Genomic DNA, 144,179 nt, shown 5'->3' on the forward strand with positions numbered 1-144,179 from the left:
GTGGGTGGGAAGGGGTGTGCAGGGTGGAGGGGAATGAAGGGGGGGTAATGGGACAACTGTAATAGCATAATCAATAAAATATATTTTTAAAAAAAGAATTTTGACCAATGTGTGTCCTCCACCATTAACTTTACAGCTTCCCAACATTTAAAGACTTTTCTGATTATATAGGTGGATACATTAACAGATTTTATTGTTTGATGTTGTATAACAACATGTGTTAAAATTTGGAAGATCTGCATAACTTGGTGAACCACTATTTTCTATATGACCAATCCATGAGGTTACTAAAATCATACATTGGTAAAAGATATGTCCAAAGTGCACAACAGACCAAAGGATTTAAATGTAAACAAATATAAAAAATTCACTGAGATGCTTTCACATTCCACATTGCTGCTAACTTTTAAGAAACTACTATTTGTTGAGTTTTGGTACAATATAAAAGAAAAAAAAAACTCCAGTTACCTGAAATGCCCCTCCTACATAAACAAATGGTTGGGGAGTTCTCAATCAATTTTAGGAGTGTAAAGACATCCTGAGACCAAAGTGTTTGGGAAATGCTACTCTAAACTATGCACACAGAGCCTTCTGGAATCAAGTGCTACTGTCAACATCTCTGAGGAGTAAGGGACCTCTCATAACCACTGTCCATCATAACCATTCCTACCAAATGTAACAGTAAGCATTTATTGAGGCTCTAAGGTCTGTCTAACTGCTTTCCACGTATTTAATCTTGACAATAACCCTTTTAAGCAAGGTATCGTTATTATAATCATCACCTCTGTTCCATAGAAGGGGAAACTGACAGAGAGGTTAGTGAGGGCTAGAAGCCATACATTTAGCAAGTGTGAGGCTTCCAACCACTGCACTGTCAGTGAAGAAGTCCCACCAGCACTGCTCTGTGTGGCTGCCGAACATGCGCGTGAGGCCAGGGAACAGAGCGGGCCAGTGACCTGCAGCTGTTTTGCCCATTGCAATAGTCACTACTTACATTTAACCAAAATGTGCTGACTACTGAATTGAGATGCCATGTAAGTATAAAATATATATTGGATATCAAACACAGATTAAGAAAAAGAATGTAAAATGCTTCATTAATATATTTATTTTCATTATATGTGGTGTGATAAATATTTGAAATATATTGGGATAAATAAAGAATACTGTTAAATGTACTTTGATTAATTAATTTAAATTCACTTCTTCTTTCTCCTTTTTAAAAATAAGACTTCTGGAAATGCTTTAGTTGCATATGTGACCTGTATGTTAGTTCCATGGACAGCACAGGTGTGCAGTATCAACTCAATCAAGCTGTAGGCTTGTTTAAATTAGAGTTTTCGTTATGTGTTTCACCGCCCAGAAGCCTGTTTGTTCCTTCCTGAAATATTTTAGGGGCTTTCTCCTTAATTAAAATACAAGTGAGTGACATGTAGTTTACTGTCCTCAAAGAACTCAAGCTGCTCCAAACAACTTTATTTAAATCAGGAAAATAATCACGTTTCCTCCTACTCCATTAAAACTGCCCTTGTTTAAGCAAATATTTCTTGGCAAAGTTCCAAATTTACCCTTTGCACATCTTGCATAATTGTTTTTCATCTTTTTGCCACTAACGTTTTCAAAAAGAGAGAGTCAGAGTTAAGACGAGAAAAGCAAAGTGATATGAGGAAGTGCAGCAGAGCCCATGCAGACACTTCTGCAATGCGGCTCGGGAAAAGGAATGAAACCAGGGCAGAATAAACCAGGGTGCGGAGGCTGCTGCGTTCCTGCCTTTGGGGAAGGAAGAAGGAGAGGTGGGCCGGGGGTGCCAGAGACAGTTTAGAGCTCTCCCCTGCATCTCCGTTGCAGCGGAAGTGGAATTACTGAGGGCAGAGCGTGAGTCACAGAACTGTACGGGTGAAGAAGTGGCTGCAGCAAGCATTAATTTTTCTCCTTGTATATTAGATCCAAAAAAATTTTAAATGTACCCTAAAGTTTGTCCTCTGATAGTAGATAATAACATTTACTGGCAGTTAGACCATGCCCAATTTTTCACATTTGTAATCCACGTAATCTTCCCATTAATGTCAGGAGGAAACTGAGGAATAGAGGTGTAAAGTAATTAGTCAGTTAGTGTATGGCAGAGTGCAGATTAGAATCGAGCCTTTGGGGCCCATGGCTAGATGTCAGCACCTAGCCTCTAACCACTGTGCCTACTGCCTCACCCAGTGCTCTCAACCACAGTTTTCTGCCTCTCTGATGCCATGATGGACCCCAAAGTCCAAAGCTAATGCTTCTATACATTATCTAACATATATTATATGACATTATCTATAAATTATAGTAAATTCAGGGTGTCAAAAACAGTCCGCCAAAGACGATTTTTTTAAGGTGTTGAAAGTCTACAACACTAGAAATTAATTTTAACAGTAATAAAAAAGTGTAAGTCAGTATAAGGCAGATTTATTTTAGATTTTATCCCAAGAAAATTCTATAAAGACACTAGCTTTGGCTGTAAGGTGTGACTAAAGGGTTGCATGCAAATTCCATTCCTGACTCCACCGAGGAGTGAAGGTGACCCTGCTATAATATCTCATAGCATTTTTTGGTTTCCTTCATACTTAAACTCTCTTTAGGTATCTCTCAGTTTTCTGGATTGTGTCTTTCTTTCTAAAATTGGAATAACTTTCTAGGGTGTTAAATTTAAACAGATTACATAAAATGCTTGGATTAATTCCTAACACATAGTAGAAACTGCATAAGTGTTAGTGGGTGTTATTATTTATATCATTTAACATAAGTTATTGCATATATTTTTGTGATCGCTCATTCAATGTTTGACTCCTCATTGTTAGAATATAAGCTTCCTAATGGCAGGGACAACTAACCACTGTGGCACACATCACAACTGTCCCCTGCTGTCCAGCTTTCCTCTCCACCTGAGCACACAAGGAGATTGTGCTTCCTTGATTTCTTGAAGCTGAGCTTGACCACTGGTTTGCTTTAGCCAGTCAAGTATGAGCAGAAATTTCCAGGTGGAAGATTTAAATGTTGTATCAACTCTCCACTTTTCTCTTTCCCTGTCTCAGTGAGTGGGGAGGCAGGTTTTGATGTGGAGGTACAACCCTGGGCCGGGACGTAGAGAATGGCTAGTCTGGGGAATAACCAGAATCCACAGCAGACTTTGATGAGTGAGAAACAAACCATTATTTTCTGAAGCCTCTGAGACTTTGGGGTGATTTATAATGGCAGGATAACCTAGCCTACCCTGTCTATTACAATCTATTACATTCCCACAGCCTAGCAGAATGTCTGGCGCCTAGTACACGATTGAATATGTTTTCATTAAATTGATAAATTAAATGTTTTAATCATTAATAAAAATAAATGATTTTGTTAAAGAAAGTATTTCAACTCTACTCTGTATACAATAAAAAACCTTGGAAATTTTCACTGATTAGTATGTGGGCATCACCGTCTTTTGAGTACCAAATAATCATCTTAGATATCAAAGTCAGAATCACATATGCTTTGCACTCCAGAGGGACTTCATTAAAGTTTTGTTGAATATTAATTAAATCATTTTTTCTGTGAAGTGGTTTGGAAAAAAACTTTATTTCTGTCATAGAGTCATGTACTTAAATGGCCCTATTTAAAGGCCCCTGTTCCTTATAGAAGGGCCCTGCAAAAATCCATCTGTGTGTGTGGTCCCTGCCTCCATGACAACCACAACCCAGATGCAGAAATTCTTTAGAATCACGTAGATTACACCAGGAGTCAGAAGGACCTCAGGTCAAAAGCATTCAGACAATGGGTTTAACAAATCGAATTTGCAGTTTCTCTGGCCAGGGAGAAGGGAAGGGGGGATGGGCACAGTTGTATTAATATCTTTTACTTCTCATTCCTAAAAGAATCAATAAATTTACCAACACAAAAGGAAAACTATGAGCTCAGTTTTTGTCTTTCCGGTTATAGAAGCATAGCAAGTTCTGCAGTGGTTATGGTGATCAGGCAGAGGAATTGACCTCGTCACAGATGAAATGATGAGGCCCAAAAGAGTGAAAAGATAAAACCTGAGGCTCTGCTTTATGAGAAAGAAGTCACAGAAAAAGCTGCTCTCCAGGGCGATTAATGTTCTTGAACAAATCAATTCTTTTAGGAGGCTTTTTAGTTCCTGCAGGTCCCTAGCTCTAGTGACTAGGGAACCACCAGGCTCATAGTCACATAGACAGGAGGTGAAGATCTGACATCTGGTCTGATAGAGGTGTGAGAAATAAGCAAATCCAAGACAGTGGGGAGAACTAAGCAAAAGGTCAGCTTCGACCTATGTGAACACACAGGATTTTGGGGCTTTGAAAAAAAAGAGTAGAGTACAGGGGATGACCCAGGGTGTCTGGGCAGGCACCTTATCTGTATCATTATCTAGTTGTGTGACCTTGGACAAGTACTTAAACCTCTCTGGCTTCCACTTCCTCCCCCCGAAAATGGAGCTATAACAGTGCCCCCCTCAAAGAATTGTTGTGAGAACTTGACTTGGTCAGAACCTGTACAGCACAATAGTCCAGCATGCAGCAGTTACTTAGGGAACGTCAGCCTTTGCCATTACGGCCCCGTTGCACACGAACTGTTCAAATGTGGACTGAGCCCTCACCAGCTATGCAACATTGAGCACATTACTTCTCTGTGCCTTAGTTTTCTCATTTGTGAAATGGAATGAGTATTATTATGGCATAGGGTTGTTAGAAGGAGTCACGATACAGCACCTAGTATGAGGCCTTGCTCACAGTAATGCCATGGTCAGTTTACCAGACATCAGTACCATCTCTTCTGGTGAAAAACTAAATAGGACAGCAGACATCCTGGCTCAGGTACCAGGAAATGCAGTGGGGTTGCATGTGTGCGAGGCTTTGATACACAGGCAGGAGCTTTGGGGGAAATGAAGGAAGAGGTTCTCCTACTTAGAAAGAAATGGGTGTGCTCTCTTATAATAGTGGGTTTCGCTCTTCGAGGTGACGCCTAAGATGACATATGGTCACTCCAAACATTTGTCAAATCTAACCAAAAGAAGGGTCTCAGGCGCCGACTGTCCAGCAGAGGCCGCCCTGGCCCGGGGCTCCCGGGACCCGAGCGCTGGGAGAGCGCAGGCCAGGGGGAGGCCTCGTCGGAGCCGCGGGGCCCAGGTGGGAGGGGTTTAGCATCGGCTGGCGCGGCGGCGGAGGCGGCCCCGGGCTCCTGCGGCTGGGATGGAGCAGAAGCGCGCTGGGCACCGCAGGACGCGCAGCTGACGGAACTGCGCCGCTTGTGTCTGGCGTCTCCGCCCGCCTCCGGATCCTCCCGGGCCTCCAGGCTCCCACCGCAGCCCGCTGGGCAGGGGAGGAGCAGTCCGCGCCCCGTGCGCTAGGTCAGTCCGGACAAACTCTCCCGCTGCCCGCGCCGGACTGGGCACCAAGCACCAGGATACCATGGTCTCCAAGACTCTGTTCGCTCTCTGCATCTTCACTGCAGGTACTTCGGGGTGCCGTCCTCCCGGAGGGGCCGGGCGTGGAATGGGCACCGGTGACTAGCGCTGGCGCAGGGACTGAAGCAGAGAGGCTGGGAATGAAGTGCCCGCGCGCGCGCGGGCGGCTCGAGCGGCGGGCCTCCGAGGTTGCGTAAAGGGATGTGCGCTTTTGGGTTGGGGTGATGCGTGCCTTTGGACATCCTGAAGCATGCCAGTCCAAGACCAGGGGGTGACAGGGTTCTTCCTGGGGCACCCAGCGTACCGACAAACTCTAGCCTGAGTTTGTGGAACAGGTGGCTGCGCGACGCGTTCAAGCCCCGGGTGAGCGACTCTGACTACGACTCTGGCTTCGCAGGTCTGCAGGCACACCCTGCCAGAGTCGGGCTACACACTTGTTGACGAGGTTGGACCCGGGGAGGAATGAACGGTGGAAGAAGCTGGGCGGGGGAGGGGAGGTAGGGGTCGCAGTGCGGAGCTTTAAGCAGTGGCTGCTCACCCCGCAGAGCTAGCTTGCGTTCACCAGTATTTGGCTTTCTCAGCTCTCTGGTGTCCTTTCCTGGGGACGATGATGTGGCATTCAAGTCCCACCGAAGCTGCCCCGACCGGGTTCAAGCTCGCGATCACCACTGGGATTTGCAGTTTTATGCAGTGGTCCGGAGCCTTCAAAAATGTGTGCCATAGCAGAAATTAACTTGGCTAAAACTAGCCTTACCCGGTTTCACCCGCTGCCCGGACACACGCGCCGCCTCCGACGGCTTCAGCGCTAGCCGCTCGCAGGTCTTGCAAGCACCGACCCGGAGGCAGGGACGTGAGCAGGAGGACTGAGCTCGGCTTGGTAGGGGCCGGGGAGAGATTCAGAGCAACGCTTTAAATCTAGAGCTGGGGTACCCAGTTTTTGAATAAAATGCTGCCCGACGAGGGAAAACTGAGTATGGACAAGGCGTGGGTGGAAACAGTAGCTCCTGTGCGCGGACACGGGCGTGTTTACATAGCAATGTTACAGAACCACGTACACACTCCAAATTGACTCCTGCTGGTGGTCCGAGTATATTTTTCCTCCTGAATTGCTTGGGTTGCTGTAATTGTGGACACAAGTCGCACTCCAATCCCTTGAAAAGAAGCTAGGGGTTTCCTGGCAGCTTCCAAAGCTTACTGCCGTTTTGAAGAAAAGTTTCCAAGCCTGAGGCTTTAGCGTGCGTTTTCCCTCTACTTGCTGAACGCCTGAGAAAAATTCCCTTTTTCTTTCTGGCGTCTGCACAGTTTGGAGACGCGTCCGCAGACGGTTCCCGAACAGTCTAGAGTGACTTTGGCTGAGAAGCCCTGGTTGGGTCTGCGAGCGCCCCGGTCCCGCAAGTGTAACAGCCACATTCAGCCCCAGGATTGCCCTGAGTGGCAATTGTCATCATCCTCCAACCGAGAGATATTTCAGAAGTGACATAAAAGGTTCCTTTCTCTCCTCACTAGAAATCCTTGCATGAGGCTCAAGAGAGGCTCAGAACACCCTGAGTGAGACAGTAGAGAACTAGTAGGTAGGTTTGTTGGCTAATTTTATTTCGTGGCCTGTCTTTTTATTTTTATTTTATTTTTAACAGCGCCGGCGGTTGGCTAAACCGGGATTAATCCTACTAGGCTGGGTGGGAGCTGTGACATTTTTTTTTTCCTAAGGAGCTCAAGATTTTTTTATGATTATTATTTTTAGCTAGTTTTAGATTTAGCCCCGCTATTCTAGGGACAGAAATACTGCCTTTGCTCACTGTCGGAGTGAGGAGGCTGGTGGCTCAGGGGGCAAGACTGGAGGAGAGAGCAAGCAGACTCTCCTCCATCTCTGCACGCTTGTGTGGGGGTCGGGGCCCAGCAGGTCACAGCCTCCCAGTTGCTCTCCTGACCCCCAGACAGTTACGTTTCTGCATACATCTCCCCAAGAGTGTGATGAAGCTTCATTCTTTCCTCTGAGTTTGCACTTCTGAAGGAGTCTATTTAGGGGGTCAGTGTGGTGTAAACGCTACTTGGCATATATGCCTCATGCGGTTCTTTGCATCCCAAAGTAAATGTTTACAGAAACTTAAACAAAGCACTTTTTAAGGACCAAATAGATGTGCTGGTAAAGGAAAGAGGGCTGAGCATTCTAGAGATAGAAGTGGAATGCATGTTTCAGTGGCTCATCCCTGAACTCTTTCAGCAAAGCTCTAATTTGTTTCAGCAAGCAGTTGCTTCTTTTCTGTTTTCTCCCCCCACCCCACGCTGCACCCTCCAGCTTTAGAGGCTTCAGGAAATTTTCTATAAAACTTTAAAGGTGATAGTATCTTGAGCCAAGAATGGGGTTTGGCAGAGGACTTTTTTTTTAGCTTAATAAATCAATATACACATAGCATTTCCTCCAACCTACATAATGGACATTTGCCAATATGTCCATTGTCAACCCAGCAAAAGGAGATCTCTATATTTACTCACTTTCATTTTTCAAAGAAGGAAGAGAGAAACATGAGCAGTGTCTTCAGTTCTCTTAAAGGTAGTTGTGGCAGGAAACTAGCAAAGCCATTGTCCGAGCCATTCCCCGACATCTCTACTGTGCAGACAGGGCGCACAGGAGTTCTGCCCATGGACTGAAGTAGGAGCCAGAACTCACGAGGTCTGACAGCAGAAGCTGGAGGTAGGGAGGACGGCTGGCCACAAGAAGCTTCCATCTTCTTCCCTCTCCTTCTCCCCTCTGGATTCTCTTCCTCCATTCCCACCACCGTTATTGCCACCCTCCATGTTCTATGACCCAATTTATTTTTAAAAACTCCCTCACTGAGACATCTGAAATATACTGGAACTTTCAAAAGTCCTTTTCTAAGCATTCAAGAAGGACAAAGGAGTAAGAAACGTAGGTAAGAGAGGCACAAATCCCAAGATCCAACTTTTTCTGCTCTGGGTTCTGCCCTGTCTGCCCCTAGTCTCCGAGGAGACAGCTGTACTCCAGCTCACTGCACAGGCCTGCTTCCTGGGTCCTTGGTGAGCAAGACCAGGAGCCAGACTCCAGTCTGCCATGCTGCTAGAGACCCTGTTTGCGTGTGCGCCTGTCCTAGCTCTTCTCTAAGCGACTAACATCCTAGACACATAGAGAACATATACAGGATGTTCTAGATACGTATCTAGGACGTCCTTGTTCTTGAAGGAAGACCCCACCCTACACATTTCTTACCTGTGGTTCTTACCACAGGTCCTGACATATGTCATAAGCATATTGGAGCCTTATGATAAATCTTAACACAAACAAGTGGAAAGTAAACTAAAAATATGCACACACATTTACAGGAGCAGCAAGGTTGCCTGTGGTTGGTTGGGAATGGGGGTAAAGCGTTTGCATTCTTTTAGCCTGGTTACCTCCTGTTCCTCTGAAGTCTGTGTCACAGTTCAAGAAGTGACACCTTTACCTGAGAAGGTGGAAGTTCTTCCTTGTTACCTGATACATTTACTGGGGTAGAGTTGCAAAGTGGTAAAGCACACAGATTCTGCAGGTAGATTGCCTAGGCTAAGTTTTACTGTTTACTGATTGTGTAAATTAGGGCAAGTAACTTAAACCCTCTGAGTTTTCTTATCTACAAAATTGGGGGATTAAACTTCATAAGGTTGTTGAAAGTGTTAAATGACTGAAGACACCTACGGGACCTGGGACATGGTAAGCACTCCATAAACATTAGCTATTGTTGTTGCTATTAGTCTTATTAATATAGTTTACTATATTTGGCAGTGATTAGGTCGTCCTTTCCAAAAGCAGAGTTTATATGTTTGCTCTTAGGCAATGTAAATCCGAGGGCTCAACTAATATTCCAGCACAGTGCCAGCTGTTCAGGCAAACCCTAATGTGCAAATTAAGAAAAGACTCAGCTCAGCCTACTAAATGCCTGATTAAAAAAGGTTAATAACATGCCAGCTCAGATTTAGCACAACAGTCCCAAAAATGCTTAGTAACAAATAGAAGTAAAGTCTCACCAAGGACTTTATTTCTTCCACAAAGTCATTTGCAAACTGGTAGGTTTCAAAAGCCCAACTCAGCTAAACCTTAAGGTCAGGTTCCCAGAGACCCAAGTTTTAGGTAATTCAGATCCAACAACTTCGGAAAAGACAATTCATGGTACCAGAATGATCCAGAATGGCTCTCTTCAGTACCCAAAGTCACATTGGCCAGATCACTAATTTAACTTGAGCATTTGGACCTGATCTAATTATGCTTGTGTTTTTATAAGAAAAATGTTAGCCAAGTATTTTCATGGTTTGGAGAAGTCTTTTTTAAGCAACGGTTTTCCCTAGGGGTATGGTGGGGTGGGGGTTGGGGAGGCATATAGTATCCACTGGAGAGAGGCATTTAAATGGAGAGAAATATTTAAAAAATATTTTCAAGAGGATAGGCTGTCTTAACAGCCAAATGAAAGGAATTCTGCCATTGCATTTACAACTGTTTGCTTTCTTTTAGAAGTATCTGTCGCTGAAATTGGATATGTTAGTTTAGGAACCAAATATTTTCTTTGCTAATGAGAAATTGAATGAGGCTGTTGCTTGGAAAAATTAATGTCTCATTTAGAAGACAGAGGCGGTTCTAAAAAGAGGGGAGCAAACAATGAGTACATGTGCCTTACGCAATGACTACTTGTTACTTGGAAATGCAGGGCCGATAGGTCATCATCTGGTTACTGTGCAAGCAGGGTAACAGTGAAATAAGACTGATTTATGTATGTGGTACACGGCATTACTTTTTATAGTCACAGCTTAGATTATCTAAATGACAAGAGCTGATGTAACATCAGATTTTCTGATTTGTGGATCTTTCAATGTTCACCATAATCCTTTACAACAGCATAGCTATTCCTTTCATCTGACTTTAGTGTCATTTATAAATCTTGAGACCTTTGCTATTTTATAAGTTATAGAAATCATTAAAACAAAATAGACAATGATCTAGTTCATTTTTTTTCATTGGTACAGGGTGCTATAACGTCGATCGAAAATAAGCTGTTTCGATTTTCCTTTGGCTAGTGTTGCCAGATTTAGCAAATAAAAACACAGGTTGCCCAATGCAATTTGAATTTCCAATAAACAGTGAATGCTAATTATATCCCACACAACACTTGGGACACGCATAAACTAAGTAATTCTTTGTTGTTTACCTTAAATTCAGATTTAACTGGACATCCTATGATTTATCCAGAGACCCTACCTTTGACCTTTCACCTGCTGTTCATCTATGCAATGAGTTTGATATTACCATTAGCTTTGTTTCAAACCCTGCCTGCCAGGGCTTTAGTTGCCCTGCACCATTTCATTAGCAACCCTCTGCTGAGGGGAAGATGCAGAGATTTCATAGCTGCTCTCTCGAGAACAGCAACTACAAGGATGAGGATTCAGAGACAGCTCTTCAGTGAAATATTTTGAATCTGGCTGTTTATCCAGTAACAGTGCATTGTTGTGTGTTTCTGAACAGTTGGTGGGATTTCTGTGGCCTCCCTGAGGCTACATTACCCAACCCCTGATAACCTTCCCTTTTCACAGAGCAGTATTTTTAAAGGGTAGCAATGTTCTCACATAGGAGCTGGAACTAGAAGCCTTCTAGAATCCAGCTGGCAGCTGATTAAAAACGAAAGTTATAGAAGAGCTTTGGATTTCAAATATCTCTTCTGTGCCAGGATCTTAATACATCTCACAAATATTAATTAGACAAGGTTTACATAATTCTTTCAGGATAGGCCCGTTTATATTACTTGAAAGCTGTGGCTATATGGAGCCTGAAGCAGATAGCTGACAGAACTTCGAGGCAGATTTTAAAGCCCTGTGGATCCAATCCCTTAAGCTATTGGACTGTGGTAGAAATTTATACCTTTCATACCTAAGGCAAAAAATCTGTGAGTAGGTAACTGTTAAATGAGAAAAACTTGTGGGAAGTTACCAGGCATGATATTTAGAAAACACGTTTATTCAATTCCAAATAAGATGAATGGTAGAATACAGCTTTGATGATAACATCTTCTAGTTAGAGTCCAAATTCTCACACCTGACTTCCGTTTCATTTGTGAAGAAATATGGACAGGGGAACTTTACCGCAGGTGTGAAACATGAAAAGAATTAAAGGAGAGAAGGTTTTATTTGTTTATTTTTGTGTGTTTGTATTTTGGCCAGGGTCATAAACTTTCAGCTATCATTTTGACTTCTCATCAGTTAGAACATATATTTTCTTATATGGGGTTATTAAAATATACAAGGGAGGGCAAAAGTAGGTTTACAGTTGTGACTATGTAAAACACAGAGTTTATTCTTGTATTATTTATTATTATATTATTTATTTGTATTATCATTTTTATTATTGTTATCATTTCTTATTACTTATGATTTACCTTTTAGGTAATGATGGCTGGTAATTTAGCCTACTTTAGCCTACCTCTGTATGTCATCTTCTAAATTATGATGTTCTTGCCAGCTTTGTGTAATCCAGAAGCATAACCTCATTACTGACAGAGTTCATTCACCCACTGCTGTCTTCATGATGGATTGTTGCTGGTGCCGTCTGCCCCTTATGAAACGTTTTCAGTGTCTGGGGGAAAAGCTTTTGTGATCCCACAGGTAGACAGAAGAATGATACCACTGTACTGGCATTGGACTTTCATTTGATTGTACTCACTTTGTACCATAGGAGTTTTGCTCTGTGCTGTGATGTGGATCTTTTAGGAAAAACAATAACAATTATTATTCATTATGCAGAAGCTACCATGCACTGTTTCCATGTGCTTAGGGAAATGTCTAAGCCTTCACTCATTCTATTGAGTTAATGTCGTGTGTCATATCATGAGAGGACTTCAGTACATCTCAGTTACAACATGAGGAGGTACCAATGCCAATTGCTCAACAGAGGGTCCTAAAGAAGTCTGGTGGACTGAACACCTCCCACTTTGCCTGGGAAAGAGGCAAGTTACTGGTGGATCACACACTCTTCTGGCTATGGTAGTTCTTGCTCTTGGTGGATCTGCTGGGCGAGAGGTATACTCAAGGTGGATATAGCCATCAAACAACCCATGGGGAAACCTGGAGGTTTTGACTTAGAAATTACAATTGTTGATGGAGAAGTCATGCAAGTAGGAAGACCCCTGAAATTCTCCTGCTTGAAAAACTGTTCAGGCAGGGCTGAGTAGGAGAAAGGATTATCAGTTTTTGAGACATAAATGATCAGTCATTCGTTATTTGCATTCTAGCAGGTGTTGGTGAGGGAGGAAGAGTGATGTCAAATTACATGGAAACTGGGTAAGGAATGAACAGTAGAAAGGGGCCACAGCGGTTTCAGAAATTCTGGGTAGGATAGGTGGGAGAAGCTGGAGGTGGTCTGCTGTATGAGGCAGAGAGAACAGCAGAATGGAAGCCGGGTGATAACTAGAAATCACTTGGTGCTACTACAGAGCAAACCGCCCCCTTCGATGCTGCTGCTGGGAATGGAAAATTCATTGTTTTATTTTTAGGGGCCAGAATAAGAGAATCTTCCTCAAATATATATGACTATAAAGCATATTTTAGTACACCTTTTTAGTTTTGTGAAATGCTGCAAATGGAGCCTTTTCGATTTAAAAATGTGATGGCCCTTAATGGCAGGTGATTAAAGGACCCTCAGCATTGTGAAAGGGGCTGAGAAATGAGAAAAATGTCCTGAGATGTGGAGAGGAATTCTCCTGCATGCTTTGGATCCATTAGGGAGGGCAGAGGTACTAGGGTCACTCACTTCCAGGCAGGCTTCCTAGAACTGCACTTCAGAGGGGGTCCTGTTTTTTAGCATAGCCTCCTTTACATGCTTACTGGAAGAGAAACAGCCCTGCTATTTCTCGGGTGACAATGGAATTTGTGTTACTTCATATGAGAAGCAACTCGGGTAGAAGGGGCTTTGGGCTAAGACAGGCTGGCATGGAACGCCGACTCTGGGATTTCAGTGTTCTGCCCCGCAGGATTCCCCACTGTGGAGTGCCGTGTGAGTAAACCTTCAACAAGTGTTATTAAGCAGGTGTTACCAACAGACACAAGGTTTATTTTATTTCACTTCATTTGCTTGTCTGCTTCTCACTACTAGATTTTAAGGTGCATGGGAGCAGAATTTTAGCTGTTTTTGTCTAAGCATTGTCCTCAGCACGTAGAACAGAGCAAGACATGTATGTAGTGAGTGCTTAGCAAATGTTATATTAATTTTTCATTGAGAACTTACATGTGCCAAACACCATCCAAGGCTCTGGAGATACGGCAATGAATAAAAGAGATAAAACTGGACCCTCAGGGAGCTTGCATTTTGTGAGGATGACAAATCTTGACTTGGTCAGAAGAAAACCGCAAGTTGAATATCCAGTTATCATCTCAGACTCGACATGTCCAAATCTGAGCTGCTGGATTTCCCTTCCCTGAGGCTCCACCTGAATTCAGCCTTTTCTATCTCGATCAATGGCAACTCCAACTTTCTAGTTGTTCAGGCTAAAAATCATGAGTCATCTCTGAGTCTCTTTCTCTGAACACCCCTTATCTAATTCTTCAAAAACTATCTGTTTGCCCTACTTTTAAAATATATACAAAATTCAAACACTCACCACCACCATTGCTCTTACTCTGGTGTGACCCACCTTCATCCTTCCCCTGGAGTAATGCAGTGGCCTCCTCTCGGGTTCACCAGCCTTTACTCCTCCCCTAGTGAAATCTGTCCTCTGCATAGCAACAGTTGATCTGGTGGAAATGTATCAGATGATGTCATTGCTCGATTCACAGTTCTGCAATAGCTTCCCATTGCATTTAGAATGAAACTCCAAGTCCTTAAAATGATTGTCAACACCTGCTTGAGCTGCTGCCCCATCTGTTCTCGGACCTGGCCGTCTACCTCTCCTCTGCGCACCCTGCACCAGCCACACTGGCGTCCTTATAGCATGCAGTGCGTCCCTCCTCTGTCTGCAGCATACTTTCTCCAAGTGTCCACATGGCTAAGTCCCTCACCTCCCTTAAACCTTTGATCAAATGTCATTTTATTAATGGGATTTGGCCCAACCAACACTTAAAAATTGCATTCTGTTTCACTAGCCAATACCATATTCCCAGTGCCCCTCAGCTGCCTCTTGCCTTTACTTTTCCTTTCATGTGATTCTTTCTTCACTCCTCACCCCCACCAGCCCCCCAGAATGTTGTCTCTGATTACTACGACATCCTCATTGCTACAGACTGGGTGGCACTAAAGGGTACCCAAAACAGTTGCTGGACTGAATGATTAAAATACACTTTTAAGGACTGGCAAAATGAAACCTTAATCTGAAATTTTCCTTAGCTTCCTCCAAAATGAGACATTGGTAATCTCGCTTACTCTCAGGGGCTTATATCTAGTGCCTCCAAATGCTTTTTTGAAAAATAAATGCTCTATTGAGTTTTCATTGAGGGCTACAAAACTGGAACTGTAAAAATCAGCTTTTGGGGGGAGCTGTGCACATACAATACATTTCTGGATAAAAATGTCCTCCTTTTTATTTTTACCGTGCATGTCACTGTAAAATAGCTGAAACCTCTGAAACTTTCTGGCCAATTAAGAAACGGTTGCCTTTGAGCGCAGCTAGAGAGATAAAGAGACGTCCACTTTTGAGCATTTTTGAGCATTTTCTGAGTAACTGAAAATAGCCTGCTGAGGAAAAGTGATGTGAGTCTGAGGGAAGCAGCACCAGCAATATCCCAGCCATGTGTGAGAAGGTAAAGTCCAGTCAGGCGCTGAGTGCTGGGAGTGTGAGTCAGTCACTGACAAGCTGAAGAATCAAATGGGAGTTTTCTTGGCCCTACAAACTCTGCGTTTTGCTTTCATTGGTGATTCTGAAACATACACTGTGTTTTAGTCCAAGCAATCCATAGAAGTAAAATCCTGGCTAAAAATCAAACCAATATCCTCTGAGCACTGCTATCAGCCTTGCAGGGCAGACACGCCTTGGCACGGCTGCTGCTAAAATCAACCAGCCTCATCCTCCAACAAATCTTTATGGGACTCTCTGGCTTAAATAGGAACATTTGATTATTTAGCAGCTGCTAAAAAAGAACATGAGCTTAAAAAATAGCACCATATTCGTCTTGAAGCCCTAAGGATAATGGGAAAATTTCTGATTATATCAACTTGAAGAACGACTTATAAACAAACAAAAAGGGAAAAGATGATACTTTATATTAAAAGCATGTGCCCTACTTGTTCATGGAGGTCCACTTCCCCATTCCTGAAGGGAGAAGTTACTCAGCCACCTTGAAATGCAGTGGCATTGACTGTAAGCAGAGGAGTGGCCGAGGAGAGCAACCCTGACCTTGTGCTGGGGTACCCACAGGAACTCTGTGTCTGGGGTTGCGGGTGTGACGCTGAGGACAGGTAGCCACCGCCCCCCACCTCTCCTCCAGAGGAGGTAGCATGTGCCCTGATTAAAACGGAAAGCAGGGCCTAAGTCCTCACTAGAAGGAAAAGGAGCACACCTTGAACAGAGAAGGCTGCTGAAGGAGGAAAAAATGCTCATGACGGAGAAGAGAGTTTCAGTTTCGAGGGTTATCAGAAAAAGGGGAAGTGTGATTCTTGAGATTCAGAAATTTACAGCCAATTTTTTGTTAAAAACAAAATTAAATGTCATCAAGTGACAGTTGTCTCTTGTTTTTATAACAGTTTTTAAAAGCAGCATTCAAGCACTGATTTTTTTTAATTGTTATGGACAGTATAAACATACACAGAAATTGACAAGAACATATCCATCATCTGTCCAAACTCCATTTAAAGTTTGTTTTGGTTTAGAACTTTTACAAATATTAATACATTGGAAACAATGTAAATGTCAAACTAAAAAGTGCTAGTCAGATAAACTAGAATACATTCAACATTTATTCAAGCAGCCTGCACTAAGCAACTGCTTAAAAGAAAGAGGTAGTTCACTTCCATACTGACAGGTAAAAATGGTTACAATATATTGTCCTAATTTTGCCCACTAATGTTTCACAATATATTGACAAAGTAAGCTACAGAATAAAATGTACATTGTTATGAAATATTGAAAACATTATGTTTATGTGAGGAAGCGGTTAAAAAGGACACAGTGGTTTTTTGGGGGCCAATTTCACTTTTTATGCTCTTTTGTGTTGCTTGAATTTTTTAATAGTTCATATTGCCTTCATAATTAAAAATAAAGGTATAATCAATATTTTAATCCCTCTTTGTCAACAGTTAGTATGGCTATATAACTGCTGGGTGCCATTCACATCTTCACATCTTGATTCCAAAGTCCTACTGACGCAGCCCTCGAAGATAAAATCTTAGAAAAGCAAAGAATTGCAGAAAGGTTTACAGGATCTCGCCGATGTGATGGGCTAGGAAGTTTCTGGGAAGAAGTTGACTTAAAGTGATATATTTTCTAAAACCAGAGTGCTGCATGAATCATTGATCAGGACAGCCATTCTGGATAGTATTTTAAGAGGCTCTGAGCTAATTGGCCAGTATTTAAGCTGCTTTGTTAGTTTTTAATATCTTCAACATTTGTCACTTATGGGAGCAGTTTAAAATTAAAACATTATTCTGAGCTTTTCTAAAATGAAATTTGTCAATTTAGATATCAAAGAATAAAAACAGCCTTCAGAAGAATAGATGATTTGTTTTTCTTTTGGCAACGTTAAATTTGTTACATTTTCTTCTCAATAAAATAATCAATAAGATGTGGTTTAGGCGAATGCTGGAGGATCCATTACTCATACTCCAAGGCATTACCAGAGAGCAACGCCAGAGTGACCAGAGAGGGGGCGGAGCAGAGAGGACTGGGAGAGGCTTTGTGATCTGGACCAACCCCTTCACATGACAAATAAAGGGGAGTCGGGATTCAACATTTTTAACTTTTAGTTGTACTAAGTATCACACATTATACTACGTTCATTCTCTCTGCAACTTCATCTAATTCTCCCAGTGGCTCCGTGAGGCAGGCAGTGATATTCCCACTTAGTAGTTCCGGTCATGGAGGCTCGCAAGTTAAGCAATGAGCCGTAGCCCTCACGCTGGCGTGAGAGAGCTAGGCTTTGAACCCAGGCTACCTTTTACCCACCCGAGCCCCTACTACCTTGAACTGCCAAATCAGTCGATAAATCCTTTTGTGTCAATTTAGTTTCTAGAAGTTCTCCCAACTCCGATGCTCTTTCCCGTCCCACTGACACTGCCTTGGCTGAGAACCTTATCATCCCTTCCTGGACTGTTACAGTAGCCCCTAGGTAGTCCCTGGTCACCTTTTTTTCCCTCACAGTTTCTTGCCGCTTACTGGGGACTCATTGGGCAAGGCCAAAGTGCCTGCCCCCCTCCAAAGAAAGGGAAGGAGACCCAGATCTGCTTCAGAGTCTTCCAAGTGTTCAGACTGTGGTTGCTAAGTTCCATGTCCACTAAAAGGAGTGAAGGCTTCTCGGAGAAGTGGCTAATTCCACGTCTGCCTTAAGAAAGGTATATGATGAGCCTGGAACATCTCATTATACCAGTAGCGAGGATGCTATCAAAGACTACCAGGGTCCTGTCACAGAAACTCAAAACTGCTGATGAGGATCCCATTGACCAAAAATAGGACAATCTGAGCATCAATAAGGATAATTGCAATATTGAATCACATAGTTTAAACTCATGAGTTCATAATGATACCAGAAACAAAGCAACAATAACACAAAATTTTATTGATCACCACTGGAAGATGCTGATAAACCAACACATTTTGAAAAAATAATAGATAAATAGAAAGAATTAAGTGATATTGATTGATTGGTTGACCTTATTTTGCCTTTATGAGGTACGCCACTGGGTGACCAAATATTGAATGATGGAGTGACTGACTGTCTCTATACAAGTATTACAGCAAATAAATGAAGACGGCACAACAGAAATAGAATATCACCATGTCACATGATGTAATAAGGTAGTAAATCTTGGCACTGACCATCAGTGGCTGTCAACACCATGCAGTATGAAGCAACCAGTCACTATATATATATATATTTCCTGATGGAAGAACACACCATTCCCTGCAAAGCAGCGTTGCCACGTTGAAAGGAAACAACATCCAACCCAGCCTCCACATCCAACAGTCAAGTTATAGGAAACACAGAGGACCAAGGAAGATGTTAAATAACACCACAAGAGTAGTCAGCAAACCCCAGACTATGGAAAGCTCCACAGGACAAACAACCTGCGTTTTTTCAACAAATAAATTGCAAGGGGAAAAAAAAGAACGAGAATGAGAGAAAGATTGGGAAGGCAGAGCATATAGACTAAAAAGAAATTTAAGAGACATAGCAATTGTGGATCTTTATGGATCCTGAATCAAACCTAAACTTGAAACATCGATAATGGCATTTATGAGATATTTTGAATTTAATCATTGACTAAATATTTGATGACATCAAGATATTATTTTCAGTATGATAATGATATACCCCTATGTTTTCAACTAAAGTCCTTATCTTTGAGAAATACATGTGTTTATATTTAGATAAGAAAGGCTATGATGCTTAGGATTTACTTCAAAATAATATGGGAATGAAACAATAGGTGGGGTTATTAGAGAAAAACTATTGTGAAATAATTCTTGAAACTGAGCAGAGGGTACATAGGGGTTCATTATACTATTATCTCCAATTTTGTAGATGATTAAATTTTTCTATTAGAAAAATTATAAAAAGAATCTCCCAGAACTCCCCATTTCTTATAGAAACAAGTCTAAACTCCTTAGCAATTGGCTTAAGATCTGAATTATACACAGAGCAAAAGAAAGATGGTGCAAGTAATTATGATGTGACAGGCTGGAGAAGTATATGGGTCATTCTTGTTTGGGAAATTTTTCCCAAGATGGAACCACCTGGCACATACCTTCAGGCTTTCTTCCACGGCAGAATACTCCAGCATAATACTCCTCCTTTGAAAGTCTGCCACCAAACTCTCTTCATCCAGCAAGCTTGAATGTCCCCTGAAGTTGTTTGCATATGTGAGCCCTGGCAGATTTCTGGCCTTTGGAGGGCAGGGATCCTGTCTTAGTTTCATGTCCCTCCTGTCCAGTTACATATGAGTTCACACAGCCACTGTGGGTGCTCAGTACTTATTGAACTGGACTAAAGTAATTGAGGCTCAAAGATGTGGACCCTGAGGTCTCCCAGCTCTTGAGTGACTGAACTTGGACTAAAAATCTCATGTACATAGGAATATAAGTCCCCAACTTCAAAGTCTCCAAAACCCTTTCAGCATTGTGCACACACTTCTCCCCTTGAGAGTCAGGATTTAAGATGCATGTTCTCTAAAGAAAATAACACATTAGCTTAGAGTAGCTGAAGTTCTTTCTCTATGGCCATTCCCTGACAGGTAGAAAGCAGAAAGCCTCGGGGAAGTGGCCTAAGGACAAAAAAGTTTTGGTAGTGGAAAGTGGGCTGTGAGCTGGAACCCCCACCGGGATAAGGAGTTGCAAAGTGAGGAGGTGCACTGCGAATGCACTGGACTCCCAAAGCACCCCAGAGAAGCAAGGGAAGGTGAGGATATCCGTGTGGCCTCCTTCACATGATCACACATCAGCATATGCAATCTGAAAAGGAAATATAATCATTTCCAGACAAGCTTGCAGTCTTTGGGAAAACACCCTTACCTGCACATCTTAATAGAATAATATTTCACTCAAAGTAAGTGAATTCAGTAAAGATTGTCCTTTAAAGGGTCCACAGGTAGAGAGAACATGAAAATAAGTGTGCCCACCTGGATAGAAAGGAAAACCTCCTCCTGTCCTCTCAGTTACCCAGCAGCCTGGGATGCCGCTAAGTAAGTCCCCAAGCATCACTGCCCCCGAACTGCTGCAAACTGCTCGCTCCTCTTGAACTATGTCAGCCTGCCAAGCTTGGGATAAATGCAGTCCAGCTATTGTCTTAGTTTCCCAGGGTTGTTATAAAAAATTACCACAAATTTGGATGGCTTAAACCAACAGAAATTTATTCTCTCATTGTTCTAGAAGCTAGAAATTTGAAATCAAGGTTTCAGTAGGTCCATGTTCCCTGGAAAACCAAAGCCTGGAGTGGAGCATCCTTCCTTGCTTCTTTCAACTTCCGGTCGCCCCAGGCATGCCTTGACTTGTGGAAGTATTAACTGGCATCTCTACCTCCACCTTCGAGTGGCCTTCCTCCCCTGAGTTTGTCTTTACCCAGATTTGCTTCTTACAAGGACACAGGTCATCCGGCCACATGGGATCGGGACCCACCCTCAGTCAGCATGGCCTCATTAACTTGATTACATCTGCCAAGACCAGATTTCTATAGAAGGTCATGGACAAAAGCACCAGGGGTTAGGACTTCAACATATCTTTTTTTGTAGGGACACAACCCAACCCAGTTATGTTATTTTTACATCTAAACCATGTTCATGAAAGACCCTCCTCCCCATTGATAAAAGAAAGTTAATAATGTTATCAATTATAAGTTACTTTTATATTCAAGATAGCAGCTACTCTCATCCCAAGTATTTTTTATTTGTTTACTTGTTTGTTTATTTATTTAGTTATTACCAGTCTCAACCAGACTTCTCCCATAATGAGAGAAGGCTAGTCGAGCTGATTTGAACCACATGTTTCTCAACCAGAGGGCTGTGGGCATTTGGAGGGCACATAACACATGGAGACATCCCCCTCAGTCCCTGAACACTGCATAACAGTAGTCCCCTACAGGCATTGTGACAAGCAAGATAAAAGAAAACAGAGGGAAAAAAGAAGAAAAGGGGGAAAGGAAGAGAGGAGAAATGCCTTCATTTATTTCTAAACTTATCAGACTCATTGAAAACCAACAGTTTAAGTTAATGAGATTTTTAATGGCCCTTCTAGAGCCCTACACAGAATGGGTTGTGCTAAGCAATAGCAGTTCTGATTGCTCAGCCAGCCTGCCAACTGTGAACGGTCTCTGGGTGCTACAGGGACATTCTGATCTAGACATGGCTCGTAGCATGTGTACTGCCTGGAAGGCACGTGGCAAATTTTGAGGGCACTCTTTCACTTCTTTGATGTGTTTAATACTACACTGTTTTCAACATTGTACATAAGGTAGAGTCAGAAAGAGAATCGAAAAAGCAAAAGGTTTCAGAAGGCAAAAATAGCCTCTGCTCTTTTTCGATGTAGCTCCTTGCAATAAGGATGTGATGCATTTCCTCTGTGCACAGGGAGAGAGTGAGCCACTCCTGAAAAAAGTATCTTTTCAGTTTTTCAAATTAAATTTATTGGGCTAACATTGATTGGTAAGCTTTATAAGTTTCAGGTTTACAACTGTGATTGGGTGTGGGACATGGGAGGTCACAGGAATCTTTCATGGAAAATACAAAAATCCTGAAATGACATTCTAGAACAGTGGACTTCTGTTTGCCCGTGTGTGTGATGTGTATATATCACTCTTCCCAGGGGGTTGGCAAAAGGAGGTTTACATTTGTGAGTATGCGAAACACAGTTTATTTTTGTATCATTACTTATTAATTATTATATTATTAGTATTACAACTCTAAATCTACTTTTGCCCACCCCATATGGTTATTTGTGGGTGGTATGTGTGTTTCTCTTCTTCCTTACCTGCATTCTTCCTTCTAAAAGAATTAGAAGAATTTAAAAAATGGCTCTGGAAAGAATGTCTTTTTCAGGAAGTATTAATATTCAGTGGATTCATATATTTCCGAAAATATCTAAAACTCATCTCTTTTTTCCTATAAAAAAACTAGTGTATTATGTACATTTAACAGCTATAATCATATACATCCATGTATTCTGATTAGTAAGCAGGATGTTTATTAGGTAGAACATGGATATTTATTTGGTTCTGTAACTACCTATTTAATGTTTTTTGGAATCATAGCTTGCCTTATAAGATAGAGTGAAAATCAGCACTTGAAATACTTTCCCCTGGAAAAATATAATTTCACTTATTAGGAGATTCAATTGCTTAGATAGTTTTTCTTATAAAAGCAAGAGAAATATCCTAAGAAAAATGAGAGGTCTACCCTGTTTAAAGCTTTTATTGATTTGGGTTATTCTTAACGGAATAAAAAAGTTTTAAGCTCTGATACTAAAATCAAAGCTGCTGGATGAGAACTGAGTTCATGCAGAGCTAAAACATTACAAAGCAAGAGAACAGCCTCATTATATTTTTAAAATCCCAGGGAGAGCCATTGTTTTACCAAAGCAATGTGGTAAGACAGCCTGGGACCCAACATTAGTGCCCAGGAGATTACGAGTAAAAAGCTTTAGAAGCTTTGAATTTTTTTCTAACACAATTAAGATTAAAAGAGTTAATCAGGAAATCTGAAGTTATATAAGGGTGAGCAAGTCAGCCAGCTCATATATCTGGTTTGGGGCACATGCTTGCAATGACCAAACTTTTCCATGGAAGATTGTACTTTACGATAATTCTTCCAGAATGAAAGAAGTGACAAGAAACATTAAAGTTTGAAAAGTGATCCCCACCACCACTGACATCTGAGCACATCCTGGCCTCTCCAGAGACATCTGACTGAGGAGAGCAGATGAGCCAGCTGGGGCTTGAACCCTGAAGGGACGGACAGGAGGAGGAAGGAAAGTGGGTCATGTTTAGCAAAGCAGCTTGTCTACCTTGGCGAGTCAAGCCAGCCCGTTTGGAGGCTGCCACCTCCACCCTGGCTGGCCTGGCCACCTCGAGACCTCTCTCCAAAGGTGGTGCGGCTGCTGCTCGGGACTTTACATGGCACTGGAGGCAGAAACTAGACATAGATCTGGACTATATCCTCTGAAGCTCTGAGGCTCAATACCCACAAAATTCTTCTCAAAATTAGAGTGAAGAGATCATTCACTATTTAAGCAAGAACCAGTCAGGAGAAGAAAAAAAAAACCTTTCTGAGATGCCTTGTGAAGGGACAGGAGGTCTAGGGGAATGATTCAACTTCATCCTGACTTAATCAGGGTTTAGTTTCTAGGAAGGCACAGAAGATTTGAACCAGAGGACAAAGTTCATTGGCATGTGCCAGTGATACCTCATTAAGCCTTTGCTAGTCAAAGTGACATCATTTATCGTCTTCCTTAAGCTGTGCCTACTCTGGTCAAACTTCACTGACAGCTTGGATTGGAAAGGGCACCTATGTTCTTCACACAGCACTTGCTATGAGGTTTTTAATAACCAAGACTTCCCCTGTGTTTGACCCACAATGCCCAACAACAGCAACAGCAACAGCAATGCCGCTATTTTGACACTGCACTGCGAGTATCCTGTAGCTCGGACCTTGCTGCAAATTCAGTGGTTCTGCTTATTCATTTTCTTTTCACTTGGGACTCGAGGCCCATTCTAGCATGGTGTCCAGAAAACACGAACAGACCCCACCACGCCTGCAGGAGGGCAATTCCCACTGGTTGTGATGACAGTGAGTAAGTGACAGGCACCAAGTCCCCATCTGTGATGGGAATGTGGACCCTCATCACCTGGATTCCTGAACATGAGAACTATAGTGTGCATGCATTTTCTTGATTTTTTTAAAATAAAAATATGCTTTTCTTGGCGTCAGACTTAAGCCACACTTGATTTTTCTTTTTGATACGGAACTTGGCAGAACATAGGCATGCTAGGAGCTGAGTAAATTCAAGAAAACTGATTTTGGAATTTAGGGTTAAGCCCTCATGAATACAGTATCCTCCTAAAAGCATTAGCTGTTTGCCTTTAAATGGGACACTGGATTAATTCGGTGTGTGTTTCCTTGCTACAAAGCATACTTTCAAGGTATAAATCAAACTTATGGTATGGAAAATGGATACAATATACATGAGCTTGTCTTGATTTAATGGCATGATGAATTCAATATTCTGGTAAATAAAATATTACGAATAACTGTGCTGTCTCTATGTAATGTAGATTGCCACTTTTGAAAAATGGGAAAAAAACTCAACATATTTAAAACTACAACGTTTATGTTAAGGTCACTGATAAGCTCCATGCCCCCATTTGTCGTCTGTTAAATAACAGTTCTAAATCACATGAGCTTTAGTGTTGGTTCTTTATGATCTAAAACCGATTCTTACTCTGAGGTCAACCAAAACATAGATGACCCATAAATGAGCACCAGGCACAAAACACCTAAAATTGTATTCAATATTGCATGTATGTACTATGTGCCTTTTTTTTTTGCTTGAGAGAAGAACCACAGATTGCATCCAATACTTGAACTCTGGGTTCCCAATAAGGTTAAGAACATCTAACATTCATTCTGCAATGAATTTGACCCTTAAGTGATTTACTCTTTGAAAATTCATAAGGCTCCTCGGGATGGTCTGGTACTTGAGGGTGTCCTTACACTAACAGTAGTACAGGCTCAAGTTTATTCAGGCCGTGGCTTTCAACCCACAGGTTTCTCTTGCAAACAGCAAAGGCAAAGAGTGTCCTTTCAAGTTATGGGGAAGGAAATGGGGAGGGGAAACGGCTCAGGGATGTGTCACTGGGGCAGTCAGCAAGAGAGAGCCTTTGGAGTCAGTCATGGGTGTTTTTACTTCCTGGTCTGGCGTTCTTTCTAGTATAATCTGTTATGTAGAATGCCATAAAAGCTACACTTTAATGCACACAGCTCACCATTTTGGAAGTCCCTTTGTTAGTTAAGATCTTCAAACTCTAAGCCCCCCCAAAACTGATCCAAATTTAATCAGACTAGTGGCAAGTATGAATTTCAGTTTTAAAATGGAAAATGCTACCCTGAGCATACATTTTTTTCAGGCTCTTGCTCCTTAAATTCTAATAACAATCTTTGAAAAGCACCTTGTGGTTTCCACAGAGCTTTCAGGTACAAAATGACCCTCGGTCCTCACAGACTATTGGCAGTCAGCTAGTACCTCCATTATGCAGATGAAGAAAACCAAGACCCTAGAAGTGAGAGCACGTGTCCAAAACCACAGACAAAGGGGCAGAGCCAGAACACAATGCCGATCTCAACTTTGCACCTGTTTGTTTTACCACAGTTGTCTCTACAGTGTTCTTAGGGCTTTGGGGGTGGGGTGCACAGGCTGGGAAATACTCGTATATTGTCCAGCAAGACCATTTTCATGGACTCATGCAGCGAAGAGGGTGTTGTGTGCAAAAGAAATTCTATGGTAAGATAACAGTGCATTTCCTAGAATATGGACTTGAAGGACAAATATATCTCTGACCAACTCTGAGACTGGAAATCCCAAGATTTCTCTAGGAAATCTACTGAGACTGATATCCTCCCTGGTTCTAAATGCAGCCCACAACTCACACTCTCTCTCTCTCTCTCTCTCTCTCTCTCTCTCTCACACACACACACACACACACACATTGTAGACTTACATGTTTTTTCGTTCCAGAGGAATACATAGCCTATTCCAAAGCAGGGGAACTTAAAGAGAGATTTAGGACAAGAAAGGCCATTGTTGCTTCATATGTCTCACTGGCTTTTTGCAAATTCCGTAGGAACTGAAACCCAATAATTATCGTATTATCTTTTGCCAGCATTAAACCTTTTTCCTAAGCAGTTCTATGACATTAAGTAACTGGCAGAAATATTTATATGATCAGGTTGTGCTGAAGGCACATCATCATGCACTGGAAGATGCATGATTTATGGATTTTGATTTTCAGTTCTAAGAGATTTACAACTGGGCATAGATATGTAAAATAATAGGGAGTGTTTTGCCAGTACAAAGGAAAAAAAACACTCAAGTTCAGCTCGTCTGATTCTGTCACCACTGTGGTAGAGGAGCAGCTCAGACAAGTTCTCCTTCCCCAGCTACAAAGAACTTGGGTTTGGGGCCCACGACTCTGCTTTTCAATTCCAACTCAGCCATTTAGCAGACAAGAGAAAGGAACTAACATTGTATCTAGGAAGGTGGCAGCCATGGGTCAGGCAGCTTACAGACATGTTCTCATCTGACCCTACAGCAGCCCTGGAAGGCTGGGACTGCTGGTTTCTAATTCCAAAGAGGAAACAGGCTTCAGGACATCTAGTAATTTATCCAAATCCACAGAGCTAGTGGCACCCAAATTTGAACCCAGAGCTCTCCACCATTCAACCCATGCTGTTTCCATTATTGCTGGCTTCTTTTCTGGGCTTCAGTGTCTCCATATGTAAAATGTGATCATTCAACATACCTTTTAGGATTGTTGAACTACAAAAGGTTAATCTACCCAGAACAGTCTTGATGTACAGGAGGTATTTGATAAATAGTATTTCTCTTCTTACCCTTTGCTCTGGTAATAGTTCTGATTTTGTTTGGGGGTTGATTTGTTTGTTAGGTTGATTGATTGTTTTTTTGTTTTGTTTAGATTTGAACCTAGCTCAAATCTTTAAAATACAGGATCAAGAGATGCCTGGAAACAGAGCTGCCTATATGACCTTAGAGGACAGGAAAGGCAGGGATGGTTTTTTGTTCTTCCATTTGTGTTTGAGGGAAGAGCTGCAGGGCAGGGAGTGGGGTGGTGTTCTGCTCCCTCGGAGGAAGCGTGGAGTTTGCAGGTGTCTGTTGAACTGTGTACCAGGCCTTGTGAATAACTGTAACATCCCTGCGTAAAGCACCCTGCAGTCCTGTTGCTGTGGGAGGGGTTGAGGTGAGACAACAGCCAAGCTGCACGCTGACAGGTATGCAGTATTTCCAAGGGGCTCTGTCAAGGGAGGCAGGGAAGGCGGAGCACTGCCCAGGCCTGGTGCATGGTGGGAAAGGTGGACAGGACTTCGCAAGAATTGGTAAAAGTGGCGGTATTTCCTTGCCTGTAAATGACAACCTGCTTGCTAGTGAGGAAGAACTCCTAGTCTCCAAAATAATATTTATTTAAGTACGTATGTGTGTATTTGACTTTCCTCCCTATCTGAAGGCTCTGGAGCCCTCTGCCTACAGATTATGAACTATCAAATAATAATGAGCTACCTAAACTGCAACTTCCAGGGAGAATGGAAAGCATCCAGATAACCTGGAGTGGTTGAAAATGGTGGAGGCTCAATCCCGGAAAGCTACTCTGACATTTTCATTCAACAAATAGTGACTCCGTGCCTTCTTTGAAGGGAGATATAAAAAGGTGACTGAGGTGCAGACTTCATCCTGAATGCACTCAAGGTCTGGTGGGAGATTGGACTTTCAAAAAGATACTATAACACAGCCCGGTGGGCTCTGTGTTTGAGGTGTGAATGGAGTACAATGGGGAGCCAAAGCAGTAAGGGTAACTATTTTGCCTGATGGAGAAGTGATATTTGAGTTAATTTTTAAAAGATAAATGAGAAGTCGCCAAGTGAAGAGAGGTGGTGAGGGAGGGCATCCTAGGACAATGCCTAGGCAAAGGCCCAGTGTCCACACCAGGGGGTCGGGAGGAACCCACGAGGCTCGGCCATAAGGCAGTGAGACCAGTTACCAAGCTTGGGGCCAGGGTGAAATATGTGGGCTCTGGATTATGGTGGTCTTTGGGCTCAAGTCCTGCCTCTGCCACTGCTAGAATGTGACTCTGAACAACTCGGTCGTTCTCACAGAGGGTTATTGTGAGCATTAAATTGAAATAGCCCTTAGTCCAGTTGTAGCAATAGTAGCATATAATAAATATCAACTCTTAGCAGTATTAGTGGCAGCGATAATCAATTTTATAATAAAGTCAATAACTAAGAACATGAATAGTGTTCACATTAGGCTTCTCAAGGGTATTTTTTAAAGAAAAAGATTGAGAACGGGGCAATCCAATAAAACTTTATGTGACAATACAACTCTTCCCTGTGTGTACCATCCAATTCAGGAGCCATCAGCTGCCTCTGGCTATGGAGTATTTGAAACATGACTAGTTCAACTGAGACACTGCTATTTTAATTTTATTTAATTTAAATGGCTACTGGCCCCTATATTAGACCGTGGAGGTCTAGAGTCATGGAATCATAAAATGTTTAACTTGTCAGACAACTTGCAGGTTGATGTAAACTCTCCTCATTCTCCTTCACCACTGCCATTTCACAAGTGTAGAAATGGAGGCTCACAGAGAGCAAGTGGCTTGCCCAGGGTCCCACAGTTTGTCAGTGACAGACCTAACACTAGAATCCAGCAGGTCTTCTGGCTCTGTGGGTAAGGTTCTTATTATCCTGAAGTCTGGTTGGATTATCCTTTCCACTTTAGAAAGTTCCCTGTGCCCAAGCATTGTGAGTCCTTTTTATCCACCTCTCCTTTCCCCACTGTGCACATTTCTTCTCCTTTCATTTCTAACACACAGGCTGCATCCAGTAGATTCCCAAGAATCCACAACTCACTGACAGGTACTTCGGCTCCTAGCTTTCACAACTGCTAATGGGAACATTATGTACTGGCAGCAGCTCATTTAGTACAAGGTGCCCAGCACCATTGTTTTCATAACTAGTGCTTTTTGTTGTTGTTACACTATTTTTATTTTTTGTTACTTTGCCTGAGTATTAAACCAAAGTGTCAACAAAAATATGACTCCTCTTATACTATTTATAAAACACCAACCCAAATTCTGTTTCACTGGAATTTTGAGATGATTAAGCCACTGAACAGAGTTATTAAAGAGGGATAATCAGGTGCAGGCACAAGTCTCTGCAACAACCAGTGTCGTCAGTTGTCCTTGAACTCAGAGGCAGATATGCTGAGGGGACTGTTGTCATACTGGATCTACAAAAGTAGCGCTTCCCTTCTTCTGCAGAGAGAAGCATTCCCCTTTATCTGGAGCAGACCCAGGTTAGGAAGGCATGTGGTATCAGGGAGCTGAGCTGTGCATTTGCTGACTCACTCTCCTCCCTGAGATGTGGCTGTGGTGTGGAAGGAGCAGGAGGAATAGCTAGGGAGATGTGGACAGGTCATTTAGCATTTAGTCACACCATGCTCTTCTATGAAGTTCAGAAGCTACTTAACTCTTGTCCTCCCAGCACTTCTCATCGCCGCTTGCATAAAGGGCAGCATCACAACCTTGAATGTGCTCTTAACCTGGCTGTCCTGAGCGCTGAGGTCACATGGGTCTCTCTCTCACATACACACACACCGTCCTCTGCAGTTCCTAGAACATTCCAGCAGGCCCCCCTTTCAGCCTGGGTTGTGCTTTTCACAGTCAGCATAGATAACTCTTCCTCATTCTCCAGATCTCCTAGAAATGTTGGCCCCTCTGGTAAGCATTCCCTAACCCCTACTTTCAAAGAATAAATCAGTCCTTTAACATCCTACCAAAAAAACAGAGAGAAAAAAAATACCCTGCAAATTACACACAAGAGTAGGTCCCATTGTATCCTTCCTTGATGTTTTCATTATGATTCTTGTCATAATGCTTGAAATGATACCTTATTTTTATTATTGTGTTTAATATCTGTCTCCTTAGATCAGTGATTTTTAACCCATATGCCACAAGAATTTTTAAAACGTGTAAGGCCTGACTATTTTTGCCAGTGGCACTCACCTCTTTTCCCTTAGATTACCAAATAAAACAGCCAACACAACGGTAACCATCCAGTGTGAATGAATCAAAATTATGCCTACTTTTTTTGTCAAACTGGCAAAAAATATATCTTTTTTGATATGCAGCAAAATTTTAGTAATTAGTTTATGTGTGCCATGGGGTGAAAAAGGTTGAAAATTGCTGTCTTCAATTATAGATTCTATGAGGGTAGTAGGGATTACATCTGTTTTATTTATCCTATTCCTAGGATCTTGTCCAGTTCCAGACCCTTAGAATTTAGAAAATATCTGTTGAATTCACAAATAAATAAAAACTGTATCATGGGTAGGAACTAGCTTATTTAGCAACAAAACACAAAGAAGAATTTATGTCGAGTGAATGAATGAGTGAATGACCTGCTCTCCAGACACTCTAGGTTAATTGCTATTTCTCTGGGAAATTGAGGGGTAGTGTTGCCTACATACCATTTAGGACATAGAGAGGGAGGAATTACTGGCACACAACTAAAGCAGTGTGATGTGTGAGTTTGTGTTTGCCTTGTAAACATAACTTTGAAGACAGCTAATATTGAACAATTAGGCAAAATAAGGTTCTACTCACCCATCCTGCTGGACAAGTACTGGGGCCGACAATTTCCCCAGCTCCGCAGTTTGTCTTGCATGGGTGGGCATCATATTGAAGTCATTTCTCACCTGATAGATTGTGCATAGAAAAGATTTTAATAAACCTTCTTTAACATAAAAGAAAAAATTACTGTTTGTGGTTGGAAAAAAAATTGTTTCTTGTTTATTATCCCTAGGTGACTTCTGTGCAGATGGGTCTTCAAAAGCTCCTTTGCTAAACCAAGTGGTGGGTGGGCATAGAGATGCCTAAGAGGAGAGGGGGGGAATATGGGGTGCAGATCAGTTGGAATTGGTGGGTCCCAGTGGCCCACTGAGCCACGTAGGCTGCCCTTGCTGTGGAAAAAGGCAGAACATGGGCACTAGTGGGGATTTTCATTAACTTGTGCTATGTGCCATGTAACTTTTTCCTCCTCCCCCTCTCCCACTTTCCACCATGAAATCTTCAGTAAAATCCCTTACTAATACCTTGGAGTGTGGGTTTCCCTTTGGACACATATAGAATGTGAAGGACGGTCCTGCTGTAAGGTTATCAAGCAAAAACTGCCATATTTGAGACACTCAGAACGGTCAAAATAATCCCAAAAATATGAACATGTGATAAAAAGGCATTCCTTCCAAAATTCCGTAACACCAGTCTAATGAGAAAAGCATCAGACCTAGACTGGGGACATTTTCTAGACCAAGTCTAGAAAACCTAGACTTGGGGACATTTTCCTGCGAACCGAACCAGCATTCCTCATGACTATAAAGACGATGAAAAGAAAAAAGACTGAGAAACTGTCACAGATCAGAGGAGACGAGGGAAGCATGAAAATGGAGTACAATGTTGCACCTGAGTTGGACCCCAGAACAGAGGACAATAATGGAAAACTAATGAAGTCCAAGTCGGGTCTAATTAGTAATAACATTAATTAAATTTAAAAGTTTTATTAATAGTAGTGTAACAATTGTGATTTCTTAGTTTTGGTAAAAGATACTAACGGGGGTGGGGGGACACCGGATGAGGGATATATGGCAACTCTGTACTCTCTCTGCAAGTTCCCTGTACATCTAAAACTATTCCAAAATTAATAGTTTATTTAAAGGTAAAGCCTCATTACTAAAATAGCCAATGTTTTCTGTAAATCTAAAATTATTCCAAATAAACACTTTATTTAAAGATAAAACCTCAAAACTGAGTCAGTGTTGGCTTTTTGTTAAACTAGTGGGAGAAGTAAGTAAAATAATGACTAAAGTTTTTCTGTAAAAAAAAGTTTATTTAAACAAAGTAACCACAAAAAGAAAGACTTGAGCTGCCTGCTGAGCAGACACTGACAGCCGTTGTTACCAAAATGCCCTGCCCTTCAGCTCCTACTGCAGCGCAGTTGTCACGGTTAAAGAAAAAACGTGTGTCTGTTGGCCTCTGTACGTCCTTCTTGGAGAAGTGTCTGTTCAGGTCCTTTGCCTATTTTCTTCATTGTGTTGTTTGTCTTCCTGGAGTGGAGTCATGTGAGTTCTTTATATATTTTGGAGATTCAACCCTTGTCTGAGGTATCATTGGGAAATGTGTTTTCCCATATAGTTGGTTCCCTTTTCATCTTGCTGATGTTTTCTTTAGATGTGCAAAAGCTTCTTAATTTGATGTAGTCCCATTTGTTTATTCTTTCCTTTATGTCCCTTGCCCTAGGGGATATATTGGTCAAAATATTGCTGTGTGGAATATCTGAGATTTTCCCGCCTGTGTTCTCCTCTAGGGCTTTTATTGTGTCACGACTTATATTTAAGTCTTTTGTCCATCCTGAGGTTATTTTGGTGTAAGTTGGTGATCTAGTTTCATTTTTTTGCATGTAGCCATCCAGATCTCTCTGCACTATTTGTTGAAGAGGCTATTTTTACTCCATTTTATGCTCCTGCCCCCTTTGTCAAATATTCATTGACCATATTGACATGGGTTTATTTCTGGGCTCTCTGTTCTGTTCCATTGGTCTACATGTCTGTTCTTATGCCAGTACCAGACTGTTTTGACTACAGTGGCCTTATAATACAGTTTGATATCAGTTATTGTGATCCCTCCTACTTTGTTCTTCTTTCTCAAAATTGCTGAGGCTATTTGGGGTTGTTTATGGTTCCATACACATTTTCGAAATGTTTGTTCTATATCTGTGAAATATGTCATTGATATTTTGATAGGGATTGTGTTGAATCTACGGATTGCTTTGGGTAGTTTGAATGTTTTTTAATGGTGTTAATTCTTCCAATCCATGAACACAGTATGTGCTTCCATTTATTTGTCTCTTCCTTAATTTCTTTACTCAGTGTTCTGTAGTTTTCTGAGTACAGATCTTTTACCTCCTTGGTTAAATTTATTCCTAAGTATTTTTTCTCGTTGCTATAGTAAATGGGATACCCTTCACAACAGCATGGATGGAACTAGAGAGGGTTATGCTAAGTGAAATAAGCCAGGCAGTGAAAGACAAATACCATATGATCTCACCTGGAAGTGTAAGCTAATCAACAAAACAAACAAATGAGCAAATAGAACCAGAGACATGGAAATAAAGAACAAACTGACAGTAATCAGAGGGGATGGGGGAGGGGATAAAAAAGGGGAAGGGACAATTCAAGGAACATGAATAGAGGACTCATGGGCATGGACAATGGGGTGCAGATTGACTGTGGAGGGGAACAGGGGAAAGCAATGGGGAAAAAGGTGGAACAACTGTAAATGAACAAAAAATTTTAAAAAGAGAAAACAGAAAGCAGTACAGATAAAATAAATTGAGAAATAATTAATTTTTAAAAAAGAAAAACTCATTCTGGCACTTGTGAAAATGGTAACAAAGACTTTATTCAAGACTCTTGCAACACCATCACAACAAAGGAGGGAGACTGGGCTCAACTCTGAACCCAGCAAGGACACATGGGGACTCATGGCCAAGGAGCAGAGTGAGGGGCCCGAAGGACAGCAAATCACGAAGAGGGGACATCAGTGGTAGGGGATTGTTGCTAAAGCAACAGGAAATCAGGCCAAGGACTTATGTATCAAAGGTGGGGGATAAGGAAGTTGGTCAGGTGTCAAAGGGGATCAGATGTGAAGTGGGGCAGGGGGTTCACGATAACCTGACTTGGCAGAATTCTCGATAACACTGGGCTGTGCAGGCCAAACACAGAATGGGGAGGGGGAAGGGAGCATCAAGTTAGAGAAGGACTCACAGGAGCCTGACTAAAGTTTGGTTAAGGAGCGTCTTTGTCATCACCAATCATGCTAATACCATCTGATTTCAATTGGAGAGGCACCTGTGCCACCAGCTTTGCTTGAGTCTTGTCCAGATGATTCAGTTGCATCTCTCATCCTGGCATGCTATAGTCAGAGAGAGGACTCCACCTGTGATTTCACATCCGACATCTGGATCTTGGCCACTGACATTGCCTTTGTTAATGTTATATGAGCCTATTTCTTCCTAAATTGATTGGCTGGTGGGTCTGGAGACAGCAAGCTTTGGGGATTCAGCACATGCTTTTGCAGATGGTTTGGTATCTACAACCCTCCAGGAAGTTCTTCCCCAAGCAGAAGTCCTTTTTTCCAGTCAAAAGATCCTTAGGCAGATGTAATAACTTTACAAGAGTGCAAACACAAGTCCTACAAGTCTGCCAGTTTTGGTGAATGAGACAAACTACATGAGGACTGTATTTCCCAGCCCATCACATTTTTTCACATTAACATATCCCGGTGCACAGGGCTTTGCAAAAATTGATAAGCTCCATCTCCACTGTGCATTCCTCTTGGTGTAGCCAGAATGTCATGGTTGCTTGTCATCTGGGTAGGTCCTGGAGTAGTGTTTCTCCATGGAAAGCCAAGTGATAAAATGAAGACAGCCAGACAACTTCTAAGCAGAACCAGTTTTAGATTTTGGCCTGAATTCTAACCTAAAATTATCTTCACAATAGCCCTATTTTCTCCAGCTGGCTTAGGCTATGGGGCCCCTTAGAGCTCCATCTGCAATGAGACAGACTGTGTCACAGGGAGCATTTGAGGGGACAGCCTGTGGGGGAGATTGACACTGGCACATGGGCTGAGTTGGTGAAAACTTACATTCAAAGCTGTAGGGGTTATTTTTTTTAGTTTTAGTTCCAAATAAAATTTCATAAGCTAACACATTTTGACTCTCCCAACTTCTTAAATTCCGAAAGGACATCAAAGGTGGTCGATCATAAAATCCAACCAAATTCATGTCTACCTGTAGGGTCCTCTTGTTCAGCTGCTATTTAACTTGTGGTTTTTCTTCGGAGGGTAGCTTGATCTATGAAGAAGGTGAAACATTTGTTAGGATGCTGGGCAAAACAGAGCCATCATTAAGCAACACACTGACAGATAGTCAGCTGATACCCCAGTGCTTTGGTGGTTACTTGAGCCTCCCACCAGCACAGTGGACATAGGAGCGAACACATGATTCTGATGTCTTAGAAGAAGCTGGCAAGGAAATATACGTGTTTCATTATTTTTGAAGGCTTTGCAGGATTTCATTTTCCCCCTTCTCTTCATTTCCCTTTTTGCAAAACTCTTTCATTTTAACTCCATATCCTAGCTAGCTTTCAAAACAAAATTAATGTATATCTATGACTTCACTTCTTTTCAGCTGTTTATAATATTTAAGGACAAGCCAACCATAATTTATTTATAGAATTTTATACCATTTCTGTTTCTCTATTTTGTCTCTTAGAAAGCACAGGAAAATAGCTCTAAATATATCAGCAAAATTAGACATTGAACTTTACTTTCCCCCAAGTGCTACAAATAAAATTAGAACATTTGTCTCAAGAAAAATTTAGGAAAAGAACACTACATCATTTGGAAATCAGATTACTAAAACATCAGTTCTAGATAATTAAGTTTGTACAAGTCAGGAAATAAAAAAGTCAATTTGTTCTGGTTTTATGCCTCATCCTATACGTAGGTGCTATATTCTGTAATAAGGCTTTTGTTCTTCCTGAATGCCATACCATCTCAACCGCAAGTAAGTTTGAAATTGTTATATGTCCTACCCTAATTATTTGTGGGTGTGCATAGAAGAAGGAAAAATAACACTGGCCCTTAAATGAACTGAAACAGTAATTAATTGTGAAACCAGCCTCCATCCCCCTGATGGGGTTCTGCTGACAGCAGAGAGAAAAGGCTGTCTCTTGCTAATTTTTCATCCATTTTTTCCAGAACAAAAGAAATAATTTTTCCATTTGATCATTTAATTCTATCTCGCTATTACTCAAAGATAGTCAAATACATGTCTTAATTTCATTGGGCAGAAGTAACAAAGCTTAAGTTTGGGGAAGGTGTCAAACTCATATTCTAAAAACACAGACAAATCAGTCAGACCTCTGGTTCCTGTTTATTCTGAGAGTAGCAGAGTTTTGGGATATTTAAGAAATACTGTGATGCATCGAGAATGTTTCCAATTACATGATTAACTTTGTGTCATTCCAATGTCACGGCCCTATACCAGAGTATATATGCTTGAAACTCTGGGGACAGAGCTTGGATATTGCTCTAATATACAACACAGAAGTGAAAACTACAGTGGCAAAAATATTTATTTGTAAAAGAAGAAAAGAAATACAGTGAAAGACAGTGGTACATAACGAGCTGGCTTGCCAAAGTTGTTCATATTCAAAAATAGAAATAACGTTCCAGACAGAGAATCAGACTAGACTGAATACAGGCTCTCAGTAAACCGAGTTTTTGCTGTTAGTCTCTCCTTGCAGGTAGATATGGGCAAGGTAGCCACAGAGAGTGTGCACAGGGCTTCTCCTGAGGACGAGGGAGAGAGTGGGGAAGAAGAGGTGATGTCCTCCTCCTGTCTGTCTTACTTTCAGGAGTGCCCAGAGGGAACCAAGCTCACAGGCCCCTTGTGGTTGTATTAGGGGAGTGAGGGCACCTTCCTGGCTGCGTTAGGTGACTTAAAGTGTGTTTGCAAGCTTCTGGAGGGAAAGCACAAACCTAAACTCCAACTTAACATACAAGAAGGGTCTTAAATGCAGGGAGCATAGCACAGCACCCAGAATGTTGCGTTATCCATGTTGCTGACATGCAAGCACCGAATCTGAATGCATTTGCCACCACTGCTTTGCCCAGAAGGAGCACGTGTATCTTGCTATTCCAGACTCCCTCAGTGGTCCCCCACAGCCAGGGGAAGGCAGAGAGAGCAGGCGGTCCCACATTTCACTGCAGGAGCTAAAGCACCTATCTTGCTTGTGAAAATAGTCAGTGTCTCAAGAGGAATGATGCATTTTCTCAAGCAACTGGTCTGAAGGCACAGCTCTGCAAGCAATTCCTTTCTTCACACACACAGAAATAAGGGCCAGAAGACTGAACAGTGGCGTGAGGGAACCAGATACCTCGTGAGGAGGCGATGCCTTTGTTCCTGTCCCAGCACAGGCAGCCTGGCTGCTGCTTCTCTTTTGGTGCCCTCAGCACCTGGCTGTCAGGCCCTGGGCAACAAGAGAGAGGCTGGGGGGCAGCGGGCTTTGTTTCCCACAGGCTTTGAGATCATGGTGCACCACACTGCCATCTGAAGAGCTGTGGGCTGAGCTCCCAGAGCTACTAACAGGGGCCAAGTGAATGTGGATGCAACCTTATTTTATTGTCCCAGTCATTTGGCAGACTCGGAAACAAGGCCGTTCCCAGCCAGGTGGCCAGTGTGCACTCACCTGTAATCCAGGTATTGGAGTGATCTGAGTTACAGGATGGTCATCACACACAAGGAGTTAGAGGCCATGCCTCCCTAAGCTAAACTTGGAAGTGACAGTGTGTGAACAGGAGGCTCACAGTATCTGGCATGCCTGGGGCACCAGCCACGTGAGACATTCCAGATCATTCCCTTCCAAGCCTAATTTGTGCCTTGATACCAACCTGGCCAGATTGGGCACTGCAGAGGTGGCTGTCCTCTTGTGTGGCCTTGTCCATCTTCTCAAGACTGAGGGGTTTCTGGGCTGGAGAGTGCACATGACAGCCACCAAGCATTTCGTGGCAGGTACAGCAAGCTTCCACCACTTACATGTGGCACAGGAGCTGTGGAGGGATCTGAGCATGCTAGCTTTGAGGTGGAGGGGGGGGCTAGGCCTACAGGAAATAAAATTGTTCTTACCCCTCTCTCACTATACGGTAACTCCAGATCAAGTACAACATCAAATCTACCTGCCGTAAATAGCTCCTTTGTTGCCAGGCATGTGGATTACCCACTTTATAGATTTTTCTGAGCCCATTTTCAATAAAGAAGCACCGCCTTCCCCACTGGCAAACATCTACCCAGGCTGCTCCCAACCTGTCTGAATGTGTCCAAGGCAGCAATTCAGTTTGTGTTAAATCAAAAGCAAAACCTAAGCAAGAGCGAATGGTCTGCAGATGAATTGAGTTTTCTTTTCCAAAGCTAGAGATAAATACCTTGAAATAAGAGGCCACACAGAGTCGTAGGAGCCACATGTCTCCTTTCATGCCTCAGCTCCTTAGAAGCTCAGGACTTTGAGTAAGTCGCCCAGACTCTGCATTTCTCGTGAGTGAAGTGAAGCTACACACAGTGGTGGCAAACAGAAAGAGACCTGAGACTGAGTGCTGGTGTTTGGGGCAAGCTGCTGACTTCATCTCATCAGTGCTCAGACACCCAGTTTCTTCTTTGCATTTACCACCTCTGAAACTGTAGTTTATTGGCAGTAGTTGCCTCTCTTTTAATGGTACACCCGATCGCCCCTGCTTTCCAGGTCATGTTTCTGAGCGGGGTTTGCTTGTGTGAGAGGGAAGTGGTGGGGCGAGGCCCGGGCCAAGGTCCTGGGCTCTGCTCTGCTGAAGTGCCCATTCCATGGTTTTCCTCCACTGGTTGGGCTCACGAGGAGCTGGCTTAACCTTCTAATGACCTTACTCCTGATCCCAATTTTCTCCCAGGCTGGTCTAGATGCTTCTTTCCAGGAGAAAGTCCTCAAGGTTTCTGAGAAGTCCGAGGTATTGGAAACATTCTTCTGCAGCACCGGTTAGCAGGGTGGTGCCTGCCACTGCCAGGACCAGAGCACAGCCACAGGCAGAGTGATTTCACGTGACACATAGCTCGTTAGTCACACATAGCTCCTCGAGGTTGCTGGAGGTGGGGGCCTGGCTAGGGTTGTGCGAGGACGAACAGGGGTATGGTCAGCATCCGCATCCCTGTCTCTGATCAGCGCAGGCCTGAAAACAGGACATTCCCAAGGCATGCCCCATGGAGCAAGGTTGCTGCACCCCCTGCCTGGGGAGCTATGGAGACCGCGAGGACAAGCTGCAGGCAGCACTGCAGAGCTCTTGCCCGAATTTTCCTCGCTTCACTTTTCTAGGTATGGCCCTGGAGGCTTTGTCTTTTTAACGAGAACCAGCACCTGGAAATTTGTGGACACTGAATTCCAGTTCGCTCTGGCTTCCCTTTGCCCCTCAACCCTTCACCTTTCAGTTCAGCCATCCTCCACGACCTGTTTTGTTATCTTTATTCTTTATGTCACTGGTGTCTTCCTGGCTGCTTCTGTTCGACTTACCCTTCAAAGGCTGTCTGGGCCATGAAGACCTGACCAGTTAGTGTGACATTTAGTATCTCCTGTCCCATGGGGGAAGCCTTTCCACAGTCACCTGGGATCAGCAGAGAGACCTCCAAGCCCTTCTGGGCACGTGCCTCCCACACTCTAGTCAAAATAGTGGTCTGAACATGTAAAGCCTTGGGTTATATCCCAAAATTGTACCTTACAGAACAATAACTTAATGACTTGAAGCAGTACTTAACAACTTAAGTCATGCCTTGGCACACCTAGGAAATGACAATATTTGCATAGCACACTGAAGTTGACAAAGTGGGGTGTCCAGGGCCAGTCGCCTCACTGCTGGAAGGCTGAGGGGTGTCATGTCCACACACATACCCATTCTCGGCCCTGCATTGGGAAGTCTGATGTAGAGAATTGTTCTGTCACCAGATAAGCAGAATTCACTTGTCAGAGTAGAAAGAAGTATTAGATGTGCCTTATATGTGTACCAGAAAGTTCTCCATTATTTGGGAGTGTTATTTTGAGTACTACCAGGGTTTCCTTATGTTTAGAGAATAACAAAACAAAACTCACGCAGTGTGAGAAGAGCTAATGCTTTTTGAATGTTCACTAATCTAGTACCTGGTGTTTGAGTGCGTTATGTGGCTATTCAGGGAAAAGCCCTAGCCTCATAAGAGTAGGGGTCCTGTAAGCCCTCAACCTATTTTAGTTCAACTTGTGAATGAAAATGGTTTCTATATTTTTGAAAGGTTGTTCTAAAAACACACAAACAATATGCCTGAAGCCTAAAATGCTGTCTGGTTCCCTACAGAAAAAGTTTGCCAACTCCTATCATAGAGGATGGCAAGAAGTAATAAGACTCCATAAAACATCCAAAAGGCATGAGCAAGCAGCAAGAGGATGACTGGCTTACCAAAACTGCATAGTTGCTGAATGTAGACAATGAGACTCAATGGATAAGAGCAAGGTGATTTTTATTTACAGCACAGCCAACAGCCAGGAGCATCACACAGGAGGGCCAGCTCCTCTGCCACTGAGTCCCACAGGACATGATGGGACCAGATGATGTTCCTGTTGGCACTTGTGCTGCAGCTGAGAAATCCAAGACCAAGGGCTCAGCACCTTTTATGTCAAGTAGTGAGCCAGCCAGCCTCCCCTTGGGGAGCCAATAGTCAGATGGCAGGCACTCTGTGTCCCTTTGACCTACTTAATTGGCTGTGTGGCTGGCTACAGAAATGGCTTAGTGTCAGAGGATCATTCAGGCTTGTAGTTGGGCACACACAGTGGGAAGTGTACAGACACCTGGGCTATGGCAGACCACCTGTTCCCACAGTGGGTTGTCCCTTTCATCCTCATTACAATCCTGTGAAGTAGGTATGACTACAACCCCATTTCACACATGAAAAAACCAAGGCTCAGAGGAAGAAAGTAACAAAGTAACTTGCCCAAGGTCAAAAGTAACTTGCTCAAGGTTGCACAGCAACTAGGCGGGGAGCAGTGATTTAACCCTGAGCAGTCCAAGTGCAGAACCCAAACAACACACAATTGCCTCATTTTATCCAGCAAGAAGCCACGAACCACAAGGACTAGACTTAAATTATATATTAATAAAATAATTCATTGTGTTTTATTCTTCCTCTAATAACAATAATGCTAAAAGATGGCATTTTTACAATGCATAGGACCTGCCATGCATAATCCATTTAAAGATTTGCAAATGTTTAGATGCCAGTAGAAGTTTGCCAAAAACTTTCCTGGTAAAAAAATGGATTTGGCCAGGTTTAACATCTCCCAGTTGTTGTGAAAGTTTCCCTTTGCAGTATGAAAGGCAAAATACAGATTTAATTACTTTTCTTCAGCTTATGTTCGAATTGCCTAATTACACTAAAAGCATTAATTGCCGATGTTATGAACAGCAACTCACGATAAAATATTTCCTCATAATTTAACCAAGCCCATCAATTAAACAAAGTCCCAAACATCTTCTTCCAAACCCTTTTACATTTTTCTCTGTACATTTCCACAAACACACAACTGGCCTGTATGTGTAGTGTAGAGGCAGGTGCAGAGACATGCTGTGTGTGTGTATCTGTGTGTAGAAAGCAGCACACGCAGCAGAGGAGGTCGTGGAAATGGGAATGGGAGCATGTGCACATGACCTTGGACGATAGAGACAGGTCTGACACAGGGGGTGTAAATAAAGAAGGCAGGGCTGTTCTATGTGACTTTTGGGCTGCAGGTGGTAACTGAAACCCCTGACGGTTTTTAAGCAAAGGGGGAGAATTTAATGAAAGAAATTGGTCTTCCTTATAATATCCAAAGGCAGTAAATTCAGACAAGTCTAAGGCAAGAGGAAGAAATCTCTTGATAAGGAAGCCAGCACTCTGCCACCCAAGTCACGAGGTCCCCACCTCCACCCCCACTCCACTGTCCAGGGCAGAGTAATGTCACACTGACAAGCTGGGCTCTGGACGCAGACCTCTGGATTCACGCCCCTGCTCTGCCTTCCATTAATGCCTCTTTGCCTCTTCACTACAAGCATTTGAGTTGTGTTCTAAGAGAATTAAATGAGATAGTACCTAACACACACTAAATTCTCAATATTATTTGTGCTTGTCTTTCAGGTTGCTTCATTCCCTTTCATCTGCAAATTGACTTCCCTTTCTATTTTACACACATGGGAAGGTGCCCTCCAATTTAAATGTTAATTCTAACAGACTACCTGGTATCTCAGTCACAAATACAATTTCCTGGAGGAAGATATCTCATGGGGCCAGCTTGGGTAAACCGGTCAAGCGTCTACCCCAGTCCAGTCAGCTGTGGTTGAAGGACAGAACTCACTGTTTAGGGGTGACTACAGGGGGGCCTATTCCTTTGAAATGACACAGAATTTTCATAACACTTTTGTATGTACTATAAATATTCATAGTTATGAATGAAAGAGAGTGAATGTTCTAATAGTCTTATTCATAAACATAATGATATTAAGGACACGTGTGAAAATTAAATCCTATTTTAAATAGTATATAAAAAGATCATGAAGTAAAATTATTCATAATGGCTCCTTTTAAATTTGAAACAATAGCTATACTAAATATTCATGTTGTACATTAAAATATAAAATATATGAGTTGTTATTCAAGCCAAGTTATGCCAAGGTCAGGAGATAAAATTATGCAGTTTTCAAGTCTGCTGCACAGGAAAAATATATTAAAAAATTAAAAATTAAAAGAAGTCTGATGCTCAGTTAGCTTGATTACCTTTCAAAGAAGGTAAATTTGACAGACTATGTTGTTTTTGGTGTTCTCTTATGATGGGTCAGTAAGAACAAAGTTCTATTCTATTTTGAAAGGGATCAAGGTCGGATACGCAGAAGCAAGGCAGCACCTCCTTCCTCCAAGGATATTAAAAGATCTTTGTCCTCCTTTCAAGTATTTGAGACATAAACAGATTGTCAGGATCCTGACTGTTGTCTGAACTATGTTTGTTTCACTAATTCAGAAAAAATCCATTTCAATTCAATTCAGCACTTATTGTGTGTCATGCAAAATCCTATGCTGGGCTCCATGAGTCAAAACAGGAGGAATAAGATGTGGTCTTTTCCCTTGGAAACCTCACTGTGGGAGGAAACAGCCATGTATGCAGTGGACACATTCACACTACTATGACGAAGACAGCCATGTGTACAGTAGACACATTCACACGGCTGTGAGAGAGTTGCCCATGTGTTCACTGGACATGTTCACACAGCTGTGAGAGAGATGCCCATGTGTACACTGGACACGTTCACATGGTCACGAGAGAGATGCCCATGTGTACACTGGACATGTTCACACTTCCATGGGAGAAACAACCACTATTAGTTAACTCCATAGCATGGGTCCTTTGTACATCATGGGTGGTCGGTCACTCCTACTTGAATGAATTAACTAATTGGTGCACCAATGCAGAATGATAAAAGTGCTATTGAACAAGTACTAAGTGTTGTGAAAGTGTAAAAGAGAGAGTCATTCAAATAAATACGTCTTGTTTGCCAGGCAGTGTTCTAAGTAAGTATAAATGTATGGCTATTACTTCTGGCTAGAAACATTAACAAAATGACATAAAGGAGTTGGCATGCGTGCTAGAGCTTAAAGATCAGATTCATAGGTGTAAACAGGCATAAATGGGCCTGAGAGAATTCTGGGAGAAGCTAGAAGTTCAGTTTGGCTGGAGATGACAGGTGAGGCAAGATGGCTAAGATTACAAAGGTAACAGAAGCCAAAACACTGAAAAGGGGGCCTTCATTGTTGGAGGATTGGCTTGGACTTAGTTTGGTAGACAGTGGGACTACTGAAACGCCTGAAACGCTGGAAGAAAGAGTTCACATAAGCAGGCCATCCTTCAGGGAGCTTTACCTGGAAATACTGTGTGGGACAGATTGGTGATGCTAGAGGCAAGGGAGGGATAATGGAAATGTAGAGGGGAAAATGAATAAGAGAACCATTGGAATGTCAGAATTCATTAACATGCAGGGACACCGTAAATGTGAAACTGTTGGGACTAGAAAACAGACTGGGTGAAAATAGTAAGAAACCAAGATGCTGAAGCTGACTCCTGAGCTCCATGATCATCTAATCAGGAGACTGAAGCCACCACTAATAAAAATAAGGAACACAGGGGAAGGATCAGATTGGCAGGGAAAATGAGAAGGCAAAAATATTGAGCTTGATCTGAGAGCAAAGAATCTTCAAGGAAATGAATAACACATCCATTGACAGGGTTTTTAATTCAAGCAAGACCGGGGAGCCACAGCCATTGGCCCTGAATGGAGTGACCTTCACCTGTGAGACAGTAATTTTATTGATATCTTCATCTATCAAACCAGTTTTTCCAGCTGGAAGGAGGAAGCATTTTACAACTACAGCATAAATAGGGATTTGGTGAGCTCCTCCAGAATACTGTTGGCCTCAGACCAACCCAGATCTAGCCAAAGATGAAACTTAGATAGTTTGTGGAAACTATGCGAGAAACCTCAGGCTCTATCTGTGATCCAAGAGATGGGGACTTAGAACCATCCAAGGAAAGTCTTAGAAAGTCTCAGGTTGCTACCAGCTGAACTGGGAAGACAATGGAAATCCCAGCAGAGTGTGGGAGCTTCAGATCAGAAGGCAGGGAGATAGCCAGAATAGTGGGTGTCAATCAAGCATAGTAATTAGGATAATCAGTCTAATTTTGTCAGATGGCAGTTTTTCACTTCTGTTCACCTTTAAAATATTTGGCACATAAATTCCTGTTTGAGGCCCTCTGGTACTGTTAATTTGCCACTAAGTATTTGACAAGGATAATAACTAAAGCCAAGATAAAAATATTTCCAACTGATTTAATCATATCCCAGAACAAAGCTCAAAAATAATTAAAATAGTAGAGAAAAAATAACACCCAACAACATAAAAAGTTACAATGTCACCTAATAAAAAATTACCAGGCATGTAAAGAAGCAGTAGAATACAATTCATAATGAAAAAAAGTAAATAATAGGTCCAGACCTAGAAATGATATAGGTGATAGAATTAGTAGGAAACAACATCAAAATAATTATAGTAAATATACTCTATATGTTCAAGAAGATAGAGGGAAAAATGAGCATTTTAAGGAGAGATGTGGGAGATATTCCAAAGAGCCAAATCAAGCCTATGGAGAAGAAAGCTACAATGTCTAATATGAAAAATATACTAAATGGGACTAACAGGGCCTTGCATGGCATAAGAAAAATTAGTATATTAGTATATTTGAAAAATTAGTATATTAGAAAAGCAATAGAAATTTTCTGAAACGAGACAGTGAGGGGAAAAGAGACTTAAAAATTAAATGAACAAAGCAGCGGTCAGCTGTGGGACAGTTCAGCTGGCCTCCCATGCATGTCCTCAAAGGCAATGGGGGCACAGAAAAAATATGTAAAGACCTAATGACTGAAATGTCCCCAAACTTGATGAAAACTATAATTCTAGAAATTTAACAAGTTCAGAAAACCTCAAACAAAAGAAATACAAATAAAATTGCATCAAGCCACATTTTAATCAAATTGTTTAAGGCCAGTGAAAAAGAGAAAGTCTTTAAAGCAGCCAGAAAAAAAGAATCAATTAATAAAGGACAAAAATAAAAATTACAGCAAACTTATCACTAGAAACAATGCTAATCAGAAGAAAAAGAAGCAACAGAATTAAAGTACTGAAATTCTAGACTGACAGTCTAAAGTGCTATGGATCTAGAATTCTACCACCAGCTAAAATAACTTTCAGAAGCAAAGGCCAAGTACGGTTTCTTCAGACACACTAAAGTGGAAAGAATATGCTGGCAGCAGAGAAGCAATGTAAGAAATGTTAAAGGAAACTCTTCAGGCAGAAGGAAAATGATGCTGGATAGAAATCAGGGCCTAAACAAAGGAATGAAGAGCTCCAAAAACTGTCTTTTTAAAAGGGAAATGATAACAGTGTGTTGTGTGCCTCATAATATATGCACCCCCCAGAAAAGATGGTCCACAGTAGTAAGCTTCTAAAATGACTCCCAGGGATTCCCACATCCTGGTGTAATCCACTTTCCTGTGTGTAAGATCTACCTAGAGACTTGCTTCTAATGAATGGAATGCAGCAAAAGTGCTAGGATGTCACTTCCAAAATTAGGTTATAAAAGACAGTGGCTTCCATCCTGCTTGCACTTGCCCTCTCTGTTCCTTCTTGCTTTCTCATTCAGATGAAACAATCTACCGTGTTGTACACCTCACTGTAGAGAAGCCCAAGTGGCAAAGGGCTAAGGGTGGTCTCTAGCCAGTTGCCATGAACTAGTAAGTCTTCAGTGCAAAAGGTCACCAGGGCCTGAATCCTGCCAACCACCACATGAATGAACTTAGAAGCAGATCTCCCTTTGAGCTGCCTGAAGCTCCAGACAGCTTGTTTGCAGCTTTGTGGAGATGTGGAGACAGAGGGCCCAGCTAAGCTGCACCATTGTTCCTGACCCACAGAAACTGTGAGATAGTACATGTTGTCTTATATTGTTTCAGTTCTGGGGTAATTTGTTATGCAGCCACATATAGCTGATACACCAAGAGAAGGGAAATGGAATATATATGAGGATAAACATAAAATACTTTAGCCATTATTTTTTACATATCTTTATAAGATAATTGAGCATTTATGACAAAAATAATTTTATAACAAATGAAGAAGAGAAATGTGTGACAATTTTTTATTTTTTGGTGACAGAAAGCAGATGAGCAGTTGTCTGGGAACAGGGCTGGGGTAACAAAGGGGTACGAGGAAGCTTTGGGAGGTGATGGATATGTTCGTTCTCTTGATTGTGCTGATGGTTTCATAGGAGTACACATATGTTAAAATGCATCAGTTTGTACACTTTGAATATGTGCTGTTAATTGTACCTTATTTATATAGAGGAAAAAGATATAAATAAAAAAATAAAGAACACACAACAGAAATTGAAAGAAGGGAAACGTCGATGTGGGTTGTAATTATTGTAAAAGACTTCACAGAGGACAGAGGCTCTAGCAGTACAGTCAGGCTCTGGTGAAATGTAGAAGACGGCAGAGTACCAGCAAGACCAGGAAGCAGGAATCGGTACGTGTGTGGAGGAGATAAAGATACTAATGCCCAGCATTGAGCACTGCATGCCTTTGGAAGGCAACATTCTTCCTCAATCTTTCAAGGGTAATTTCTTCCTGAAAACCTCCATAAGGCAAATTTCTATAAGTCTAAAACATTCGAGAGATGTTGATGCTTCTTGAGCCCTCAAATTAAACCTCTTATACCAAAACATCACCAAATCGCCTTTCTGATGGACGGTATCATTTCAGTAAATGATATCAATTGTCACAGCATGGCCTCCAAGGCAATTTCCCTTCATTAATTACTCTGTGATGCAGCTAAATGCCTTTGTTCAGCTTATTTATGGCTATTGAATAACATACATTTAAGCCTTTACTGTCCTTTCCTTCTTAAGCCCACAAAAGACAAAATAAATCAATACAAGCAAAGCAAATGGTGCCTAAGACTGTCACTATTACAGACTTGCAAACCAGAAATACTGGGAATACTTCACCCCTGGGAAGATGACCTCATAGGGGCTCTTCCTGGCATTCAGCTACTTGGGAGGTCCACACCATCGAAAACAGTTCTCATACATGTGAATAAATGCATCAGCACAAGCCAAAGCAGATATTACATGAAACTCCTTGCAGATTTAAATTCTTGTAAACCAAAAGGGCATTCCCTGAGTTATAAGTATAATGGAGAATAAATAAGCTTAGAGATGAGTAAATAAGACCAGGTTAAGAAAGGGTTTTAGTTGTTAGATTAAGGATTTTTGACTTAATTGGGAGGCATGTCAGAGCTGGAAAAGGGGAGCCACATGGTGAAAGGTGTCTTGAAGGTTAGTCTAGAAGCCATGTGCAGAGTAGAATTAGGCAGGGAAATAATAAGGTGGGAAGGCTATTGAAGGTACCGTCACAGAATTGACAGAGTAAGGTGTGATGAGGCTGTGAATAAAGACAATATCAGGGCAATACCAAACACATTTAATAATGAAAATTAGTATTTACTAAGTGCTCCTTATGTGTCTGGCACTGTTTCAAGTGCTTACATATATTAGCCATGCATTTCCTGTATATTTACTATGGGATGTATACTATTATTATCCCTCCTTCACATTTGAGAAAGCTAAGGCACCAAGAGATTCAATACACAGAGCAAAGGAGGAGCAGAGTCAGGATTTGAACAGCGCAGTCTGGCTGCAGAGTTCCATGTGAGCTCTGCAGACCCTCAGGTATTCACTGTGTGCAGGCCCCATAACAGGTGCTGAGAGTGACATTCAAGGAACCATGTCCAAGGGAGGTCCTGAGCACACTCACTTCTCTCATGTCCATGGCCACTACCATCATGCAGGACAGTGGCTTCTGTTCCCTGAAACACTCTCGAGCAACTTTCCCAGGCTCCAGATTTGCCAGCCCCCAATCAGGTCTCTACCTCACCAGAGTCATCTTCCAAAGGCCTAACACTGATCATGTCAACCCTCTGTTCAAAATCATTGGGATAAAGTCCAAAGTTCATACATGTCTTATAAATCCCTACATGATCTGGTCCCAGATTATTTGCATTCTAGGTTCCAGACATAAGACTTCATTTTGGGGATTTTGTACATGATGCATTTTCTGTTTAAAATGCTGTTCTGTTCCCTCTTCTTCCCTCAAAAAGTCTACTGGAACACCCTAACCCACACGTGCCTTACACCCTTTTGATGTGCTTGAACGGTAACCTGAACCATCACTAATTATACAGCATTCTAACCTCATGCTTAATCACTGACTCACTCCACTGAATATTAATCTCTGTGAGGGCAATGACCTTGTTTGTTATTTTATACCAAGACTTAGCAGGGTACCTAGTACACAGTGGGCTCTAAATTTTTTTAATTGAAGGATATACAAGGATTGAGTTTGACAGGGCTTAGAAAACAAAAGACAGAAAGAAATCAAACTTTCTTGTAATACATTAAACCTAACTACTGCCCTTGGCAGCATGAAGGGAGCATTTTTGGGAATTCTTTTGGAGTTGCTCAGTTTAGATTGGGGCCTAATGAATATGGTGATAAAAATGTCTTCCAAAAAGAAACACCCTATTTGCAGCTGAAACAATGAAATCCAGTCTCATTCGGGAGGCTGGAGATTCAGAGTTGCTAATTTCTGGAGAGTTTACCACTTTTTTTAAAAAGAGAATTTTGCTTTCCTCCTTTTTTCTTGGAATTGTTTACCTAGACTATGGCTTTATAACAGTAAAACAAATTAAAATTATTACCAAGCAATTAAATTAATCACCATTAATTATTTTATTACCAAAATAATCAATAATTATCACCAAAATTATTATTATACATAGAAAGGAGAATTAATTTTCTCTGTGTGGTTCATAAAGATTTCTTGTATCTTTTTTATTTTGCTGTTGCTTGCTGAGGTTGTAAATGAAAGGGTAGATTTCAGAGAGAGAAGCCAAAGCTGAAGTGCTCTTGATTCAATTACTCAGCAAATAGAAATGCTATTTCTGATCTTGCAAAGAATAATTTTGGCTTTCCTATATAGCATTATTTGATAAGGACTTAGTAGAAGGTAGATTTTCTGGATGAAGACTTGTGAATGCAGCTACAGCCCCGTAGTCATACCAAGTGGAGTGCTTTTGCTTCAATCCACAAAGACCTGGCTAACAATCGGTAAGTGGTTTTAGGGTAGGATGTGAATCTGACGTGCTAAGAGCAGCCTTTGGAGAGAGATAATGTACGTCAGTAGTCTGGGTGTCAGAGAGCTCCTGCCAAAGGACATGTGGGTGTCTGTCCTGTGGCCTGAAGAATGGCTCACCCGTTTCCTTCTGGCTAGCACTACCTGGGCCTTCGCTGGGCCAGCAAACGTTCTTCCTCTCTGGTGGACCGTTCAGAAGGGTGTGTGCATCTGTGTGTGCCTGTGCCTTTGTGTGTTCAGGCATCACTCACCATTTCACTGCAAACAAAGTGCTTCCCTGGGCAGCCTCCCTATCTGCAGGAATAAGGTCCTCCTTACAAAAAGACCTGAAGGATTACTGGACTAGTCAGACATATCTGCACCCAAAACCCAGTTTTGCTTCTTGTGAGCTGTGTGACTGGATGAATGGGTAAAGAAATTGAGAGAGAGATATACAGTATATATAAGTATATAAAATTCAGCCTTAAAAAAAGAAAGAAATACTGCCATTTGCAATGACATGGATGAACCTGGAGGACATTAGGCTAAGTGAAAGCCTGATAACAGAAAAGAAAAAACTGCTTGATCTCCTTTATACGTGGTATCTGAAAAAGTCACATACATAGAAGCAGACCGTGTAATGGTGATGACCAGGGTGGGGAGGTGGGGAATAAGGAGATGTTGGTCGAAGGGCACCAAGTTGCAGGATGAATAAGTTCTAGAGGTCTAGTGTACAGCATGATATGTACAGTTTATATTGCATATTGTATGCTGAAAGTTTGATAAGAGTAGATTTCAGGAACTCTCATCACAAAAACAAATGGTAACTATGGAAGGAGATGCTATGTTAATTAGCTTTACTGTACTAATTATTTCACCCTCTCTATATATATCAAATGATATATTCTATACCTTAAATATATGCTATTTATTGTTATTATTATGTAAGTTTCAGGTGTACAACATTATAATTCTGTGTCTTATATACTACAAAGTGATCACCCAAAAAGTCTGGTTACTACCCATCATCAGGCAGTCAGCCCCCTTCCCCCTTTTGCTCACTGCCAACCCCCCTCCCCTCTAGTAACTGCCCATCTGTTCTCTGTATTTACGATCTGTTTTGGTTTTGTTTTAGAGCCCACATATGAGTGAAATCATGTGGCATTTGTCTTTCTCTTTCTGACTTATTTCACTTAACATTATGCCCGCAAGGTCCATTCATGTTGTTACAAATGGCAAGATTTCATCCTTTTTTAAAACTGAGAAGCAATCCATTGTACGTAGCCTATACTACATCTTTTTTATCCATTTATCCATTGACGGACACTTAGGTTGTTTCCATATCTTGGGTGTTATAAATAATGCTGCAGTGAACATAGAAATGCATATATCTTTTCAAATTAGTATTTTTGTATTCTTCAGATAAATACTCAGATACAAACCAGCTGGACTATATGAAAGCTATATTTTTAGAGGTTTTTTTTTTATGAATCTCCATACTGCTTTCCATAGTGGCTGTATCAATATACAGTGTAGGAGGGTTCCCCCTTTTCCACATCTTCTCTGACACTTATTATTTCTTTTCTTTTTGATAATGGCCATTTAACAGATATGAGGTGGTGTCTCATTGGGTTTTGATTTGCATTTCCCTTAATAATTAGCAATGCTGAATATCATTTCATGTGCCTGTTGGCCATTGGCATGTCTTCTATGGAAAAATGTCTATTCAGGTCCTCTGCCCATTTTTTAAATGGGTTTTTTTTTGTTGTTGTTGAATTGTATGAGTTCTTATATATTTTGGATATTAACTCTTCACTGGATATACGATTTGTAAATACCTTCTCCGTTCAGTAGGTTGCCTTTTCATTTTAACGATGGTTTCCCCTGCATTTGGAGTTAGATCCACAAAAACATTGCTAAGAGCAATGTCAAGGAGCTTAGTGCCTATGTCTTCTTTTAGAAATTCTGTGGTTTCAGGTCTTATCTTGAAATCTTTACTCCATTTTGAGTTAAATTTTGTGCATTGGCGTAAGATAATGGTCTAGTTTCATTCTTTTGCATCAATTTTTGTTAAAAAAATAAAATAAAAAGAACTTGGATAAGGAGAAGGGTGATGACAAAGATAAAGGAAGCCCCAAGGAGCTGGCTTGATGGAGAAAGATAAACCAGTTGCTGGACTTATTGCCTTTGAGTGCAAGGCTCTAAAGGCATTAGGAGATAAAAGACTGGAACACAGGAGAGGGTGCAAGCCTGGATATTTAAACCTGGGAGTCTCATTTAAAATAAAGTCATGAGGAGCAACTGCCTTTGCCTCAAATTAAGGATGTGTGCATTAGGAGTGTCACTGCATAATCCCAACATGGCCAGAGAGAGCATGGAATATTTTTAAGAAGTGGTCCATAAGGTATAGAATGGTCAGTTCCTTTTTGAATAATTTCTTTCTAAGTAGCAACATTTATAAAGCCATTCTAAATTATTCTTCAAGTTGAGCTACCAGCAGAGCCAATTTTTATATAGCTTCTGTAATTCACCCAAGTTAGCGCACGTTGCCAGATTCTGTCCTTCCAGATTGATGTGTTTAATAGCATCTGCCAGCAGTGGCTGTGGAGCAGCATTTTAATGGATCCCAAAGATTTTCATCAGAAGCTGCTGTACTCCAATAACAGTGCCAGGAGGGGGCCTCCCCAGGGGGTGTGCTGACACTCTCCTTAGCCGAGGTGGCCCTGCCGCAGGCATTTCACAGACACCGAGAAGAGCAGCAGTTGGAGGTTGGTTAACAAATGAAACCCTGAAGACCAAGCAGTGATTTATGTTGTTTTAAGCCAAGATGCAAACTCCTTCAGTAAGAAGAGCAAGTAGCTTCTTTCTGGACTAGTGAATGTGTTACGAAACAAGAGCATAAGAGAGTCCAGATTTTGGGGCAAATTAAAAATCAGAAAGTTTATTACACAGGTGACAAATTAAGGGGTAATTAATCATATTAAATGAGGATTCACTGTGGAACTTCTTCAAACAGCCAGTCCCCCTCATCATGTAAAAGTATTTGATTAAAATTCATTACCCACATCTTTTACATAAAGCATGGTCCCTCATATTGATTTCAGCCAATTTAGTTCATTATGAGGAACATTTCTGCAGAAGGCATTCTCTCCTGTGAAGTTAATAGTTTACCCTAATGACATGTACATGGGAAATAAGACTTGTCCCCACCCCCAACTTAGCTTATGTTCTTCAAGCCTTTGTGTGAGCTACAAGCTTGCACACATAAGTGGGGCCTCCTAATAACTGAGCGCCCATTCCCTAGGCCCCTTCTCCTTATTCAGGGAGAGAACAGGTACCTGATTCCCTTCTTCCCTAGGGTGTCTGCCTATCTTGGGCCACACTGCACCAGAACATGAAACACAGAGTCCTCCCCTGGAGTCTCTGGCGATGAGTGGGGTCTTGCTGTACAGTGTGGTGGAGTCCACAGCCTCCCTCCTCCACCCAGACTCCCCTCAGGAGAAAGGCTGACCAAGCACAGGACTGAGGGTCATTTATGGGAAAAAGATTTAATAATCAGGGAAACTGGATCTTAAAGAGGAAAAGCAGCTTGTCCAATAAATTACATCCATGAAACCAGATAGAGACTTCAGGGTTCCAAATTCTGCCTCAGCACTTGCAGCCTGGAGCATTCAAGTAAATAATAAAACTCATTCTCATTTAGATGTCTATAGAAGACAAAAGAGCTAAAAGGCAACAATTATAATTAATTAATACCTTACTTTAGTGTGTTAATCGCCTACTAATCCCCTTTACCTACTCGTTCATTCCCTTCCACCTTAGCGATGTAACAAAATTCTACAGACTGGGTGACTTATATACAACAGAAATTTATTTCTCACAGTTCTGGAGGCTGGGAAGTTCAAGATCAAGGCACCAGTGTGGTCTCATTCTATTGAAGGCCAGCACCTCTCTCTGTGTCCACACCTGGAGGGAGTTTGCTGGGGAGCTCAGTGAGGTCTCTTTTATAAGGGCCGTAACATCATTCATTAGGGCTCTACTTTCGTGACCTAGTCACCTCCCCAAGGCCCCATCTTCAAATACATCACACTGGGGGTTAGGTTTCAACATATGAATTTGAGGGTAGGTGTGAAACACAAGCATTGAGATAATACTTGACGAAATAGATGATCTGTGTGGAGAATGGTGGTAGAGGAGGAAACATGACTGTGCCAGTATCAGAGGTCATTACTCAGAAAGGTCAAGTATAGAGGGCATTAAGCATCAACACACATGAGGAGAAAAACAAAGCCAAATTGCAGCTGTCAATGAAAAGACTATGTGAAATATAAAACAAATCTCTTTCTCTTCCAGTATGCCCTCCTCCATGTCACTTAGATGCCTGGGTGCCTTGGTCAGAGCTGGCATTCAGTGTGCATTGGTTGAATTAGACCTAAACAAACAAAACTCTAATAGAATATTTAAAATGGAAACTCCTAAGTGATGCTTAAAATTTAAACAGTAGGATGCCATTGTAGTGAGCATGTTCTTGCTTGCACCTCAGAGCACGATAGAGGCAGGCCAGCTTGTCCGATAATGACAAGGTACAGGTCCCTGGGTGTTGCTCGGTGCTATTTCCACTGCTTCCTCAGCCAGCTGAAGCCACTTGATCTCATGCATGTCATTCTAAGACTCGTGGTGAAAAATGTCCCAGAAGTTTATGAACCATTTTTTAATAAAGTGGAAAAATATAGATCATGCGTATCAGGTTTTGTTTATTTTTTTCCTTTCTGATGCATTCTGTGGGTTTGTGAGGCAGCTCGGCTTTCATAAGCATCAGCCTAGAGAATACATCCAGGTATGCTGGTAGGCCCAGCTGCCTGTTGCTTTGTTGAAGGATGCAGGGAGCACTCTGCCCCTGAGGCTGCAGCTGACACGATAGCCTCCCTCTGATGATGCCTAAAAAGTACCTTTTGAAAATTAAAGGAACTTAGAGGTCAAAATAATAGCCTAATATTCATTGAACTCTTACTTCGTGCCAGGCATTGTGATAAGATTTTTACCTGGCCTACCATCTATACTGTAAGAAAAAGAAAACCTGACCGACAGTGCCTTCATCCCCAAAGGCATTTCCTGTTCTTTTAACAGAAAGTCTGGAGACAGGCATCCCAAACCTAGCTTGGCAAAATTAACAGTATCATCAAGAAGAAAGCTCTTTCTCTTTTTTACTTTTGTGATCCTTAGTGGATTGGCTTTCATCCTTGGCATCGCAATATGACTGCCACCATGCCAGACATCACACCCACATTAAAGACAGGGAGGAGGGGAACGGAATAGGCACCGAGAGAATTTTCTTTCTTCCATATTCCTCTAATAGGTAAGCACATTTTTTTTTCAAAAGTCCCTCAGCCTCTATCCCATGAGTCTCAGCTGTATAGATATATACAGCAAGATGGTTAGGAAGGCAAGTCCTGGAGGTTGACTGCTTTCTTGAGTTTGCAACAAGCTCTACTACTTTCCAGTTACATGTATTGATAAATTATTTTAAGCTCTTTCTGCCTCAGTTTGCTTACTTTTATTTCTATTTTTAAGAGTAATGTTTTTATTATTTTATTTCTTATCAAACTTATTGGGGTAACATTGGTTCACAAAACCATACAGGTTTCAAGTGTACAATACAACAAAACATCATCTACACACTGCACTGTGTTCCATCACCCCAACTTCCCTGTCCCCACTTCCCACCCTTTACCCAGCTCCGCCTTCCCCCACCCCTCTTTTCCCTCTGGCTATCAATCACCGCACTGTTGTCTGTGTCTATGCATTATGTGTGTGTGTGTGTGTGTGTGTGTGTGTGTGTATGTATGTGTGGTTTCTTTTGCTGTACAAAAGATTTTTAGTTTGATGTAGTCCCATTTATTTATTTTTCTATGTATACATGTACATATATTTATATATGTTTTGCTTAATCCCTTCACCTTCTTTCACCCGGCCCCCCAACACTTCTCCCTTCTGAGAGCTATCAATCTGTTCCACACGTCCATGCCTGTTTCTATTTTTTTTTGTTAGTTTATTTTTTTTATTAGATTCCACATGTAAGTGAGATCACATGGAATTTATCTTTCTCTGGCTGGCTCATTCCACTTAGCATAATAACCTCCAGGTCCATCTACACTGTCACAAAAAGTAAGATTTTCTTTTCTTTTTAACAGCTGAGTAGTATCCTTTTGTGTAAATGTACCACAGCTCTTTTACCCACTCATCTACTGGTGGGCATTTGAGCTATTTCCAGAGCTTGGGTATTGTAAGTAAGGCTGCAATGAACAAAGGGGTGCTTATATTCTTTCCAGTTAGTGTTTTTGGGGTCCCTTGGATAAATTGCTGGGTCATAAAGCAGTTCCAATTTTAATTTCTGGAGGTATCTCCATACTGCTTTTCACAGTGGCTGCACCAGTTTGCATTCCCACCAACAGTGCACCAGGGTTCCCTTTCTCCACATCCTCACCAGCACTTGTTTTTTGTTGATTTATTGATGATAGCCATTCTAACAAGTGTAAAGTAATGTCTCATTGTGGTTTTAATTTGCATTTCTCTGATGATTAGTGACTTGAGTGTCTTTTCAAATGTCTATTGGCCATCTGTGTGTCCTCTTTGAAAAAGGGTCTATTCAGGTCCTTGGTCCATTTTTTAATTTGGTTTTTTGTCTTCTTGGTGTTGACTAGTGTAAGTTCTTTATATATTTTTGGAAATTAACCCCTTATCAGATATATCATTGGAAAATATGTTCTCCCTTTTCATTTTGTTGATGGTTTCTTTTGCTGTGCAGAAGTTTTTTAGTTTGATGTAGTCCCATTTGTTTATTTATTTTCTTTGTTTCCCTTGGCTAAGGAGATATATCAGCAAATATATTGCTACAAGAAATGTCTGAAATTTTACTGCCTATGTTTTTTTCTAGGATTTTTATGGTTTCATGATTTATATTTAATTCTTTAATCCATTTCAAGTTTATTCTTGTGTATAGTTTGCTTACTTTTAAAATGAGGACTATATATAATAACACTTATCCTAGGTTGATTGTAGAAACTGACTTAATTCTTATAGAGTACTCAGAATTTAGCATTAGGAAAGTGTTAACTAAGATGCTATGAAGCAAGCAGCTTGATTTATCCAACTATGTTTCATTAGCATTTTCTTGTGATTAGTCAAACTGCCTACAAAGTCTCCAATAAGAATGCCAGGGAACATCAGCCTGGAGTGATTCTAAGAACTGTCCTTCTAGAGGCAGATTGCCATGGAGTTGACCAGCTAAACATCTGTAGGCCCTGGGCGGTATAGCTCAGTGGATTGAGCACAGGCCTGTGAACCAAAGGGTCACCAGTTCGATTCCCAGTCAGAGCACATGCCTGGGTTGTGGGCCAGGTCCCCAGTTGGGGGCACGTGAGAGGCAACCACACATTGATGTTTCTCTCCCTCTCTTTTTCCTTCCCTTCCCCTCTCTCTAAAAATAAATAAAATCTTTTTTAGAAAAATATCTACAGCTCTTTGTAGAACGAGAAGTCATGGACGGGGCTCTCAACTGAGCTGGAGGAAGTGAGGGAAGAAGTGAGCAGGTGCATTTAGTCTGAAGAGGCTGTGGTACAGATGCACTAGGGCTATCTCAGCTATCTGGGCAATTCTAGGTCTCAAAAAACATCTTTTGAAGTAAGAGGTTCAGATTCACAGCAGGCCCATATTATGGGCTTTTTTAAGTTCTTGTAGTTTCCAGGGGTTGCAGGGTATGAGAAATGACTTGATTGTATAATTTGGGCCTGTAGGAGGTGGAGTGGAAGGAAGAGTATGCCTCAACCAGGCAAGAGACTGCATTTTACAAACCCCTCAAGTACAAAGTCTTTTTTTTCTTTTTAATCCCATGAGAATTTTTTTTAAACTTTCAGTAACTGAACAAAAAGGAGAAGCCACTGGAGCTGAATTGGGCCCCCGGGCCAGAGGGTATAGCAGTGAGCAGAGGGGTGTAAGGAGGAGAGGTCAGAGCCTCAGCTCTGAGTCACCAGCGGAGTGGCTGCCTTTGTTTGAGGCTGGTCACTACAAGTCACCCACAGTACTACCTACATTCCCTCCCTGCTCAGGAATGCCTGAAAATTCTGCCAGAAAAGTGAGGCCTGGGATAGGGGAGTCTGCCCATCAAAGCTGCCAGAGAAATGTGTCCAGGCCGCTCTCCATCCTGGGTGCAGGTGGGCCCAGGCCCGGCTCTGGCCTGCCCTGCCCTGGAAGATCCCTGGTTCCATTAGGTCACTAGAAGGATCTCTGGGAACGGGCTGCAGGGCCCTGGGTGGAGCATAGGCCAGGTCACAGACACAGCTTCATTTATAGTAGTTCTGTGTTTAGACACTCGTTGTGAGGGCCTCGTGTGTACTCTTGCTCTCGGCCCCACTAAGGTTGGACCTGGGCCCAGAACAGGGAACCTGAGAACCTGACTTTGTTACTCAGAAGTACCCTGCTACCTGTAGGATGCATTTGGTCTTCTTATCCTATTCCACTACCCAAGGCACGCCCCCAGTCACCTTCAACCAGAGCAGTTGAAGAGAAGGTACTAGTCCTTCCTGTGTGGTCTCTTTTCTCTCCACTGCCCACCCTGAGAACCACTGACAGGGTACTTTTCTGGTACTTTCCAGGGTACAACCAGAAGTACCCAGTCACTTTAAGCTTTAATATTAAGAAAATATATATTTTTTCAAGCATCGTTGCCCAGCAGGACCTCCTCCTGAGGTCAGCCAGGGCTACCACAGTCCCGCCAAGCTAATGATAATGAGTTTGGGGTGAAGGAGTGGGGGTGGGCATTTGACTGAAAAAGGCAGATGTTGCTTCTGGGGAAAAGAAAGAAAATGGTATGTTTTTTTTTCCCAGGAAGTACAACATTCTTCACAAATGTTATTCTCTTATTAGCATTTGTAGCACCCACAGGAGCCTGGTGATACCACTAGTCCTGCTTTTGCGGATGGGAAAACTGAGCCATACACCAGGTCTGCAGGTTCTAATTCGGCAGCTGGAACACAGAGCACTTTCCCTCTTTTCGGACTAGAATTGTATCTCATTTCCATAAACAAAATACTCAGGAGAATATGGCTTATCTACTTCAAATAAGTGTCTTCTTAAACACAGTTTGATGGCTTTGGGGCATACACATTCTGTCTAGACATATGATAGCTTTCAAATACCATATGGTTGGACCAGACTGATTAGTGATGGTTTTGCAAATGTTAGATGAACCTTCTGGAGTGTTGGAGGCCCTTAGCAGCCCCAGCCCAACCAAGGCAACATAGGGAATTTTTGTAAGTGTGGGAGTCCAAAAGGTGTCTTCACTCAACATAAAGCATACTAAGACCTCGCTTTGACATTAAGAAAATATATATAGCATTTTAAAACTACATATACTCTATTTCTCTCTCGAAAATGCTTGCTGAAGTTTCGTCCATTCAGTGCAGGAATGGTAAGTCCAGCCTATGTTTGAGCTGACTGATGGATAGTCAGCGTTTCGAGAACTGGTAGCTCTGGTCTATATCACGCACGGAGACAGAAAATCCCTGTGGTATGCAAAGTAGAAACAAGCGAGCAAACATAGCAAAAGTCTGTTTAGGAACCCATCCAAAATTTCCCATTAGCTGGTGGTTTTTACGGAACTTACAGACAAAGAAAGGGAGGATGCATTTCTGCTATCATGGCCCGGCGTACAAGCGAGAGAACATTCCTGTTTTCCAGAGGGTAGAAAACCCACATTTTTACTCAGTGAATATTTATTGAGTGCCTTCTCTGTGCCAGGCATTAAAACACAAAAACACAAGACACAGTTCCTATTATTGGGGCTGCCAGCCTGCCTGGAGACAAGCATGGGGAGAAATTATGGCTCAGTATAATGCGCACTACAACTAAAGTTTGTATGAGGTGCTGTGGCCACACAAAGGAGAAGTTCTCTGTCAAGTTAGAGAGTATTCATAGAGGAGGTAAGGCTCTAGAGTTCTCATAATTGGAGTGGCAAGAGAGGAGGGAGGGTGGCAAGAACAGCAGGTGCAAAGTCAGGGAGGCAGTCGGATTATTAGAATTTGGACAGCCAGGAGCAACCGGTCACTCAGATCACTAAGACCATAGGGTTCATGAATGGGTGGGATCAGGGAGTCATGAAGGGTGTTATGTGCTCTGCCATCGAGCTCAAGATTTATACGTAGGACGTTCAGGGGCCTGTTATAGGATTAAAGGGAAGTAGAAGCATTCAGTATGGTCAGACAACTTTTTAAAAGATCATTCCAGTGGCTTCTACTAGAGAATTTATAAAAGGAGATCGAGAAAAACTGGTGATTGCCTTAGAAGCATGGGCCCAGACTTCAAAAAGACCCTTGCATTTCCCCATACAATACAGTAGAGTAATTAAAAGGTTAGCCTGGAGCCAGATAGTTTCAGGTTCAAGCTTCAGCTATGCCATATGGTAGCTGTGTGACCTTAGGGAAGTCACTTAACTTTTCTGAGCCTGTTTCATCCTCTGTGAAAACAAGATAATAATAGTTATAATGAATAAATGAGATGATGCAGGAAAGTGCTTAGTACAGTGCCCTGCACAGAGCACTTAGCTCATTCACATATATATGAGGTCTGTCTAGAAAAAAATCCAGCCATTGTTAATATAACTAGAACAGTTTGTGCAACATCGATGTAACCTGACAGCCAAGGAGAGTGGACTGGAATGCATATGTGTGAACAATGATGAGTGGTAGATGCTGCTGAGTGAGCATGTGTACTGTGTAGCCATTGCATTCAACATGCCTGAGCCAGTAGTGCAACAAATTACATCAAATTTTGCATTAAACTTAAACATTCCTCCACAGAAACTATTCAGATGTTTCAGAAGGCTGTAGCTACAGGCAACTGGTCATTGGCAGTTTCATCATGACAACACACCTGCTCAAGCATCACATCTCATGCAGAGTATTTAAGCAAAACATCAAATCACCCAGGTGACTCAGCCCCCCTAGAGCCCAGATTTGGCACCCTGCAACTTCTGGGTTTTCCCAACTAAAATCACCTTTGAAAGGGAAGAGATTTCAGACTGTCTATGAGATTCAGGAAAATACAGCAAGGCAGCTAATGGCGGTTGGGAGAACTATGTGAGGTCCCAAGATGCCTGCTTTCAAGGGGACTGAGGAGGCATAATTGTCTTCTGTACAATACTTCTTGTATCTGTTATCTTCTTCAACAAATGTCTCTGTATTTCCTATTACATGGCTGGATAACTTCTGGACAGACTTTATACATTTAAATTCCTCCCATGGGCTAGGCAATGAGGATACATGTTGAGCAAATCCCTAAGTCCCTGTTCCATGTGAATCCTAAAGTCTATGGGAGAGGCAAGGATTAAACAAAGCTCCCCGTAAGCAATTACATAGTTATTGATACATGGCACTTTCAGTGCTATGGCGTTCTATGACATGCTTTGAGCACATACAGGGTTGAGGGCAGGAGGAATGGCTTTAGCAGGAGAATCAGCAAAGGCCCTTAGGCTGACACTGGAAGGATAAATAAGAATGACTCAGGCAGAGAGAAGATGGAGAGTTGTTTAGGCAGAAGAAATACAGTAAAGGGCCTGGTGTGTTTGAGGATCTGGTGGGGAGCAAGGCTGGAGAGGCAGAATGGGGTTGCATCACAGACAGCCTTCTCAGCCTCAGTGAGGATTTGAAGTTTTATCCTCTGTGCCGGGAGGGGCCAGTGCAGGCCTCCTTTCCTCCCCTCAGCCCTCGCAGGGGAGTGATACGGTCCAGTGGCCTTTCAAGAAGTTCCTGGGCTGGCTGTGTGGAGTAACTGCTAGTAATTACTCAGCACACAGACCTCCAGCAGCCGTGGGGCCTCTGCCAGGCCGGCCTGGCACCATCCACTGAGACCACAGGCAACACTGGGGCTGACGTGGCAGCAACGGGAGAGGCCTTGGCTGTGTTTTGATAAGAGTTTCACTGAATTTGCCAAAGCTTTGTCACATGTTTTCTCAGGTACTTGACATGCCAAGGACAGGCAAGGACTTGTTGGGTGTGGGGGGTGGGGAGAGAAAGAACAGATGAGAGAGCAACACAGGTAATCAGGCTGCCTGGGACTGGCACCGGCCCAGGTTGCTGCTGATGGGACCCAGGAAAAGGTGACAGTTCTGGGCACTCACTGTCCACTGGCAGTCGATGTTGCAGATTCATATCCCTGACAACCGGGCAGGCCAACAACATGTGCAAAGTGCAGACTCACTGGCCTGGAACATCCTGTAACTCCTCTCCGCACTGGGAGAACTCACCTACCTGTCTCAGCCATCAGCCCCCAAATCCCTCCTCCAAGGCAAGACAAGAAACCAGGGACCAAGCCAGACACAGTTCTCTCATATTGTCAGAGAAACATAAACTGCAATATTGTTCCCCCCCATAAGGCACAATCAATATATATGGAAATGAATAATTTCCTATACAACTACAAATCTGCTTTTCTTCCGAACAACAAACAACCTATCAGCTGTTCTTGCAACACAAAAGCTGACCAAACTTCAGGTAAGATGGTCATTTGTAAACATACAGGGAAGAATTTCAGACTTCATTGGCCATCATTCCCTTTTGTCTCTCATCTGGGCCAAGTCTAACAGATTTCCTTCCTCAAGTCAACCTGTTTCAGGCCTGTGGGTCCGTCCCTGCCCAGACAGGTCACGCTGTATCTGGCAAGTCTCTCTGTTTGGGAACAAGGCTCATTCACCTCTAATTTAGAGATTAATTAGGTTCAATTTCTTCATTTTATTTCTTCTGCTATTTTCATAAGGAAATATTAGAACTAATTCTTTTCTTCAAAGGAAACTGACTCTACTTTGGGTGGGAAGGTGTATGGGGTACTACGCTATTTTAAATTCTTCAGTGGCCCAGTCTCCCGTGGGCTCCTCCTTGCTTGCTCTGTAAGATGGTCGCTACAGCATGTTCTACCAGCTGTTAAGAGCCCAGGGCAGTTTGGGGGGGGGGGGGGCGGGGGCCAGGAAGCAGGGGTGGGAACTCCAGCTCTGACTCTGTCCTTACACAATGTTTTCCAGACAACACTGCCCAAACTTTTTTTTCAGATGCTTAAGTTCAATCATATAACTTCCCCTCTCTGTGTCTGCTCCCCCATTTATCCAATGAGGGCCTGCACTTACTCATTACTTAGGCCCTCTTTAGCTCTAATTATTTTCTGATATCCTAAAGAAATATATACATTCTCAGCTATTTGACTTACTCAGTTTGGTATTCCTATAGAAACACAAGTCCTACATATGAGAAAACAGAAATATTTCCTCAGTGATTCTGAATATTGGAAGCCCTAATCCCCAAAGTGATGGCACTTGGAGGTGGGGCTTTGGGGAAGTAATTAGGGTTAGATGAGGTCATGAGGGTGGGTCCCTCGTGATGAGATTAGTGTCCTTATAAGAAGAGACACCAGAAAGGTTGCACACTCTTTCTTTCCCTTCTTCCTTCCCTCCCTCCCTCCCCAAGCACACATGCAGAAAGGCCACTCAAGAACACAGCTAGAAGGCCATCACCTGCAAGGCAGGAAGAAAGCTCTCGCCAGAAGGAAACTGGCCCGTGCCTTGCTTGGACTTCCAGCTTCCAAACTGTGAGAAGTAAATTTTAAAGCCACCCCATCCATGGGATTTTGTTCTGGCAGCGAGAGCAAACTAGAACAGCAAGCATTCTCCAGGACAGTCATGGTGCCTGAGCCCTGGACATTTTCATGCTGAAAGAAGACCACCCTCATGGAGTCAGAGCAATATGAATGTGCCATGAAATAAGGAAAAGCAGAGGTTTTCATGTTTTAAATGTTTAGTTACACATTAAGGTTTGGTGTTGATTGTTCAAGTGAAGATAACCAGTACTGCTCTGCATGATTTCCCACATGGTTGGTCTGTTAGGAGTGGTAATTGCCTGAACTAGACGGTAAAGCACTTTACGGAAGTACTCAGAAAGCAGCCGTGGGAAATCAATGACCCACCTCCAGTCATCTTTGGAGTAGGAAGGGTAGGAGTTATAAAAGTATATTCATCAGAATTAAACAAGAAAATGACTGTCCTCTGTACAAAATCAATTCCTGAAACATGTCATTTCAGCACTAGAATAATTTTCATGGTACAACTTTTAGCTCCACTGGAAATGACAATGCAAGTGTCACTCTGATCATCCTACATCTTAAGTGGCATGTGTGTGTTCTCATCCTTTCAGAACCAGCTCGAATGTCTTGTCTTCTGTGGCTTTTCTAAATGTCATTTGAAAATGACATTTGTGTATTTTTATATTCATGCTCCCCATACAGAATGTATTCATCTTTTCTCAGGGCTTTCATTGTAACTTGCTTTGACTTCCATAAGGCATTTATCATATCATAGTACAAAAAGATGGTGTCCTTTCTGTCCTACTAGATAGTGAACTCTCTGAGGGGAAGGCCATGGACATTCAATAGAAGCTTGAATGAATGAATGAATGAATGAATGCTCCTTTGATTATGACTCATTCCTCATTTACCCTAGACTTCCAAAGACTCTGACTCAGCTACTAGACTGAGGCTCTCTCTCCCTCCATCTGCCCATCTATCATATATGCTATGAACAATAGCAAACATTGTCATTTTTGTTTTTCTGGCCTTAGAATCTCCAATGAGCCATGGGAGCAACTGGGATGCAGAGCCAATAAGCTCTAAAGGTCACAAGTAAAGATATATGTGACCTTATTATTTTAATAACATTTGTTCCAATTGTTGTTTTACCCATATTTCAAAAATCTCTTGCTGTGCATTCATCCTAAGATTGTTGACACTTCACAGCTGCCAAAAGTCCACCATAAGAACATGGACCATTATGTGGTCCTAATTTGAGAGGACCACCCTCATGCTTGCTAGGGAATGACTCTCTTATAGTTTATAGTCTTGACCAACTGCTTTTTAAATAAAAGAAAACCAATTACTCTGATAACAATCCAAATGTTAAATTTTGTTAAATCATGAGCAAACTATGTTTTCAGGATAGATTCTGGGCAGAACTTTCCATCAGCTACTGAATCTATTGTGTGCCAGAATGAAGGAGAAAGCAGTTTTACCCCCAAGTGCTTGAATGCCCCTTATATATATTTTCTCCTTTCTTCTGTGCTGGAATCCAGCCCAGGTTTTATTCCTTATTAATCTTGATCATGGTTGGCCATACCCTAAATGCTACCCCCAAGGAAATCTGCTCAAGGTATGGAAGGTTAAATAGTCAAAGACGAATAAGACAGCAGGCATAGGGATATGCCACAGTAGAATGGCACAGAGCGAAGCTGACTTTTTAAGCAAGGTTCCTGACCTCACATAATACCAGGCAGGTAGTCATCCTCAAGGCAGCTGTGATGGATGTGAGCATACTGAGGGATATGTAGAAGAGACCAGAGATTCTGGAGTGTCTTTTAATGAAGTTACTAATTTTTCCTATCTCTCTTCTCCTTCCTTCCTTTCTTCCTTCTTTTTTTCTTCTTTCCTTCCTTCCTTTTTTTTTCCTTCCACAAATATTTATTGAGTACTTCCTATGACCTAAGCACTGTCCCAGGGTTGGGGAAAACAGCAGTGACTAAAACCAGGTGCCTGAACCCCATGGAGCTTATACTCTGGTAGAAGAAAGAGATAATAAATAAGTAAATAAATAATTTGTAATTTCAGGAATAAACTATTTTATGAAAAACAAAAGGGAGCAAAGAATACGAACCATAGGGGCAGTTCTTAAAAAAATAAGCATAGAATTACTATATGATCCACCACTTCCACATCTGTGTGTATGTATACCCAAAACAATTGATAGCAGGGCCTCAAATAGATATTTGTATACTCATGGACCTCACCAGTCCAAATTCCCATAGAGTGAGCCCCCCAGAGAGTCTCACTTTTTAAGGTCATGCTTTGAAGCAAGCAGGAGACACGATTAGTTGCATGGATTCGTTGCATGGATTGGCTGGACTTGCTTTGACTGATCCACTAATTGCTCTTACTGAGCCTCCAGGCTAGTTTCTACTGATAGCCACAGAGGAAGGGGAGAGCAATTAGTGGGAAGAAACCTATTCAAAAGTCACCTTCACAATTGAAGAGGCGCCATGCCAAATGAGTAAGGCCTGTGGAAATGCTGTAGAACAGCCTTTCTTCTCAGGTTTTCATACATTAACCATTTTTGTACTGGCTCTTCCACAGGACTGAGGGTACAGAGTGTGCCTACATCAGCCCCCTTGCCTGCTTCTTTGTCTGAAAAGACTATCTCGCCAACGGCCTTCTGGACGAGCTCTCCACAAAGCCCTTCAGCCTCTCCCACCAGTGGCACACCCAGCAACTCAGTGGTCCCAGCTACAGTGCCATCAGTGCAGACAGCTCTACCCCCTAAGAATGTTTCTGAAGACCCCAGAGAACAGGAGACCACCTTGATGTGGGACGGCACAAACAGAGACACATTATCAACAAGCAGCAGGGTCCACTTAACACCCATGCCCACAGAACACAGCTCGGGCACTCCAGAGGCAAGTGTGCCAGCTACAGAGTCACGGTCCCCTACTGAGTCTCCTGCACTCACCCCCCCTCAGGCTTCAGCCTCATCACTTCCAACCCTATCAACCTCACCACCAGAGGTTTCCTCCATCTCTGACAGCACCAACGACAGCTCCACTGAGCCCAGCACCACAAGCACAGGAGCCTCAACCACCCCAGAGTCCCCAGCAGAGGAGTACAGCTCTAGCCACACCCCCACTTCACATGCCACCTCGGAGCTGGTGCCTGTGGAGACAACGCCCCAAACAACTGTGCCAGCCAAAGTGACCTGTATTCTGGTAGATATAGAGACCACCACCGCCTCCCCCAGAGTGGTCATGCAGGAAGTGGAGCATGCACTAAGTTCAGGTGAGTCTCCGTCTAGAACACTACTCACATTCTTGACTATGTGGAGACATTAAGAAAGCAGTTCAGTTCACTGAACACAATTGATCAACTTTGAATCTTAGAGTGTAAAATCTGAGCTGAAGTATAATTCACAAGACTTTCCACAGGAGTGCAAACTTTACTTAATAGTCACAGAGTAATTTCCACATGATATGTCATTAATTGCAGCCAATTGCCAACTCTATGATTTCTCTTTACGTATGTCACAGGGAATGTAAATGAATTAAGATCATGTAAGTAAAAAGATTAATAGCATGGCTTTTAGTTCAGCTTCCTAGGTTTCAATTCTGGATCCTGACCTTGGGCAAGTTATTTCATCCCTTTGTGTCCTCATCTGTCAAAGGGGAGTAACACAGGTTCTACGGCATACAGTTCTTGTGGAGATTAAACAAAATGACATATAAAGTGCTTAGAACAGTTTCTGACAGGGTGTAAGTGCTCAGGAGATGGCAGTGCCATTATAATTTTGCTCAGTGGATTAACAAAGTATTTGTGGAAACCAGCCAAAAAAGTAGGGTGGAGGTACAGAGAATTTATTTATTCCTATAGTCATTGATCTATTTCATGGGAAAGACAATAAATTTTACAGGACGTCACAATTGTTTTTATTTTCCCAGCAACCCTAAGAAGTAGTAGTATTTTTATCTTGATTTTACAGTCTTGGAAACTATGGTCGAGAGAGATTTAGGGTCTTTTCTGAGGTCACATGCCTTTGGCATTGGCGCGGAGACTGTAATCATTAGGGCACTGAACAGGAAAAGGATTTAGTGGGGACATTTGGAATCTTGATTAAGAAACAGGGAGGTGAGAAGAGCCAGAAGGTGAAGGGGGGACGTGGAGCCGTAGCCCATTCCCTGGGTAGTCCTGTGGGGGGGGGGGTTAGACCGAGAGGGGGACTTGTGGGGGCAGAACCACAGCATGACCACCTGCAGTCAAAGGAATGGCTGAGGAGAAATTAATATCTTTTAACAAACACTAAACAGTCATAATGAATAGAAATTCTATTAGACCATGGAGGGAAGAGAGATAAAGCTAAGATTAACAAGACCTGATTCTTCATGGAAGAGCTCAGAGTTTATTAGGAATAAAGTCCCAAAGAACTGCAAATTCTTATTTCAAAGACTCAAAAAGTCCCAAAAAACTGAGTCAAAAAAAAGTCCCAAAATGGGAGGTGCAGTCAAACGGGGATAAAGGAGTAAATTACAAAGGTTTGGATGGGGTACAGGGGGACCACAGAGGATCGTAAAGGGCAGAGCTGCTGTGAGGCAGGCCTGGGCGGAGAGAAGAGTAGCCCGAACCCAGAGCAGAGGGCCTTGTAGGATAGACCATCTTGAGAGGGGCGGTGACTCTTGGTTGAGAGACACAGCTCACCCAGGGTTAACCTCCTGAGAGTGAAGGGAATCAGTACTTCACCCCCATTGTCCCCCTTCCCTCTGATATGCTGCCAGAAGCCAAGGGCAAGGAGATCCATTGACATGGTCCTACAGGTCAGACTCCTAGAGGGCTGGTCAGAGGGCATGTGGAAAAGAGTGGGGAGTGGGTCTGCAGAGGTGAAGGGAAGAAATCTGGCACGCCAGATTCGAACATGGATTCCTCTGCGCAGCCCCCATCCTATTAGCACCCTGTTTATTTCTCCAGCCCGCACTCACCACACTGCACTGAGATGTGCCCTTTCTGTCTCTGTCTCTGCCCCTGCCCTGACCCCCACCCCCGCACCTCTGCCTGATACTTTCCATGCTCCCAGCATGCAGGCAACATCTCTAGCCTAGTCTCGGGACCTGGAGCAGAGAGGTTGTTCACTTGGCTCAGTGTCTGAAGGACTGTCCTTAACAAAGGTGCTATCAAAGTTCAGGCTTGCATGCAGTGGCCTGTCTGTTCCCTCTTTCCTGGTTCAGGCCCTCATCACCACCTGCATGCACTGTGCCTTCTGTTTGCTAACTGATCTCCCTTTTGCCGCTCTCTGCCCACTCTACTATGCTCCAGACAGGGTACATCCATGAATTCTGAGATTGGCATGCAAGAATCTCCATAATCTGGTAGATCTTAGTGCTTTTCACAAGTGCTATGATTTCATGGACAAGGGTTTCCAAAACATTTCTATTTCAATATTCTGGCTTGTGTTTTAGACCACATGTCTTGATTTCCTCAACTCTAAGCCAGCAGGGTCAAGAGGCACAAAATTAGCGTCAGAGCTGCGTCATGACCCTTTACATTTCTAAGGAACATTGTAGCCAGCAGGAACTCCCCAGCAAATGGATGAGGGAATGATTGCGTGACTGGAGAAAAGATAAGTGTGGCAGGGTACAGGGAGATTGCTGTGTATGGGCCAGACTCCACTTCACAGACCAAACAGGATTTATCCCTATGATCTACTAAATCAAAAAATACTTATTATAAAGATGGTTGTGCAAATTTCCAAGAAGAGGAGTTTTGTTGCTGATGGCATCTTCAAAGCTGAATTGAATGAGTTTCTCATTTAAGAACTGGCTGAAGATGGCTACCCTGGAGTTGAGTCTGAGTTACACCAACCAGGACAGAAATTATTGCTTTGCTACCAGGACGCAGAATGTTCTTGGTGAGAAGGGCTGATGGGGCACAGGAATTGACTGCTGTGGTTCAGAAGAGGTTTGGCTTCTTGAGGGCTTCAGAGGGCTTCTCTGTGTCACAAACCCCTAGGAGGCCTTGCTGTATGGAGGGCCTGCTATGGCATGCTGAGTGCTGTGGCATGGAGAGTGGGGCCAAAGGCTATGAGGTCGTTGTGTCTAGGAAACTCTGTGGACAGAGGGCTAAATCCATGGAGTTTGTCGATGGTCTGATGACCCACAGTGAGGACCCTATTAACTGCCCGGTTGACACTGCCGTGCACCATGTGCTGCTCAGGTGGGGTGTGCTGGGCATCACAGTGAAGATTGTGCTTCCCTGGGACCCAAGTGGCAAGATGGGTCCCAAGAAGCCCCTGCCTGACCATGTGAGCACTGTGGAACCCAAAGATGGGGTACTGCCCACCACCCCCATCTCAGAACACAAGGGTGGGAAGCCAGAGCCGCCTGCCATGCCCCAGCCAGTGCCCACAGCATGACAGGGTCTTGTTGGCAGCTGGGTCTGGGGTCTGGATGTTGCTCTATAAAGACCTTTAATAAAAGCTTTTTAAAATAAAAAAATATTAGTATGCATTTTCCAAGCTCCTGTGCTTGATGCAAAGAAGTATAAGAAGTGTAAGACCTATCTTAAAAGATTTCATAGTTTAAATAGAAAAAAGGGCCCAGGGCACTCTTAGAGTGAATGAAATGAACTGAGGTGGATGGACAGACCTTTGAGCAGATGTGATATAGTCTGTTCATTTCAAAGGGGAAGAATTATGTCCCAGAAGTTTGGAGTGCCTCACCCAAGGTCACACCACTCAGTGGCAGAGCTGGGCCCAGAGCCCAGATCCTTAAAACCACAGCCAAGTCTCCTTTCCGCACCCAGCACTGCCGCACTGCTCTTCGCTCAGCCCTGCACCCCGGGCAGCACCCTTGACTGTGCTCACAGGTTACTGTTTGGGGGTGTTTTTTTAGAGATTTTGTGCTGCCTTAATAGTGACAGTAATAACATCACACTGTTGTTTAGCATCTTGTCTTATTCTGTGTGGGTTCACATAGCACATTTGTATTAATCCAAGAATTCATCAATTCAGCCACCAATGAATAACTCTGAAACAAGGTAATGGAGGTAAATTTGACTAGAGGAAATAGGGAAGATTTCATGATGGTGCTGAGTTGTAGGACATGAAAGAAATTTAAGCCTAAGGAGGCTGTTGGAAACCCTGCCTGCAAAGGTAGGGGACCAGTGGCGTGGCAGTTAATGCTGCACATGCCTGGCTTCAGAATGCACTCAGCCATTGTAAGCACCAAAAGTGCTCTTGTCAAGGTATCCAATGCCCTTCACTTGGCCAAGTGTGAGGTTGATTCTTAGGCCTGGCTTGACCTGACCTATCAGCAGCATTTGATACAGCTGATCACTGCCCTCATCTTTTAAACACTGTCTCTCTCCACCTGACCTCCAGGACACATTCTTTCTTGGTTCTTCACCCACCCAGCTAACCGCTCCTTCTTAGTCTCTGTTGCCACGTTTCACCCCTCATCTTCCTACACCGGAGCACCCAGGGCCACTACTGCCCTCCTCTCTCCCTGACCTCTCTACACTCACACTCCCTCTTCTCTCCACGCCCATTTCTGAGATGATCTCATCCTGTCTCATGACTTAAAGTGCCATCCATATGCTGATAAGCCTGACATGTAAAAATTCTATCCCTGTTTTGTTTCACTGAACTAAAGACATGTATATCCAGCTGTCAACTAAGTTATACTCCCCACGCGTGTGGTTCACGGGCAGCGCACACTCAGTGTGTATAAGATGAGTTACTGACTTCCTCAGCCCTCAGCCTGCTCCTCCCTCAGCCTTCCCCCCTCTTGAGTCCTCAGGCTGAAAACCTTGGATCAGTCCTAAATTCCTTTCTTTTTCGCATACTCCACAACCAGTCCATCCGAACCCAATATCCTCTCCTGCCTCTGTCATATCTCACACACGTGACTTTAACATTCCTGCAACTGACCTCACTACTCATCACACTCTTGCTGGAGAGGTCCTTTTCAAACCCAGAACAGCCCTGTCACGCCTCAGCTCTGGCACTTCAACTGCTTCCCGTGAGTGAGAGCAAACCACTGTCCGTGCTCTGGCTACAGTGCCCAGCATGACCTGAACCCACATGGCCTCCCTGCTCTCACTTCCTGTCACTGTTACCTGAAGACACACTGGCAGCCTTACTGTTTCCTAACAGACCAGGGACACCCCTGCCTCGGGGCCTTAGTGCTTACCATTTCCTGTGCCTAAAACATTTTCCCGCCAGATCTCTGAGGGCTCACTTCTTGTCAGAAATGACAGCTAAGCAAAGTCTTGATGCATGAAAAGAGAGCCTTTACTCACACTCCCATCTGAAATAGCAATCCCATCACTGCTGGTCCCTTTACCCTGCTTTATTTTCCTTTAGATCACTTGCCGATTTCTGACTATATCTTATTTATTTGGTGACTAGATGTTTCTACTACCAGACTGTCAACTCCGTGTGAGTGAGGACATTGTTCCCAAAGGGGAAGATGTATGTTACATCCAACCCCCAGAAAAGAGCCTCAATAGCAATTGTTGAATAAATGAACGATAGTCAGCCAACCAATCCCAGGGATGCTATTTAATCTCTCTGAGTCTCAGCCTTCTCTTCAGTAAGATGGGAAAGGACAGTATCCACATGACAGGGTTATTGTCAGAGTTAGTTGAGATCATAAATTTGCAGCATAGTAACTATTGAACAGTGGCTCAGTCAACCCCTATAGTTGTTATTTTACCATGATTTACTGTTATTATTATTATAGTTTTGCTATCATTCTTATTGTTGTTATAGTTATCATAATGAGTAATGCCCACCATTTTCAACACACTTTTATTGAGCTTTTATGATGGGTCAGGCATCTGGCTGAGCACTGGGGGGTTGGCCACGAATAAAACAGTCACTTCCTCATGGAGTTCACAATTTAGCATGTACCCAGCATGGCAAATAGCCTAGACTGGTGGATCCCAGACGCCTGGAGGGGAACAGTGCAGAAGAAGCAGGAAGGAAGATTTCAGGACAAGTGTGAGAGGACCCCTGAAGAGCTTCACCGGGCCATTGACAGTCACCAAAGGCTTTTGGTCAGAGGAAGGAAACACTGAGAATTACATTTTAGGAGAACTCAGCTGGCAGAAATATGTGTGGTAAGTTCAGGAATTCAGGCCCAGAAACATGTAGACCAATTTGTACTCAGTTTCTGGCTTGCCACTGTCACTGAAAGACCACATCACTTAACTCCTCTGACTGTAAGAGCTCTTAGCTATAAACTAGGTGCAAGAGAGGCAATCTTTCAGGGTCCTTTTGGTTTATTCCACCATGCAAGTTGTTTATTACAATCATCTTGTGCAAAAGAGATGAGATTCATATTCACATGAGGTTTACTGAGTACAGGCATGATCTAAGGATGGAGTTAGGGACTGAGGTGAGCTTGCAGCTGTCTGCTCCACAGAGAGATTAAGTGACTTACTCAAATTCTCACTGGAGTGACTGAGCCAGAATTCAAATTAGGTTCTCCTGACTGTCATTGAGTCAGGTGCTCCTTTCACTACACCCATCCTACCTGAATTTGTGGAAATGCAAATTTGGGAGAGGACCAGCGGCCTCCAGAACTTCTGTGGAAATGAGTGGCGTGGGATGCTGTCACATGCTGAGTGCTGCCTGCTGGTTCTCGGGGGTGGGGCTGCCCTGTTCAGGAAGAAGCGGGTGCTGGTAGCAGTCATCCGCCTTCAGAAACATGAGTTTTGATTTTTGCTTTTCAGTTTCTGTTTTGCTTTTAAAGGAAGAGAGAAAACGGTGATGTGTTAAATTTGGGTCATCGTGTGTTACTGAGTCAGAGCTCTTCAAGGGTGGAAACTGTGCCTACGGAGTGTGTCTGACTCCCTGAACCACACTGAATGATGGTGCGCACAATCAGGTGCTCAGCGAATGCTTCAGGGATGAGCTGATGTTGCATACCAAGTTATATTCAAAACATCATCAGTTCTTGCAAACTAAAATTATAGTCATTCCACTTGTTGCAAAGTGGTGTTGTCTTTTGTCTGTAAAATCCAAGTGTGCATTGGTCTTGATGCTACCCTATACTTTCCATTACAAAAAGGACACATAATTATGAAAATTGGTAAAGGCCTTTGAACTTAAAATTGCTAATCTGAACCCCAGTATTTATTCAGCGTGAACTGTTCTGATAAATATCCTTAAATAGGGCATGAAGCAGGCACCCACCTCTCATCAACTCTGCAGCCACACCTGCAAGGGGCGCTCAGCTCCACGCCACGTCTCCTTCCAGACTAACTCTGAAAATGCACATATATTTGAGAAAAGGATTAACTCCTAGAAATGGTAAAAACAACTTCCAAAGTTGGCATAGAAAATTTTTTGGCTTTTTAAAACATTTAATCCATGTAAAAAATGTATATTATAATAAGTTAATGACCATTATATTTAGATGACATTAAAATATGTTAAAGGTCAAAATAATGATTTAATTTTTAATAATCACAGGTGAGAAGACCAGGTAAAAGAATGTTAATGAACATGTACTGATCAGATTCTTTTGGAATGTCCAGAATATATCAAGAAGCAATAATCCCTTAAAGTTTTATATCTAAGTTAGACTCAGTTTTACAAATTCATTATCATTGTACATGCCCAGGCCCAACCTCTCATAGTAAACGGTGCCACTATCCTTTTAGTTCGCTGTCCACTCCCTGTGTCCTCACCATCACTGACTACTACTGATTTTGAATTCTTAGCAGCTCTCAATTCATTTACTTATTGTTACTTTCACCCTAATGTCAAAGATCCCATATTCCCACCAGGAGAGCTTCCTAACCGGCTCCTTCATTTCCTCACCAGAATGACAACTAAAGGCAAATCTGGCTAGCTCACACATAATCTCACTGGGGCATCCTCTGCTTTTAGAATTAAAGCCTCTACCCTACAGGGTGGAGCTCCTGCCTGCTACCCCTGCCTACACCCGGATCCCCACTACACCTCTCCTTTCCCACCATGGTGGCTCCAGCTTTGGTCTCCATGAATTTAAGGACTGACAAGCTATACATTGTTATAAACTCTCACTCGCAAATTTTTTCTTTTGTACTCAATTCTTTAAACGTAGACTAAACCTCAAAGCTTGCTAATGCCAGCTCCCACATGAAGCTCTGGCTGTCAGATTATATTTTAGATCAACATTACTCTGAATTCTTTCCCCCACTATTTTTACTTCTCCTTTGATTTACTTTTACTACTTAAATCTTAATCTGGTTCTGAAATAGTTACAAAAATAACCTTTCAAAAACATACATCAAGGTAATAAAGTCAGCTAGTTACCATTTGTGTTGTCTGCTAGATTACAGCTCCCTACAACATATTTACGACATAAATACAACATAGTATAATTGTCTCAGTATCCCCTTCCATTACATTCACAGTTTCTGTCTCTGTGGAACAATTGCTTGTTGCTGCTTCAAATACTTCCATCAGTCATACGTGACTGAGAGGATTTTGGAAGTGCTTCGCTGAGAAAGCAAGAGCACATAAGCTCAGCTGATATCGTTAATGAATCTACAGCTTGTTGGCTCACTGAGAAAACTGATTGGACTATGTCTGATTCCATATCCAGACTAAATCTTGACTGTAATCTTCTGACTCAAGAGCATGTCTTTTTAGTTACAAAATAATACCAGGGAAAAAGTGAGGATGGATCAGTACCAACCCATCACCTTTATCAGAAAAGGATCTAGAACACCCCTCCCCAGCCAGGGGCACTGCATTCAGAGCACAGGTAACGGATGCCACACTGACACTTTCCTCAGCATGCCTTGTTTCTCAGGTCCCAGCAGAGAAAAATATTGGCCAATGTGAGACAGAATTTTATTCAGCAGTGCCTTGCTTTCATCATTAGACTCGCCTTCAGGGGTGGACCACAGGCTCAAACACGCAGGTGAATTTAGGTTAAAATTATACGATCTCAGTAAGTCCATGGACGTGGGCCATCGAAAACAATTTGCCATATTTCTGTTTGGAGAAATTGTGGGGTCATTCCACAATTTCCAGGCTCCAGGAAAACAAGAATGTTCCTGACCGTACAGACTCGGGCCTCGGGCTGCCTGGTTCAGATCACACAGATGCCATTTGCTAGATGAGCGACTTGGGCCATTTTATTCATCACTGGGTGTCACATTTTCCTCATCTATAAAATGAGGGCAATAATAGTACTGTGCTTGCCTTGTAAGATTCTTATTAGGATTAAATGAGACAAGTATATAACGTGCCTCTCATAGTTAGCACTAAATAAATGTTAGCTGTTATTATTATTACAGTTGGGTCTCTAATTCTCAGTGTGGATACCAACAACAGTTGGCATTTCTAGACTTTGATTTTCTTAATTTAAAAAATATATTTAATGGTTGTAAACCATTTTAGAACTCCCAGAGGATTATTACAATAAGTATTAGGTAATAAAGGTCCATTTAAGCACCCTCCAAGAACATAATACAGAAAAGAATAATCCAGAAAGTGTGAAAGAGAAAAATAACCATGATCACATTTGAAAAGTAAGGCTTTCACGACTCTTGGGAAATCCAAGGCAAAGGGTTAAAGAATACAAACAACTAGAGATTTCCAGTGGGGAGAAAAGAAATCTCGGGCGAGGGAGGGAGCGTACAAAGCCTGAGCTTCAGGACTTGGCCTGGGCCCCGCTTGCCCCTGAGAATGCTGGGTAGAGCTAGAGGGTTCCCTCTTCCCTTAACTGGCATCAAAGTTCAGAAATTATTCTCCTTACAGAGTTTTTAACGATAAAACCATGGGGGCCTCAGTCTGGAAAAAGTTCAAACTTGATAAAATACAGTATGCAAAAGCAGATTCCTGCTTGGCCTTGGTGATTAATTACATGGAGGCAAAGCTAAATGAACTAATGGTTCTGCAAAGCTCCCTAAGTCCTTGGGCTGCAGTAATTATATTGATGTCCCTGCCCTTGGTCAGAGTGTTAGGACAGGAGATCTGAAACTGTGACTCTGCTCCACACATGTTCCATAATTAAAATGATAAATCTGCACACCACTTAGCCAACAGCATTAAGGCTCTGAGAATTACCTCCCTTCCTTCCCGCCAATGTCCTCTGAACCAAGGAAATATCAGTGTAGGAGGTCTTACTTCCCAAGACTGGTGAACCCCAGAGAAATCTGAGCCTTCGTCTGTAGGCTGGACGAGTCTCACAAAGAGCACATGCCAGCTTTCCCCCGCAGCATTGTTTGACCCCTGGTCATGCCGCATTTTCATCAGTGCAACACTAAAGAGATAGAGGAGAGGGTAACAACCAAAACCAAAACCTATTTCAGTGTTCATGAAGATGAATGGCAGCTCTTAGGCAAGACAGTGACATGCTTTCTGCGACATGTTATTTGCCTCAGCATGTCAGTCTCAGAGAGATGAGTTCAGGGTTGAGATCCCCAGTCTGGTCCTGAATGCTGAAAGCCAGAGGCTACAAAAGGCTGGCTTCTCAGCCTGCACACACCTCCTCTGCCCACCGCCACACAGCTGGTTGTCCCTAACTGAAAATACCCCAGGACAGTTTTATTTAAAACTTCAGTATAAATTGCACTAAGGGTACTCAGATAGCAGAGAGATGCAGGGACCTTTTCCCTCTTTGTGACTTGACTCATGAACAGAAATATCTGTTCTCCAGCCAAGGAGTTTAGAGCATCTCACTTGACACAGCCAACCCACCCGTGCTATAGATATGACTGTTCAGAAGAGCAGGAAAGTTCTCCTCATCCAGGACAAACAATAGAGGGGGTTCTTCTTCTGTTCTTTTACAGTTCTGCTCCAGAAATCTCTCCAACCCTGCCCTTGTCACCATCCCGGGGAGATCTGGAATAGGGCTGACACAGAGTTGAGATCCCCCACCCATGTCAAGGTGTGTTTCTCTTGGCCCAATAGAAGTTATAGTTCAGCACAGGCTGACCTATTCATGATAGAAAGTAATTTTAAAATAGTTATGATAGGCCTATAATGCCAGGCACTATAAATCTGTCCCACAGGAGAGGTATGAAAAGGGCGGAAACTGACATAGAGCATGTTAAGGGACAGACTCTTAACATTACAGACCTAGAAGTGAAGTCTTTGTTCATGTTTGCACTGTTACGCCTGGGAGAGGCTGAGTCAGGACAGTGGTCCCTCCTGTGCCACATTTTCTCCAGTTTTGACCTCCACCAAGAAGCAGTGTTTGTGACGCTGCCACATTCCCTGGACAAGTGGCAGGTGGTGACACTGGCACTGCTGGCCCCAGCTCCTTCCCTCCATTCTTTCTGGCCTCTTCCAGGGGCTCTGGGGGCAGCTGACTTACCCCCAGCCCAGCTTCTCCCGCCTCCCCAGCCCCCTTGCGAATCTGGTTTTCCTGGAAACAGTATTATCAGAAGTATGGTTTAAGTCCCTACATGAATAGTATGCAAAATGATAAACTTTGTTTATTCTAATAAAAACTAGTTTTGTTTTAATGTGAATTTTAGACAAGAGTAAAACAACAGGTTGAATTTATGATTTCATAGCTATGATTGCTGAAGGTGAACCTATAGGTAGTGAGTATCCAAAGCAACACAATGACTTGATTTAAAGACAAGCATTAAAAAAATAATAGTATAGGTAGTGTGGACATGGCAAAAACATCAGAGTGTTACAGAGATGTTTGAATCTTAGAAACACACCCCTGAAGTTCAGGCCAGCACCCTGTCTTTATTTACTGCCTCTGCTACCAGTGCTTTATGGCTTTTGCTTGCAATGAGACCAAAGGGTAGAGAATTTAAAAGGTCTGAGTTCTAGTCCCAGCTCTGTTACTAATGGACTCTGATCTCAACCAAATGTCTTAATTTCTGTAGACTTTCATCTTAGCATCTGTAAAACAAAGAGGTTAGAGTCAATGAACCTTCTTAGAATTTTCTTTCAACAACAAAGTTACATTATTCCATTGGTCATGATCTTGCTGAAAGCAAAACTTGAACTCGAGGTCCTCACTCATTTCTACTACCCAGGTTGGCTCAAATCTCTTCTGGATGCAAGGTTCTTTCCTGGCTTCAGAGTTTCATGGGGAAGGGGTGCCCAGAACTTAAGTGGGTCCTTTGTATTGCATTCTTGATGAACAAAGCATTTAAAACACACTAATTTGTAAAAGCACTCCATGAGGAAGCAAGTGTTTCATCAAGTTCAGCACCCAGTAAACAGCGGTGTGAATGATCAAACGAATCCCCTTGGACAGGTACAGGTAGGGACCCATGTGGTGCCATAGAATCCAACAGGTATAAAGTGACTTGCCCAAGGCTCCTCAGTTAATGTGTTTATTAAGCCAGTCTCCGAGCCGGGACTTCTCATCACAGAAAGTGGAAAAGCATAGGTTGGGGGAATCCAGCCTCTGTGGTTGAATCTTCTCTCTGCCTAACCAGGTGAGGAGATTTTTTAAAAACTGCTTCCTGGCCTAAACTCCAAAGTGGAGATGCCCAACCAGCTCTGCCTAGCCATAGTCACAATGGCTTTTATGACTTATGACCAGGATTGCTTTTCCTAATGCTTCCATTACTGCTCTTGGCACAATACTATAGATGTCCCCTGGGGACTGTCGTTAGGCCAAGACTGAATTTGGAGCAGTCTCTGAGGAAAGTCTGTTAATAGCATCAGATGGAGTGGTCACCTGTGTTTGGGGAGGAATTCTCCTTCCCTACAGGCTCCCTTAGGTCTGGGCAGCACCTTCAGGAGAACTGAACAAGAGGAACGCTCCCTGACATTGACCTGGGGCTACTGTGTGGTCACAAGCTTGTCCTACTGCTAAGGGAAAACAGATGAGGTGTCCCCTTTGCTATTCTTAGAAATCAGTCCATGTCACACATTATAGGTGTCAAAGGCAAGCTGGGACCTGGCGACCTAAATAGGTAGTTATAATAAATTCCAGGTGGGAAAGAAGCCTCATTTGTGTTGGCAAAGATTGTAATTGTAAGTGAAGTAAAGAAACTTGAAAACCGTGATAACCAGGGGCTGTGCTGACTTGGGTGCCCCGGTTGCGTTAATTGCAAACCTGAGCTTCCCACGTCCTTAAAGCACAGCTGATGTTCCCACACGAGAGAGAAATGCAGGGAGAGGTCACAAGTACTTGCTGGGACAAGCACAGTGATTTATGTTTCTGTACACATTTTTAACCTTATGCTACCTATGTAGGTAAAATGCTCTTAGATAAAAGTAAAGCCAGCCCCCGGTTCAAGCCCCCTGATTACAGGAAGTGGAAAAGTAAAGATATTGGGGTTCCTGCCCCAAAGTTTGAATCCCTGGTCTGCTCATTGACCAAGTCTACCCACTAACTAGCTTTTAGGTAAGAGTATAAACGGGGTGACAGATTCTGGTTGTAATAATATTTGACCCATTCTGATAAAGTCTACTTCTGCCACTCTGTGTGAAGAAGTGACTAAACAATCCTTCAACGATTTAGCAATTTGGGGGGATGGGCCATGGGGAGAAGGACTAATTTACTGAGATAAACTTAGGTTGTCTTAAAACCATCTCTGTAGCATATTTGTATGCAAGCTGTATGCCTTATAAAGTAGTTTTATTTTTGCATCTTTACTAAAAAAAGTTCAATTTCAAAAGTAAGTTCACTTTCAGAAGAAATCAGTTATGTTGTGGATTTCTTACTTTGTACCTACACAAGCAAAGGAGAGTCGGTATCCTTGGCTTTAAGGGACTTGCAGTCTAGAAGGCAGGCGGAACGTGTTCACATAAAACCATTAGTGCACCTGTATCTCATATATCTTTATCTTGCATGTACATGCATAACTACCCCCAGCAACATGTCGGTGAGACTGCTCCAGCTTTTGTACACACACACACACACACACACACACACACGCGCCTTGCTAGAGGCAAAATGCAGAGTTGGGTACCACCCACCTTACCTGTCTGCCTGTCTGCCCATCCAGTCCCGCACTCCCCCGTGTGATTCCCGGGCCGGCACTAGTCTCAGCAGCTGGGCAGTCAGACCTCCACACTCCGGCCTGTTGCCTCTACACCCCACACTGTCCTCGCTTTGGAATTTATTCAGGAGAAGCTTGTGGCATTAATTTGGGGTCAGAGAGAGATAAGCTTAGCTTCCCCTGATGTGGGGTAGAGTGGGAGGAAAACAGGAGTGAAATTTAAGCAGCATTCAAGCCCAGAAGTCAAAGTAACCTTCAATAACAGTGAAATTAGGATCCACCTAGGTAGAGGTATCCAAAAACAGAGATTTTCTTCTTCACCTTTTCTCCCCCACATCACAACCTACACCCACAGGTGTGCACACACAATCCAAAGGGAAACCATCAAACACACAGACCCTGAGGTATTTAATATACTGCAACACACAGCACTTGGCAGTGCCCTCGGCAGGGATTGTGGAGCACAGCACATGCTAGAAGCCAATGATGTGGGCCATCTTGGGTCACTGTGGTGTGACTGTTATCTGTTTCTAAATGGTCCCCCTCCCAATTAATCTAAATTACTGAGCTTCGACCCATCTTCGCGAGTAACTGCAGGAAGACCCAAATCATCACCCAGCCCCAGCTCCAAGTTAGGCCCCATTCCCAGGCGGCCAACAGGGAGCAGACAGAGCGTGTACTGGAGCAGTAGGTATCGTCCACGAGCAGAGGCAGAGCTATCACTAGCGCCTGGGGTGTCAGGAGAGCCGCGTGGGGAGCAGCACGGACTCTGGAGCCTACCCTGTGTCCCAGTTCTCCTACTTACCAACCATGTGATTCTGGGCCCTTAGTGCCTCTGTGCCTCAGTTTCCTCCTTTGTAATATGGATATAACAAGGGTACCTACCTAATGGAGAATTGCACAAATGGAAATAACCAAAGCTCATAGAACAGTGCCTGGCACAGAGTAAATAACAAGGAAATGTCCATGGCTATGGTCGTCGTCATCATCATTGTCATTGTCGTCGTCATCTGTTACTGCTGTCATCGTTGTCATCTGGAGGAAGGAGTTGCAGTGTGAGACTGTTTCGGTGGAGATAGAGGAGGCTTCTCCGGACAGAATGAAGAAAGATTCAGGCACACAAAGACTCTAACCTTCAAGCCCCTTTTCTCACCAATCGTTCCTTCCCTCCGCCAGCGCCTGCACAGGCACGTGCTTTTAAAGAGAAAAAAATTCCTTTGAGATAAAATGCTCCTTTCCTCTGGGTGACCTTGACTGAAGGAGCCGACACACTATCTAAAATGGCCACCTGCTTCTATTCACCATTTCTTACCTGCTCCCTGGACCAGGAAGGAGAAAGAAAAGAGCAAGAGTATTGAAAAAACAGTCAGGAGGATTGTTAAAGACTCTTCTCAAAATAGATCAGACGTGCACAGACCCAGGAACTTGGTCAAAGCATTGTACTTCACGTGCATTTAAATAAGCTGACTGGAATTTCCAAGGAGAATGTGGTTTAGGAGCCACATCTACAGATAGGAGCAAGACACTTCCTTTTTGTCACCCCTGCAAAGTCCCCACCATCAATTCCTGCCCCTGGCTGTCTCGGAGCAGTAGCGGCTTTTTAAAAGAGCATAGGACCACGGCAAAACCACAGGCCTGCGCTCGGGTGGGGTCTGCACTCTCCCCAGCAGCTGTGTGCTGGGCTTTTATTGTGCCCAAACAAGCCCCCATTCCCGCCGTTTGTGGTTTTCTCACAATATGGCGAAGGTTCAGGGGAACAGTGTGGTGGGGCTTTAAAACCTTCTTTCTACAACCCTTTCCAGTCAAGGTCAACTTCGAGTGCATTGAGGACCTGTCTGAAGACTGGGAATGAAAAATTACCTATGTAGGCACTGTGGAATGTGAAGAATACGATTGTTTTAGACTCATTTAGTGGGCCCTGTGCTTGCAGGAAGGCACAGTTTTGTATTTCAGGCTGACGGCCCTAATCCAGGACTCATTCCAGTCACAGATGCAGTAGATGTCACCATTGTGCTAATCTCATGCACCTACTGAAATCCAGAATTTGTTAGAGTTGGCTATTAGGTAAACAATGAATATACTAAGACAGAATGAAGGGGAAATCCACAGGTAAAACCAGACTTTCCTAAGCTTCAAAGAAACACTTTGGCATCTAGTCCCAGAGTCACAAGACTCCACATTAATCAGGAAGGTAACACAGAAAACACTGGCGGATGCAGAGAGCAGGCATCCAAATCTACAGTCACGTCTTTCTGTACACGCAGCACCTTCAGCATCAGAGGGATGGCCCACGTCCGAAAATTCCCTAAATGTCCTGTTTGCGTCTCACATGGACTGCAGGTGACCATCTGCCCTCTCTGTATAGGACAAATTAAGCTACAAAAACACACAGAACTATTTCCCTGAAATTCCGTAAGTCACGTCACAGACACTATGTGAAGAACTTGTTTTAAAACAAGTCATGTAAAAAGTTTATAAGAAACCTAGTATTCCTAGTATAAGAAATCGTGGAATATAAATACAACTATTTTTAAATAATTTTTTCTCTGCGTTATTTCATCGGTTCTGAAACTAATCTGATAAACCATCTATATTATTTTCTTCTTCTCTATAGGTAATTAAAGCACTTGTAAAGAAATATGAATCACTAGACCAGGTTATAAGGACTTCCTAGCCTCCTGGACAATAATCTTTGAACCACTAACTTACTGGCCTTCAAAAAAACAAAATTTACTTCATAAAATATTTCTTCCTGTAATAACATATAGTTTGGTTTAATTTAGGGCTGAATTTCCATTATTTTCTGGTATATCCTTAAAGAAGGGATCTGAAGTCCACTGTGTGCTACCAGGAGCTTGAGGATCTGAGTTTTCAGGCCATCTTCAAGCTTCCCAGGGCTGTTACCACAGTTCACATAATGTTTGATCGCATTCAGTTTGGTTTCTAAGATAATAACAACTGTGGCTAATCATTTACAAAGTCTTCTGGTTACAGTTTTTGTTTTCACAACAGTGGAGGACATCAGAACACTCCTTGAATCATACATCAGATCCCCAGTGAATTCAACATGTCCAGAACAGACACCAGCTCCCTGAGTTTGAGAATAGGAGAGCATCATGACTTCAATCTGTTCGTTAGATTTATAAAAATACTGTAAACCTAACTCAAAATTGTTTACATAGGTCATCTGTTGGCAGCATTTACATAAAATAGTGGATTTGGGGAGGTATATTTAGCTTTATCATAACAGATAAGTTACTACTTTGGAGATCGGTATATTTCTCACACACCTAGTGCTCTTCCCCCCACCCGCTGACACTCATGCAGAATAAGAGCAGACGTGTTTGTAGTAGGCACGTTCTCAATGGCTTTTCCAGATAAGCTTTTTAAAAGCAATCCTGGGAAGGAATTCATTAAATAAATGAGCCAAAAAGTTCTTTTTCTTTGAGAAGAGCTAGGTCCTTCCTCAAAAAGTTTCTTATGCTCCATTAAATTAAGTGTAGGATATTCTCATTACTCTTGCTACTAAGCAGGCCGTCAGCCGCGGGGTGCAGAGCTACGTATGCAGTGCCTTCATAGCTATGACTTTCAAACTGCACTTTTTAGGGCTTTTATTTTGAAGAAGGGAAAGAGGCATGTATCTGAATATGCAGTCTAAGTTGTACATATTTCCTGTCATTCTAAAAGAGTGAATCTGTGAAGCAAAACTTAGCTGTTAAACTTTGAAATTTAATATACCAGTTATTATAATATTGTCCACTAACTAGTTTATAGATTTTAAAAATAAAATACATCCTACTGTTAAAAAATCTATATAAATACATACATACATACATACATACATACCTGAAAGAGCCTAGGAAAGTGCTTTCTTTCAGAGGCTGTTCAGTGTCACCCCATCACAGCCTGGTAATGTCATTTTGGATATGACACTCAAGTGTCCTGCCAAAGAGGTCGGGTAAAACATTTCTTTCATGTTTAAAGTGAGGAAAAAAGAAAATGCCTCAATGAGCAGTGTCCCTAGAGGAACATGTGAAGAACCGGGAATGCTGCTAAGCCCTGGGGGACAGGAGGGCACATTTAGGTTGCACGGGGGAGAGAGAGGTGGCTCAGTCAGGAGAGCCCCTTCCAAGTGTGGGAGACTTCCTGTGACCGTGAAGGGCTAACAGGTGTGTGACAAAGAGAGCAGGTGTGTCTGTGGTGGGAGAGGCAGCTGTTGGGAGAACGACCCCTTAAAATTATGCCCAAGTTTATTCCAGGACTGCACAGGCTACAGAACAGAGTCCAAGCAGGCCAAGAGATGACCTCCGGGGCAGCCTCCTCCCTTGAGTAGTCTAACCAGGCCTGGCCAGAAGCATGGCCTTCTGAGAGTTTGCACTCTGTCCAGACAGTTATCCCTAAAATAACTCTCCTCCAGCTCCATTGTCCCTGGGGACTCAAAAGCACATGGTAAGCAGCACTTGGTCCATAGCTGTAGAGTCATAAAAATGATACTCAGGTAAGACGTGCCGCAGGAGCCCCCATGATGGATAGGTGAGGAGCCGGCTGCTGGGGGAACTTCCTTAGCACGGTGACTGAGCTTGAAGACTGCCAGTTGTCTTTCTTGGGCCAGTATCACATTTATTTGTTTGATGTTAAATGAATGAGTTAAGAACCCATTATGGGCTAGAGACCATAGTTGGGACTAAGAGTGTGGTAAGAAGGGGAAAGAGATGCAAGATGAATAGGATTAGAATCTTCCTGGGGAGACTCAACCCCAAATGTCAGAAAGAAGCAGACACAAAGAACGAACACACACAGCAACCCTGTAGTTTGCTTGGGGGCATCAGCAAAGCTCTCAAAGTTGTCATAAAGAAAGAGTAGGAGTTGGCCACGCTGAGAAAAGAGTCAGGGAAGTAACCAGCATACCAATGAGTGAAAATGCAAACCCTGGAATGGAATAGTCCTGGGTTCAAATTTCAGCTTACTCATTTACCAGATTATAAAACCTGAATCAAGCCTTTGATCTCTCTGAGCCTTAACTTTCTCATCCACACAGTGGGAATAATTCCACACAACTCAGAAAGAGAATGAAATGAGATGATAGCTATAAAGTTCTCAGCACAGTGCCAGTGCAAAGTAATCAGCTGCAAATGCAGACTGGATTAATGGTACACTGAGAAATCCCCGCCAAAGACAGGCCCAAAATTCAAGAAGGCTTTGTTTCAAGATCTTCAACAGCCCTCTGGGCAGGGAGAGCATGTTGGTATGGTGGGATGTGCTAGCACAGTGGAATGTTCTTATATCTTGGATTATGAAATATACAGATAAATTTATTCCAACTCTCTCTTCATTTCTTCTGGCTCCTGGGCTTTACAGAGTAAGTCACATGCAGTCTGTAACTTCAGATGCTCATGAGGAAGACCTGCAGTGCCAGCCACCATCCCACCCCCATACCTACTGCACTACCCACCAAGTGTCCCCAGCTTCCTTCACAGGGCAAGGCTGCCCCTGCCCTGGCTACACTTTCCTTGCGTGCTCTTTCCCTGCCTTGTCTTGAAAAAAGAAAAGAGTAGGAGGAAAGGGGGAATTCCAGTCTAGTTTAAACAGAGCTCAGTAGGAAATGACATTCACTTTCACAAAGAGGAAATTAAGCCTTTTCTGTACCATATAAAGTTGTGCTAATGTTGGCTCAGTCTCCCCCTCATATGTTCAGACTATAATGCCCTGAGGTGTGGAGCCTCCCAGGGTGAGGTTCCCAGCTGCTTCTGAAAGTAGCAGCTGCTGTGGAGGTGACAGGGAGCTCAGGACACGAGCCCTCTTAGGCTAGGGGCCTGCTGAAGGTCCTCTAGTTCCAGAGGACCCTCGCTGCCAGGCTGGCACCTTCTAAGGAGAGCCAGTGGGTGGCAGAATAGTTAATAAGATGGTCCAAAGTATAATCTATTTTACCTGGCATGTTTTGGCCCCAGAGTGGGCAGTGCCCACCCTCAGAAGTACCCCTCTGCTCGGCTGCCCTCAAGGACCCATTGGGTGGAAAATCACCTGCCAGCTCCAGCTCTGGTCACTTGGCCTCTGTGTGACCAAGAAAAGGTGGGCTTAAAGGGCCCCATTTGAAGATGACATTAACTGAGAGCAGGACAGCCACCAGTCACATTGAGGAGAAGCAAATCACTGTCACTTGATGTTTTTTAAAAGAAAGAACAACACCTGAGTTGGGGGACTGCCTGATTTATCTTTAGAACAAGGTGGTACATAAATAAATTCAGTAAATCACAGAATTGGGGGAGATCCAACTGCTCAAAGCTAGGGAAGAAACTCTGAAAAAGGTCAAACCTACAATTCCCTGTATTAAACTATCCCTGGAGCATGAAAGAAGAATTATAGGGAAATCAACTATATCCCATTTTTAAAAAGAGGGGAATTAAATTAAAAGGCCAGCTTTTAAAATTGCTTCTAATTGCAATCACTGTACCTTTTTGAATCTTGAAATACTCCCAATTCCTTACATTGCAATAATAACTCCTCTCACAAGCTCTTAAAGGAGCTGTCAACAGGCTTCCATGAACTTTGAATTGTTCTGATTTCATCCCAGTTTGGAGGCTGAGAAGCTAAGCACAGTTTCAAAGTAGGAGTAGAGGCTTTTCATAAGGGGACCTGACCTCAGACTTTCTCTGTTTGATCTGGTCTGCACACTTGAGCATTTGGTGCCATAATTCTATCTTGACAAAAGTAAAAAAAGAAAAAAGGAAAGAAAAAAATGGAGGGAGGGAGGGAGGGAGACTGATAATTATGCTAACCCTGCTCTAGGATTCCAGGAGCAAGGAGATGAGCGTGTGAGTATCCAGAAGTGTGGAAACTCTGAAATGATGCAATACAACCTGTGCAGCCCTGGTTTTAGTCTCTATGTTAGCAATGAACCTCCTTGGTTCACTTTTAGAAATTACAGGCATAGGTGTCTGACATAGCCTTCTTTCAACCCAAAACTTTTGGGGAATTACTATGAAGTTAATTAGTAGACTGATCTGCTCCTTAGCTCTACTCTAATTCCTTTGGTGGAAGGGCTAATAAGAACAATATACAAAAGATGGGAAAACTAAAAGGAGACATGACAAAATAATCTACAAATAATAAATCTCCAAAACTGTGGGGCAGACCTGTCCCCTTTGAAACCTAGTCCATGACAGATGGGCACCAGCCCAGCACGGTACATTTGGAGAAGACTTCAGTGTGGTGCACAGGGCATCTCATTTAATCCTCTGGAAACTGTGGGCAAGAGCAGAGTGGCTCTTCTTTCTCCGTCTTTTCTCCGCAGGTGAGTGGTATATGAGTGGACAGGGTTACATAGTTTGTGGTCAAACAGCTAATCACAGGGGAACCACACTTGAATTCACGTATTCAGACTCCAGATCTCTGATGCTCTTACCAGTGTGTCTCAGAGTCCTACTCATTTGCTGAGGTAGGAAATAATTTCCCAGGGGCCTGAAAGAGTAAATGGGGTCCCTAACACCAGCGTTAGTGCCAAAAAGTCACTTTAACTATAGAGGACAAGAGCTCAATTGATTCTTGGCATTTCTAAGGTGAAATAAAGCTGAAGTATATACATTATTAGCCCAAAGCTCACACAAAAAGAGTGTTGTGCTTCAAAGTAGTCATCTTTGGAAGCAGTACGGTAATTCTTCCAAGGCTGTGTGCCTAACGGGTTGTTGTTTTTAACTGTTCATTAACAGTTGCCTTTGGACCCAGATTTCAAACTACACAATAAAACATTCATGTTACTTTGTAATTTCACCAGGTTACTTCTGCAAACAAAAAATACTGTTACTTACCAGACTTGACCTTATTTTTACACCAAACTTAACTTCATTCTCTATGAAGTCAAATTTACCTTTCAAGAATGAAAAGTGGACACACTTCCAAAAGAGGAGTATTTTTAAATGCTTTGGTTCACTGGCATCATTAAGAGTAGTGCATCTCCCACCACGACCACCCTTTTAAACTGGCCATGACTGATACAGCTGTGTGATTCTGGTTTCTTTTAAAACCAACCATGTCAAATACTTTGCAGTAACCCTTGAATAAAACATCCCGAGTCTCCCCATATTTTGCAAATGGCAGAAAGAGGAGCCAGAGCTTATAAGGGAAGAAAATAGAATTTCAGGAGATTTGTGTCCCCTACCCCTGTAAATGACAGCAGCAACAACAAATTGGTGTCATTATTACAAAGAAAATCCAATATTACTGTGGACTGTTCTTTGATCTCCAGGCCACCCAAAAGGTCTTAACAAATATTGGCCATTTATCAGAAACTCACCTAGCATGGAAAGCATTTTGGTAACGGAATCAAGACCCTGGGTTTTGTCCCGGCCCTGACTTCTGTGCAAACGGATCTGCAGCGACCACCTTTCTCACCCGCTCTCTGGGCCTTCCCTCCCTCACAGGCAGCATCGCCGCCATCACGGTGACTGTCATCGCCGTGGTGCTGCTGGTGTTTGGAGTCGCAGCGTATCTGAAGATCAGGTGAGACCCCCCTCTTCTTTACACAGAGAAGGATTCCATTTTGTGGGGCTCCAGGCTGAGTCATTGTGCCGAATGTGTGTTTCTTAATAAGTAGCATAGCTCTCAGATGTGTTGGCAGGGAGGTGAAAATGGCCAGTGTACCCCACCGTGGACCAGAATAGAGGGTACAGTGTCTGAAGCTTGGCAGGGCACAGGAAGCAAGCTGAAATGCACAGATGAGATTCAACATGATGATGTAATGGAACGAGAAGGAACCTGCAGCCAGGAGACTGAGGCCTCCTGCCCTTAACTCCCCTCCTCACCGGGAGGGAGGAGCCCCGTGACTCCTGACCCTCAAGTGGTCTCGGCTGTGAAGTGGGTGACAGGGGTGAGCTCAGTGGTTTCCAAATACTGAAGTTCTAGACACTGATGTGTGGACGTGTGCCCAGTCTGTAAGGAAGTTTTTGTGGGTACTAAAGCAAAATGCTGAAAATATAGGAATGTGTGGTGTTTTCTATAAAATTATCCCCTCCCAGATCATATCCTCATGTTTTTGGCTTAAAAATGTCTTTTGTTATGAAATGAAGGTGATCACAGATGGTAGCTGAGATTTTACCTTTTTTAGACAAATAGAAAGTGGCAAAACCCTGGGAGCCCCACTTTCATTGTCTACTGCTCCATGATACCCCAAAGTTCCAGAACCACATCACTCACCCTGAATGTCCTTCCACCTGTGTAATGCCAAATGTCGAGTGATGGTCCCAGTTGCCAGTCTGTGGAGTGCCCCTGAAAAGGGACAGAAGGACATGTGCCACCATGGTGAACACAGCCATCCCTTGACGTTTGTCTCCCAACATCTGGAGCCACCTTTACAGAAGCTCCTTTGACCCTCTCCCTCATGCCCTTAAAAGCCCCAGTGGCTTCCCCAGGCCCTTCAAATTAAATCCTAATCCCTCAGGTTGGCCTTTGAGCTCATCCGTGGACCCATCCTTGCTTTCCTCTTCTCACTCATCACAGCTGTCTCTCCTTTGTAACCACTGAGCTGCAGTCACACTGGCTTTCTCTCCGATGCTTACAACATGCCAAAACAACATAAGATAGAAGAAATATTCTACTAGGACAATGACGCTTCAGTGTCCTTCAAAGTAGGCATCCTGGGACCTCACAGTTCTCCTAGTTGCCATCAGCTGCCCTGTCATATTTTCCTGAATCTCATCAACAGTCTGAAATCCCTTCCCCTTCAGAGGTGATTTTAGTTTTGGGAAAAGCCAAAAGTTGCAGGGTACCAAATCTGGGCTATAGGGGGGCTGAGTCACCTGAGTGATTTGATGTATTGCCAAAAAACTCTGCAGGAGACGTGAGGCATGAGTGGGCACGTTGTTGTGATGAAGCTGCCAATCACCAGTTACCCATAGCTGTGGCCTTCTGAATCATCCAAATAGTTTCTGTGGAGGATTGTTCAAGCTTAACACAAAATTTGATGCAGATTCATTGCTCTACTTGCTCAGTCATCTTGAATGCGACAGCCACACAGTACACATGCTTACTCAACAGCACCTCCTGCCCCCACTGACTAGTGCAGTGAAGTCATCATTGTTCACATATGCGCATCCCAGTCCACTTTCCTTCACTGCCAGGTTACATCACTGTCACGCGAACCATTCTTGTTATAGTAACAATGGCTGGATTTGGTCCAGACAGACCCACAGTCACTCGGGCACTATTGTGTGCACTCACATACCCTCCTCACTGACTTGTCTCCACACAGCCATGCTTCTTCCTCAAGAGGCACCCTGTCCTTCCCTCCTGCCCTGGCTGCCCATGCGGAGCTCACATAGTCAAGTTCTCATCCCTATGCACACATCACCCTTGCTGCCCCCTCTCCTGGCACTTCCTCATCAACTCCACTCACCCTGAACAGACCAGTGCCCACTAGGGAACTCTCTCCAGCTCCTTCCCTTTTACCTCCCTCCATCTTTTGTTCTAAACGTGCACCAAATCAATCGGATGATGGTGCCAAGTATAAGAGTGTCCTGTAATATCATCTATTCCTAAGGTACAAAGAATAGGAAAGCCAGGTTTGGAAGAGAAACTGGAATTAAAGGGCCAGTACTACTGTTTTTTGAAGTCTTTATAAAAGCATCCTTAAGTCTTCTTCATATTAAAAAAAACCCTCTCTCTTCATTAAGTCTACATTTCCTAGAGAAACAAACTTAATTTTATGAATCATATCGACTGAATGGTACTCTTTTTCATCTGGTTTAATGACTAGTTTACTATTGCAGATACATTATATTTAATTGTGAGTTAAATTGCATTTATGAACTAGTCTAGGAATCTCATTCCCAATTTATTAACAAAGTTTCTTTTTCTGTTGGGGGTGGGATGTCAGTGCTCAAAAAAGAGACCTATGGATTAATTTAGAGTCATTCTGGAATCACCACTGGTGAGTTTCTGAAGGGCCATGTCACCAAAAAACCTTCACTGGAGCGTGGCTTGAAATAGAAATTCTTCCCTCTTGCCACACACTTGCCTAAAATGATGTTGCAGTAACTTAAGGATTCTTTTCTTGACTCCAAGCAAGCATTCAAGTTTACCATCTCAAACTCATTGCCAACTATGGACAGGCAGTTTCAAACAGCGATTAAGAAAGAATTCAGACCCCACAAGCAGGGGAGCCTCGATTTAAATCCCAGTTCTACCATTTTGGAGCAGGTTCTCGTGTGACCCGAGCATGTTATGGCGCTGCACTCACCCTCACATCCCTCCCTGGTAAAATAAGTGCTGTGATTTTAACTCCTTCACAGCATTGCTGGGAGGATTGCTAGATACTGCTTCCTAAGTACATAGCCTTGCCACTGCTGCTATCACCACCACCACCACCACCACCACCATCATCATCATCATCATCATCGCCATCATCAAAGTGGTCACCTGGAAGGGTCCCCAACAATAGGACAGCTGCTTGATGATAGTTACTGAGTATTAGCCATGTGCCAGGAGCCCTTCTGCGCCAGAGAGCAGGGGGATCACATCAGTGATGGGACACAGTCCTGCAGCCCCACTTGCTGCATTTGGGAAATTTCATTAGCAGGCAATTTAAATGGGTTCTAATGAGTGCTGATTAAAATTGCATAACATTTTATTCTAGAAATTTAAACTATCTTTTCTCAAGGCATTCTCAACACTAGCTGAATGTGGTGAGTGATGAAATTGAATGAGCCATGGTTTCTTCCCCCAGGTAGGTCCTCCCTCTAAAGTGTAGAAGGGCCCCCAGTGGTATGAGGGTTGCTATTCATCTTTGGCACTGCAAACTTTGGAATGAATAAAGTGATCAGATCTCTCTTTGAAAACCCCCTAAGGAAAACCCCATTCTGTTGATCTGTTAATTATTTTTGCAAAATGATGACATAAAGAGGTTAATAACTATCATGAATCTTAAGGCTGAGCTAAAAAACCTCTTCAAGTGTTGTTTGCCAGATTCTTGGAAAGCCCCACTAATCATTCATCAAAAATACATTTGGCTCAATTGACAGATGCGTGTGCGTGCATGTGCGTGCATGTGTGTGTACCTGAGGCTGGGTTTTGCCTTGGCTGGAAATTTATTTTATTCCTATCATCCCAGATTTCGGAGAACAATAACACAATAAGAGGCCTGTTGTCTGTGGTTGTTTAGCTCACTTGGCTGGAGAAGCAAGTGACTGAAATCACAACCCATGAGGGAACCATTAGATTCTGGCCTGAAACACAGGCTATGTCCCTGCAAATGCAAAAGAAGAATCTGCTTTGAGAGGTCAGCCTCACAACCAGAAACAGGGTGCACCTTGCAAGCTCTACTGACAGTACCTTAGTAGTTTCACCTTTGCCCCCAAGTTCTGCTTCCCTCTGAAAGCATCAGTAAACCCATTAGCTATCTGTTTTCACACTCCTATTCTTTGGGGATCATGACCACTGGCTTTGTCACAGTGTCCTCTGCCTAGAGAACCATGTTTTCTGAGAGGTGAGTCACTCTCTGGATGTGGCTTTAAGAACCTTCCAGGGCTCTTCTCTGTTATCGACCCACCCCCACCGCCACTGTAGCCAGCAACAGTGCAGTTAGGCTCTACTTACCATTTAGGCAAATTATAATTGCCTTGATATTTAATATTTCCATCTGCAAAAGTAGTGCTAATAATACTTCTCTTTCAAGCCTGTTTCAAAGGTGAAGTAATAAATGGAGAGTCCCTGAAAAGACCAGATTGCATGGTGATAAAGAGCATGGACTGCAGAGCAAGGGTGTTAATCATTCTGTGGGCAGTTTCCTCCTTTGTGAAATGGGACTATACTGATACCTAACTCGTGATTTCAAGGGTTGTGATTGTTACAAGGGTTAATTACGATACAAAGAAACATGCAGTGCCAGGTATGAGATGAGGATGATAGAAGGGCTAACTACTGTTGTAACTGTCATTAAAACAATGCTTGCTACTCGGTGCGTAGTAAAACGGCAAGTGCCAACAGTCCCACCCAGTTGGCATCAGGGACTCAAAGGAGAGGGCGGTCCTCTGATGAGGGAGAGATGGTGCAGCAGCTCCGTTTTCTCATGTCCCATCGGGCAGGTTCCAGTGTACTTTTTCTAAATGCCCGTGAAGTTGCATCCACGTCAAAAGTTCATAAATAGAAATGATCCCTGAGCAGTCTGTCTTCCAAGGCTTGTTTGCAAGTTTAAAAGAAAGCAAAGGCCTTGCCTGCCTCTTGCAGAAGGGCGCCTTTAGTTGGTGATGATTGAAGAATGAGGTAAGTCGGGTTTGTTTTATTTGAATTGGCTCAAACCCGCTCAGCCACGAGATAGTCCCCCACGCAGGAGACCCTATCTGCTATCGCCAGCAACGTGGATGCTGCTATAATTAGGTGTGCTGGTAACCCAGACAGACAAGACGGCTGTTCCCCTCACAAAAATAAATGTGATATTGATTTACAGACACAACAGGGCCTCACTCTGAAGGCATCTTGTCAGAAGTCACCTGTTTTGCTTTAAGTCTTCTGGTAATTATATTTTACACAACTGGATTCTTTCTGGTTGTTGTTAGGTTTAAAGAGTAGGCCTAGCCGTCAGAAAGGTAAGCCCTGCTAGAATTTGTAACCTACAGGTTGCCTTTTTCAGATCAGCTTTGGCATTATGAAGGGCTAGGTGACTTGATTAGCTACCTCAACCTTTAGTGTGCATAGGAATCAGTGGGAGAGCTTGCTGGGCTTCCCGGGTCTCACCTCCAGAGGTTCTGCTTCAGTAGGTTGGGATGGGGCCCATGCACCAGCATTGGTCACCAGCTCACAGGTGATGCCAGTGCTGCTGGCCCGATCTACCCACATCTCCTAACACTCCAAACATATACTTTGCTCTAGAGCTTCCAGGTAGGCTGCCTGATGTTTCATGCCTCTGTTACTGTGAACACACTGATCCCTCTGTCGGAGGTATCTGGCCCACCTCGGTTTTAGCTGGCCGATTCCAAGTCATCTGGCCCTGAAGGGACCCCCTCCAAAAGCCCCCTCCCCACCCTCTCCGTGGGGAGTTCCTTGCTGTGCGTGCCTCCTCTGCAGCACTCGCTTCCCTCACTGGAACAGTGCGCTCCGCCAGCCTCCTCCACCACGAGGAGGTAAAGCCCCTGGCAGTGCCTGGAATGTGAGAGTTGCTTTACAATCCTTGTTCCCTGAGGGAGCGGCTCTGGAAGCATTAGGAAAGTTTAGGGCAAGCAGTGTTCTTGTTCCTCGAAATCAGGAGAAACTAGGTTTAGAGAAGGGAGAGTCAGAGAAACCACCCACTCGCACTAGCCACCTCGCGACTCGGAGCTCGGTTAGAAATAGACAGGGGTTCCCATGCGCAGGCCTTCTTGTAATGAGTGTCTGCCAGTGTGATCTCTGGTAGATAGTTTCAAAAAGTAAAATTTAAAAATTGTATCTGTTCCTTCAAAGTAAATGTGGTTATTTCAAGATTAATTTGAAGGTAACTGCTTTTTAAAAGAAACCTGGACTTTGTAAAGAACATTTTGAAAATGATATATGGAAATGTTTCCGCCATTGGGATTTGAGTCATAAGAAGATGAAACTGATAGAATTCCTGAATTATGACACTAACTGGCTTCAGTAACTGTGGTCAAATACAATCACCCCTAATGGTCACAGGATTCTTGGCTTCAACATTGTAGCTCACAATTCTCAGTTTTGACAAATGAGCCGTGATCATGGAAGGTGTTAACATCAAGGGAAGCTAGGTGGAGGGCACATGGAAATTTATCTTTGCAGTTTTTCTATAAATCTAAAATCATTCCAATATAAGAAGTTAATTTTTGAAATTATAGTTCAGTAGCTACCACACAGATGTGTTGTCTGCTCCTGCCCCAGAGCCCTTGCACTTGCTGTTCTCTCTGCCTGCAGGGCGAATCTCAGGTATCCATGTGCTCATCCACATGTCCTTTATGTGTCTGCTCAAACGTCGTAGTGAGACTTCCCCTGACCACCATATTCAAAAGTATAACCCCCGCCTTCCACTTGGAATTCCTCACTTCCTTCTCCCTGCTTTATTTTCCTCCATTGCATTTATTACCATCTACCATATTATTTTTCATGTCTTATTTATTGTGTCTGACCCCACTAGGAGGTAAGCTCCTTTAGGACAGGGATTTTGGTCTCTTAATTCACTGAAGTATCCCCCAGGCCCCAGAAGAGTGACTGATAAATGTAACTTTTCAATGGCTTGTTAAATGAAAGGACCCAAGCAGGGAAATGACAATCAGAGAAAGAAAGCCACAAAAAAAAAGGGGGGGAGGCAGGGATGGCTACACCAATCTAGCTTTGCTAATGGATGATAATAATCTACAGCTTAATTACTAATGACTAATGAGATGCAGGTTCAGCTGTGATTTCACAGCACGAAGCCATGTCTTCTCCATCTATATACATCCTTCCTTCTTGGCACATAATAAGCACGAATGATTGAATGTCGAGCCTGCTTGACTAAAGAGCAGAGGGGAGTTAATGAAGTTGGAGCCTTGATGGGGAACTGTGGTTGACCCTCATGAAAGAGAAGGTATGTTCTAAAATATGTTAGTTTCAACACAGGAAAGTAAAACATCATTCATTTTCAGAGACAATTGAGTCTCCATTAAGTATTGATGCTACAGTTATCTTAAAGCAGGTACCATTTTGCCATCATGGAAAAGGCCTCTAACCACAATGTCGCCACCACATCCATGTACCAACTGTCATCAAGAAGGATTCGCCAAGTGGGGAGGGGGCGAGAGGGGAGGACTGCTTCCTGTTAGAGCAGAGCCAGTTGAGAAGGAAGCCGCGAGGCAAGGACTTAACATAAATCATCCCCCATTACATCCCCTGGGTTCTGCTCTTGGCTAACTGAACCATCCCATGCCGTCGGATAACACTGACCAGAAGCATGGTGCCACTGATTAACAGGGACTGTGAGTGCTGTGTGGAGTGATTTAAAGCCATGTCATCACGTGGGAGAAATTTAGCTGCAGTTCTCTTTCTTCTTCCCACATTTAAGGTCAACATAGTGGCTTTGACCCTTTGTGTTCTTTCATGAGATGCTTTCACTTTGCCACAGTTACATTGTACATCGAGTTGCCACAGAACCACTCTACTCCCTGCTGGCATTGACCAAGCAAACTCCACAGATGCTATTTATGTGCTACTGAATATGTGCAGGTATCATCAAATATTTATAAAAGAACCCCTGCATCAAGAGCAACCTATTAGATGTTCAGAAAATAAAATGAAACATAAGACGTAGTCTGTTCCCAAGAGGTTTACTATCTAAGGGGAGCCAAGTCCCAGCAAGCAGAAACAGCTGTGTTGGACATATGCCAGTCCTCACTGAGAAACTGAGTAAACACGACTGCCTTGACCTGTGGTGATGTCATTCGTACAGATTGCTATTCAGATAGAAACGAGATAAAGCAGCGTGTGACAGAACAGGGAGACCCAGGTGTCAGCACCAGCTTGACCATGAAATCACATGGAAAAGTCCTCTAGTGTCTCTGGGCGCCACCTTCCTAATTTGGGGAACAGGAGCTTTTTCACCTCTTCAACTCCACAAATGCCTGTCTGAAAACCTCCCCCATTTCCATTTAAAACATGCCACGATTTAAGAAGTTTTGACCTGGAGAGAAAGTTTAAAGTGATCATTAATTATTCTCCCCTTATCTCACACACATACACACACACACACACACACATGCACAAATGGGTTTGTCTAGCTCTTTCTATATATGGTCGGATTTAAACAAACCTGGCTTGAATCCCAGAACACCCAATTCTTCTTCTTTGGGCTCATTAATATATTTATCATGCCCTACGGGTTGGTTCAGTACATGCCCAAATATGGTTTATCTATATCTCTTGCTTTGCTATCCTCATTTATCAGTATTTTGCTGAACTCACTGTTTAATCAAATGAAAAGACTGAGAAAAATGACAGATCCATCTATCCCTTTGTTTTACTACTGCGTATGCGGTGGGTGTCACTTCTAACAGGGCAGATCCAGGTACAGTTCTGATCAAGTGGCCTCACCTAAACTAGCCATTACCAGTAAAACCTGATGACCAGCAGATGTTTATTCCTCTAACCTCACTCCCACATGATAATAATTTTTAACACTTCAAATAGCAACACTCTAAGAAGTTGGTCCTGTAACTGTGCCTGGGGCATAGTTTCAAGAGTTCCTGGTGGGAGGGAGGCTAGCTTTTCACTCAACGCCTTTTTTTTTTTTTTACTATTTACAGATTTGCCACGGGCTTATGTAAGTTTCATTACAATAAAAATTAAAAAGCAACATCGGCCAACACATATTGTGCATTGACTATGGGCCAGGAGTTTTATATGCATTACCTCATTTAATCCTCCCAGTGACCCTAACAGTTCTTTTTATGTTTCTCCACTTTATAGATGAAGAAACAGGGGGTTAAAAACGCATTCGAGGACACACATCCATTGGCCCTACTGACACCTTAACAGAATAAAATTACATGATAGAAATAAAGATGGTGTGAGAAGTCACATGACCACACCAAGGCGAGGCGGGAATGCACCAGCAATAAGGGAGGGTGTTTGCTGGGTGGATGCTGGCCTGGCTTGAACGCTAAGTCAAGCTGAACTTGAGGCTCGGCTCCAGTCTTGTAATCCTTCGATTTTCACCTCTCCATTCTACTTGGAGAAGTGAAAATTGTTCACTTCTACTTTCAACCTTCCTGTTAAAGGATTTGATTGGAATTGGAACTTTGAAACGTGGGGGGAATGTTGGCAGTGGATGGCTGGTGACACCAGTCACCCAAACTGGCCTCTCCGTCCCGTCGGTCAGAAGACTGGCGTTGTGTTTGTGCTCTCTTCCCTGCTCGCACCCACAGAAACAAATGTGGACCTTTGGTGAAAACGAAACATACTGGGGAACATCCTCAAGCTTCCAGGTGTATAGCCTGGGTCAGCTGAGCCAGCCTTCAGGACAGAAATCAGGATTTTGAAGGCTTCGAGTTTGAAGCCAGCACATCAAGGATCTGGTTTTTTTCAACAGATCGTCTCTTTTCAAACACCTGGCAGATGGAAATAAGCTTCAGACAGTGACAACAATAATCTTAGCAACAAATATTAATGTAGCAAACGCTTTCTGTGCTTCTCAGATTATCTTTCACTTTGCTTAATTTTCATATCTAGTTGAGACAAAAGTTAGGGGGACTGGGTATGTTTACCTGCACTATATATAGCAGAGCTGATTTCCAGTGGCAAGGTGCAATAGTTCACACGCTAGCACGAACCTCAGAGGCACCACATGCTCATTTTGTGATGTTTTCCCAATCCTGTCATTAGTCCTTACATAAAATGACCACAGTACTTCCCAGGAAGCTCCCAATTTGTGAACAGATTGGCCTTTCAGAATGTATTTTTTTCCCCCAATCATTGTTTCTTCCACCGACATTTATTGATGACTAACTATCTGCCAGATAGTCTTCTGGAGATAGAGCTAACAATAACAACAACAACAACAACAAACAGGCAAATAATTTATACTATGGTCTAGTTAGGGATGAAGTGAAATAACAAAATAGGAAAGTGAGTTATAGGAGTAGAGTATGTTAGAAGGTGATGAGAACTATGAGAAAAATAAAGCAGGGAGTACTGAGGTGGAAGGGGAGTTGCAAGTAAATGGAATTCTTACGGAAGGCCTCACTGAGAAAGTGCCTTTTGGACAAAGACTTGAGGAAGATGAGGGAATGTGCCATGTGTGGAGATCAGTAGGACAATTGTTCCAAGATGAGGGAACCAGTTAGTGCAAAGGCCCTGAGGAAAGAGTGTGCCAGGCATGAGGGGAAGAGTAGGGAGACCAGCATGTTAGAGCAGAGGGAACAAGAACTGGAACAGGAGCTGATGTGCTCAGAAAGCAACGAGGGCCAGATCCTGTAGGCCTTCGCAAAGTTTTTTAATGACTTTGGCTTTTACTCATGAGAGTAGGAGCCACTTAAAGATTTGAAGAGAGGAGTGATAACAATCTGACTTCAGTTTCTCATAGAAATAATATTAATTATGGGACAGGTTCCCAGAATGACTCACCAAAGCCTGTTAAACCCCTATTGTCATTGAACTAAGATGCTGATCAGAGACTCTGGGAAGCTGAGCTCAGAGCATTGGACTTAGACCCAGGAGGTAGGGATTTGACCCACAGTTCAGTTGGGTGACGTTGAGTATGTCAGTTAACATCTCTGAGCCCCATTTTGCTCACTGGAGAAATATAGATAAACAGTACCTACCCCATGGCTTTGTTCACTTGAGGAACAAGTGGAAACAAAATGTAGACACACTTTGTAGACTGTAAAACACTCTGTAAACATCAGGAGGGCTGCCACAGCAACAGCAGTTCTGGTTATATCATTCTTATTTGAGGGAAAATGAAGTCCAGGACCTAAGTCAAAATGCCAGGAATGCAACCTTCTCTTTTTTCCCTTTGCTTTTTTTAAATAGCCATGGAAATGGACCTCTCTTTCTCCAGCACTAGAAGTCAAGGAGAAAGACAGGACCCCGCTGATCTCAACAGAAGGCGCCATCTGGGTTCCCAGCTGATCAGTTGTAATTTGTAGGGTGTTTGCAGATGCCCTGCTTGCCACGGTTGCCCTAGTGGAGCACCACAGCTCCCCGCTGTGTGCCCTGTGAGCTGCCCCCTCCTCCACCGCCCCCAGTTTGGCTGCAGGGCATCAGGCTGTCCTCAGATGGGCAATTTCTCCAAGTAACCACAGCTGTCTTCTTCCCACCAGGCACTCCTCCTATGGAAGGCTTCTGGATGACCACGACTACGGGTCCTGGGGAAACTACAACAACCCTCTGTACGACGACTCCTAACAAAGGAACATGGCCTGGGGCGAGGGATAACTGCTCTTTATTTATAAGTGCTTAGCCAGTAGATTTAATAACAAGTACCTGATGTGCATTGAGAGACAATCTTAAAGCCTGTTTTATGGTTTGGTTATTTCATTTTCCTCCTTCTTTGGCTACTACATCTTCCCCTTTCTGGTACAAAAAGAACCATATTTAAAGGTGTCTGGAGGCTGACTTGCAGCTGAAATGGGCCAACCTTGGGCAGCCAGGCCAGAACGCCATGATGGAGGCTTCTGTACCCACCACAGGACCCACTGCGAGGACTGAGGAAGAGGAATCCACTTGTTTTGTCAGGGGTTAGTTTTAGGGGAACTTGTTGTCTGTGGTATTTCTGAAAACTTTTATTTAGGAATGATATTAAATCTCTGTCAGTGGAAAGGAAATGAGTACTGGGAGGATTTCACCCTGCAGATGAGGAAGCAGGGATTTCTCAGAGTCCTTTTTAAGCTCTATTCATCTGGTTGTGTCTGACAGGACCCCTGCTTGGCTCTACAAAATGCACCCAGCTTCTTAGCTGCCTAATTAATGAAAGAGAAAACAAGAAAGTGCCCCCAAGCAGGCCAGCAGGCAGAGGGGCAGAGTTGCTGGCTGCTGTCAGACCTCAGTGTACCTTCTACCTGTTCTCTCCTCCAGGCCTCCTGCCCCTGCTAAGGATGCCCATGCTAGTCAATAGCAGCTGGCATCCCAGCCCATAAGCTTGCCGTGGAGTTGCAGTTCCACGGAAGAAAGCTGGGAGATGAGCTGGGAGAAGAGAAAGCAAGAGGCGTGTGGAGGAAGTGTGCAGTGTGGGGAGTGGAGGAGGGAGGGAGCTGACATGTGCTGTACCTCATTAGGTAAAGTGGGAATCAGTTCTCAGTAACTGTCAGAGGTGTTCACTGCTTGGAGGAGTCCACAGATTCCCTGCTTTATACCCACAAAGCAACTGGTTCACTGCCTGTACTTCCTGTTGGGTAATGGAGGTATACTGTTTTTAAACAAAAAAATAAGACACTAGTCTATCTGTAACTGCTTAGTGAGGCATTTCCTTAGTAAACAGACACAGGGATTAATCCATTTATTATTCCCATACACTTACCTTCCTACCGCATTTTGCCGTGTATAATGTGCACTTTTTTGCCCAAATTTTTGAGGGAAAAATAAGGATGCACATTAAACATGGGTCTAATGACTACACACCATGGGCATAATAATCTGTGTAAAATGTGCACAAAAACGTGGGTGTGCATTATAAATGGCAAAATACGGTAATTCCACCCTTTAATAAATCAAAAGGTAGATAGTCTTAAAATCCCACATAGCAAATTTTGAGAAAGAACTGATCACTTTTGCAGGTGTCCATTTATTGCAGTGGTTCTCAACCAGCAGGCAGTTTTGCACCCCCTACTGGGAAGGGACACATGAAGATGTCTGGTGACATTTTGATTGTCACAACTTGGGGGTGCTACTAGCGGGTAGGAGACCGTGGGTGCGCTAACACCCTGCAGGACACAGAAGAGTCCACCACCACAAAGAGTTATCTGGCCCACAGTGTCACCAGTGCTGAGTCTGAGAATCCATAATTTATTGCAGTGCCTGTTAGGACACAACAAAACACTCCCAGATTTTTAATTAAATTAAATGGTTCATTAAATTTTTATCTCAAAGTGTTGAATTTGTTAGCTGATGGGTGGTCCTGGGCACGCCCACTGCCTTGTTTGCTTCTCGCTGTGTTCGAGGGAGCCATGTCCCACGGCTGCGACTGTCCTCCTGACACTGGGTGTTGGCAACCAGCATCTGATGTCCTGATTTCAGGGAGGAGAAAACATATATCGGGTCCTGTTGCAAAATGTTTTACATTGTCCAACAGTGTCATAAAGAACTTGACACTGGTCAATTTTTATTTCTAAACTTGGACCTGCTGCCATGACTCTGCTGGTTTCCAGAAATTTGACCCTCAGCTCATTCCGTCACTTGCTGTGGCCAGCAAAGTGCTGGCTTGTAAACCACCACTGCCGTGCTGTCCCTAAAGGCCTCTGGTGTTGAAGACACCAGGATCTGGGCCGTTTCCACAAACCTGCCATCCAACACCCTGAGCAGAATTTACTCCTAAACTCCTTAGGGACCAAAGGAGAATGGGCAACCTCTAGAGGTACTTTACAAAAGCAGTGGGTAATGAGGAATGGAATTCTGATGTCTTGATTTTTTTTTAAATTTAAGTGTTATTCTAAAAAAAAAAAAAAAAAAAAGGCCAGAAATGACCAATGATGCCCCCTCTGGCCAAGCTTGGCTTGAATAATTGTACCTGTTCCCTACCTTCACTCTTTTCATGGGCTTTCAGTTTAGCAAAAATAAAATAGAACATTCCGTAGTTTGTCCCTCAGTCAAAAACACTTTTGACAAAGTGTCCATGAAACACCTTTGTAGAGGTGCACTTCTGACACTGCTTCCGTCATAAACACTGGATCAGAGGACACAGCCTCTTGCCAAGAAGTTCTGACCAGCCATAAGCCACGCACCCAGCCAGCCTCTTTCCTTACCGAAGGCTGCAATTGTGCAAGAGCAGTTGGTGTGTTTGTTGCTTTTATTAACTTCCAGGTCCTTATGAAAAAAAGAGGGATCTGGATCTAAAGCAGATCTCAACCAGCAGGCAGTGTTACACACCCCCTCCCAAGGTGACAGCTTCCTGTAAAAACTCTCACACTCCTTGTTAATGTTAGTATAAAATACCAATGGGTAGAACCTCGTTTTGCCAAGTGCATTTCTTTTCTATTTTTTAACTGGCCAAAAGATTTTAGCAACTGAATTCAAGAGACATTGCCACACACACACACATACACACAAACACACACACACGAAATATGTGGTTAATTGACGACCTTTACCTCAGGGAGAGTCTGTCCAGCTCTACCCAAGGGAAATGGCTCCAGTGGATCTAAACAACCATCCAGGCACAGGGTGAGTCAAGCATTAGAGGAATGTCAGAGCAGGAGGGAGGCAAGCAGCCTCTTCTAGACTACAGCCTGCAAATGATGAAATGGTGAGATTCAACTTTGTTTTCTTTTCCCATGGCCCTAATGAAGTCTCCCACCCTCTTCGAATATCTGTCTTCATTTCTCACATGGCGGGGGGTATGCTTTTGCATTGACCTCCCCCCATGCTACCTCACAAATGTGTTGTGAGGACTAATGAAATCATGTCTACAGTGTTTTCGGTTTCTACAGAAGAATATTTACAGACATTTTAAGTATTACATAGATATATAAGTGATCTCAGTTTCTTGTTTGTTATTATACTGGCGTGCTGTTTTTACTTAAATCTATAAAATTACAGCTGTGTTGTAGCCACATCAGACAGCTGTTACAGCTCCAGGCTACACCCCCAGTGCAGCCTACTGACTGAGGGTAAGCATGCTTGGAACTACAAAGGTCAGTTTCCATCTCCAAATGAAGGATGGCCTGAAGGATGGCCTGAGACACAGTCTCAGAGCCTGGTGAGCTAGGATCCAGGAGGTGACAGTAGCAGGGTACGGATACCTGAGCACTGATATTAATAGACCTCTGCCTTTACTTTCAGGGGTCTTCAAGTTTCTTTGTGGAGTTGATTTTGGTTTGATGTCATCTGTTTGCCCTTCATCTTGCTTGTAAGGATGTGCAGTTCAATACCCTGCATCTGGGAAATGAATTTTGGGTCAGATGCTATTTTGCACGTTGATTCACCTTCTTTGCCTTTAACCCCTTTTTGGCAAATGAATGTACCATTTCAACTTTGATTTTAAAGTGCTAGTTGATATTGGTAATAGTGCTAACCAAGAGACCAGTGCCAGATTGTTTTCTTGGGATGAGTTAGCTGACATGATTTAAAGATGGAAAGACCTGCAAATTCTTTGATATTTGATGTGATTGTATCCATATTTGTTGTAAGATATATTGCATACCAATTGTATCAATTAAAGTTGTTAAAAGCTTGCTCTGACAGTGGTGATTCACAATTTGACATGTTTTATTACTCAAGCCATTTAGTCAATATGCCCAATATTGCTTATATTAAGTAGTCCTGGCTTGTTCTTATAGAAAGCTTATCCCACATCAATAAATAATACTTTCTGCAGAGCAGGGAGGTCTCTCTGATCTTGAAAAAAAATTGAAGAATATCAGAAATGGAGAAACTCCTTAAGCAGTGATTTTACTCTTAACTATATACCATGCCTTACAAAATAAATGTAAAAAAAAACATTTTGATTCAACAAATAAATGGTGATGCATAATCAAGTCATATAAAAGCATGGCATTGGCAATACATTTGATAGTACTTGGTTCATTCTCTTTGAGAAAATTACATTCAGCACACCCATCTTTATCTGACAGTTAAATGGCAAGGAATATCAATCATCCAAAACATAACTTCAACCCCTCAGAAGTTAATCAAAGATTATTCTGGTTCTGAAGAAAAGAGCAACACCAAAGCCCATGCATTTTGCAACATAGGAGAGAAATGGCACCATCTACAAATTAGAGTTTATTGATTTCACAATGCACATAAATGTCAGGTCAAATTTAATAAGTTTAGGTAGCTGGCTCTCAGGGGCACAGCATGGAGGATTGACTGGGAAGAGTTGAGACCAAGATAGAATGGGAAGAAAGCACATATTATTTGGTATTTTTTTGAGGACCTATTATGGGCATTAAAACCAATAAAAGCTCCATTATTCCAAATGTGCCTGAACAGGATTGGTCAGAAAGCATTTTAAATGCACATAGAAAGGGCTTGCTAATAATATGTGGTGTTTATACATTCTGAGTTCTTGGATTCAAATCAATATTGTTCTTACTATGATAGCTTTTTCAAGTCAGATCATAATCTGTTTTGATTATTTAGAACATATCTACAATCTTTGCTTCTCTTGAAATTTAATAGTACTAACCAATCACTAGCTGTATTTTGGTTGTTGTTAGAAAGCATTGAGTCATAAATGACACTCGAAAAGCACTGATCAGATTGAAGAAAAAAACCTGTAAGACATATGAGCTCTTCTCTTAAAGGATTTAGTCTTTGGCAAAAGCAGAATGAACTACATCTACTGCACTAAAACAGCATTAATCAATTTGAATCAACAAATGTATTATGTTTCTGTTTTAAGCAAGACACTGAATATTTACTATTAAAAAAGGAATCTAATTAATATTCATTATGGACTTTGGTACCTGTGGGCATTGTCTAATATAATCCCAGCATCAGCTATAGTGGTCCTTGCACTCTCTCCATCTTACAGATGGGGAAACTGAGGTTCCAGTGTATTAAACTCATTCATTCACGTATGGAATCCTGTGTACTCCATAATGAATCAGATGGCTCCTGCTTTCCATGTATTTACAGTTTAGTAAGTGCCAGAGGTGGGATTCAAACCAAGTTCTTCTGTCACCAGAGCCCTTGGTCTTTTTCCACCCAAAGAACTGGTATCTGATATAAGTATAACCAGTCCTTAAGGCTCTCACACCTCTTGCTAAAATGGAAACTCTACCCTTTGCAAAGTCCCCCTAAGCTATTTTGGGCTGTCCTGAAGGTGTCTGGCAGGCAGCCCATTGCAAACCCAGTCAGCTCCCAGGCACAGGTCTGCTGACTCCTGCTGCCCTGCTGGGCTGTGTCCTCTGCCAAGAGAGAGACAGCCTCCCCAACCCCACCCCCACACTTCTGTTAGGGCACAGCACAAGGCTTCTGTCTTTCAGAGTTTTAGTGTGTACCTCTGTCTCAATGTCTACTTGTGTTCTCCCTGCTCTGCACAGGAGTTAGGATTGAATCCACAGCAGCCTGGTCTACAGATACTACTGCCCTTGGAATCACTCTTACCCAAAGTTTCCATCCTGGTGCCAACTTGTTTGTCCTTGGTGTCATAATAATAATAGTAGCATACTCTCACATGGCACTTACAATAAGCCAGATACTGTTCTAAGCACTTTACATGAGTTATCCTCCCTATGAGGTAGATGTTATTAATATCCTCACTGTACAGATGAGAAAACTAAGAGCTAAAAAGGTATAGGAATTTTCCCAAGGTCACACAATTAGTAAGTAATGGGGCAAAATTCAAATGCCAGTGGTTGGCCTCCATAGTCCTCCCTCTTGACCACGTCTACAAAGCCCTCACTCCATGCCACAGGTCCATCTATGTCTGAACCCAGTGTGAGACACCCTGAGGCCAAGGCTGGGCACCCACCAAAAACAAGGTCCCGCCCTAAAGGAAGATTTCTAGAGTAGCCGAAAGGTGGGGTGTCATTCTTAGGCCACCCAGCCTGGCAGACTCTGAACTGCCTCTGGAGTCTGGCACTTCCAGCCACTCAACATCCACTAGCAGGGGCCTCCAGGGCTACCCTTCCCTTGTCTTCAGATGAATAAGGCGGCTGTGATGAGATAGTCCAGACTGCTGCCTTATTCTCCCACAAGCCATTTGTCCCTTGGCACCTGGACAGAATTCACTGCAACACTGTTGGACAGAGTGTTGAAAAGTTCAAGTCGGTCAGAAACCAGGTGTTATCAGGTGGTGTGAGAGACAAAAGCCCAACTCAGCCCTTGAGCTAGGACATTCAGCTCTGTAAGAGCACTTCATCAGGGAAAATGAGCAAAACACTTCTCCATGTATTCCTGAGATAGATATTAAAGGCCTAATACAAAGTTAAGGATTTCATAGAGCAATTAGAGTCTCACACAAACTCTGCAAAAGAAGGAAAAGAAAAGGTGAGGGAAGCCACTAGCTGGTAACTACTGAAATTCTTGGGTCTCTGGGAAGCTGCCACTGTCTCAAACTGCAGCAGTGAGCCAGAGGGCCTCAAAAGCTCACTGGAAGTCACAGCTGCCTCCACACCTGATGCAACCACCGACCTGCAGTGACTGTGGAACACTGTGGATGGTTCGTCGACACATGAAAAAAACATACACAGAGACAACCAAGTCCTGTGGGGAAATAGGAACAGAATGGCCACTCTCTCTAGTGGGGAGCACCATGGCCACCCTCCCTAGGGGAGAGCACCCCTAAGGGAGAGTGCCCCATTCCCCTGCCTGAGCAGGTTTCTATTGGGTTCGTTTGCATAAGAATTCAGGTAAAGCTCATTACTCATTGCCAGGAAGTAAGGATCAAACAATAGATAACAAGGAACCCTGAGGGCCTATTTTGAGTCAGGGTCAAAGAGCTGCAAAAAACTTTAAGGAACAAACTTATTTCTTCCCTGGACCCTTATCATCCAATTGAGAGCATTCTAAACAAAGCAGGTTTCACAGGATTTTACATATTCTTTCTTAGGCCTGATCACCCGGGGAACCTGCCCTTTCCAGCACAGGGCAGCACCACCCTATCATTGTTTCAGGCTTAGGTGGAGCAAGGGAACTAAGACAACCAAGAGATTAGGAGATTTTCTCTCAGACAATGAGGACTCGGGCTTTGTCAAAGCCGAGGGGCAAGGGTCCATCACCCCCTCCCCTTTTACTGTAGCCCCCAAAGTCCTTCCTTGGGGGCCTCCCACATGATCGTGACTGTCTTAGGTTGTTCCCCCCTTGGAGAATCTTACCCATCATTGGCTAACCAACCAAGCATTGGGGGCCAGGCAGGGTGAAGTAAAAGGAGCAAAAGCTGTGCTCCTGCCAGAGAGATAAGCTTTTGTCTCCTTGCTGGCTTACAGCCCGACGTAATTCCCTCAGCCTTAGCCTTGGGATTACAGCTTCTGATACCAGGCAGGGTGGTTCCCAACACACACCCAATGGCAGCTGTGTCTGGAAAATGGCTTGGCCTTTTCCCCATCTCACCTGAGGAGCTCTCATGGACAAGCTCTAGTCAGAACTACACAGAACGGGATTTCAAGGAAAGCGATTCCTGGCTTCACCTCTGTATTACAAAAGAGATCTTAGAAAAGGGTGGCAATGATGCTGAGCTGAAAATAAGCAAATGAGCACAGTCTACCTTTTTTACCCCAGATGAGAACTTCCCAAAAAGGACAATAAGGACATCACATTAACCCTAATGCAATGCAACCGTCTCTTACACAACTGAGGGTCACTCCCCTGTCCCCTAAAGAGGAAGTATCACATATGTTGCTTTGGCTCTGGAATATTCACTCCTCGTTCAGATGCAATCTGCCTTTGATAGCCTATGACTTAAGTGTCAAACTACAAGATTAACCAATTTATATCCAAATTAAGGCAGGGGGTGAGGGAAGAGATAGAACTGATACGTATATATACACCTTTATACCTGTCAAAGCAAGAATGAGAACATGCAGTTACAAAAGACTTCCTTTCTACAGCTAGTCATGTGACCATATTGTTATTTATAACTTTCTTCTTCCACTAGCCATTCCCTTTTTATTTTTTATTTTTTGTCCTCAGCCAACATCTCACTTGGTCATGGCTCTTTATGTGGCTGGTGACTTAGCCTTCTGTAGAAATGTAAAACTTAGAAACTAAAAAGGAGAAAGGAAGCTATTAAACTGGATACTCTACTATTTCAATATTTTAAAAGAGGGGGGAAGGGACAAAGGGACTGACATTGTATATAACGTGCCAAATACTCTCCCTTCCCTACTTTCATTGCTATCTCCCCTCTCCTCCCCAATCCCTCTAGCCTACTTCACCCACCCCCAACAAATATTTTTTAAAAGGTTAGGGGGAGAAAAGAGAGAAGAGATTCAAAACCATTCTCAGCACTTAGCTTGCTGCACGCACAACCCTGGGTCATTCCACACCTCTATCCACTCATCAAGTCCTCCCAGCTCTCCCAATTCTGCTTGGGGTCTTCACAGGAATAATATATTCTTCAGAAAGCCAGAACTTAATAAAAGACCTACTAGAAAGACTAGGAGAGATTAAGAGCAGGATTTTTCTTCAATGTATTCTCTTTCCACATAGAAGTTCCACATACCACTCCTCCCTTCATATCCTCCCAGTCCCCCATCCTTCCCCTTGTGAGGAGACTCCAGGCTGTAAATGGTTTGCTGAGCCATGTGAGCAAACTCTCAAGTTTATGGAAATGAGATGAAATACATTTTACTGTTACAGGATAAGTAATCCCCAATGATAATTAATTTCAGGACCTGAGGCCCAGGGGCTGTTGAAGGGCTTATGCCATCTCCTCCTGAACTGCCAGTTCTGGAAAGCAGCCAAACTCACTAAGCAGCTCTATTCACAGGGGCATGATCTTGAGGCCTTTGCCTGACCCCTTCCACAAGTTCTCAGTATAACCTCTCAGGTGGAGAAGCTGGATTCATGTCTGTCTCCCATGGGCCAGTTGTAATGTTCCTTCAATGTCAGGTAAATCCTTGAGCTAGCTTCTTAGGGACTGATCTGCTGCGTCATCCAAGGGACTGACATGTGGCTCTTCAATGAAGAAAATCATAATCATTCTTTCCTACCTTCTCTGAGATCCTGGAAACTGAGGCAGCTTGCTCCCTGCAAAGTAACAGGCTCTCAGTCCAACCATGGTCAAAATCATAAGCAAAGGAGAACTTGTAGGCTAGAGATTCTGCCAACTTTCTGTTCTTCCCCCTTGGCTCCTTCTCTGTGCTGGGGTACAAGCTGAAAGAAGGGAGGGGAGCTGTGGGAAACATAGACTGCTACCTGGCAGAGGTTTGTGGGATTTGAGGCCAAAATGGATTCATTTGCTCAGGGAGAACCTTGGTGTTTGCAAGGCCCCAACTATGAAAGGCCCCATGAATTCTAAGAAATGGACTGTGATAGACTTGTCACATTGAAAGCAGAATCCTACATTCACTCATTCAACATTCAAAACACAGTACTCATTATGCATTCTAGATGTATAAACAAGTGAAACAAAATACAATCCCTAAGTTAATATTCATCCTCAAAATGCTTTTAATCTTAAAATGGTCAAATGTGTGATTCCGTACAGAGTGATGGGTACCCTGGCAGGGTAATGTGCTGGGTACACTGGGAGCACAGAAAAGAGTGTTTTGAAAGGATCTGAAAGTGTTCTGACAAGTTTATTTCCATCTTCCTTATTCCAGATGCTTCTCTGCATTTCATTCTCATACTGTCTTCCTTATCAACTCCCTGGTTTTAAACTCACCCTTTGAGCTCTTCCTTTGAGGTTCAACCCTTTGCTATTGGTCAGATATTTTGTCTTAGAAACATAATTTGTTCCTCCTAACTGACCCTTTGGAACTAGGACTGGCCTCTCCCAACCCTGATCACACTCAGATCAGCCCTCATTTCTAGTGGTGTTCCAGCCAGACCTTAGTAAGTATTGTGTCTCCAATTGCAGAAAGAAAACAGGAGTGTGGAGAGAGGAAATGAAGGAGAGGGCAGGGTTGGGGAGGGGAGAGGTGAGGAAAAACTATCCTCTTCATCTTGCCACACTTTCTTAATGATCATCAAAGAGCCAAACGGGTTTTCTTGGCTGTGCCCTCTGATGGAAGGGAGACGGGGAGAAGGGAAATGACATTTATTGAATGCCTGTTGTGTGTCTACACTGGGGGGATGGTAAGATCTTTTAGAAACCAGAAAACTGAGGCTCATTGCCAGTTAAGACACAGAGTTTCTGTGTCAACTGTGGACCTCCTTCCTCCAAAGCCCATGTTCTATTTGGTAAGGCAGTGCTTCTCAAACGTTAATGTGCATGCAAATCACCAGGGATCTTGTTAACATGCAGATTCTGATTCCTGGCCTGAGGTGAAGCCTGAGATTCTGAATTTGTAATAATGTCCCACGTGGTGCTGACACTAGAGGTTCCTGGCTGCCCTAATTTTGAGCAGCAAGGCCATAGAGGACGCAGCCTTGTCCTCATAATGCCAGGTAAACCCATGGGCCTGACAGGTAGCAGCTTTCAATAGGGGTGATAACACCATCTCTTACCCCAGGGCAGCATATTTTCGATTTGGTTTTTAGTGGATACTATGACTGGTACAATTACCAGCATTTAGTATCTGGGAGTCAAGAATGGTACAAATCCTTCAATGTATGATAATCCAGGTTGGTTTTCTCGGGGCCCTCCTTCACAGCACATAGCTGCCCCACCTAAAATTCTTACAGCATTCTCATCAAGGAACCCTGAACAGCAGCGTGGGGAGGTGCGCACTGCTGTCAGAGTGATCCCTTCCGCAGCCGTATCTCCATTACTTGTTCTCAGTCATTAGAAACATCAGCTCTGCCCTCCAGCTGTTCTGCTCCAAACTGTCATCACTGACAGCTGCTCTCCAGGATATTACTGCACACAGGAGTGCAGGCTGATGTCTTGCTCCCTGGAACTCCAATGTGTCAACAGACAAGATGATCCAAGATGGGCCTAATCAGAGATCACATATTTCTGGGCGCCCCAAAGAGCACAGGGATGCTGTTATTACACAAACTTGGATATTTTAAGAAGGCAGCTGAAAAGTTCACATCATGTTGGATTCCATGAGAATTTCCAACGATGTTTATTGACAAGATGTCAGAGCAGCTAATATCTACTAAGTTCCTTCTATGTCTCAGGAACTAGACAGATGCTTTATGAATATTATTTCACCACATCTGTACCATGGAATAGTCATTACAAGCTCAGACTATGGAGCTAGCATGCTTGAATTTCACTTCAATTAATTACTAGTTGTGTTACCCTAAAAATATTTAACCTCTCAGTTCCTCAGTTTCTTCAACTGTAAAATGGGGATCGAAATGGCACCTGCCTCATTAGGCTGCTATGAATGTTAAACAAATTAATACCTGTAAAACACATAGAACAGTACCTAGCACAGAGCAAAGACTATAGTAAACCATGCTTGCTAAATAAAATAGCCATGCAAGATCAATTATTTTCCCAAATTTTACAAATGAGGAAACTGAGGCTTACCCATGTTCACACAGCTACAACGTAGTGAAATATGTCTGATTAACCATACAAAAAAGTAATATCCACTCAGAATTTATTATGTACCAGACATAGTGGTTTTAAGTGATTTCTTAGCATCAACTCAATTACTCCTCACAATCACCCGAAATATAGGTCTTACTATCCTATGCCTGAGAGTACATAACTAGTGATTGGTATAATCCAGGAACTGAGCCCAAGGGGCTTGGATCTGGAGCCTGGGTGATACAGTTCTCAATGTCATGCTTTATTCATTTCCCCACTTACCCCTGTTGGTCATCTTAATGTGTGCCCAGCACTGAGCTAGGCACATTTTGGAGTAAAAAGAAGTAAATGCAATAATGATAACTTTTGTGTTAACAATTTAATGGCATGTCTTTTCCTTCTTGTAGAATAGCTTACTGGCAAAGCAGTGTATGTAAATAAACCTGCAGTTAAATCTCAGTTCTGCTAATTACCACCTTTAATGATTCTGGGCACATTACTTAATTTCTCTACACCTCAAATACCTGAAAAAAAAAAAGTAGATAATTATTAACAATGGTGTTTATAAAGACTAAATAAGATCCTTTATACATAGTACTCAGCAACTGTTAACCTCATCTCTTCCTTTCTCTGTACCTCAGAAGGAATGACAAATTAGAATTAGAAATGCAGATATTGCTGACTCATTATTTACAATAAAGCTTCTAGATGACAGCTAAAAGAGTCTCAGTTGACTCTTGAATTAGAGTTTTGTCCCTGAAAATTCATTTCATATTAAAATGCCAAATAATCATAAAAAGAAAAAAAACTCATGTTTTGGATATACACTGAAAAACACATTTAACATGTCAAACCAAACACATCATATAAATCTACATTTGGAAGTATCTGGGGCGTGAGAGTGTGCATAGGCTAACTGGTTCTTAAAAAATGTGAGTCCAATGAAATGTGGACTGAAAATGCCTTTTCTTCCTGATAGATTTCTATTTTTTTTAAGATTTTACTTATTTATTTTTTAGAAGGGGAAGGGAAGGAGAAAGAGAGGGAGAGAAACATCCATGTGTGGTTGCCTCTCACATGCCCCTTACTTGGGACCTGGCCAGCAACTCAGCCATGTGCCCTGAGTAGGAATCAAACCAGCAACCCTGCGATTTACAGGCTGGCACTCAACCACTGAGCCACACCAGCCAGGGCTCTGATAGACCTCTTTGTAGTCAGAATCATCATTTTTCACTGCTCTAGGAACCCTGGAAATCTTGGCTATTGGTTCACTGGGGGCAAAAATTTTGATTAATGAGTTAATGAATGTGAATGGTTAATTCAAAGGGAGGAGTTGCAAAGGTGACTTCTCTTATAGCAATCTCCCACTCTGTTTTCAAAAACATGAAACATTTATCTTGAACAGTGGCCTCATCTTTGAAGACTTCAGTCAACTTCTCCAGAATAGGTGTCCAGGTTTTTATTCAGCCCTTTCAGCTTCCCCCAAGATCTCAGAAATGTTTAGCTAACTCTCCTGAGTAATTATGCCATTCTTTACCCCACTTATCACCTGGTCTTGATTGTTTCCCAAGCACTTTTCATAACAAGTGGCAATCAATGTGCTTTTGCCAGAATGGGCATGCCCCTCAGCCAATCCTGAAACCATACCAGCAAGTTTTTTTCACCTCTCAAGTCAACACACCACACTGTCTTATCACTAATTACTTGCACTGACTTTATTCTAAGAGCACGTCAACTTCAGGGCTAATAGTCATAAATACAAGTTTGTTCATAAATACAAATTTGTTCATTATAATTAAAGTGCTACTTAGGGTAGCACTTAAGATTGAATTTCTCACGCTAAGCCATCCTAAGTCAGATGGTGCCTATTTCCAAATATTCCATTAATTACATATGATGTCTTTACTCAAAATGAGGATTCTGCTTTGTTAACTACTCCTGCTAACATCACTTCTCTCAGAGCTAGAAAAAGATTCTAGGTCTCAACTGAGTTATTTTTGGCAGTAGGTAATTCCATGTTCCAGAGATGAAGTTCTTTGCATAATCAAGTTTTAAAATGTCAGTAGCAGTTTGGAGGGCATTAAAGTATTTCTAACTTTTGAAAAAGTTTCCAAATATCCTTAAGTTTGTTTAACTTGCCTAATGAAGTCAGATAAAAGCTGAAGTTTCTGTCAGTCTGAAGAGGATTCCAGTAGAGGGTCATGGATGCTGAGAGCTATGTCTGTACATTTAGTCCTAAAATATGTAGCCCTTCATCCAGAAAAAATAGCCTAGCCTTGGAAAAACTGAAGTCACAAGCCTAAAAAGCTGAAGCAAACAAAGAGAAGTTGTCAAGTATATTTACAGTGTTTTAATTTTTAAAAAATCTATTTATATTTAGCATATTTCCAACCCAGTTCTCCACCCTATTTCATTAATTGACGCCTCTAGGAATGTGAGTGGACAGTATAGTGTCTTATTATGGTAAGCCAGACTAGCATACTTCAAAATCTCTGCTGTACACCACGTGAAAGTAGAAAAGTGAAGAAGCAAAGGCCATTGGTCTAGGTGACATATAAAGACCAGGCCCAACAATATTCATGCCTACAGACATTTTATGAATGAACAGGGGGAAAATTTTTCAACCTTCCTAGCCATTTTTAAAAGGCTACATAAAATTAATGCACTATTTTGTATAATACAACAGAAAACAAATCCCCAACTTTAAAAGCCAATGTATCTATCCAATGCCATAAATTCTGTAATGAAACTATTAATTTCATTTATTTCTAATGGGATATAATTTGGCACAAATGTTCTGTCACAGGTCAGAAACCACACAAAGCTGTCAATCTTACATGTCACCCAGTGAATGAATTGAATCAATATTCCCAAAGGTTCAGTAAATATGCTGCCTCCAGAAACCAGATCCCTATCAGCAATTGTGCTCCTTCCTGGTGATAGGAAAAATGCAAAAAATGCAAAACTCTGCCACTAATTTCAAAGAGAAATGCTCCAGCATACCTCAGATCATTAAACTAAAAATTATATTAATGCTGTGGGCCCCTGAATCTTCTTAGGGCTTATTACCCAGTCTCTAGAACACACTGTATTGATTTTCTGTTATTGCATAAAAATTACCAAGCAACAGCTTAAAATAACACCTATGTTCTCATAGTTCTCATAACAACTCATAGTTCTACAGGTCAGACCACCAGGCAGACTCAACTGGATTCCCTGCTTAGGGTCACACAAGGCCAAAGTCAAGGTGTTGGCTATATACCATCTCAGTTCACCACAGTTAAAATGTTTAAAATTTGCACCACTACCACATGCCACAGGCTATCTGTTCTCCACCTACCATCAGCAGGTTTTACTTGCTGCCCAACTGTTTGCATAGTACACTAAACATAATGCACTAAGTAGCCACTATCTGTATTTACAATTTTCACTATCCCTCTAAAATTCAAGCCTGTGGACTACTTACCACCATGTGACCAAAACGTTGAGTGATTTTACATTTCAAAGAAAGTTCTTTTACTTGCTGCAAAATAGGCCTGGCTCTCCTTTAGAACTAATCTCAGTGTATGTTTTCCTAATTATAGTATGACTTACAATGTTATTAGTAACTAAATGAGCAAAATCTCCTATATCATCGGTTTTCAGTAATAAATAGAACAAAAAATTGTGAAGCAGTTTCCCCTCAGATATAATGTGACAAATGGCAGCAGCTATTTGAAATGCTGATTTGTGGCTTTACAGAACTTCAAAGCAAAATATTTCCCATTATTATGTATTTGTAATAGTAATTGGCCTTTCATATTGTAGTTCACTGATATTGATCAATATACAAGAGTCATTTCATAAAGGAATTTTATCAATAACTCTCAAACATATTTATCACTAATTCTGTGAATAATTTTATAAGATTCTTATTATTTGCGTGACAAGTATTCATTTTTGTCATGAGTTGTACAACTTTAGAAGATTCATCTTCCATTTTAGTCTCTTCTTTGCCTTTAGCAACAAAACTTTTTGGTATACTAGAAAGCATCATTTGGTGCTTATTATTGGAAATTGATTAAGTATGCTTTTGAGGTCATTTATGGAGGAAACTGCTATACAATCAATGTTCATTTTCCCCTTCCCTTAGTATCAGAACCTTAAATTTCAGATGGACACTATGCTACTCAGATAGAGGACTACCAGCCCACCTGCCTTGCAGTCAGGATGGTGATGTGACTAAGCTGAGATATAAATAGATGTGCTTGTCTAGGACTCTTGGGAAATCTTCTTGAAAGATAGGTGTGCCTTTCCTTACTTCCTGCTGGCTAGAGTAGGATTGGGATATCTGGAACTCCAGCAGCCATCTTTGACTTTGACCATGAAGTAACTGTAAGTTACACACTAATATGTCACACACTAATATGGTAGAATAAAAAGAAAAGAGCCTGGGGCTTGGATGATACCATAGGCCTACTTTACCAACCCTAGAATGCCTGCCACAAGACGTCTTCAAGAAAGAGAAATTAATCGTTCCCTATTCAAGTGACTGTTATTTTAAAATAATTTATTTTTCAATTACGGTTAACATACAACATTATATTACTTCCAGGTGTACCACCCAGTGACTAGACATTTATATATCCTATAAAGTGATTACCCTGAAGAATCCAGCTCCCATCTGACATCATTACATAGTTATTACATTATTAACTATGTTGCCTATGGTATATTTTAGATTCCCATGACTATTCTATAACCACCAACTTTACTTCCTCTTTTTTAAAGATTTTATTTATTTACTTTTAGAGAGAGGGGAAGGGAGGAAGAAAGAGAGAGAGAGAAACATCAATGTGTGGTTGCCTCTCGTGCGCTCACATACCTGGCCCGCAACCCAGGCATGTGCCCTGACTGGAAGTTGAACAGGTGGCCCTTTGGTTCACAGGCCAGCACTCAGTCCACTGGGCCACACCAGCCAAGACTACGAACTTCTTAATCCATTCACCTTTTAACCCTTTCCCCCCAAATCCCTCTCATCAGGAACAGTCAAAATGTTCTCTGTATCTATGGTCTATTTCTGTTCTGCTTGTTCATTTGGTTTTTTAGATTCTACGTACAAGTGAAATCATATGGTATTTGTCTTTCTCTGTCTGACTTATTTAAATCAGGAAAGTACCCTCTAGGTCCATCCATGTTGTTGCAGGTAGCAAGATTTCATTCTTTTTTATGGCTCATATTACATGTTACATTTTATGAGTCATATTCATTGTATTTTTGTAGCACTTCTTTATCTATTCACCTACTGATGGACACTCAGGTTGCTCCTATATCTTGCCTATTATAAATAATACTGCAATGAACATATAGATGAATATATTTTTTCCATTTAGTGTTTTGAGTTACTTGGGATAAATACCCAGAAGTGGAATTTTTGGGTCCTTCTTTGTCTCTTGTTTTATAGCCTGTGCTTCAAAGTCTATTTGTCTGATATAAGTATTACTGAAAAGCTTTTTCTTTAATTTCAAGTTCATGAAAAACCTTTTCCCATATCTTTACTTTCAGTTTCTGTGTGTCCATATCTAAAGTGAGTCTCTTGTGGGCAGCATATGTAAGGGTCTTGTTTTTTATCCATTCAGCCACCCAAAGTCTTTCCTTTTCTTTTTTTAAGTATATTTTATTGATCATGCTATTACAGTTGTCCCATTTTCTCTTCCCTTTATCCCCCTCAGTACTGCACCCCCCCACCGGCCTGTATTCCCCCCTCTTACATCATGTCCACAGGTTGTACATGTAAGTTCTTTGGCTTCTCCATTTCCTATACTATTCTTCACCTCCCCCTGTCTATTTTGAGCCTACCAATTATACTTCTTATTCCCTTTCCCCCATTCTCCTCCCCACTGATAACCCTCAATATGATCTTCATTTCTGTGATTCTGTTCCTGTTCTAGTTGTTTGCTTAGTGTTTGTTTTTTAGATTTTTTTAGAGAGTTACCTACAAAGGAGTGCCCATATGATAATCAGCTGATTTCTCAAAAGAAGACTTGCAGGCAAGAAGGGGCTGGAAAGAAGTATTCAAAATTATGAAAGGCATGGGCCTACATCCAAGGCAACTCTACCCAGCAAAGCTATCATTTAGAATGGAAGGTTAGATAAAGTGCTTCCCAAATAAGGTCAAGTTAAAGGAGTTCATCATCACCAAGCCCTTATTATATGAAATGTTAAAGGGATTTATCTAAGAAAAAAAGATACTCAAAAATATGAACAGTAAAATGACAACAAACTCACAAATATCAACAACTGAACAAAACAAAACAAAAACAAAAATAAACTAAGCAAACAACTAGAACAGGAACAGAATCACAGAAACTGAGATCACATGGAGGGTCATCAGCAGGGTGGGTGAGGGAGGCAAATGGGGGAAAGGTGCAGGGAATAAGAAGCATAAATGGTAGGTATGAAATAGATAGGGGGAGGTTAAGAATAGTATAGGAAATGTAGAAACCAAAGAACTTATATGTATGACCCATGGACATGAACTAACGGGGGGGGGGGGGGGGGGGGCGGGGGCATGCTGGTGGGAAGGGAGTGCAGGGCAGAGGGGCGTAAAGGGGAAAAAATGGGACAACTGTAATAGCATAATCAATAAAATATATTTTTAAAAAGTAAAAAAAAACATACTCATTTCAAGTCACTGTCATTTTAATGTTAATTTCCTAAATGCCACTGAAATTATTCCTATTACACTTTGTTTTAAAATTATTCAAAAGCTATAATATCTTCATGCCTCTATTAGATAATATTTTTCAATAGACAATATATTAAGTATTAGGGAAAATTAAGTTGTCAGTCCAGCAGCATTCAAATTTCAGATATTTAGTGTTGTGCTTCCTAATAGTACTTTTTTCTTATGCAAATCATTCCCATGATTATCTAGTTCCAGCTGATGGAAATCCAGTGTATATTCATTATATTCACATTCTATATTGGGAGTTCTGTTCACACATTCTGAATTACAGCATTTATGTGACTATTGTTATCCTTACATTTTCACTTTGATAAATGCTTTTAAGCCTTTGAATCATTTGGATAAAATCAAGATATCATGCAACAACCATAATTAAAAAAATAACAAACATAAACAATAACACCAAATAAAACAGAATGGTAGAAAGGGGCTGCAGAAAAATATTCAACTTGACAGATTTTCTAAGCACAATAGTCTGTAGTGGCCTCACCTCCAGCGTGGGTGTGACAAGGACAGAGAGCTGTGACTGTGACAGCTATAAAGGGAAAAGTCGTGTGGGAGCACAAACGAAGGCACAGACACGTCACAGTAGCTCACCCCGTAAACTACCTAAGATGAGGACAAAGCATGGACATAAATTGGAGGCTAAGACAGCATTTACATGTTTAAAAATCTATTGTATAATATTAAGTCAAAACTACTTGCTAAGTTTTAACTGAATGTGAGAGTATAGTTCGAAGAAATTAGTTGAGGACAGAGGAGAATAGAGTCTTCATTCCAGCCTAGGGTGTGGCAGCTGGGCTCCCTACTCCCTTCAACCTTTAAAACCACCCTCAAAGTGGCACTTTGAACAGCTTCCACATAAGCATTTGTGAAGAGCCTCTGCCACTTGTACATTAATTTGTTATAAGCCCCACCATGGCTGCCCAAACCTATCACATTATCTCTGTGGATCGCCACACTCCCAGCCAAGAATAAGAAAAGGTCACATTCCTCTGCATCTCTTGCATTTTGCCTGAGCCAAAAGAAATGTAGAAGAAAGGAATGCCTAAATGTGTAAAGAAATCTTGCTTCTGCCATTTATTCTTGGCCCCTGTAGTCTGGAACAAAAATTAGTCTGTATCTGGAGAAGTGGTTGCAAACTTTGAAAAGTTCACACCCAACACAAACACAGTAACTGAGACGAACTGCATGTTAGCAAGGACAGCTGACCCACATTTCATTTAGATATAAGCAGTGCTTTTAGAATATTCCAGTTTGTTAGGAACAGAACTGTATTTCTCTGAAGCCTGTAATTTATCTTACATTGCAAATGTGTAAAATATGTATAAACAAAATGTTTGTTGCCTTTTTCCTGTAAAATTTCCGTACTTTCTGAGGACTTCTGATAAACTTCTGGGAAAACCAGTGGTCTTGGGAGCCCATTTGGACTTCCTGGATGTCTGAAGCAGAAATGCCACAGTGAGAGAGTGAGTTTATAGCAGAAGAACCATGGAGCCCTGAAAAATACCACTTTGGTATAAAAGATTGATAAGAAGGGACTCTGACAGCACTGAAACAAACTATTTCTACACCTGAGTCCCTCTAAATTCATCAGGAAACCTGAAAGTCACAGCAACCTGTCTGCAGGTCCATGGCAACATGAGAATACTCACTGAGCTGTAAATGGCAGCTGCCCAGGAGAGGGGGTTGTATGCTAACATGAAAAAACCCTGTTGTGCTTTGCATACTTTTATAATCATTGGCCTCTACTCTACTCATAATTCCAACAAGGTTTACTCTGAGCTTTGGGAGAAAAATTTATCTGCCAAGAGTACTTACTTCTATGACTGCCCCTGGGCTTGGCGAAGAAGGATGTATTGTGGCTTTAGTTATTCCATCCTGGGAAGTGCTGAATTAGGATTCTCTCCACCCAGCCCTGCATCGTCCTTACTGGCTGGCAGGTGTAAGCCATCTTCTCAGGCATGGGCAAAGGAACCAGAGGATTCAATCAAAGAACACAGAGTTCATGCTCATAGGGCATGCCCTGCACAGCAGCAGGGGTGCAATTTCCAGGCTCCACAGTGTCAGTGGCACCCCTGGGATTGCACAGTGTGCTAGCTCTGGCCCCAGAGGCCCCTGTGCCTGAAGGCGTCTTCTCTTCCAGTCTACCCTAGTGCCTAATTCCCACTACTCTAGAACTTCAAAATCAGATGCGAAAACATTTTACAAAGGATAAAGAACTATGCAGAGCTAAGGTTTTTAGGGAGTATGGTATTATTTCCTGTAGCCCCCTGTTAACACATCACTGTGTTAGCTAGAGGGACTAGCTTATTAACATATTAGTTGAATCTAATAAGTTGATCTAATAAATTGACATGATATAGTTAAAAAGCACTTAGCATATCTTAAGGAATGCTACCATGTAAGGTATTTGGATGATGACACTGAATGTCTGGGTAAAGAAGTACTACAGTGTAATAACCAGCAGAGCACAAAAATGGGTGAAGACAGGTAAAGTTTAATAGGAGGAAGAGTCATGGTTAGCCAAGGAATGGCATTCAACAAAGGGGAGTGACCATAGAAACAATAAGGTCACTGAGATGCCCAGTGCAGGGGTGTTAGAGAGCCCTCAGAGGTTAAATGGAGTTGCTAAAAATAAATATCCCTTTAACAATTTACCTTTGGCAATCACAAACTTATTCTATTTTCCTTGCTCTCTATCTTCCCCATATTCATTCTTGCCAGATTTCAATCTGCTAAAATAAGGGCTCAACCTCTCAGTGCACTCAACCAGGGCTGTTAAAAGATTAATTAAATGTTCAGATCGCCTTGAATTTCTTCTACTGGGAATAAACACCCTGCCCACTTTCTTCTCTTAATTAAATCTTAGATGGGCCAAGGACTGAACTCGCCTTCTCCAGTATGAGTCCCTGGATCTCTGCCCTCTCTTCCCTAATGGCCACGTTTTCCACCAGAGTACCTTGCTCATAAAGTTATCTCATCATTTCTTCTCTCCCTTCCCCCAAAGATATTAGATTTTAAATCCCTTGAGACAGTGCCAACATCTTATCCATCTTTCCATTTCCCAGTGCTTAACAAGGAAGATGATTAATGCTTTAAACTACACTGATCTCAAGTGAGCATCCTCACAGTTACACTAGTAGCCTTGAGTAAGGGACAGGAGGGTGGGAATTTTATGAAGAAAATTTTAAGGAGCTTAACCTTAAGTATTCATGAATCTTAACACTTATTTCTCCTCAACAAATCGGAGATGCTACTTCATTACAAGTGTTCTGGGTCCAGTTGCAATATCAAAGCACAGGCCTGAAAGAGTGAAGCCTTCTCATGCCGAGCCCCATGGGGCTCAGAGAAGAGGTGGCTAGACAGAATGTGGAACTTAAAATTTAGTGGGAGGGGCCAAATAACAACTGAATACACCATAAAAACCCTAGACATTGTTATTGCTAGTATATATTTAAAATCTAAACCCAGATTATAATCAATAAAATTTCCCCTTGCCAGTTTGTAAGGAAACTAATATATGATCACATTAAAATCCTTCTCTCCTGTGACAAGGCATTTCAAGTGCGAAGTAGGGGGCCTGACCCTTTTAGGCACTATTTTATATAATTCCATAAGGTGAAGATAATGGATAAAGGGTAATCTTTGGCATTTCTTAAAGGAAAAATGGTAACTTAAAGCTAAAAGGAGTTATCTATAAAATGGAAAATATTGGTATGGTGGTTTTTCCAGGTCAGCTTGGTAAAGCTAAAACTACGTTTTCCAGAATTCTTGTGCTTTTATATGATACAGAGTTAAAATTGCTCAAAACTGGAATCTGCATGGAATATGGAAGGTGAAAATGAAGTAGCAGCCTTTATTCTCTGAAGGTCATCGAGTTTAAATTTGAGTGACAAGCACATGCATATATATTCAGGTGCCCGTGGGTTCCGTGTTGTGTTTGCACTCCTCCATTCAGAGTCAGGCCCTCCCCCCTGACTGCTCAACCTGCTTTTTAACAGACATCCCAGGCTCATCAACAGATGTGTGGCTGTGGATCCAGGCAGGCCGTAGTCTCCCATATACCTCTCTGTCAGCTTCCCTTTTGCTTTCACTTTGGCAGGTGAATGCATTTGGCTTTTAGATTGACTGGTTGGTGTCTTCTATGGTCCTCCAATTCAGCCTTCAGACTTCTACTACCCCAGCCTCCCACACCTGTGTAGGGTCTAAATCCTGTAGTAAATCCTACATTCATAGCTCAGAAAGGTCAGCTCCCTAACTGAACTAAAGGATCATTCAATTCTATTAACATTCGTTGAGCATCCATCTGGGCTGACTGTCATCACATACACTAATTTCATTTGATATTCATGACATCTATGTGAGGTTGGCATCACAACGCAACCTGCGGATAAAAAAACAAAAGCTGCCAAGGATTTCTGGTTTGTCTTAGAGAACCCAGCTAAAAGAGAAAGATGAGGGGAGTGAGGCAACTCTCCTTACTCTGCCATTCTGTGCCCCATCCTCCTCTCTCACATAAATACATACCCAGCAAAGGAGATGCTACATTTTCACATTCTCAAGACCAGCTGGAGGAAAAAATGAATGACTTTATGGCTAAGGAAATTAAAGTAATCGAATAATTAGTGAAATGGGGCCTAAGGCTAAACAGGAAGCAGGTGGATGGGGGAGGGGGGGGATTAAGCATGCTGGGAACATTCCACAGACTCTCACAACAACACTCTACAGTAGACTGCTGCTACCCTCCTTTTACAGATTAGGAGACAAGAAAAGGATAAAGCCTCAAAGCAGCTAAGCCACGGTAAGCAAGTCTTCAAACACTCCCATTATTTAATAGCAGAATATTCAGCCAGAATTCTGAAAAAGCCAGACGAGCTTTTCAAATAAATAAGAAGAGAAAGAGAGGGGGAAATGATGACAAGAGAGGGACAGAAAGAAAAAGAACTAGAAATTAGACTGATAGAAGAAAATGAGAAGCAAAATAGCAGAATTGGGAAGGAAGGGGGAATGGTTAGCAGATGATCTCCATTTATTTCAAAAACATTTCTTGGTCACCTGCTGGGTCTGGAACTATACAGACTCTGGGGATGTAATACAAGAAATCACCTCCCATACCACGGAAATTATATTTCTGTAAGTAAACCAAACATTAACCTGCAAATTCAACCATTGCTATGTTGTCTGCAATTTACTTTAAATTACTTCACGATAATTTGTGATATATAGGTAGGCACTTTAATTTATACATTAAGAGTGGTTGGTTAATACCTGAACTACCCTAACCAGAAATACACACTCCAGGAGGGTTAGTTACCATTTGAAAGACTATAATCAAAATCCACACTCCAGAGATAGCTACCATAGGCTTTATTTACTTTACTACCTGACTGATCAAAAGCAGATTTGTTACTTGGTATAATAAATGTTGAAAATTATGTTTCTTTGAATAAATAAATGATCTCCCAGTTATATGGAATGACTAAATGTTGGGAACCGCCCTGACTGGTATCAGAAGCTGAAACCCCCACCTAGGCTAAGGCTAAGGGAACGCCCTTGGAACCGTAAGCCAGCAAGGAGACAAAAGCTTATCTCCCTGGCAGGAATGCTGCTTCTGCTGCTTTATTCATAACTGAACCCCAAAAAGCTTGGTCGGTTAGCCAAAGACGGGTAAGATTCCCCACGGGGGGAACGACCTAAGGCAGGCACGATCACTTTGGGAGGCCCCCCAAAAGAAGGACTTTGGGGGCTGCAGCAAAAGGGGGTGATGGACCCTCACTCTTCGGCTTTGACATAGCCTGAGTCCTCATCGTCTGGGAGAAAATCTCCTTATTGCCTTAGTTCCCAACTAAGCCTGAAACAATGACAGGGTGGTGCAGCTCTGTGGTGAAAAGAGCGGATTCCCTGGGTGATCAGGCCTAAGAAAGAACATGTAAATTACTGTGAAACCTTCTTTGTTTAGAATGCTCTCAGTTGAATGAGAGGGGTCCAAGGAGGAAGTTAGCTTGTTCCTCAAAGTCTTACAGCTCTTTGACCCCCACTCAATAGACCAGCAGAGTTCCTTGTTTTCTATAGTTCCTTACTTTCCCCTGATAAGTACTGTACTTTACCTGAATTATTATGCAAAATGAGCCCAATAAAAGCAGGTATGGACTGTAAATCAGGGCGCTCCCCACTAGGGGGGGTGGCCATTTCGTCCCTACTTCCCCACAGAAACTAGTTTGTCTCTGTGCATGTGTTTGTTTGTTTCTCGCATGTTTTTCGGCGAGCCATCCACAGTGTTCCGTGGTCACTGCTGGCCAGTGACCCACGCGCAACAACTAAAGATATTGTATAGGCATGACCACGCTTGCATAAACAACTATAGGAATCTAGTAAAGCTAACAGCCTCATATCTTGTAAAATGATGCCTGAGGCCTTGGTACTTCTTCTGGTACCATATTCTGCTATTTAGAAGTATTTAATAGTGATTAAAAATTCAGCTGAATCTTGCTGCTAGAATATTTTCACATTTGCCTGAAATAAACCCTTTAATTAAAAGCTCATCTGGGTGCATAAAAGAGCCAGGATTTCACTGAGTTTCCAGAATAGGCTGTATGACGGGCCTCATGTCTGCTTGATGATGCTTGCAATGCAGAATCCATTTTGAGGCTTGCCTTCAGTGTAATATCCCTGCTGCTGATGATGAGCTCTAGAGATGTATAATTATAAATTACTAAGTTAGCTTAGGTCACTTTACAACAGCAATTAATTTCAAATATTTTAAGTGCCTTAAGGGAGAAATATAGGGTAGGGTGGAAGCATGTGACATCTCTTCCTGATCTAATCTAATATAAATCAGAATTAGGGTTACATGGGTGGGCTGTTAATTCATTGTAGGTAATAATAAAAGAACATTTGACTATTTAAGGTTGAAAGGCCACCTATAATAAGCTGAGTCAGGAAGAGGTGAAATTGGTTAAATCAAAAAGGAGCCAAATCATGGAGGAACTTGTTGATAAAGATTTTAACTGGATGGAATTAAAACAGGCTGAATGAGTGAATGAGATGTTTCAAAGGAAAAACCACAGGAAAGCACACTAGGTCTGAACACACAGATCTTTTCCTTTTGACAACAACTGAAGACCACACCAGAAAGAAGATGCTGCTGGGAGAAGCTTGATCTTGGACAACTCAGGCAACCCTTCAACCTTAGCAAAGATTTGCTAGTCTGATCAAAGCCCTTTAGGTAAGTTCTTTTGGCATTTTATCTTTGTTCTTGGGCATAAAGTTTATCTTAGTTGGCAATGATGTTTTCATACCAGTGCCCAATTAACCCACAACTCCTCAGCAAATAACAAACCTCATTCATTTGCATAATTGTTTCCTCTGCTGATTCCTTTATAAAAATAATGAACCATTATGCACATAATTAAAGGAAGCTTAACAAATGAGGGCCAGGCTGACAAGAATCACATGAGAAGGTCAAGAGAAATTAGCATCAAGGCCTGTCTGCTAAGCATACGGCCAATCTAATATGCACTGTCTCCTCGGGGCAGAGGGCTCCTTTGGGGCTTTGGCTTTGTGATGTGCACAGAGGTCAGGCTTCCAGAAGAAGCCATGATTTGATTTTATCCAGCCCTTCTCCTTCTGGTTTTTTTTTTTTTTCCTTTTCCAGTTGTCCTTCCCAATGAGAAGTATCTGGCACTCTGCAACAAATCTCCTTTCCCTTTTCCCCTGACTCAGACATTTTCCCAATGAACCTTACTAAAAAGCTAATAGAAATAAGCAATGTTCTTTAACCCTCAGAAGTGCAGTGATAAGATTTATGGAGACCAATATTTTCTTCTTCGAAATAGTAATATTCTTTGATCAGAGAATGGCTAGAACAAGGCAGAGACTGGTAAGTACATTTTCTCTCTCTCTACAGGTGGGTCTCCTGGTCATGTGACTTCTAAGGGTTTTTTTTCTTCTGGTACCAGTGGATTGTTCCACCTTAGCATTTTATTTGGATCCTGGTCAGTTTCCAATCCTATAGATTAAATGTCCTGGTTTCTGGAAGGAACTATCAATCATTCTTGGATGTGCCAGATTTCTAGATGATTAGGTCATTTGTGAGTGATACAGTAAATATTCCAGGTCTCCCTGGCCTGGATTCTGTGTCCCTTAGGGCCTTGTTATTCCATGTGTGGTCTGGAGAGCAGCTGCATCCCCTGAGAGGAGGATGTGATTGGCTTGTATGAATAATTCTGTGGGCTGACGGGGAATGGAAACCTGCTCCTGAGGAATAAATGGGAACTGTGCCCAGTTCATTTGATGATAAGGAGGGGTTTTGGCTTGGAGACCTTATCTGCAGGAGTAGAGTTAGAGAGAAACTGTGGTTAGGACATTTGAGGGACCTTCCCCCACGCCCCTGATTTCACCAGATGTGGAGGCAGCACATAATATTGAACCTTAATTTTAGACTTTATACCATGTAGGAAAGTCATTTTACAAAAATACTTATTAATTCTTAATATCAAGTTATATACCTGTAAACAACCAAGCACAGTGCCTGGACTGTGGAAAACGCTCCATAAATATCTACATCACTCCTCATCTCCTTTCTGCCTTTAGCCTTAGCCATGTAACAACCATAGCCTAAATGATTCAACCCTGCCAACATGACTTGAATGCCTACCACATGTCAGACACTATTAATTGCTTTCACATACATGATCTTATTATAATATTCACCCCAACACTTTAAATGAGTTGTTCTTATTTCTGTTTTATAAATGAGGAAATTAAAGAGAATTTTACGTAGTCAAAATGGACTGTTTATGGTGTCTCACCGTGGCATTCATCAATACAATCTGTGATCCATTACAATAATACAGTGAGAATTTAGCAATACAATAGAGCCTTTATAAATATACAGATGCCAGTCACAATTTGTGAGAAACTAGCAATAGAAAAAAGTTGAATTTATTTGGATAGCTCAATCATATGAACAGCAGGGAAGACAGGCAGGTATAAAATGTTCTGGACTTAATTTGCTAGTTTGATACAGATAAAGTCTGACAGTAACTAGGAGGTTACCTGAAAAACAGATAATTGAAAGGGACAGTCCAGGAGATATAGTAACTATCAATTTTTCTAGGTTATCTAAGGTCTATCTGATTATTTTAGATCATCAGTGCACCTGGCCTATATCTTTCCTATTCCCAAAATAAGTGTCTCTCACCATCTCAGGGTTAGAGGAAGTACAGCATAGTAATTAGTAGTGCTGACTCTAAGTCCAGACTTCTGAGGTTCAAATCTCAGTCCTCTGCTTTCTGGCTGTGGGACTTGGTCCCAGTCCCTTAACGTCTCTGTGCCTCACTGTCCATCAGCAAAATATAGATAATAACAGCTTTTGGTCATAGAGGCATTGTGAACATGAAATGTGAAAAGAGTTTATATATAGATATATGTATATGTATATATATATATCACTAAGAACAATATAAAATGAGTTTGTATATATATGAAATGAGTATATATATGAAATTAGTAAATATATGTGTGTACACACACACACACACACACATATATATCACTAAGAACAGTTCTTGGTACAGAGTAAGCATTACTGAAGTGAGGGCTATCATTATTATGAATCAGTGTTATGTCCTTGACTCACATAGATGGCCAATAAAGTAAAGTTATCATGTGAAACTTATCCAAATAAATGGAACAAAATAGCCCAAGAATAGACCTCAGGATATACAAGAATTTATATAGTTTATAGTAAAGGAGACTATTTTAATTAGTAAAGAAAGATTAGGTTATTCAATACATAATATTTCGAGAACTGGATGACTTGGTCTCCCGTTACCTGCCCTCCATCTGTACTCTGTCATATGCTACTACTAATGATATTTTGAGTAATCATGATGGCACCACATACTATGGATTCCCAAAGTCTTATTTCCCACAGCAAAAAAGAAAAAAAGCCATTTATATATTCATCATATAAGTCAGAAGCTCATTTTAAAGGTTTTTTTTCTGCAATCACTCCTGGTATCATTTAAGTAATCCATCTTGTGGTAGAAAATACCAAGAGTGGTGAAAAACTACAGGTCAGCAACAAGGGATTGAGTACCATGCCTAGGTCTGAAGAGATGGAATGGTTACCAGAATGTAGTAAGACCTGTAGTTATGGGCCAGTCACCTGACAAGAGCTATGGCCTTGGTAGGAGAACTCTGCCACTATCAACCTGAAGCCTGGCATGCACAAAGACATGGAAATATATGCTTTGCCTCGATCTCCTCTGGCACCCTCTGGACTTCTGGAAGCAAGGGAGCCTGACTGACCCAGCAGTTACATGTCAACCTCCTAGAGCAGAGAGAAAGATGGAGAGATTAGAAGAGTAAACCTTAAGGAGTAAGCAGAGAATAAAAGAATATTCAGCTTACCCAGTAAGGAGGCAAAGTTTTGTTTAAAAAAAAAAGTGGGGAAAAAGAAGCATTGTCTTCCTCGTTTGCTAAAGTCTCCTAATGACCAGAGGACATCAGTCTTAGATAAGATTAAGTCCTTATCTGTTACATTGATAAGTGTCCTACTTTTGTGACTGTATCAATGGCACCAAAATTAAAAGAAGACAGCCACATAACCTACATCCCCTAGACTTGCTCCTAATGTTATTAATCTCCAAATTATCTTAATGTTTATAACCCCCATCCAAACAACTTCAACCTTTGATTGGATTTTGAGATATGTAAATAAAACAAACTATCAGAAATATAAATTAAGAAAACAATCCCACTTACAACTGCATCAAAAAGAAAAAAATAGGGGTGAAAAAGGTAAAGGGATTAAAAAAACATTCATAGACACCAATAACAATTCAGTGATTACCAGAGGAAAAGGAGGGTGGGGGGGAGAGTAGAAGAGCATACAAGGTAGGACAAGTGGTGATGGAAGGAGACTTAACTTGGGGTGGTGAACACATAATACAATATACAGATAATGTACTATAGAATTGTACAACTGAATCCTATGTAATTTTATTAACCGATGTCACTCCAATAAATTCAATAAAAAAGAAAAAAGGAGTAAATAAAAAATACAAAAAACAACAAACAAAAAATAAGATACTTAGGAATAAATTTAACCAAGGAGGTAAAGCACCTGTACACTGAAAATGATAAGATGTTAATGAAGGAAATTGAAGAAGATACAAATAAATGCAAGACTTAATAGTGTTAAAATGTTCATACTATCTACTGATTCAATGCAATTCCTTCCAAAATGCCAAGGGCATCTTTTACAGAGATGGAATAAACAGCCCTAAAATTGGTGTGGAACCACAAAAGACCCTGAATAGTCAAAGCAATCTTGAGAAAGAAGAGCAATCCTGGAGGTATCACTCTTCCTGATTTCAAACTATATCACAAAGCTATAGTAATCAAATAATGTGGTGTTGGAATAAAAACAAGCATATAGACCAATCACACAGAATAGAGAGCCCAGAAACAAATCCATGTATATATGGTCAATTAATTTACAACAAAGGAGCCTAGAATAATCAATAAAGGGTAATCTCTTCAACAATCATGTTGGGAAAACTGGATATTCATATGCAAAGGAATGAAACTGGCCAGTATCTTACACCATACACAAAAATTAACTGGAAATGGATTAAAGACTTTAACATAAGACCTGAAACTATCAGACTCCTAGAAGAAGAAAGATACAGAGAATCAGCTTCTTAACATTGATCTCTTCAATGATTTAGCAAAGGAAACAAAAGCAAAAATAAACAAGTGGGACTATATCAAACTAAAAGTTTCTGCACAGCATAGGAAATCTTCAATGAAATAAAAAGACAACCAATTAAATGGGAGAAAAATATTTATAAATCACATATTTGATATGGGGTTAAAATCCAAAATATATAAAGAACTCATACAACTCAATAGCAAAAACCAAACAATCAATTAAAAAATGATCAGAGGAACTGAACAGACATTTTTCCAAAGAAAACATAAAAATAGTCAACAGATATATGGAAAAGTGCTCAAGATCACTAGTCATCAGAAAAATGCAAATCAAAACTACAATGAGAAAAACACCTCACACCTATTAGAATGACTATCACCAAAATACAAGAGATAACAAGTGTTGGTGAGGATGAGGACAAAAAGGAATCCTTTTGCACTGTTGGTGCAAATATAAATTGGTGTGGCCACTGTAGAAAACAGTATGGAGTTTTCTCAGAAAAATTAAAAATAAGCCCATCACATGATCTAGCAATCCCACGTCTAAGTATTTATCCAAAGGAAACGACGACAGAGTAGTAAAGACATATCTGGACTCCCATATTCATCGCAGCATTATTTATAGTAGCCAAGATATGGAAACAACCAAAGTGTCCATCAATAGATCTATAAATTAAGATGAGACATATGTGTGTGAATATAATGGAATACTAATCATTGTGTGTGTGCATATATACATATAGCATACATATATATGTTATATATATACATAACAGAATATTATTCAGCTTTTAGAAAGAAAGAAATCCTACCATTTGCAATAACATGGAGGGATCTCGAGAGCATTATGCTAAGTGAAATAAGTCAGACAAAGCCAAATACTGAATGCTATCACTTATATGAGGAATCTTTAAAAAAAAAAAGTCAAACTCATTAAAACAGAGTAGAAAAGTGGTTGCTATAGGCTATGGGGTGAGAGAAATAGGAAGAGGTTTATAAAGAGGTGTAAACTTTCAGCTATAAGATGGATTAGATCTGAGGTTAATGGTAACTATAGTTGATAACACTGCATTTTATATAATTGAGGTTTGCTGGGGAGTGGAGCTTAAGTATTCAGAGAGAGAGGGGAAGGGAGGGAGGGAGAGAGAAATAATGGATGTGTTAATTAACTTAATTAGATGTGGGAATCTTTTCACAAAGTATGTGGATATCAAATCATCAAGATATACACTTTAAATATCTACAGTTTTATTTGTCAATTATACCTCAATAAAGGTGGAGGAAAAGAAAGCAAATTTTAAAAAAAGCAAAAATTATTGTTGGGAAAAGGATGTATGATTGTTTCTTTTAAATTTAATGTGGCATTTAAGAGAAAGCCAGGCTGAGGCTTTTTAAACCTTGCCCAAGACAGTATCCTGTAGGTGATACAGGACTTACCAGAAATAGTCTGTGTTACAGTTAATTTTATGTGTCAACTGGGCTAGGGTACAAGGCCGTTATTTTGTCAAGCACTAGTCTAAATGTTGCTGTGGAGGTATTTTTTAGAAGTGATTAACATGTAAGTCAGTAGAAGCAGATTAGTTTCCATAAAGTAATGCACCTCCTGCAATCAGTTGAAGGCCTTAAGAGCAAAGACTGAGGTTTCACACAGAAGAAGGAATTTTCCTCAAGACTGCAACATAGAAACCCAGCCTGCCTGAGTTTCAGACTCAAGACTGTACCATCAGCTCTTCCTCGAATGCCCACCCTACCAGCTTGCTCTCTCTTTCCCTTCCTTTCCCATCCTCCCTCTCTCTCCCTCTCCCTACTCCCCCAAACCCCCACACATATATAGACACTGCCCACCTCACAGAGCATGCATTCAAGAATTGGAAGAAGGGGCCCAAAGAGGAAGAGAGAATATTAAACTTCTAACAAGCACAAAGAATGCACAGCCACTTAATGACAATATCCATCCAGGAGGAAATTATCTATCCCTCTACCTTCTCTCCCTCTATCTTGCCTCCACCCACCAGGTAAGGACAATAAAGCACAATTAGCAAGACAAAAGAGGAGGGCTGGAAGCCCGTCTTGGGAAAGGAGAGAAAAAGGGGACCCCTCGTCTTCCCTAACTCTCTGCTAGAAGAAAACTGCCAGCCAGGGGAGTGGAAACACTTTAAATCAAGTTCAGAGTTTGGATCATGACTTCGGACTGGGTATCTTAATTTCTGAATTAAAACTGAGACTTTGATTGCACAATCACTTTTTACTGTTATTACATAAAAGTAAACCATGACAGGGAAACACTTCCTCCACTGACTATATTATAGACAGTGAGAAATAAAAGATAAATAAGTTTTTAAATATATCCCAAGAGTCCTGCCTGTTCAAGCTACCAGTTACACAAGTATTTCTTTTTCTGATTAAAAAACCCAATATTAAATTTTTATATCAATGTAATGAGTATTTTTATATCTCTTATAAATCCTAATTGAATACATTGCTGTACCACCTAATAATCTCTTTTATAGGAGGACTTTTATAATAAAGCCTTCAAGGAATAATTTGGTTTCCCTAAAAGTTAGATTTTTTTCCAGAAAAAAATGTTTTTTTAATTTATAATAAAAGTTACATTACCTCTATTACAAAAAACACTTTTGCCAACCTACTACATGATAGATGTATGCTAACGATGACAAAATGGATACTACTCCTGCTCCCTAGGGCCACTGGTTGCTAGGGGAGAATCATTCCATAAATAAATATAAAATTTCAAATGTGATAAGCATTATAAGGAAAAGAGTTATTGAGAATAGAGCAAGAGAATGGCAATGCAGATCAAGAAGTTTAGGAACTGTTCCTCTAAGGAAGTAATGTGTAAGCCTAGCCCCCCACCCTACTCCCTTCACCCTCATCCCTGCAAGAAATGAGCAGACCCCAGGGGTACTGGAGTGCAGAGAGTGACCGGCTGGAGAAGCAGCGTGTGCAGTGTTCAGCCCATTTATGTACAATGTGTGTATGTGTGGAACACATCAAGAATTTTGGATTTTGTCATAAATTCAATGGCAACCCATTAAAGGGTTTTAAGAAGAGGAACGGCATAATTTGATTTATCTTTGTAAAATGATCACTTTGGCTGTAGGGTGAGGAATAACCAAATATGACGCTGAGAGAGTGAAAAACCAAAGAAAACAGCACAGATCACAGAATTAAAATGACATATAAGGAACTGTGCCATTTGGCCTATGACAAAATGGTAAGCTACAATTACAGGTCCTTATCAATGTCACAATTTCAGCTCTTATCAATGTATTTGCTTTTTGACAATTGCATTTTTAATAAGAATTCATCATCCAAATATTAACAAAATATTATATTTTAGGGGGGAGGGGCAGGGAGAGCAATGGGGGGAAAAGGCAGGACAACTGTAACTAAACAACAATAAAAAACATTAAATTTTAAATAATATTTAAAATCAAATGCTAATGATTCTAACTTACCACCCAAACATTAAATAATAGTGAGAGCATTTGTGTTGGAATCACATGGTCCCTTGCTTTAACCATTTCTAAAGTTATTCTACCCATTTTATCACTGTTGTCTGGTCCATACTCAGATGATGCCCTAGTGCCAGAAGCTGCACAGATCTATAAATCAAACAGACAGGCAGGACAGAATGTCTTGGTAATAGGTTCCGAAGCATGCCAGAGAAACCATGTTATAGTTGGAATAAATTTTACTGTTTTCAAAGGGAAAATTAAAAATAAAATAATTACTCCTGGATTTCTGGCAAGAGCAACCAGGTGGATGGAGTTGGCGCTTATTCAAACAGCGCGGACCAAAGGGAGCTGACGAAAGGGGGTCAGCAACTTCCAAACATGTTGAGTTCCAGATGCCTGAGATGCCGAGGTCAGGTGACCAGGCTTACAGTTGTATGCATGGATCTGAATTCAGAAGAAAGGTCCAGGCTAAAGATAGAAAACAAGTGGAAATTGCTGGAATATAAATTATATGTAAAATCTTGTTGGAGGATAAGATTTCATTTAAAAAAATAAGTAAGTATAAAGTGAACTGAACAGAAAGCCCAGAACTGAATCCTAAGCACTCCTATATTTAGAAGCAGAATTGAAAGAGAGTATGCATAAGATGCTGAGGAATAACGGTCAAAGGGAGATCAAAAACTCGACCAGGGTGTCATGAAGTCAAAAAAAGAAAAAATTTCTCCCCATTTGCATTTAGGAAAGTTATCTGGTTCTCATTTGTAGTAGTTAACTCACCCCACATTTGGCATATTTTGGGTACTCATATTTCTCCACTCTCTGCTAGCCTATAACTTGACACATTTCACTGGTTTTGCCTGTTCATTCCCTGGCTGTGTTTCAGGCAACAAGAGTTATGCTGGGCATTTATGCAGGAAAGCAAAGGAAGATAAGACACCAGGGGCTGCCAGCTGGTCTAAGAGAAAGCTCGGAGCCATAAGATCAGCCTTCAAATGTCTTTCTCACTTAGATCCTAGGATTTAACTTTGTAAACTTCATTGATTGAGGAGTTGGTATGGGAGAGGGACTAAATGAGAGATGCTGGAAAGCAAAGAATAAAAGACAGACAGACAGGGGGAGGAGGGAGGGAGGGAATTAAAGGGTTGTTTCTTCTCTTAGACCCTCATCATTAAAACCTTTAGCTAGGCTTTCAAATCTCTAAATGCAGCAAGGGCTATTTTTAAAAAGAATGACCTCAATTTGGCATACAAACTAAGGTCAACCAAATAATTCAGGAGGCCTCCACTTGCTATCATAAATATACAAAGAAAAAGGGAAAGTATCAGTTCAGCATTCCCCCTGCTTTAGAAAGAGAACAGGAACATTCAAACCTTTTCCAAAATGGCCTTACCATTTTGTCAAAGGCAAGCAAAATCACTGTGACTTGAATGTTTAGATAACACGCATTGCAGTTAGTGTGTTGGTGATAGGTCAGATATATTGTAGAGTTAAATAATTATGTAAAATGTGTGTCATTAATAATATGTTGGAGACTTAGATGTATAATATTTACCTACATTTCATAAAACTCAATAAAATAATGCCTTCAATTATTTTAGATGTCTTTGTTGTTTTATTTTTTCTTTTGGACATCAAAAATTATACATATCTATGATTTATTTAATGCTAAATCTTAAATGGGCAATGCAATTCTAGAGCATAATACTGTTGCTCTTTTTAAAAAGTGGGTAATAACATATACTTTCAAATTATACCTGTACCTCAGATTGGCTTCTACAATTGCTAATTCTATCACCTTGACCTAGTTACCCAGTCTCACTAAGCCTTAAAGTTTGCATCTGTAAAGTGGGTATGTACCTCACAGACATTATTCTGAGGACTAAATGAGATAAAGGGCATGACACACCCAGCTACTTCATTTATGTTCCTAATCACTGCACTTTACTGCCTTCCTAGGTTGTCCTCATAAAATGATCCTCCATGCAGAAGTCACACATTTCCTTGGAAGACCACACTGGATTGGGCAAGAAAGTAGGGCTTACATTATTATCATTGCTGCTATCAAATAGTGTCCTGATATTAATAATTGGAGGACATATTGGAAAAGCATTAGCTATTCAGGTAAAATAAATCTTCCAGATTTCTGGGAAGAAGCATGAGCCAGAAAGGAAATTAATACGGTGTTGATAGTCACACTGAGGGCCAAGAGAGAATGCCCCCACCTACCCAGGTCTGAGTTTTAGACATTACAGTATTGGAGAAAAATTCCACCTTTTTTTTTTGTTAGTAACATGTCTCTCTGAAATTCAGTGATAGAGGCAGCCCTGAGCAGCATAAAAGAGTGTATACGTACATCATTACAAGGACTTGATGGTAGCAAGCATATGACCATATATACAGAATAGGGAAAAGAAAAAAAAAGATAATTTAAGTCCCAGAAGTTTCACAAACAAAATCTAAACATCTTATTATTTTAGTTTTAGAGATGAGTAAATAAAAACTCAGAAAGATCAACCAACCTCTCTAAAACATGTAATTAGTCAACAACAGAGCTAAAATTTGTACCTAAATTTTTCTCACATTGGCACAATAAAGGAAGCAATTAATAGCCCCCTATTCTTCACCATCCCAGGCTCCACACTTTTTGCATGCAATGTTGTAGTTCCTCCCAGTATGTAGAGAAAGTATATTTTCAATGCCTTCTCTTTAACCATATGACTTGTTGAAGCCAATAGAATGAGGGCCAAGTAATGCTGTTCCAAGGTCGTCAGGGACCTTGCATTTTTCCACTTGCCTTGTTGGACCTCTGCTGTCACCATAAGAAGTACATGTCCAGGCTGGCTCACTGGCCCCTGGAAGAGGAGGAGGAGAGACACAGGAGCAGAGCCACCCCAGCCAAGCCCTCCTCCCACCCAAACCAGATCAGATCTGTAGATATAAGAACTATAATATTAAATGACTGTCACTGTTAGCCACTGAGTTTGGGGGTAGTTTGTTTTGCACCAAGAGCTAACTGAAGCACATGCTATCGACAGATTGAGTTTGACATTCTTCATGTTGCCATTGTTAGCAAGTCGTGCTTTCTGCAGCCATTAAGGTGGTGACAAAGATCAGCTGCACATGCCATCTTTGAGTTACTAAAGGCATTGCTGAGAAGTTAAAAGGGCTCATTGGGGTATTTGACTTTACACATAAGGAAGAGAAAAATCTATTCTTGATTTTTCCAGCCTGAGTTTTTGCCTTAGTTTCACCAATCTCAGTCTCAGCTTTCTGTGCCCTCTGAGGCCTACTGTCTGCTCCATCGGCTCTTCCCAAGTCCAGCCAGCCTACCCATGAGTGGCTTTCCTCGGTGTTCCATCTTTATTTTCTCTTTCTGAGCCACTTACGACTTTCAGTTGTGATTTGCTGAAGCAGACCAGGTCTTCATTGTTTATGGAAGCAGTCTCTGGAACACAGATGTCACCTCCAAAGTATTAAATAAGATTGTCATGGCTTTCCATTGGTAGCAATCTGAACTAGATGCAAAGCTATTTATTCAAAGTGAAGGCTATGCATTAATCAATAAATCCCCAAGTGATGGTTTCCTTCTGTATTCACCCTTCTCTATCATCCTTATTTTTCAGATTTTCAGTAAAACTGCAAGATCTTATTATACTAAATGTTAAAGGGACTTATTTAAGAAAATGAAGATCAAAACTATGAATAGTAAAATGAAAACAAATTCACAACTATCAACCACTGAACCTAAAAAAAAAAACAAAAACTAAGCAAACAACTAGAACAGAAACTGAATCATAGAAATGGAGATCACATGGAGGGTCATCAGTGGGGAGGGGGAAAGGGGAGGGTGGGGGAAAAGGTACAGGGATTAAGAAGCATAATTTGTAGGTATGAAGTAGACAGGAAGGGATTAAGAACACTATAGGAAATGGAGAAGCCAAAGAACTTACATGCATGACCCATGGACATGAACTAAGAAGGGGGATTGCTGGAGGGAAGGGTGGGTACTGGACAGAAGGGGGCAAAAGGGAAAAAATTGGGACAACTATAATCGCATAATCAACAAAATATACTTAGAAAACTGCAGTGAAAAAATTGAGAATGATTTATGCAGGGGAGAAAAATCACCAGCACTCCACCTTAGAAAAGCTATCAAAAGATGGTATATAATTAATCATCAGGTATATGATTAATTTTATTTCTTAATTTAAATACCTATGCAATGTTTCCATGTGTGCATGGAATAGATAAATGCATTAGTTTTGCTATTCCAAATAGATCGTGAACTTCTTAAAGATAAGAATATGACTTCTTTCCCTGTGGCCCTAGTGTCCATCAGTGCCACAGACATAATAGATGCTCAATAAACATTTGCTAAATAAGTGAATAAACCCTCATCCTGTATTGCTCAGTGTTCAATAGGAGAAATTCTCTCCAGTTGTGTTTACCAAGTGAAATAACCTGCAAAAGCTGCTAGCACAGTGCCTGACTCATGGGCCTGCTTTGTTTGTTAAATACATTTCTTACTCTTGGAACACTGTACACTTCTAGAGAAGCAAGTGCCAACAGTTGCTTTAAAATTATTAACAATGAGCAAAAGTAACAGAAATCATCCTTTCCCATGTGCCCCTATTAGTTTCAAAATACAATGGGGGCCCCCCAAAATGGAATTATGTTCTGGAGGGTGGGCCCTTTATAGTCCAGGCTTCCCCCACTGGGTGAGTGTTCTAGGAACCCATCTGTATCAGTGTACCAGCTGGCGTTGTTGTGAGATGCTGCCTTTGGCTTCAGTGAATTTTTCTGAACTTTTTTAAAAATATATTTTATTGATTATGCTATTACCATTGTCCCATTTCCCCCTTCACCCCCCTCCACCCTGCGCACCCTCTCCCATCCACATTCCCCTCCTTTAGTTCATGTCGATGAGTCATACTTATAAGTTCTTTAGCTTCTACATTTCCCATACTATTCTTGCCCTCCCACTATCTATTTTCTACCTACCATCTATGCTATTTATTCTCCATACCTTTTCCCCCTCTCTCCCCCTCCCACTCCCCTGTTGATAACCCTCCATGTGATCCCCCTTACTGTGGTTCTGTTCCTGTTCTAGTTGTTTGCTTAGTTTCTTTTAGTTTTGTTTTAGATATGGTTGTTAATAATTGTGAGTTTGTTGTCATTTTACTATACATGTTTTTTTATCTTCTTTTTCTTAGGTAAGTCCCTTTAACATTTCATAAAATAAGGGCTTGGTGATGATGAACTCCTTTAACTTGACCTTATGTGAGAAGCACTTTATCTAACCTTCCATTCTAAATGAAAGCTTTGCTGGATAGAGCAATCTGGGATGTAAGTCCTTGTCTTTCATGACTTGGAATACTTCTTTCCAGCCTCTTATTGCCTGCAAGGTCTCTTTTGAGAAATCAGCTGACAGTCTGATGGGAACTCCTTTGTAGGTGACTGTCCCCTTATCTCTTGCTGCTTCTAGGATTCTCTCCTTCGTTTTTACCTTGGCTAATGTAATTATGATGTGCCTTGGTGTGTTTCTTCTTGGGTCCAACTTCTTTGGGGCTCTCTGAGCTTCCTGGATTTTCACCCAGAAAACTGTGTGTAAATATATTGTATTTATTGTGCTATTACAGTTGTCCCATTTCCCCCCCTTCACTCCCCTCCACCCTGTATACCCTCTCCCACCCATATCTCCCCCTTTAGTCATGTCCATGTGTCATACTTACAAGTTCTTTAGTTTCTATACTTCTCATACTATTCTTACCCTCCCCCTATCTATTTTCAACCTACAATCTATGCTACTTGTTCTCTGTACCTTTTCCCCCTCTCTCCCCCTCCCACTCCCCTGTTGCTAACCCTCCATGTGATCTCCATTTCTGTGGTTCTGTTCCTGTTCTAGTTGTTTGCTTAGTTTCTTTTGGTTTTGCTTTAGGTGTGGTTGTTAATAAATATGAGTTTGCTGTCCTTTTACTATACATGTTTTTTCTTTATCTTCTTTTCTTAGATAAGTCCCTTTAACATTTCATAAAATAAGGGCTTGGTGATGATGAACTCCTTTAACTTGACCTTATCTGAGAAGCATTTTATCTGCCCTTCCATTCTAAATGAAAGCTTTGCTGGATAGAGCAATCTTGGATATAGGTCCTTGTCTTTCATGACTTGGAATACTTCTTTCCAGCCCCTTCTTGCCTACAAGGTCTCTTTTGAGAAATCAGCTGACAGTCTTACGGGAACTCCTTTGTAGGTAACTGCCTCCTTATCTCTTGCTGCTTCTAGGATTCTCTCCTTCATTTTTACCTTGGCTAATGTAATTATGATGAGCCTTGGTATGTTTGGGTCCAACTTCTTTGGGACTGAGTTTCCTGGACTTCCTGGAAGTCCATTTCCTTTGCCAGAATGGGAAAGTTCTCATTTATTATTTGTTCAAATAATTTTTCCACTTGTTGCTCTTCCTCCTCTCCTTCTGGTACCCCTATAATTCAGATGTTGGAACACTTAAAAATGTCCTAGAGGTTCCTAAGCCTCTCTTCATTTTTTTGAATTTTTGTTTCTACATTCTTTTCTGCGTGGTTGTTTCTTTCTTCCTTCTGGTCCACTCCATTGATGTGAGACCCAGCTTTCTTTCCATCACTGTTGGTTCCCTGTGTATTTTTCTTCATTTCACTTACTGTAGTCTTCATATTTTCATCTAATTTGCAAGCAAAATCAACCAATTCTGTGAGCTTCCTGATCACCAGTGTTTTGAACTGTACATGTGATAGGTTGGCTATCTCTCAGTCACTTAAAAGGATGGGTTCTGGGGCTTTCATCTGGTCTTCTCTTTGAGCTATCTCTCTCTCTTTTTTATTTTTTTTTTTTGGTCTGATCATGCCTGTTAGGAATGAAAGGTGGAGCCTTAGGTGTTCACCTGGGCTGGTCACCCCAGTCGCTGGGTTGTGACATTGTATGTGGGTGTGGGGTCAAGAGGGAACAATGGCCCTTGCTCTGTTCTCCTTGGGACCTCAGTCCCTTCTGCTGCTTCCCCCGAGCAAACTGGGCCCCTCTGGTGCCAATTCCTGTGTGGGTGGGCTTGTGCTTGCCATGAGACTTTCCAAGGACCTCTCCTGTGAGGCTGGGTATCTCTCCATGCGCCTCAACTCCCACAGATGTTTTCAATTAGTGTCCCAAGGCTCTATTTCCCAGTACTGGGATCCTTGGTTGTGCGCATTGCCTTGCTTCACAATTGCCACCTCACTGGGTCTGCCGGTTTCCACCCCTCAGCCAGGGCCCGCCCACTGCAATCTTGTGCACCCTGGATGCCTTATGCACCCCCGGATGCCTGGTGCACCAGGTCCCAACACTCTTTGTTCTCAGTGCCACCGCAACCCAAGTCCAGCTGCCCAACTCCACCCCTCCTACCAGTCTGGATGAACGGGTCTATTTCAACTTCTTGGTTGTCCAACTTCCATTCAGATCAATTTTCTGTCAGTTCTGGTTGTTATTCTGTTTCTAAATTGTTGTTGTCCCTATCTTGGTTGTTCGAGGAGGCACAGTGTGTCCACCTATCCCTCCATCTTGGCCGGAGGTTCTGAACACTTTTTCAATACCTTTTGCTCTTTTCATGCTGGGTGATTTACTGTGCACCTGCCTACATATCACTGAGTGTTCAGCAGCTTTTGACCAAAACGGCATGACGCCCATGCCCCACCCTTCCTGTTTACCTGATCTCGCCCAGAGCAACAATTTTTTGTTTGTTTCCCTGGATTTAAAAAGAAGTCCTCAAAGAGAAACATTTTGCTGATGTGGAAACACTAAAAGGCATCCAAATCAGTGAGTTCAAAAACTATTTTGAACAGTGGAAAAAAGTCCCAATAGGTGTATTGCATCAAATGGGGAGTACTTTGAAGGTAACTGAAGTTTAAACATGTAAGAATACACAATTTTTTATAAATAAATTCTGGGTTTTTGGGGTGCCCCCCATAAGCTGCTCCTCAATGGTGCAGAAGACCCTCCTTTTACCACCTTTTTTCTCTCTCTCCTTTGCCCTACCTCCCCTCCCTATTGCACACAAAAATGAGACACTATTTGGACAATATTTACATATATAACTTTTTTACTCAACAATTTGGTTCCACAGATGACCCTCAGAAAATAAATGAAGGAAATCAATGTGATTTCTCTCTAGTTCTCTGTTACCTATATCAGTCTTCCTAAGTCCACCCTAAAGAAATGGCTCCCAAGCCCTATTCAGGCACGCTTTGCTGGGACAACTTTAGTCACCTCCTGTTCTCTCTTTCAGGCTATCCTCATTCTGTTGTTTCCCATAGTGCACCAAAGGGAACTTTCTAAAACACACTTATTCCCTTATTTGAGAACCAAAATAGCTCTCATTGCCAAGAGCAATGGCTGCTAATCTCTATGAAGGACTCTTCTTGCCCCACCCAAATACCTATGGGCATATACCCAATAAGAGTCACATAGCAGTTTTTTAGATTTTCCTTGGATACCATGTTTGAAACCTTGAAACCCAGGGAGAAGTTTCTACTCCCATGCCTAACATCCAAGTTCCTCCAGAATGTTGCCAAGTTATCTCATCTCCCCAAATTCTCCTAACTAAATCCCAGATAAATTTACCACCCAGAATGCTTTTCCCATTTACATTTCAATGCCTTAGAAAACTGAACTAGAAGTTAGAAGCTCTGGATTCTAATTTGCTAAGGGCTTTTGTGAAATTACATTCTTTCTGAAGCTCAGTTTCCACGTGCACTAATTGATGGAGGTGGTTTAGATCAGTGTATCCCAAAGTATAATATGTGAACCACTAATTTTAGGTCACACACACTCTATTATTTTTTATTTTAAGAGTTGCATGTTTATTTAAATGTGATATGGGGAAAGCATATTAATGAATTCTATATTTTTACATTCCCAACATAAGTTTATTATATGAGGCATATCTATAACTTAGTTTTACATAGCACGAAGATAAGTGTTAAAAATGAGTCAGTCTGACCTCTAAGTATATATTAATTAAATAATAGGTGATATAAAGATACTGCAAAAGTTAGCAAACATGAAGATTAAGGAACACAGGACCGATAGATTTCCAAGGCCTTTCCCAGGCCTCAGCCATGATAGACCCCTGGGGTCTCTTCACGAACTTTGCTCCCAGAGCTGACCATAAACTGCTCTCTCAGAAACAATAAGGTAGGAGATAAAAGAATTGTCTTTTTATTCTCAAGCAGAAAGTAATTTTAATTTTTTTTTTATTTTTGATGAAGACAAAAAGGATTTTATATAAGTTGACCAAAATACACCAGGAGAGTATTTCTAGGAACAGAATTCAGACCTTGCTCCCTTGGGACTGGCATTGACAAGTTTGTTGGGACCAACTGATGGTATAGTTAGGACTCAAAACATAAATTAGCACAAATTTTTTCTTACTGGCTAACACATACACATTCAGTTAGAAGCTTCAGCTGCTCCCTGCAACTACTCCAAGTTTCATGAACAGAAGGCAGATTTCCTCAGGGAATGGAAAGATTTAGGGCTGCTTCATGGATAGAAATTGCATCCAGTTAGGATACAGGGAGAGCGGGTGTCATAGCTATAAATGTATTTAAGAATTGCCACAAAAAAGGGGTCTGTGTGCTGTACAACACTCGTGGCTGTGGCCGTTTGTATTTAAAACATTGATGTTTCAGAAGCCAAGTATCATTCAATAGATGGATAGATGGACTGATAGATAGGTAGAAAAGTTCTTCTGGATGAATGTTTCCCCCTGCTAATTTTAAGGGGAAAAACTTTTCCCCCCATTCTAACATCCTTCTCTTTACAAGATACTAAGTCTTGGGAATGGGCAGCTCTTTCCTTCTTTGATAGCAGTCCAGAGAATTGCCTTGTTATGTGTTGTTATCCTGTAAGGCAAAATCAAATCTAAGGAAGAAAGAAGGAGTTGCTTAATGGGTATAGAGTTTCAGTTCTGCAAAATGAAAAAGTTCTGGAGATTTGTTGCACAACGATGTGAATATAGGTAACATGACTGAACTATATACACTTACAAAAAAATAAAACCTAGAGGCTCCAATAATCTTGGATTGAAATAAACCCTGAAAAAGCAAAATAAGAAAGGGACATAAAAAGCATGTGGCATACATTTAAAGATGAATCTAGCTAATACCCTCTGGAGATAAGCCCATCAAGAGGAACAGAAGGCAGCTCTGACTGAGCAGTGGGTGATAGAAATTCCCAGGAGAAACAAAGAGATCTCTTACAAAGCATATAAAAACATCACATACCAAGAAAGCCACTTATATATAAGGATAGCTCTGACAGTAAAACACAGACCAGACCATGGTAGGTTTAATGAAGGGATAATGAACAAGGTGGAGTGGCACTCATGAGATAATTTAACTATTTATTAAATCAGGGCACACAGACACCTCATCTTCTCCCTCTTCTCCACCCAATGCTTTATCATTTATAGTTCTCACTTAGAAGAAAAAAACTAGAGCACAATTTTTAAACAGTAAATGGAGGACTCAGAGCTTTAGATTCTTTGAATTGTAATTAAACAACAGTTCCTCTTGAAACTCTTTCTCTCCATCTCCTCATCTCTAAAGCAAGAGCAGGACAACCTGGGGCATAGGAACTCTTCCTGCGTCAATAGTCACTGATTGGCAGAATGAGGGATATTAGCAAAGTTAGTTGTGACATTTGGCTCTTAGCCTCATC

At 42.0% G+C, this 144,179-nt stretch overlaps 2 protein-coding genes and 1 pseudogene across 2 annotated transcripts; all 3 read left to right on the top strand.

Annotated features, from left to right (window-relative positions):
• The first annotated feature begins 5,170 nt into the window (after positions 1-5,170).
• On the top strand, positions 5,171-103,672 carry PARM1 (prostate androgen-regulated mucin-like protein 1). Its single transcript, XM_028506174.2, has 4 exons — positions 5,171-5,484; positions 65,507-66,202; positions 88,252-88,330; positions 99,601-103,672. Exons 1-4 carry the CDS (start codon positions 5,442-5,444, stop codon positions 99,683-99,685), a joined length of 903 nt encoding a protein of 300 aa, XP_028361975.1. The 5' UTR covers positions 5,171-5,441; the 3' UTR covers positions 99,686-103,672.
• LOC114491833 (40S ribosomal protein S3-like) lies at positions 68,601-69,394 on the top strand. The gene has a single exon (XM_036022152.1). The coding sequence runs from the start codon at positions 68,808-68,810 to the stop codon at positions 69,318-69,320; it is 513 nt and encodes a 170-aa protein (XP_035878045.1). The 5' UTR covers positions 68,601-68,807; the 3' UTR covers positions 69,321-69,394.
• LOC118499794 lies at positions 73,843-86,591 on the top strand (annotated as a pseudogene).
• Positions 103,673-144,179: the final 40,507 nt, after the last annotated feature.

This window comes from Phyllostomus discolor, chromosome 1, assembly GCF_004126475.2.
Source record: "Phyllostomus discolor isolate MPI-MPIP mPhyDis1 chromosome 1, mPhyDis1.pri.v3, whole genome shotgun sequence".
Taxonomy (NCBI): Eukaryota; Metazoa; Chordata; class Mammalia; order Chiroptera; family Phyllostomidae; genus Phyllostomus; species Phyllostomus discolor.

What these genes read in the sequence shown, in the direction of transcription:
- PARM1 (XM_028506174.2), top strand. Translation starts at nt 5,442, where the DNA reads ATGGTCTCCAAGACTCTGTTCGCTCTCTGCATCTTCACTGCAG. An exon ending in TCTCTGCATCTTCACTGCAG is followed by an intron (nt 5,485 to 65,506) that starts GTACTTCGGGGT and finishes GCTCTTCCACAG; the next exon opens with GACTGAGGGTACAGAGTGTG. An exon ending in GGAGCATGCACTAAGTTCAG is followed by an intron (nt 66,203 to 88,251) that starts GTGAGTCTCCGT and finishes CCTCCCTCACAG; the next exon opens with GCAGCATCGCCGCCATCACG.
- LOC114491833 (XM_036022152.1), top strand. Translation starts at nt 68,808, where the DNA reads ATGTTCTTGGTGAGAAGGGCTGATGGGGCACAGGAATTGACTGCTGTG.